At 43.9% G+C, this 143,844-nt stretch overlaps 3 protein-coding genes and 1 long non-coding RNA gene across 7 annotated transcripts in view; 1 reads left to right on the forward strand and 3 right to left on the reverse strand.

Moving 5' to 3' along the window:
- Positions 1 to 8,973, reverse strand: part of DRGX (dorsal root ganglia homeobox) — a 17,335-nt gene extending 8,362 nt beyond the window's left edge. Inside the window, exons 1-5 of the mRNA XM_075107942.1 lie at positions 8,940 to 8,973; positions 6,335 to 6,432; positions 5,961 to 6,062; positions 3,196 to 3,368; positions 2,759 to 2,871 (exon numbers count right to left, since the gene is read on the reverse strand). Of these exons, the coding sequence (XP_074964043.1) occupies positions 2,759 to 2,871; positions 3,196 to 3,368; positions 5,961 to 6,062; positions 6,335 to 6,432; positions 8,940 to 8,973 (520 nt within the window). The remainder of the gene's footprint in view (positions 1 to 2,758; positions 2,872 to 3,195; positions 3,369 to 5,960; positions 6,063 to 6,334; positions 6,433 to 8,939) is intronic.
- A 16,097-nt stretch (positions 8,974 to 25,070) lies between these two features.
- On the reverse strand, positions 25,071 to 31,510 carry LOC142063728 (bone morphogenetic protein 2-like). Its single transcript, XM_075107816.1, has 5 exons — positions 31,030 to 31,510; positions 30,693 to 30,832; positions 29,836 to 29,952; positions 28,449 to 28,650; positions 25,071 to 26,810 (listed from the first exon to the last, which is right to left on the reverse strand). The coding sequence occupies exons 1-5, from the start codon at positions 31,322 to 31,324 to the stop codon at positions 26,362 to 26,364; spliced, it is 1,203 nt and encodes a 400-aa protein (XP_074963917.1). The 5' UTR covers positions 31,325 to 31,510; the 3' UTR covers positions 25,071 to 26,361.
- A 7,117-nt stretch (positions 31,511 to 38,627) lies between these two features.
- ERCC6 (ERCC excision repair 6, chromatin remodeling factor) lies at positions 38,628 to 87,184 on the reverse strand. 3 transcript variants are annotated; one of them, XM_075108269.1, is made up of 21 exons: positions 87,106 to 87,184; positions 85,710 to 86,137; positions 83,097 to 83,217; positions 80,602 to 80,710; positions 77,973 to 78,693; positions 68,814 to 68,939; positions 64,877 to 65,035; positions 60,106 to 60,241; positions 53,425 to 53,595; positions 52,791 to 52,967; positions 51,326 to 51,442; positions 49,565 to 49,660; positions 47,530 to 47,748; positions 46,671 to 46,781; positions 46,137 to 46,256; positions 44,986 to 45,080; positions 42,962 to 43,107; positions 42,149 to 42,877; positions 41,327 to 41,528; positions 40,939 to 41,017; positions 38,628 to 40,505 (listed from the first exon to the last, which is right to left on the reverse strand). In XM_075108269.1, the coding sequence occupies exons 2-21, from the start codon at positions 86,132 to 86,134 to the stop codon at positions 40,077 to 40,079; spliced, it is 4,488 nt and encodes a 1,495-aa protein (XP_074964370.1). In that variant the 5' UTR covers positions 86,135 to 86,137; positions 87,106 to 87,184; the 3' UTR covers positions 38,628 to 40,076. The 3 variants fall into 3 exon arrangements, with proteins under 3 accessions (XP_074964370.1, XP_074964371.1, XP_074964369.1); XM_075108270.1 differs by lacking the exon at positions 87,106 to 87,184 and adding an exon at positions 86,678 to 86,962; XM_075108268.1 differs by lacking the exon at positions 87,106 to 87,184 and having other exon boundaries at positions 85,710 to 86,188.
- Positions 87,185 to 87,212: 28 nt separating this feature from the next.
- LOC142063896 (uncharacterized) lies at positions 87,213 to 111,059 on the forward strand. 2 transcript variants are annotated; one of them, XR_012662925.1, is made up of 3 exons: positions 87,213 to 87,408; positions 97,719 to 97,878; positions 110,449 to 111,059. It is a non-coding gene; the product is annotated as an uncharacterized LOC142063896 (long non-coding RNA). The 2 variants fall into 2 exon arrangements; XR_012662924.1 differs by lacking the exon at positions 110,449 to 111,059 and adding an exon at positions 106,824 to 107,272.
- Positions 111,060 to 143,844: the final 32,785 nt, after the last annotated feature.

A 143,844-nucleotide genomic window follows, 5' to 3' on the forward strand; every position in this document is an offset into this window, starting at 1 on the left:
CTTAGGTCACTTCATTAAGACACATAAGGACAGAGACTAATGCCCACCTAAACATAGGGCTGGCTGTCCTTTGACAGGCCTGAAGTGTACAGAATCAGCTCCCAGCTTAAAGAGGGAAATGAGAAGAGAGAGTCAAACAAACTGAACTGAACAAGACAAAGAAGGTCATATAAAGGTTCTGTGAACACTGTGTCTCTCCCTGGCCTTTCCTTCCTTCCCATAACCATTATCTCTTCTTCCAGACTGACATTTGATCTTGGCTGTGCTCTCAAACACATTGGTGTAGGCGAACCATCATTCACCTGGTGTTTCCATACCAAAGAAAAACAAAATGCGAATCGGGCCTGTGACGCTTTTGGTCCACTCAGTACCTCTAGAGATCGTCCTGTTCGTCATTGCCAATTAACGGGGCTGAAGCTCGAGGGCTGCTGTGCAGAGCCCCTACCCCAGCCCAAGTGAATTGCTCTTGGAGAAACAGGGAAAGAGGAACTTGTGGAGATGAGCCAAGGAAAGAGGAGACAATACTCCATATATAAATCCCACAAGAAAGATGCTACAATTATTCTCTGCTTGTATACATAAAATTTGCCACCTTATAGAACAAGAAGTTCTTCCCCCTTAATCTCAAGCTGGAATTTGACATTACTGAGACCTAGCTGCAGAAGCAAAAGATCTCCCCTCAACGGAGCAGCTCGGTCTACCAGCTCCTTGCAAGGATAACGATATGCTGACAGGTACAGGCAGCTCCACAAAGCGCCAGGTAGGTGGATAAGCAGATATACAGATCTGTAACTGGATTTCTTAAAATCAAAATATACCACAGGATCCCAGTCCCCTTGCATATATCTGGAGATTTCTAGTGCCAGGCAGGAAATACAAACCAGGCATCTCAGCAATGAACTGCACGTGTAGCTGACAACATTCGTCAAGAGAATATGCGTGCACCTGATAACTGACTGTCCCTATACAAATTATAAAAAATGTATGTTTACATTGGGACAAATATTTCACAAACACTGCCTCTTAGCCTGGGCAACTGACTGACTAATAGGTATCTCTTCAAGAGATTCAGGAATAGGATTTTACCTGCCCCTAGGGTGTAAAACTGCTGTCAAGCAAAAAGGAGCAAATTATTAATTTCTCAATTTAGTGGCTGAGCTGTAAAATAACAGAAAAGAATATCTAGAAGTCTTCCAAATAAATAAAACTAAAAAAAAAAAAAAAACCCTCATGACAATTTTTTTTAATTCATTTTATTTCATTTTTCTTGGTATTTGTTTATTGGGGCTATTTTTCTTAAAGTTTAGCTAGATTTCAACATGAAAAAAGTGAGAACAACGTGTTGATGCATTTAGTTTTGGAAATGCGTAAATGTATATTGTAAGAAAAAATCCCCACCCCTTACTTCCATCCAAAATTATTGACTGAACACAACCACATCTCACACCTTCCAACCTGCCCAGGGCTACACCTATCAATGAACAATCTTTTTGCCTGAAGAATGTCACCTGTAGCTCCTCCAAGGAGGCTGTTCCTGCCCAGTGGAAGAAGCCAACAGCCTCTGCCCCAAGCCCTCGCAGCCAGAGGGCAGAGAGGACTCGTGCCGTCCAACAGCCGCTGCCCGCTCACAGGGTTTAGGCTGACACTCATCCTTCAAGTTTTAGGGCTGAGGTGACACCTGTATGGCTCTTCTCAATTCAAAATCACAGGTCCCACACCTATCCAAATAGCTGTATGGTGTGTCTGGCTTCAGCTTTTTTGGAAAGACAGGAGGGAAGGGGGAACGGGGGCAGGACACGCCAATGCAGAACGCAGCGGTTCCAAGCATTTGCTTCAGGAATATACCTCGGCAATGTTGGTTTAACTGGAAAATACAAAGAGCACGAGGTTCGCCAGAGAACATAGTGAGAGGTATTAGAGGACATTTGTCTTCGTAGTGGAGGGTCTTAAACTGGGAAACTTTCCTCACAAATTATCGCACCACATCGGGGCACAGAGTAAATGCATGTGCCACTTTGTGCTTGGCAGTGCTCTGAGGCTTTGCATCCTACAAATCTATACATTGAATTCATCCTGCTTACACCCTTAGTCTTATAAATTGTTAGACTAGGAACAGCTAATGGATCAGCTGGTGATTTATTTTTAAAAGATGCCTACTGCTGCTTTTTGGGAACTGAAAAGGGTATGGAGACTGGAGGTACCCTTCCTGAAGCCTGGGTCCCAGGTATTTACTGGCTTAAAGGAATTGCTTTGTATCCTCCCCTGTCCCCATGCACGGATTTTATTCAAGTCCTCAGAGGGGACCTACTGTTCAAGAAGAGAAAGGGCTGGCATTGTGCAGAGATGTACTGCAAAGGAAGCCGCACGCAAAGAGCGGATGAGGCATCAGTAACGGTGCCAGGTAATGTATAATGCAAAAGGATGCGTATAACTAATTTATTAGTACAAATTTGACTCTTAAAAAAAAAAAAAAGCATAGCAAAGAAAACTCTAAAGCAGCAAACCCCACCTGCCTTGCTCCTTTAGACAAACCCTGACCTCGCTAGAACTAACTGTCTGAGTAAAACAAAGGAGCTTCACCACAAACGATGCTACAATTTACAACAGGAGACTCACTCCCGTACCGCTGCCAATCATAACAGAAAGAAGGATCCATCATCTCCCCAAGGCTTCTCTGCTGGCCCAGGCGGGAGCATGCTGCTTAGCTCGAAAGAGCTGCTCTTTGAGCTCGGCCCTGAACTGAAACAAAGTCACTTACCTTTTAGAGAGGCGACATGGGATAAAGCTTGTGCGTAAGTGGCTGTGTTGAGAAGAGTCCCTGGCAGGCAGGAAGGGAAGAAAGGTCCTGTAGGCCCCACGGCTCGACTCAGGCTGACGGAGAAGAGAAAACAACTTACAAAACCAGAACTAGCTGATACCAAAGACGACGTACGTGCATGCACACAAACACGTTGGTGTCTCAGGCGGGACCAAGCCGGGACAGCGCTAGCCTCCCAGAGCCAACAGCTTCTCAACATCTCCATGGGGAGCAGTGAGTTGCAAGAGACACAGCTCATCTTCTGATGACTGGGGCCGTGCCTGCAGATGGTGCTGTGTAGGTCAAGGTTTAGCAGCAGGCAAGTCTGTATGTATGTACATACGTATGATGCACGCTTGCCCCAAGGAAAGGCAGCTGATAACACGTGTTACACTTACCTCTGCTGGATCTCCAGACTCTCTTTTTTATTCCTGGTTTGATCTGCTGGAGAAGGGGAATTTAAATTCCTCGCAGGAGGTGCCACCTCAGCCATCGTCTCCTTAGAGCCCTCTTGGTCAGAAGTACCCCGCTCTGTTTTCCTCCACTTAGCTCTTCGGTTTTGGAACCACACCTGGAGCAGGCGAGCAATCCAGCCTCAATACCGTGTTTAGCCAAATGTGAAGCAAGGAACCTGTAATTTGTTACTCTAGTGAAATCCCGCATTTAGAAGTGTGCCTAAAACCTCCTCTTATTTTGTGTCCCCATTGTTATTCTAGTTGAGCCTTAGGATTACATTTGCATGTGGAATATTTCTGTGTCTGGAAAACAAGGCAGGAATGTCTAAAGACATTCAAAAGGTGTGTTAAAAATAAAATTTAAAAAATAAAAAATGAGTTTTGACATCACTGTGCCAGTTAGCAAAACATTTAAATGTGTACTTGCCTTTATGAACACTTTTAATTCTCCCCGATTTCTGTGTTTTAACACATCTAAAGGCCATTTGTATAGGGATGGACCTAAATGGGTATCTGAGCATTCTGGTGAAACCATGTGTAAGTCTTTAAATGAGCTGCTGTTAGACTCAGAGAGGTCAGAAATGAGAAGGCGTGTATTAGGCCATCTTATCCAGCCCATCTCCTAGAGAGGACTGATGCTTTCTGTTATTCCTCTGACATATTTGTCCAGTCTGCATCGAGAGGACTCGAAAGGTGGTAGACACTAATTCCGAAAGCTCACGCTGCAGTTTAACGCACACCAGTTTCAAAAACTTATTTCTTTCCTGTAGCGCAACACAAATATTCACGTTCTTGATTTTATCTCCCAATTTTTAGTCCACTTTATTTTCCATTTACCGTGGAGCTGGTGCTCTGAAAGCACCTCAAATAAGGATTTGAGGTGGAAAATGCCAAGCCTTTCTTGAGGTCAGGTAATCCACATTTTAATACATGATTTCAAGTACAGGCAAGATTGTTATTATTATTATTCTACTCCTGCAACTCCATTTTAGTTAGCTGCCTTTTAATTGCATGTATCAGCAAGCATTGAATAATGATTTTATCTGTATTCTAAATTTAGAGCAGTTAAATGCAAAGCAAAATGCAGACACTTTCTTGCGTCTTAATTGAATGAAGGTCACAGCTATAACAACATTTAATTGAGCTATTTTTCATTATCATATTTTAATGACTTTGCACTGACAGTTCGCCTGCTTCTGAGGAAAGAGCATGATGAAGTCGTTTATTTCCCTATTTAGTTATTGTTTGACAACATCATCTTCGATTAAGACTCTGCTTTATAGCACATTAATCATATTTGAATGAGCAAGGGGTATAAATGTAAACATATCTCCCATCCTCTGTGTTTCCCCATGTCCCTGCATGAAAGCAGGCTAAACAAATGCTTGCATCTATTGTCTGTTTGCATAATAGCCAACAACAAGGCTAAACACCAGTCCTCAGCAATCTAATTGTCACCACCCCTATCTCACCCTTGCACCTTTCAGGAAGAAGTTATGATCTTCCACTTCTGAATGCTCAATAATTGTGCCATTTATCTCAATTTGCAGTTCAGTCTTTAGGCACCAATAGCCAAAATGGCTTTTTTTTTTTTTAAGCCAGTACCTACAATGCAGTGGCAAAAGGAGATTTTCATTTCCAAATAATAATCAGTTTAATTTGCCCGCATATGACCAATGATTCATGTTCAGATTTAATAATCAGGATCGCATAATCTGATTATAGGAGAAATAATTTGTTTACAATCCCCAATTTACTGCGGTGAATTCCATTATCTCTCTTCAGCCATTGGGTTTTAAGAGATACTAACATGACCCTAGGGAACAAAAGGCAAGCTATTATATTTCCTACAATTAGATCTTTGCATAGTCTTAACCCCGAGCACCTAAATTAAAAAAAAAATACAAAAACAGCGTGCAGAAAAGCCCCATAAATAAAATGAATACATAATCGCATTCAAAAAATGGCTTGCAACTCTGTGGCGGATGCCTGCAGAGTTATAGGGATCCATCTCTGACAACTGCAGGACGGCTGTTCTTAGCAGAGCTTGTGCACACGCAAAGTTCGTCGCTGGATGTGGAAAAACAAACACCTGGGTGGAAAAAAAAGGGGGGAGAAAAAGCGGGGAGAAGGGAAGGATGAAAGGAAGTGGTGGAAAAGAGTGGGGGTGGAAAGAGAGCGATGGTGGCCAATGCTGTTTATTGGATCATATTAAAGGTGTGGGAATCGCTCTGCAGGCTCTTCCGCTGTCTGAATTAAGTGTTGAGAAAGAAGGGGAAAGGGAGGAAAGTTGAAGAGGTGCGGAAGGTTTCTTCCTGGCAGCTGGGCTCCCTGCAGCTGACTAACCCCGTTGCTCGACAGTGGTCATAGTTGCTTTGGAGAATCACGTCTCAGCTCTTTTCTCCACACACACCCCCTCCAAAAGCAAGGAAATGGATGTGCATTGATGTAATTTAGTACCTTGGAGACGCGGACAAATTAGTGTAGAACATTATCACTAGTTAATTATGAATGACCGATTAATCAACCTAATCTAATATTCCACATTATGTTGATGTTATTAAAGTGCATCATGAAAATGACAGATCGTCTTCATTTGCGTTCTTTGGCCAAATGTGCACTCTGCAGTCGTGATGTCAAAAAAAAAAAAAAAAAAAAGTTTGCCAGTTTGAATGCCCGAGAGTTCTGTAATTCCCCAGAATATTTACCTGCACCCTGGCTTCCGTGAGGTTGATTTTCATAGCCAGCTCTTCCCTAGTGAACACATCGGGGTAGTGGGTTTGAGCAAAAACGGCTTCCAGTGCCTCGAGCTGGTGGAAGGGAGGAGAGGGAACATCTGTCAGGGGCCGGGCAGCGCTTGGAGCGGGAACGGGCCGGGAGCTGCCGTTGAGGGGGGACCGTCTGTCCGGCTGCCGTCTGTCTGGGCGGCTTCTGCGAGGGATGGGGAGAGCGGGGCCGCCCGGGGGTGCGGGCTGCGGAGCTGGGAGCCGGGCGGCGCAGGGCGTGCAGCGGGCAGGGAGCGGGGGGAGCGCGCAAAGGGCAGGCGGGGGGGCAGGCCGGGGGCAGGGGAGCGGGCTCGTACCTGCTGCAGGGTGAAGGTGGTGCGGTTGCGGCGCTGCTTCCTTCGCAGGAACCCGTCGTCGAAGTCGCCGGCCGAGTGACCTCCGAAGGGGGCCGCGCCTGCGGGAGCGGGGGTGGGGGGGGGCGCGTTAGTGGCCGCGGGGCGCGGAGCCGCAGCTCCCGCCGCGCCCCGGGGAGGGGGGAACGGTCGGGGGAGCCGGGGCATCCCCGGCAGCGCCGGGGGCTCGGAGCCCTGCGGGAGCGGGATGAGCCGGGGGTTGCGGGGGAAGTGCAGCCCCATCACCTCCGCGGGGCGCGGAGCCCCGAGCAGCTCGGGCGGCCTCGGAGGCACAGCGGGGCCGCCCGGGCTTGGGGGGTCCTGCCGGCATCTGGGGGGTCCTGCAGGCCCGAGCTCACCCCGCCGCGGGTGAGGGGCACCCCGCCCTGGGAAACGGTCGTTCTTGGGCCATTTCATCCCCGGAGGCGAGCGGCGAGCAAGGGCCCGGGGCTTCGCACAGCCCCCGGGAGCGCTGGTGGGGGCTCGGCCGGGGCTGAACCGCCGGGACCCGGCGGTGGGGCTGGAGGAGGGAGCCCCTGCCCGTCCCCGACGGCGGGTTTCGAGGGGCCCGAGAGGGAGATGGGGGCACCGGAGTTTGGCCCTGGCCGGAGGCCGGGAGAGGGCAGGCAATGCGCCGGGATGCAAAGCACCGTCCCTGGGGCAGAGCCCGGCCTTCGCGGCTCCCCCAGTAACACATCACTGTGCCCCTGCTCAACTGCTTCACTCCCTTTCTGTTCGCTGACAAAACAGAGTTTAAAAAACGAAAAGAAACACCTAAACCAAAGCAAACAAAACTCCCAAACCTAAGCCAAAACCAAACTAACAAAACCCCACGTAACCGAGAAGTACCCAGACCCCCAGCGGCGTTGCTGCGTGTCTCCAGGACCCTGCTCGGTGGGGCACCCTCGGGGCAGAGGGGCTGGAGGTCGCTGCTCCTCCCGCAGCATCCTTTGGGAGACAAGCGCGGCCCCCAGCCCCTCTCCTCGCACCGACGCACGGCTCGCTGCCGCCCTGGGAGATGCTCATCAGATGAATAAAAGTGTCCCGGTGACCCCGCCAGAGCCTGGTCCCTTCCCTCCAGCACCTCCCCGGGTTCCCAAACCAACCGAAAAGGGCTTTTCTGTTGCAGCTTCTTCGGGTTTTGGGTGGGTTTTTTGGGGGGTTGGGGGTGGTTTTGGCAGCGGGGGGGGGGGGGGGGGGTGTTGTTTTTTCCTTGGGATGCTCCACGCTGGGTGGTTTCACCCTCTAGCAGGGCACACCGGCCACCCCCGCCCCGGGCCCGCAGGGGCCGCAGCCTGCGGGGACCCTTCCCCGGCTCAGGCCGCCGAAACCGGGCACCAGCCCCAAACTGCCACCGGGAAAACCAACCAACCAACCAAATAAAACCAAACAAAAGCACGTTTCAAAGCTGCCTGCTATAAACTAACGAACAAAGCGGCCTCAGCACTCGGTGGCACAGGCGGGGGCGGCCGGGCAGGCTCGGGGGGCGCGGAGGGACCCCGGGACAGGGACAGCTTTGGGGAGACGGTTTTCCAGCCGGGGATGCTCAGACCGGCTTGTGCCCGACGCGCATGAAGGGGGGGGGGGATGACGACCCTTTCCCGGCGGAGGCTGAACCCGCTGGACCCCCGCTTCCCGGCAGCGCTGCGGGGGCAGAGCCCGGCGCCCACCGGGTGATGCCCACCAAGGGCCGGGCGGGGCCGGGCCGCTTCCCCCGCCCCGCCGCCGCGGTGAGGGCCGCCTCTGCCCGGGCACGGCGCGGCGCGGCAGCCCGCCCGGAGCCCACGTTGCGGGGCCGAACCTCCGGCGTTGCTCCCCGCACTGCGGGGGCCGGCTGGGGGGAGCGGGGGCGACACGGGGAAACCCCGAAGGCTACCATTTTGGTTTTTCTTTTTAAAGGAAACAAGCAAAATAAATTTTAAAAAACCCAACCCTGATCAGCAACAACAAAAAATCCTCCCAAATATATATTTTCCACTTTTTTTTTTTTTCTTCAGGCGTGCCCCGTCTGTCCCCATCCTCCCGCAGAATGTTTGTAAAATAGCATTAAAGATTTATGCGGTCCCCCTGGCTGGAGGGAGGAGGCGTGACCGCGTCCTGAAAGTGTCCCGATTACAGCCATGACACCAACATCTGTGCTGGGAGGGGAGAAAAGCATCTCTTTCGTAGCCTGAGGCTCCACTGCGGGATCGCTATCCACAGAGGGGAGGCAGGTGGCAAAATGACAGGGGTGGGGGTGTAAGAACAAGGCCTTTCCAACAGGAATCAAATTAAAAAAAAGAAAAAAAAATGCAATCTTTTTTTCCTATCCTGTGACAGGAGGGGAAAGCTGGAAGCGGGGAGGGGAGAGGAGGAGGTTGTGTTTTCTCAAGGAAAAAGATGATGCGCTTTTATATTTAGCTGTCTTTATAGAGCTGCGCCTTATCTCAGCAGATATCATCTGCACCCCGACAGCCAAAAGTGGCGGCTCTTGGAGTTTCCCCTCCATCCCCCAGCGCGCCCCCCCTCCCCTCCCCGCACCTCCGAGCTCCGCTCCTGCACTTGCACGCCTCGGTGCGACAACACTCACCCTCGAGCTGCGGGGGGCAGTGGAAGTAGAACATGGCCCTGCGGCCGGGCGGGCCCCCGCTGCCCACCGGCACCGCCGGGACGGCCGGGACCGCCGGGACCGCGACCGCCGGGGCCAGCCCGCGGGGCGCGGGGCTGCCGCGCACCCCCCGCACCGACACACCGGCCCCAGCTCCCCGACCGGGCACCGCCGGGCTGGCTCCTGCCGACCTGAAGACGAGAGAGAGAGAAAGGGACAGCACAGAATAGGTGAATAACCGGATGAAAGCACCCAGAGAAACTCACTGATAATCCTAGATCCCGTTCCAGAGGAAGCAGAGAAAGGAGCGCCTGACGCTCTGTGCAACCAACTGAACAAGCCAAAGGCAGAAAACTCCATGGTAGGTGCACAGTCATTAGAATCAGCAAAACTTTGTTGCTTCTCTTTTTCTTTTTCCTTTTTTCCCCCCGAATAGCAGATTATCTACCTCTTGTTCTTCTGTCTGTCTCTATCTATCCATCCATCCATCCATCCATCCATCCATCCATCCATCCATCTATCCATCCATCCATCTATCTATCTATCTATCTATCTATCTATCTATCTATCTATCTATCTATCTATCTATCTATCTATCTATCTATCTACCTACCTACCTACCTATCTATCTATCCATCCATCCATCCATCCATCCATCTATGCATTCAGTCATCCATCCATCCATCCATCCATCTACCTATCCATCCACCTACCTATCTATCCAATTATCTCAGATATTCCCTTCCAGAGCAAGCAATTACATAAAGAAAAAGAAAATGCTTATAGCTAATAATGAAACGAAAAAAACCCAAAAACCTAAATTATTCCGCCTAACAGAAATGGCAATGAAACCTAAAAGCTGTCTTCTTTTTAAAGCATCCAGCACACTGGGAGTTGTGTTCGGGTTGGAAACCCAATGTCCTCGGCAAGAAAAAAACCCAAAAACCTATTCAAATTTATATGCAGGCATATTTAAAAAAAAATCCAGAAGGCAAATAAAAATAGTAATCCATACCTAAACCGAACAGAAGTAAAAATCACCAGTAAGGTTTGGGGGTATTTTGCACTGGAATAAGGCGTTGTGAGTTGTTGGCTGCAGAGACAGAAGGGCTCTGTGGAGTTCTGGAAGTGGCCAGATGTCTTTATATCTGTCTACAGCATGCTCTGCCTCTCAGCACTTGCCTTTATAATCTCACGCATAATTGGCCTTAATCTGATTATTTCCAGCGCTGTCTACAGTGAGTAACTTGGATAGGTCTATTGGGCCCTACAAATGGCCCACGTGGTGCGCGGGGGGGGGGGGAGATGAAAAGAAAAAAACCCGTCATTTCTCAGCAAACACCAGGAATGTGAACAGCAGCAACAACAACAAAAAAAAAAACCCCAAACATTATTTTCTGAGCGTTGGCGCTTCGGGGCTCGACGGTCCCCGGCGTGTCCTTGTGTCCCCCCCCCACCCCGGGGTGCCCCGGGCTGCGGGGCCGGGGGCGCCCCGCCGAGTCCCGCAGCGTCCCGCAGCGTCCCGCCGCCCGGACCCCGGCGCTGACAAAGCGCGGACTAATTGGAACGGGCTGGGTTTTGGGGGGCCGCTCTGCACCACGCCTTGCCTTTCCAAGCGGTCGTAGCAACGGCAAAGTTTGATTTTGTTCACAGCGAGGGGTCTCTGGATTTATGCTCGCTTCCCGTCTGCAAATGATATGCGGCGGGACCCTTTGCAATTACTTTTAAAATGCATCCGAGGCATAGGCTCAGCGGAGAGAGATGGCCCTTGCCTCAGCCCGGGTGAAAATTAGACTTTAAAGTACCCAGATGAAATTTTCAAGTCAGGGACGCGGGATTGGATCAAATCACATAAACTGCAAAAAAAGCAAGTATAATGGCGCATAATTGGTTCTGTAATAGCATTACACAAGGATAATAGCCTGTTATGGCCCCCTGCACATTAAGTGCTTCCCTGGCGTAAAGCCTTTATGATATTAAAGGGGGAATATAATGATATTTTGGTTATTAAATGCGTGTAATTAATTTATGCACCACTGAAAATAAAGTTGGTATTATGACCCACTCAAGATGCATCAGAAGATGTAAGTCAGACAACTGTTGATAAGTTCTGGTGTCTATGTTTCGTCTAGACTGCTGATTTTATTTTGGAACAATTGCTTCTCCGGCAGACTACACAAATTTAATATTTTATAAACATTGTAATGTTCTGTGCAGGAAGGGCGAGCAAATCTACAAAGGCTCTCTTAGATCTGATGGGAGTTTAAAGATGTAGCACGTTCCTACCAGAGCAAAGGAGACGGATGCAGCCGATACAGGTGCAGAAATAGAGATTTGGAAGAGACGATGTCTTTGGAAAGTTATTCTGCGTATATGATCTCATTAAATAAACACTAATAAGCCCTAGAAATATCACCTGCTCTATCCGCCTTTCGCACTAAGCATAGATGTGGAAATTCCCCTGATGTACACTCAAGCTGAAGTTATGTTTCAGTCCTGTAAAGCATTATTTCAGCAAGGCAAGGCAAGGCAAAAATTAACTGCACCTGAGATCCAAATTGATTTGAGCTGATCTTAGCCGCTCACCTATAACTTTAGCACGCCAGTGATGGATTTTGAAAGCTGCATTCAGGCATGTTTTTACATATACACACGTGTATACGCGCGCACACACACGTATATTTACATGTATAGACATACAGGAACGCTTTCAGGGATGTCTCTGTTTGACAACAGGCATGGACTTACCATCCAGGCAAGTCTCTGAACAGCAAAGTGTACTACGAATCTAGACGGCTTTTCACAGCCCCGTGCAAGACGCGAGACCAACGTTCCGAATCCGACTCCGCTCCTTAAAATAGCAGCACCGGCTTTAGGTCAATTAACGTTAAAAAGAAGAGCAGAGCCCCGAAGTGCCGCCTGGATCTCCCCTGCCGGCCTCTCCATTCCGAGCTTTACAATCCACGCAGGGCCAGTACCGCAGGATCCCTTTGCACGGAGGCAGATATGCCTTTTCCTTTTTTTTTTTCTGACGTCGGGAAGGGAGTGAGAGAGCGAGCGAGCGTTTTATCATAAGAACCCTAATAAAATAATAATAACTTCATTACGGCGCTCTCAGGCCTTGCTCTAGTCAGGGGGCTGCAGTGCTGGTTTGGCTCCCAGACTCACTTTCCCCTGCAGTTTGAAGCCTGCAAGTTCGGCGTATCGCAGGGGGCAGAGGGGGAAATGGAGCGCGGGGAAGGGCTCCAGGGCGCCGCTTTTTGCAGAGAAGCCAAAAAAAAAGGACCCTGAGCCGGGCGAGGCTGAACTTTCTCCCGAGGAGCGGCAGCTCAGGCACAGCTAAGCAATATGCCACCCCCGCCCCGCGCCGGTTCGGTGCCCGTTTAATCTTAATGCACGGAGCGCGGGGGTGACATAAGTAAAAGTTGGCGGTTCGGGGTCCCGGTGCCGCCGTTCTCCGGCGGCCGCAACCCCCGGGCGGCGGCAGCGCCGCGGCGCGATTCAGCACCACGGAGAGCGCCCGCCGCACCGCACCGCACCGCCCCACATCGCACCGCACCGCCCCGCACTGCCCCACACCGCCCCACATCGCACCGCACCGCACCGCCCCACATCGCACCGCCCCGCACCGCCCCACATCGCACCGCACCGCACCTCTCCGCACCGCACCGCACCTCTCCGCACCGCACCGTGCTGCCCCGCACCGCACCGTGCTGCCCCACACCGCACCGCACCGCACCGCTCCGCACCGCTCCTCAGCGCCCCGCACCGCATCACTCCGCACTGCCCCGCTCCGCACCGCCCGGCACCACACCTCTCTGCTCCGCACCGCGCCGCGCCTCAGGGCCCCGCACCGCCCGGCACCGCACCGCTCCGCTCCTCACCGCACCGCTCCGCTCCGCACCGCCCGGCACCGCCCCGCACCGCACTGCTTCGCACCCCACCGCACCGCTCCGCTCCACACGGCACCGCACCGCACGGCATGGCATGGCTCGGTCCGGCACGGCATGGCCCCGCACCGGTCAGCTCGGTCCGGCCCCGCACCGCACGGCACGGCTCAGCCCGGCACCGCACAGCTCGGCCCGCACAGCACGGCACGGTCCCGCGCGGCTCGGTCCGGCCCGGCCCGGCCCCGCACGGCCCGGCCCGCGGGGCTGCGGCGCGGGGGCAGCCCCCAGCCCGGGGAAGGCCGCTGTCAGGGCTGGCTCCGGGTCTCCCCGTGTCCCCCCTCTGCGGGCGCCGCCCTGCAAAGCTGGGGCCGCAGGAGAGGAAAACAGTAAATCGCTTTGGATCGCAGCTGGTGTTTCTCCGGTAGCTCCTCTCGTCTGGCTACCAAAGGCAAGCACGAAAACCAAGCTGTAGCTCGAAATAACACACAGAGGTGAGCTACGATATGTCAGCAGAAAGATGTCTTTTTATGCAAAGTCCTGAAACTCTCTCTCTCATACACTTTTTAATGTTATTATTCTTATTACTACTAGTGTTACGATCATTACGTCAATATTAGTTACTAGGTCTGCAAGGAAAAGTCCAAGTAAATATAATTCTGATAGGTGTTTTCCTGATCGCGCCTGCCTTAAAGCAGACTCTTCCTGTGCCGCACACACAAACACACCTCTCCTCATTTTTCTCCCATGACAATAAAACCTAGGACTGAACCGACGAGCGAAATTACCGAACAGCTGTGTTCCTTGAGAGCGCTCAGCTTTGAGGGGATCGTCTGTAAAACTCAAGAAAGTCTGAATGGTTCAAGTTTAATGAAATGTCCCTCTTGCCTTGCCACGTCCAAACACTTCTTTTCCCATGATTCCCAACACCTGACCACAATAAAAAAAAAAAAAAAAAAAAAGACTAGCAACTAAAAGGTTATTTTACCCTAATTCATGTGCAGTAAAATGTATTTTCCAATTAACCAAATTTGCCGATTCGTCCCGCTTGGACACTCTTATAATTTATAATGTAAAAGTGTTCTTTCTTTATCTAAAGACCAAGGTGACTGCTTTTAATTTTCTGTAACCTCTTTACACTTGATGTTCACCAGACTCATAATGTTAATTGGCTTCATATACGGATCATCAGTTTAATGAAGGAATAAATCCTATGTTGCTTTATGTCCCTCTGTTTTAACAATGATTGCTTTAATGAAGAATGTGATGCGTTTGAAATCAAAGCTGCAGGAGACATTAGAGGGGTATTTTTTATGATGACTGAAATGCTTATTTAAAGATAAAACCATGAGGTTTCCATATTTCAAAAGCTTTTCTTTAAATCATTTTCCATGGAAAATACTGACACGTTCTTCAGCAAAGAACTTTTTCTTTGTAACTGTGAGCAGAGACCGAGAGTAACACAGTTTCGTGATATAAACATCCCAATTAGGTTACGAAAATCTCTCTGAGCTGATTTTATACCGCTGCAGTTTTCATTCAGAGTTTAATTAAAACTCCTAGTGAGTTCAAAAGGAGTTACGCCTGCCTCAAGAAGGAGTATTTTGGGGTAACTAATACATCTCTCTGTCAACCTACCGCGTTTTCATTGTTCACGTGTAGACAAAGAAAAGTATAGGGGAGAAAGGATTGTCAGCTCACACGCAAAAGCTCTGGATCGCTGTAATCTATTTCTCCCCACGGGGATTTTAGGATTTCGGGAGCAAGGGTAAAATGTAATGAAACATGGGCTCGTAGAGGTAGGTGACTGCAAATCAGAGCATCAATTAGGCCAAGCTGGAAAGCAGCAATTAGACCCAACTGCATGTGCTGGTTTTACTAGCTATGGCAGGTTTAAAATGTACAAAACAAATGCATTCTGGTAATTGAACTTTTACATTCCTGGTCCCACTTGTGATGAAAGTAAGCTGCCTTTTTCTTTCTTTCTTTTTTTTTTTTTTTTTCTTTTTTTTTCCTCTAATGGGGACTGCACACACTGGATATCTTTTTTTTCATTTGAGAGCTGCTGTCTGGAATAAAATTACATGATCCTTAGGTATGGGAACATGCAACGCAGAAGAGGAAAGTCTCTAATCAAAGCCTGAGCGACCAAAGGATTTAGGTAGAAATTTCAGGAACGGCAGAGGAAGCGCTTGGGAGGGGAAGGGTGTTAGCTGAAATTACGTGCCACTGGGAAGTCATGCAGCGTGCCTGATCCTGTGACCCCTGAGGTCTATGTCCCCACAAGCATTACGTTCATTGAACCCAGGTCACGCCATACAGCGCTGTGCCCAAGAGAACTACGTGTTTCCTTTCAGAGCCGGCCAGGACTGTAGGCCTACGGCCAGAACGGTACGAACACGCAGAAGAGAGCCCATAAACTGTACCTTGCTTCCCTCTCCATGGAGCACAAGATGCCCTGTGGCATCTCCAGTGGCACAGAGGATCAGCCTGCCCAGAGGCTTATTCAGTAGCAACAGCTCTCTCCCTGTGGCTGTGCCTCTTCCCAACCTACGCCCGGTCCCCTTACCGCTTGAGGTGACCCAGAGTGCGGCTGGGATTATGCCAGGGTTTGCTGAAGCGAAACAATACTGGTTTGCAGGGGGATTGGCTGGTTTTTTTAATGCAGGTGTCACATGAAGATGCTTCTTCCCAGATGTGCTCTTTCACACTGAGTCTTCTAACCAAGATTTGTGAGAAAAGGCTTCCAAGGGAACAGCTGTAAGAGCGAGAAAAAGTAGTAGCATTACTTGAAGGCAGGAAAATGAGATGCAGAAAGACTAATTGATTTACTCAAGTTGTCCATAATGGACAACTACTGCAGACGAGAGCAGGAAACTCAGAGCGCATAAGTTAACATCTTAACCATTTGACCTTGCCTTTGGAGAAAAGGTTTTTCCAGAAGCAGCTGCTCTGGCTTACCAGAATCCAATGATTTTGAAAATTGAACAGATCTCACATAAACGTGGATTATGTAATTATTGATAATTTTTACCCTGGTCAAAGGCAGAAAAGTGATTTCCTGTTACCTAAAAGGTATCCAGAGCTACCAGAAGATTGAGAGCTGTGAAGGTCAAAGTTAAAATTTGAAAGACACGTGACATCTCAGATTTAGGTTTGTGCTTTCTTTGGATCATCCCTATTCTCCCATGGACTTACCAGTTTATGTGGAACCTTTCAGATGCTTGGAAGTCTGCAGGAACTGGCCCTCAAAACAGACATCACTTGTACAATTGCTTATTCCTCCTGTGTTCTGATGGAGCAGGTTTGGGAATGATATGATTTTCTCACATATAGCTGCCCAGTTTTAGGTTCCTGATCCAGGCAGAGCCCCTAAAACAATCACCTGCTTTTCAAAGGTGTTGACCATTGCCTGGGACTTCAGAAATTCTGAAGACAGCTCACCTTTTCCAGAGACACGGTCTCTCGACTCCTTCGCAACAGGGTAATCAGCTTTCTGGCAGAATAAACTCATCCCAGATCTCTGGCTGAGCATAGAGATGGTCCAACACCATGTTTATGCGAGCTGGGTAGGTAGTTTGATGCTGTTGTGGTCTTGTTCTTCACCAAATAGGATAAAGCCAAATCTTTATCTTAGTACCAAGAAGGTAAACTCTTGTGCTTGTTCGGTGAAATAGCACAAAGAAAGGATTAAAACCTTCCTTTCCCCCTTTTTTCTTCTTCTCGTGATGGGTGGATGATATAGTTTATGTGTAACACCTCCTCAGTCCTTCAGCTCACCCTTCTAACCGTGCTTAAGTTCAAGCTCATTCCTGCTCCACCTCTTAATATTCGATTCAATGGGAAACCAGGACTAGGCCTTTCTCCATCCAAATCCCTCTGGAGTTATTTCCAAGGGTCTGGATGCTCTGTGCTACAGTACTTCTAATGAAGGGCGTTACTGAAACACTGATCATGGCATTCACTGGTGTTCAGAGATTTGTTGATTCGGACAATGAGATGGAACAATTTAAACAAACTGAATATTATTGAGAACGAAGGAAAGGAGAAAATTGCAGTTCATTCTTTGGGCTTAAGAGCAAGGCAATCCAGGGTCATGCAAAATTTAGGGCAGGGTCCTAAAGCATTCTAAAATAAAATTCAACTTGAGAGACCATCCATATTGCCTTTCAGCCTTTCACCTCCAGCTTCATGAATCTTATTTTTCCCAACATATGTTCTTAAACCAGGACCAGAAAGCCCTTCCTCCACCCTATCCTGTGCCCTCTGTCCCGTTTTCTTACCTTAAAATGCAAGTCCTACCTGTCTCAGGCACCTCCACGGAGCATTTGGTGAAGTAAGCCGCGAGGCCTTGAGACAGGACTGTGAGCAGGAACAGGTTATCACACATCAGGGCACTTGCAAGGTCACTTACCCATCAATGAGAGAGGCATAAATACCTTGGGGGCTGCTGTGCAGAGATAGACCACAGGAGTTACCACAAAGTGCTGGTCTCATGACAGCCTGTGGTGAAGAGGGAAAGGTTGGGTGGCCGTGAGGAGCACAGAGCGCTGGGCAGCTGATGGACTTCTGGTACCTGAGGTTGGCCTTGGTCAAGAAGCAAGTGATATATTCATGAGCTGTCACCCAAGAGACACCAGGGGAAGTGGAATGGCCGTGGCCGTGCTGTCAATCGGTTTGTTTACGCTGCCTGGGTGGGAGCAGAGAACCCTGTCGGCATTCTCTGGAGTTTATTTAGGGTTAGCAATGTTCAAAGCTTCATTTTATTTTTTTTTTTAATTAGGTTTATTTTCTTAGCCTGTCCTTAGGCAAGTTACATCGACACTTTCAAAGTTTACATTCACATTTTATATGTGCATTTGAGTTGCCATCACAAGTCTCAGAACTTCTTCTGTAAGTCTGATCTCAAGATTCCTCATTTTTTCTTTCTCTCTCTTGATCTCAAAAGCAAGATCTCTTGCTGCCCAGAATGAGAATTAAGCTCTTCAGAATATTTTAACTATTTTCTTTTTAAAAATTACATGTTGAGCTTTGAATACTAAAGCTGTTCACAGAAAAAAAAAAACCCTGCCCTTTTGATATTTTGTTTTCAAAATGTTCAAAAGGCACTTGTAATGGAGAAAATCCTAAAATAATTTCAAACTGCAAACGTAAAATAATGTTGCTGAAACCAGAGTAGAAGATTATGGAACTCTGGAATTTTATTTTATTTTTAAAGTAAAATTTTCCTTTTAGCTTTTTGGCATGCAAAAATTTGAAAGCAGATTTGAATGCTTGACTCTGAAGATTCTCATGCAATGAGGAAAAATATTTCTGCCCGTCCTGTGCAGCGCCTGCTGCAGGACAGCAGCGAGGCTGGAAGGTGTTGAGCCACAGAGGCAGTGGTGTCCTGGGGTGTGACCATGGGCTGTCCGGCCCATTTACCAAAGACTGCTGCCTTTGAAACAGTTTCTGAGCTGTCACATTTATAAACCAATATGAGGAGCCAGACGGTGACTTTAGTGGCTTTCGAGGACCCACCTCAAGCGCCGCACACCAGCGGTGGCAGCGGCCTCCAGGGGAGGGGGCTGGTGGGCAGCTGGAGATGGCAAGTGTGCTCACACTGACTCACACTCACCTGTTCAGCAGTTTTTGGCTCCCGAAGGTCTCAGGCCAGTTTGAAAATGTCACTTGGCGGCTGCCTGCCATCACTGTTCCGTCAGCGGGAAGTCAGTCTTGTGGTCCAGCTCTGAGACTACCAGGCTCTTGTAGGACAAGCCACTCGGGTGGGATTCATTTGATCACATGTTGGTGTCACAGAACCACAGACTGGTGGGGGTTGGCAGGGCCCTCTGGAGCTCACCCCGTCCCACCCCCTGCTGGAGCAGGCACCCCCAGAGCAGGGGCACAGGGCTGCGTCCAGGCAGGGGGTGAATGTCCCCAGGGAAGGGACTCCGCACCCTCCCTGGGCAGCCTGTGCCACGGCTCTGTGTCCATGTGGTCAGTATCCGAAGTTGGGTGAGGTGAATCCCTGTCCCATTTTCTCTAGGTCTCAGTCACAGGCCAACCCATGCATGCGAGAAGCAGCCCAATGTCCACGTCAAAACCTCATCCTGGTAGAAGTTGCTAGCTACAGTGAGAAATAGGACTTGAGCCTGTAAAACAAGGGCTGAAAATGCAGCGCCTGTGACAACGTACCCTTGTGAACCGGAAAGACCGTCACTGCAATACTAATTCTAAATTCTATCTGGGAAAAGGAGTTTATTATCATCTAGGAGAAACAATCCTAGGAAGCCTCAAGACACCTCAGAAATTATATGTTAGTTACCTCCTGACCCATTTTCCACCAGAAAACTAGAAAGCTAAGTTTTGCAATAACATATGAAATCAGCTACTTTCATTTTGTAATCTATGCAATTATTGATCCAACCTGCGTGAACTTTCTGGGGTAATATGTAAGTGTTAACAGGTTCACTTAGGAACTGCGCATTTCCAGAGAAACACTGGAGAATTTAGAAAACCCTTTGTATTGTCATAATCTTAAAATAAATGTGAGGTTTTGAAATATTTTTTTTAGCAAGACAAAACCTTTGTGACAAAAGAAGCAGAAAAACGCTGTGAAACCCAGTGCTAAAACTAAATACCACATTTAGGAAATGGAATTTAGGAAATGGAAAGTTATTCAGGACAGGAGCCAACCAGAACCACATGGAGTCTGCCTCCTGGGAGGGAACAACCCCATATACTGGCACAGGTCAGGGGCTGGCTCCTTCGGCTATCCGGGGACGCACAGGGATAACTACTTGCTCATACGCCCTCGGTGCACCTATGCAGTGCTGAATGCTAACCCCTAACCCCCTCTTGGGTTGCATTAGCAACAGCATAGTCATGAGGTCAAGGGAAATACTCACGCTGAGAGTGGGTGTGCGCTGGGACAGGGGCCAAGAGATGTTGTCAGAGCTCTGTCTTTTAAGATACACACAACTGACCTGAACAGGGCCCTGAGCACCCTGCTCTGACTTTGAAGTCAGCCCTGCTTTGACCAGAAAGTTGGACAAAGACGATATCCAGAGGCCCTTCCCAGGCTATTTTTTATGTGATTCTATTCCTGAGTAGTTTTGATACCTCAGGCACGGGAGTAATGCCATACGAACGGCAAACTAAATCACTTCTTCCGTTCCCCCAGCATGGTGCATGGTCCTCTTCTTTTTGTGGTGCAGAAAGCAAAAATCTTACTAAATAAACTGAAACAATTCTCAAGAAGGTATTGGTTGATCTAGTTAAGTTACATATCGAATGGAGTATCTAACATGCTTACGTTTGTTTTTTTCTTTAAACAGAGATGTCTTAGCTCTAAAATCAAACATCTGTCTCTCCAGTCAAGAAACTAGAGTCTTAAGCCCTATTGCTCAATTCTTTTTCTTGCAACATCATCTGTTCTGATTTTGAACCACTAAAATCTTGACACCTTCCACTTACAGCCCGGACTTTGGCAGTAAAATGCGAATCCCAGGAGTAGCAGTGGAGACCCAGAATTCACTGCTTATTCCAAAAATCGTGATTGTTTATTTCCAGTAGCACTTTGGCCCATAGGGCTCTTCCTGTCAGGAAAGCTGTCCCGGTGCTTAGCTTGATTTAACCCCAGGGAGTTTTAGACATGTTTGGGGGAAATTAATATACCTGATTTTTTTTTGTCTATGGCTTTTAGGACACAGTTCCCCGGCCGCCAACACTGGCTCAGCACGTTCAGCAGAACATCTGACACGGACAAACAGCTGATTTCTGCGTGGATCGCAGTACAGCTGTTTGTCCATACTGATTTTTAAGCGCACACACCACTTTTATGCTGCCTGACAACTCCGTTTAACCTGAGAGTTAACCAAGCAAGATTTTTGTGAGCAGATCTGAACCAGCGTACTGGGACTTATGCCATAAGGCTGCTTTGTGTCAGGAGACCTGGATTTACAGCATCACCAAATCACGGTTACAGTTGAAGGCCAATCACTTCTCAGTAACAGGCCATTTTCCCACTTACAGGCAAAACGTACAGCTTTTGTTTTCCAGAACCGAGACGGGCTGTCATCTGCTTCTGAATTAGGGCAGTTAGTATCTGCATGAATCTATAGCCGCACACATCCTTGTAACGACAGAAAGTTAGCAGTCCCTCTTATTCTGTGAATAGCTTCTAGCAATAAACCCAGTAGGAGGAAAGAAAACGTTTAATTAGCTGCTTTAAGGCACGATTGTCGCATTCACCAAAGCTCAATTCGCACCTGCTAACTACTCTCCTTAGAGGTGAGCTACACTGGAGGCCAGAAGGGAGAAATGGCCTGGGTGTGACCTACTTTCGCACAAAGCCGTGGAAATGCACCCTCTGGACGTGGCAATGTTCCCCAGTTAGCCCCGAGCGCTCCGCCTCCGTTACGGGCAGGTAGCACCATCCTTTGGGAAGCAGTTTGGGATGAACCGGGAGGGAGGCTGCCCTGAACACGAATGCATCTGCCCGTGGGTGTACATAAGAAAGAACCGCATGTATAAAACGCATTTGCCTGCGTATATTGGCACGGGTGATCTTAAAGGGAGTGGGGACAATCTGCAGGATTTGCTATTTGCGGGCAAGCCCTGGACCTTATGAGAGGCGCCCAACTTCACTCGCTTTTCAGGAGACAAGCTCCAGTGCTAGGAATCAAACGCTACCCTCCATGGGTCTTTCAAGTAAAGCACATAAATGCCCCGTTTCCTACATGGAGGAGAGGAACCGCAGTAACTACGCCAGGCAGTCTGGAAACAGCCCAGAGCATTCCTACCTGGGTGCTTCATGCTGCACATCATTTTCAAGCCTGCAGAGCAGACAGAATAGAACAGAGGCTTTTCAGCCGCTTACAGCACTGCTGTGCTCCAGCTTCCTCAGGGAAGGCACGTTTATCTCCCCCCTCACACAGGAAACCACCCCGGACCAGTTTCCCCAAGCCCATCCTTTCTGCCTTCCCTGCGCCAGGACATCCCCAGCACATCCCCCACCCCTGCTCCAGTGCCACGAAGCACCTTCCCGTCACCTATACCTCGTGACTGGAAAACAAACGTTTCTACAAGCCGTGGAGGTCCGACCTCCTGTGGATTTGTGCTTTTTACCGTTAGCTCTCCCCCAGACCACACCCAGGTCCCACTGCCATCCCGCTGCAGTGCTGTCGGGGCCAGGCCTAGTGCTCTTCCCACCTTACGCAAGAACAAGCGTGACTTCAGGTGTGTGGCCTCACACACCTGGACCTCTTTGGTTCCAAACCCAGGCTGAACTCTTTATTACGGGCTTGAGCATAACCCTATAGCTGTACATATCCAACCCATGGGGCTGGATGCTCCTCCTAGGCAGTTCCTTGAAGGAACTCCTTCAAGTTCTGAATCTTTCTGCCTCTGAAATCCTGTTTCCCACATGCTTGTGGGTATAAAATGCAACGTCTGTTATTTATCAGAGGAGAGTCAACACTGATCCCACGCTATGAAGACACAGAGACCCATGAGCTGTCAGACATCCAGGTCAGCGGACCCTGAGCTGCAGAGCTGAGCGCGGTACAGATGCACCCCGTGAATGGCTCATAGGGCGCTCTGCTCCCAGCCGCCAGCTGAGCCGGCTCAGGCAGCCCCATGCCTGCCATAGCTCGCCCTCCGTGAGGCTTGGAGCTGGAGGCAGAGGAGAGGTGCTGCAAGGCCTTTAACGTGGGGCTCCTCCTCTGTATACCTCCGAATCTCGGCCTCAGGGGCGTCGATGCCTTTGGTGGCATCCAGCAAATAAAATATGCCGTCGTTCCTTGTTTCTGCCCTCACAAGGAATTTGCTCTCCAGGGCCAGGGGTGCTCCTCGTTGCTCTTGGTAGTGTTTATCACAACAGGGTTTGCTACCAGCCTTGCTTTCCCTGGCTGCTGTTGTGATGCAACATGGTAGGTATAATCACACCCAGACTGTCCCTGCTGAAGGCTACCCCTGTTCGCCCCAAAACCCGAGCTGTTGCTTTGCCGTGTGCCACCTAAACATAGGGTGTTCTGATTAAACCAAGACTCCAAAGTGTGGCATTTCTTATTCTGGAATACTTACTTATTTCAGTTAATGAATAACAGGAAAATGTGTCTTAACTCTAAACAACAACAACAAAAAAAGGCAAAAGCATATTTGTGCTTAATTGTCATTCTAATTACAAGTTCTGGCGTAGTGTAAATTTTTTCCCTTGGCATTATTATGAACCTCATTTCCTTACAAAGTCCAGGATAAACAATTCCAATATATTTTGTTTTAATTATCAGGGTTTAATGGGGCATAATGAGACTATGTTGAGTGGCGCAGAAAAAAATAATTTAACGTGTGCAAAACTACAGAGAGCTCCTAGCTTGACTGTGCATATTTCACCTATTGTAGGGCAGCACTATGCCAGCTAATATTCAGTGTGCCCATCATTTATTTACTAACCACACTTGCTTTCCAATAAAGAAATCTTCCCTTTTTTTTTTTTTTTTTTTTTTGTTTTTTTCCTGGCATCTGAAACAAGACGAAACCTTTTCAGATATCCCGGAAAAACTGGATGATTCTCTGAGTTGAGCAGTGAAGGATGCAGCTGATACACAGCTGATGGTGCTAGAAGCATTTGTCACGTCATGGACAGGAGACTGGAGCGTGTTGGATGCAGCACCTGCCTCAGCCCATCCTTTCCAAATGCCGTCCTTCTCCCAGCGTTGTTTGGCAGTGAAAACTTCTGGCTTCAGTTCTTAGGGCCCCTACAAAAAGAAGCACAGACAACATCAGCTGAAGTCACCCTTTGGAAGCGACCTTGCCTGGACTCTCACTGTAAGCACGCTTTCCCAGTCCCAAGGTGTGGTTCCTACAGACTTACACCACCACAGGTATTCTCTGCAGCGAAAAGGGAAACGTGCAAAACCGCAGCCTGGGAAATAAACCATTAAAGTGAGATTACGACCCTATATGCTTTCCAAGTTCCCTTTGCCAAGGGTGCTGAATCCAAGGGCTGGGCGTGGCTGGTGCAGCAGTCAGCACCACCCTGCTACCGCATCTATATTCCGCCTTACCAGGGCGACCATATACCACGATCAAAACACCCTTTTCCCCCCACCCCCCGCCAAAGTTTCACATGGGCAGAGGAAGATTTTGGCCACCTGTCCGGGAATTGTGGCAGCGTGGTCAGCGTGGCGATGACGGCCTGCGCTGCAGAGCGGACGAACGCCTTTGCTCCCTCGTGCCGGGCACGTAGAGCAGGGTTGGAAGATTCAGTCGTGCTGGGGTCCCCGTGCCCGCGCCGTGCAGCTCACGCACCCCCACTTCAACGCGCGGGCTGCTGGATGGAAATACAGGAGCCCTGTCACAGCCTGTTTCCCTGGCCTGGGGGAATCAAGCCTTTCGTCCTTAACAGAAATGAGCTTCCTGGACTGAGCACCATGTCCTTTGCCTTAACTGCTACTCCCAGCAGCAAGACCTGCTCTTGGAGCTGTTCTGACATCAGGGTGCCACAGCTTCGCTGACACAACAGCCTCTGCAGCCATCCAGAGAAACAACTAGGCAGAAGAAAACCCTTCTCTCCACACTGACCCATGCATGCCATCCTTACTAAACCCTTGTCTTGCCCAGACTCCTCCAATTCCACCCATTCCAGGCTGCAGCTCCAATAAGCACATGCCTGGCCTACACATATGGGGCACAGCCTTCCCATCCATATTTAAAATGTGTGAATAACAGTTCTTGCTTAGATAATGGGGAACAGCTTTCTAACTTAGTGACATTTTCATGAAGACATCCCAAGCTGTTACAACATACATGAAAATAAGGCCTTACACACCAAGAAAATTGAAACCGTCTCGGGCACATTAAGTTCAGGACTTCCATGAGGCAGGATCTGTTACGAGCACCACGTGTGCCCAACCTGCAGGCCTTTAATCTCTACACTTAAGTGAGAGTGAAAAGAAACTTCAATCTGAGTTTCACTTCAGGAATAATTACTGGATCCTCCCTGAAGGAAAACACATCTATTCTGCTTATCCATTACGCTCCTTGACACAGAGTCAGAGGACTTGATACAGTGCCCACTGTAGCCATGGGGAATGTCCTCTCTTCTGGAAAAGAAGAGATTTGAATTTTGATTTGAAACTCTAGGGAGGAGGCTCAAACAGAATATGAAAAAACAGACCAATGTTACATTTATTTGAAAATTAACATTTTATATACAGATTAAGTTAATATACACCAAGTGTTTGGGTTTTAAATAAAATAAATTTATTACAGACATCAGTATTTACAGAAAGAAAAACATTTACATAAATAATTTTTTTTTAAAATCTCATTGGAATAAAATTCTCCATCAAGTTTCTACCCAGGGGAGATGTCATGTTCTTTGAGAAGTCCGCCGCCTTTAAGGGTTAATGGAGACAAGAAACCTAACTAGGCTGAAGCTACAATTCAGTGGTTAAGTGAGGAGCTGCAATGGGCTGGTTACCTGCATTGAACCGTGGCAAGACTGAAAGACCTCAAGGGGCTCCTTTTAAGCCTATGTCCTATGCTTCAAGAAGAACGGAAGGGATCGGAGAGTACCTTCCATCCAACTTCCCTCAGATACAGGACCAGGCCAGCATTCAGCATCTTCTCACAGACCTCCGATGCTTAGTGGTCTTCTTTCTTCCTGCTAAACTATGGGGATTCTGACCCAAGGTTAGGATGCCATTGTATGGCCACTGTATAAATACGCAACGGCAGCCCCTGCTGCCACGCAGCCTAACAGCCACAGCAGACCGCGGTCAAAGAGAATGATTCTACAGACAGGGGGACTTGCTGACCCGTCACCATACGGAGGCGCGGCCCTGAGGCAGAATTCAAGTTTGCTGATTCCCAGACAAATGCTGACCTATGTGCTCCCTCTGACTAGCTAGCAAGTCCCAGGGGGACTTAGAAGGAGGCCTCTGCATTTGGTAGGGCTGTGTAAGGAACAGGGAAGAAGTGCATTTCCGGGTAACGCGTGAGCTGCGGATGGCAGAGGCCTCCCAGATTAGCGCTGGGCAAACAGTTATGCTGAAAGCTCTGCATAGGAGTGTACATCCCCAACGGATCCTGCAGCCAAAACTGAATAAGGTTGTGCTACTAAGAGACCTCCACCCCGTCCTGGACTGAGGCAGGATGCCATGCCTGTTACAGCATAGGAAATTCTGAGCATCAATACACAGAACAAGACCTTAATTTGAATGCTTAACTTAACGTGTTTCAACTCCTTCACATAGCAAGTTCCTGGTTTTAATGGTTTCCTCTGGTATACAGGCACTCAGAGCGCTCTCCGTGCAGGTCAGCACGCCCTCCTGAAGCCCACGGCTCTTCGAAAGTCAGCCTTAAGCACCTTTCCACGCAGCCACAGTGAGGGGAGAAATACGTGAAGCACAGCCGAGTTCCTGGCTCTCCTGCCTGTAAACTGAAAGGCCATCTTCCTTGGTATCTTCAAGTGGCAAATGGGGAACCAAATCCAGGCACACGCCAAATGCTGACAAAAGAAGGTCCTGCTAATGACAACCACAGCTTGTTGCCACCATATCTTTGTAATTTTTAAGGACCACATTCTCTTTTTCATCAAAGTAAAGAAGATTGAGGGACTTCAATTCATCTGGCACACAGCAGGGCGTGCTGACATCTTGAGCCAGTTTAAGCGTATGGACTATGGACTGAACTGTGGCATGGTTTGTTGCGTTTAGACTTTCCCCCAAGGGGAAGAGACAGGATCCTCTGCAATAAAATGCATTGTATCCACTTGGGTAAATAATCCATCCTGACCAGCCAATAGCACGGAAGTCAACGTAGAGCTCCCTTCGATGGCATGCTGTTACCCGGCTTTTGGCAGAAGGGTCTGCAGCAGCTCGAGGTCTCCTGCTCATGCTTACATCGCTGCTTTTGATGATCTGAGTTTCATGAGGCACATGTGAAGCATCATTACTGGCAGGGTTCACCTCTGGTTCTGAAAGGAAGTTGTGTGTTAACCCTTCTCAAGAAAGATTTATTTCCTAAGAATAGCTTTCAGCATGAAAGTCTATTCTATAAATCTACATCAAAATCTTCAGTGTAGATTTAAAAACTACATTTAACTGTGAAATTACCACAAGAGTTGTGTACTCACTTGCCATTTCAGCCATGTTTCAAAAACTGCTGCTATGTATGGGGCCCGAAAGGCGCCAGCTCACCAGAAATACAAAGGAAAAGCTCAGTGATATACTAAATGCATCCTGTGAACTCCACAGGCCCTTTTCAGGGCTGAAATCTGGTCAGAATGGTATTAACAGCCTTTATATGGCCACTCCTACAGCACCCATCATGCTGAGCAGTGCTAGCAGAGGGCAGAAATCACAGCCTTTTTCTCTCTCCAGTATTCTCCCCCCAGGAACTCTACTCATACACTTGCAAAACAGAGTGTGTTCCTGTAGAGTAACATTTTTAAAAAATATTTTTCAATTTCTGGATCTGAAAAAATTATCACCAAGTCTATGGAACTCTGCTAGAGAATGAAGCTTACTGACAATAGCTTGGCTTTCTTAAAGTATCTTTGAAGAAGACTCGATAAATGTCCATGGAGACCTCGGGATCCATGTGCGGAGGCTGAAAATAACTCACAGGCTGGTGGAAGAACGATCTGCGCAGATTCACTGACCACAAACAACAGGCAGGTCTAGGGAGTTTCTTCACTGAAAAATGGGTATCAATTTCTAAATCCTGGCACAGATCCCATACAGAGCCTGATGCTCATTAAATTGGGATCTAGGATTTCACTTCAGAAATTTTCTTTGGAAAACAAAAATAAACAGGCCAGCCTTGTTTTTGTTTTTAATCAATTTCATCACTTAGCTCTTAATATTTGTCAAACCCTACCTAGTTTCTTTCTACTGTGCAAGTGCAATCATCTACCAGAAAACCCTGCACACAAGCATTTCTACCCCTCCTCCCAGCTTTTGCTCTTTGCATTTATCAGGCTCTAAAATCCAGCCTTAGCTGGTGTTACTGGAAGACCAGTGGGAGAGGTAAGACACGGTGTTTTGTAATTTAAGGGATGAGGGCGTTGTCTGCGATGAAAGCAGCCTTTAGTCACAATGCTAATTAGTCACCGAAGTGAAAGAGGTGCTTAAAAGCCAAGCCAAGGACAGAAAGGTTTAAATTGCTTATTTAACAACCTCTTCCGCTCTTGAAAACTGCACTTAACTCTACTTACAGTTGCTTTACCAGCATTTTCAAAAAGTTTTCCAGGTCACTGTGTTTTTTTAGCTTAAACCTAATTCGCAATTTTGACGCAAACTTCACCACCACAAAAATCATATAAATAGTTTTTTAAGAAAATCGAACTCCCACCCCTTTACAGACAAAAGAAACCAGATTCCCCCTAGGCTTTATGAAGATTTCCTGCAAACAGAGTTCTGAGTGGAGAGGCAACTTAAAAAGCTCGGTGACCTGCTAGCAAGAACTATCAAACCAAGCTCTGATCCGTGACAAACCTGTTCAACACTGCGAGTAAATACTGAGATTAGGTACAGACGGAGCAGCGGAAGGTAAGACAGGATGAACAGGGAGTTCATGCTCTAAACCAGCTGCTGCTATTGTGTGAACTTACTTGTGGAAAAGGGTACAAAGCTGGAAGACCTGCGTTTGTTGCTGTTGGTGAAGAGGACAAGGAGAGCGTTTCTACTCTCCTGCAAAGTGCCCTGGCTCTTAGCAAACTTAACCAGGTTGTGCTCAATTCTGTTGTTGAATACATGGGTTGTAGTTATCAAAAAGCCATGGTTGGAGCTGCTGTTTGCAATCCACTTGGAAACCTGGTAATGAAAAGGAAATACAAAAATATTGTTTCAATATTCTTATTACAGCATTACGATTAAGCAATGTTTATATTAGGAAAAGGGAAGGGGCAACAAGCTATGGGAGCGTAAGAACACACATTTTCACAGTAGTGAGGTAACCGTATAGCTGAGATTCAATGGAGTTTAATATTTAAATCAGTAATTCAACATTCAAAAATACGAAATACCATATGCATTCCCCAAAGCTACATTTACAGGAAGATAATTAATTTCGTGAATAGATGAGGCTAGGAGTTAAAATTAACATCAAAACAAACCCACTCTGACTTTAGCCAGGCATCTATTTTTCACGGCAATCTTAACAGCAGAGTAATACGAACTCTCCAGACTTTCCACACCATTAAAACTCATTTAAATCTAACAAACATGGCATTTGAAGAAATTAGCTCACAATCAAGCAAATTTACTTTATCTAATCGTTATAATTACAGACTAATAGATAAGGCCAGGCTGTTTTCAGGCAGGCCTATCATGACTTCAGATGCAACTCAACCAATCATCCAATCACGCTGTTCATTCTGATCATAAAGCTTAGGCAACGAAAACCACTATTTTCTCAGATATAAATCTGAGAGTACAGATTTAAACCCAAGAAACTATACGTTTTAAATCAAGTTTGTTTGTTTGTCACATACTGTTATAGTTTATGGATATCTACCAAGCGAATCTTGATATTAACAAATAAAGAAGTCTACAGAGGAAGTTAAATGAAAAACAATCCAACCATGATACATTCCAGAAACACAACGTTAAAGCACACTGTACATCCGCTCTGTAGTAACGTCACCAGAATAAAAAGGAGAAATGAAAAACCTACTCTTCGCTCACAATCACTGCCATCTCCTTCGGCAGCCTAAGGACTAACACAATAAGTGCTTGGCCTAACGTGCCTCCTGTGGACTAGGTTTGGGTTGCTCAATTCTCATCATGCCTGTGCTGCTAGCAGCATATAAACACCTCTCCTTTAACTCGGGTAGCACCACGTGTACTTTTGAGTGTAGAGAGAAAGCTTCTCCCCCTGCTGCTACCCTTCAGTTTGAGCTGACCACAAAACCCAGCGTAAGGGCAAGGGTAGAGTTATGAGTTAACTGTCATCTTTGGAGATTTTGAATTAAAATCAAGTCAGAACTCTCTGCTTACTGTCTGCGTGACGTTGAATACTTCCCAGCCTTCTGTGTACAGGGACAATAATCTTGATGCAATGAGATGGGTTTTTTGGGGCTTACTTCCACTCTCCAAGAGCTCGTACACTTCCACCTTGATAAGAGCAATACAACAAACGACAAGAAATGAAACCATTTGTTCTTAAAGCCAAACAAGATCACCCACAATTCTGCCGCATCATAGCTGTAAAGCTGTACTATCATTCTAAACCAGGCATAAAATAGGATTTGGACAGTTTAACAGAAAAACAAGTATTGCTACATATGCCTACTTCTAGATGCGTTCAGAGGCAGGATACTGGACTGTTTGGTACTATAAAAAAATACCCCGACCATCCCTTTTCTTTCTATTGTGAACATCTGACACCACGAAAGCCTTCTGTTCCTCCACATTTTTGTCTTCAGGTTTGCCAAAAGCCCAATCCTACCTTTTGCCAAAGGAACAGATACACACACGCTCGGAGTCCTCACCTGCCGTATTTTCCTATGAGTCCCTCATTGCTATTATTACTGTTTAGAGCGGCTCAAGCAGATAAATTCGATTTGAATTTCAAAACATCTCAAACCCCAGAAAAGCACGGTTTGGTTTGAGATAGGTCTGACACGGGTATCTTTAGGGAGAGCTCACTGCCACAGCGCGCAAAGCACAGCACACCGCCCAAGCCAAAACCTTGCGTCTACTTCTTTGCACGCAGGAGGCAAAGACAAAGCGAGGACGACAACCAAAATAACCCAAAAATAAAGCAGGTTTACGTGGTTGCACTCCTCGTTTCAGCATTATTAACAGCGAAAGTACAAGCAAGCGTTTAACTGAGGGGTTATTTCCCCACTTACCTTACAGAAGTGTGTCACGTCCGACCTGCTGGACACATGCGTCCTCTTCAGCTTGAACACCCTGAACTCGGCTTTCAGCATCTGCTCGCCCTTCTCCATCGCGCTGATGTCGAAGTAGAAGCGGTGCTGCTCCACGTGAACTGGAAAAAGAGCCTTCTTTAGGAACAACGCAAAACCCCGCAAAATAAGCTGCACCCGCGGCGTTTTCCGTGGCGGCTGCCGGGTTTGATCAAATCTGGAGAGGGCGGGTGGGAGGTGAAGGGGCTCCGTGCCCGGGAAATGCGGCCGCTGCTGCGGGGAATCCGCCCGCCGGCCCCGGCCCGGACCCCCGGCCCACCTCGGTCCTCGAAGCTGCGCACCACGTCGCCCTCCAGCAGCCCCGGGGCGCGGGTGATGCCGTTGGCGTCCGCCACCTTGTTGAAGAGATCCACCATGAACTGGGGCGGCTTCTTGCGGGGCAGGACGTCGGGCGGCAGCTCCTCGATGTCGAAGACCTCCCGCAGCCGCTGCAAGGCCGCCGCCAGCACCTCCTCCCGCGGGCCGGGGACCAGCGGCAGGCCGCTGGCCGCCGGCACGCCCAGAAGCCAGGCTAGGCCTAGCAGCCAGGCCGGGCCCAGCGGGCGGGCCGCCATGGGGAGGGAAGGCGGCCTCGGGCGGGCCGCGCGGCTCGGCGGCTCTGAGCGCCCCGCGGTGAGGGGGCTGCGGCCCTTCGGCCGGCCCGGCCCGCCCAGGCTGAGGGTGGCGAGGCGAGCCCCCGGCGCCGCGGGGAGGGCGCCCAGCCCTGATGGCCGCGTCCCGGGGGCGGGCGGCCGCGCCCCGCGCCCTGCCCGGGCCCTCAAGGCCCCGCCGAGGCCCAGCGGGGCACCGGCGCGCCCGCCTCGAACGCCCTGCGGGCTCTGCAAAGAAACCCGCACTCCCCGAAGCCTCAGTCTTTAAATTTACATATTTTTTTAAAAAAAGGCTTTAAAATTTGGGCATTGCTGATCCCAGGTGCTGTTTTCTGTCTTGCCCAGCAATAAAACCTAGCCCTGAAAACACGCGTGAGCCTCTCCCAGCCTCGCCGCCTGCAGAGCTCCCCTGGTGCGGGCCCAGGTGACAGGCCGGGCTCAAGCCGTGCCTTGCGGCTCCGAGTTGAGCACAAGAGCTGCCCAGGGTGAGGGTTTAGGGACCGAGTCCGGCTTTCTGCCATTGCAGCGGAGCAAGAGCGGCCAAGCTTCAAAGTAATTAGGGATGGGGGTAGGCATACGCATTTCTGAAAACGGACTTTAAGGCTTATATAATTCCCAAACCGAACCAGCTTTCAATAATTTGCCTTTTCCCCTGCTTTGGTTGAGGAAGGGAGTTTCACGCTACCATCACCCTCCCAAAACAAAAACCACAAACCCTAACTAGGACCCTACTGCATACTAGTCCTTTTTAGGGCAGTCTGGCAACTTACTGAGGAGCATTTATACATCCCTAATGGTTCACGCAGCACTGCCTGTTCTGCTCATGCCACACAGCCCCGTGTTCCCTTTCCAGGCAGGGAAGCAAAGGGAGGCAGGTTATGGGGCAGCTAGAAATGTCCTCTGGCTCCTCTGCTTAGGCACGCTGTGTTAGACAGGAGTACTTGCACTGAGCAAGCACGTGGGCCCACGGGGGAATGAGGTGGTGACAAAGAGGTTATAGCTCCGCTTGCTCCCAAATTAGCCATCTGAACTAAAAAAAGAAAAGGTTTAATCTGCATCGTTCAGAGGCTCTGATACAGGAAGCAGTCACGTTTTGCTGCTCTACAGCCAAAGTTTCTAGGGGACTTGGCCATGCAGCCCTTCAGCTCCAGACTTCTTCCTACTGTCACTCATTCCAGCCTTCAGCTATTGTAGCCACATGTTTGGAAAAAAGATGTGGAGTTACTATTGCTATGTTTTTTTTCACCAGGAGACAAACTTGGTGATCCAGTTTGCCACATGAGGTGCAGAGGACTAATGGAGGAAAATGAGAAGCAGTGATGGGTTAATAAGACTGGTGTAAAGGCGCTGTTGCTGCACATAAAGCTACAGCCAATTTTGATCCTCAGAACTCTCCAGCTTTCTTCTAAGGGCTGTAGGTATCTCATCTCATGGCTAACAGCCATAAATCCATTCAACTACCTGCCTGAGAACATGGAAAGACTAATAAGATACGAGAAATCAACACTAGACTGTTTTTCAGTCATCGTAAAAGCTTCGCTGCCACTCCACTGCTTCTTCACATGCTTATCCTCACAAACCCTACCCTGCCCTTGGGCTTCTTCATTTACTCCTAGTATCCTCCCTAGGCATATACCTTCATTTTTACTCTCATGGTCCTGCTTCCAGACATTAATGTCTGGAAACACATAGCTAGGGTTCTCAAACAACCTTAACTCTGCCCTAGAGGCAAAGATTTATGAAAAAATCCTCTCTGTTTAATATAAGCTGGGACCACAAACAACGAAATGCCTCAATCACAGTAGTGCAACTGCAGAAATTCCAGCCTACAGTTAGCCAAACGTAACCCACTGAGTGCTGTGTTCTTTTATTTTCAGATTTCTGATTAGGCAAACAACATAATGAAAGCCTCGCTCCCTATTCTTTCGTAAGACTGTATGACTCACCGCTTATGTAAGCCTTATGCAGGAGCTGGTCATAGCTCCACTGATGATACTATGTACTGGTTTCCAATTAGTGCAAGGCTTCAACCTCCCTGTTCTGTACAATAAAAACAGGTTCTCTCAACTTATATGTTGTGAGCAGCGTGGCTGTGGGAGCCCAGGAGAAGCAGGGAATCCGTAGGGAGCTATGATAGATAGTTAACAACTTAAAATTTTTAGGTGGATTCTCTAAAGAGTTCAGCATTGGCATTGCTTTTCCTTCTTCCTCTCTCAAATGACTGGATAAATGGCTTGGAGGGTCTGAAGAGTTCAAAATCATCTGGCTTTCAGGCATAGCTTATGGGTAAGAATGGTGGGGTTTATTATGTGGCCTGCCGCATCATCTTTGATGCCATTATAATTAATCTGGGACAGCAATATCGAAAAAAGCATGGTTATCGCATGGCATCATTAGTGGGCAGAGCAAAACTGACTTGGGAGCCTTCATTGTGCATTTCAGAACCTTAGCAAGCTTGGACATACAGGCAAGTCCAACCCTGCCATTCAGAAAGGAAGAGCTCGGCTCAGAACATACTCTCCAGTCTCCCATTAATTTCATGTTAGCACAAACAATAAGAAATTAGTGGATAGAGCGGGCTGGAAGTTGCTTCTTTCTTAACACAGCTGCCTGACACTTCTCCGTTCACTCTCTGTGCAGGTTCTGTAGTCCCTAGTTTAGTGACTTACAACAGATCTCTTCTTTCTGGGGGGGTGGGGGGAGCAGTTTGTGTTCCCTGAACAGAGCAGCGATGCGCTGCGCTCTTCACTGTGTTTTTTGCAGGCAGGGAACAGGAACACAAGGTATTTCACTCACTTCACAGCAGCTGTCTTAGACCCGTTTAAAGAAAAGAGGAACGACCCTTGCGTGAAAGATGTTAGACTTTACTTTTAATGACAGTAGAGGCAGCAAAACCAGGGTCACCAACAAGTTTTGAATTACTGAGGAAAGCTGCATGCCCCGAGTCTCGGCGGAAGGAACAGGACCGTACCACATCAGCGATATCTTGTGAAGTAGGAGTGCTGACGTCACCCAGAGCCTAGAATAGCAGTCCCGTGAGGGCTGGGTAGATGGAGAGAGCCACTGACTTAGTAAGCATATATTCAGCATTTAGCTTGAATGTTGGAACAGGGAAATTATAAATGGCCGTAAAGTAGCAGAGAGTGTTTTTACCATGTATCTAATATATAAATACTTCTCCCGGAGGAGATAAACTCCCAAGTGCGGACTTGCCAGCACATCCTGACTCCAAGACATGTGCCCTACTCAAGCCCTTAAAAAACTGGACTCTCAGCAATTTTGTATGATAGTTTTGTGTAAACTAGAGTTGCTGAATTAATAAGCTAGACAATAAGATGGCATATTACCTCTGTTTTTCCAGCCAGGACTTCTTTGCACTGTACTATCATTTCCTGAAGCATTTCCAAAGGACTTCAAAGATTCTTGCCTTCCCTGAAAGACTGCCTCTGTCAGATGGGGGAACCAAGGCAGTAGGCAGTATAGTACCGCATCCAAAGTCACCCAGAGAGCTACAGCAGGAGAATCCAGATCTCCCTGCTCCTACAAGATCCACATTTTAAACCATCTCGGTGACTATACTACCTAACTTAATTCCTTCCTGATTTTTCCTCATGGTTTAAGTAATTTCTTGGCCCATATACTGGGAGTAAGCCAAGATAAAGCTGCTACAGGGTCTCTCTTCACATCTAACCTTTTCATCAGCTTTATGTATCAATTGAGAAAGCACAGCCACCACCAGCACAAGAGACACTGCATCGTCCTTCCCTGCTGAACCAGAGAGGTGGCTGTTCCCCAACCCCTCCTTCCTCCACGAGAGAAAACTGCTTAAACTGTCATTGCTAGATTTGACATAGGAATCACAGCAGTATGTAAAAAGAACGTGTCAGGTATTATCCCACCAATTATATTATACATCTACCCAGTTCCTTCTTTTAAAAATAAAATTATCTTACGATGGAGAAAAGCATCACCCTTTCAAAAGAACATTAGTCAAGTTACTGTTTTCTAAGACTGTTTTGTCAAATTAATTGCTTAAGTTACTGCTTCCTGTGACAGCTTTCCCTGAAGGATACATCCTGGAACGGTAGCTTTCACACTGCTTTTTCTAGTTACGTGATGTCTGCCTGGATATCTTTGTCACTGAGAAAGTATGGAACATCATTATATGTAGATTTTGAAATTTTTGATAGATCTCAATGTGTAACATTTTAAAATCTATTGGAAAATTCTCTCCCTCCCGACCAATGCTGTTATAAGGATTCCCCTCTCATTTTCACAGTTACACAGCAGTATCATTGTTCACTGAACAGATTTTGTGTATCTGCTCAGTCTTAGCAAATGAAAAACCCTCTCTGTGGAGAGCTTTTTCCTTACGTACCAGTGATGGGGCAGTTACGTGGCCTGGCAGTATTCCTTCACTACTAAACTGAGTTAAGCAGTAGATGAGGACAAAAGCCACGAGTCAATTGCAGAGTAACATCAGGATAACCAAGTGCACTTCCTACGTAACTGGGGAATCAAGACACAAAGGCCCCTTCAGATGGCTACTAAAATCATTGCCGTCACTTATCTCCCTGATTTTTGAAAAGCACATCTTAAACTGTACCTGGAGCTCAGCCAGAAATGGCGGCCACAAGATCATTCTTTGTGAAAATCAATCAGAAACCGGTGCAACGGGCCACCCCTTTTCAGGAACGCAACTCGCCTCCAATTGTCCTTTCCATAGAGCAGTATCAGTAAGCACACAGAAACTGGAGGAAGGATAATGCTCTGCGGCTCTTTCAGTCACGTACCTGCAGCATCGCAGAAAACACACATTATGGCTCTGGCGGAGGCAAGGTCCTCAAGGAACAGCATCAGCCCATCCATGTCAGTGGAGCTGCGTTTACAACAGCTGAGGAACTGGAAACTTCTTAGTCCTAATGACTCCGTAGTTCGAAGATGGGAAGTGCTACAGGATTCTATGAACAAGAACAAAAAGATCCCATCAAGTCCTTTTGAAAGTCTTGTCCCTTCTGTTGTAGCTTCTTGAAAGGCAGAGAACTGCACTACCAGAGGACAGTCAAAATTAGCCCAGTTTAGCAATCTGGGAATCAAAAGCAAAGTTAACCGTGTGATGCGAGTACAACAGTCTATAGGTGTCAATCTGAAGCCAAGACTTACAGATATAGAAGCCCAATTCTCTGTAGCTTTACTTGGGAGGATGACATTAGCTGTAGTAGACTCAGTTCTCCACATGGTGTAGCCCTTTGAGAAGCCACAGTATAAAGTTATGGATTTAAAAATACTCCTCTCCATTTTTAATCGCCATTTCTATCAATCTATCCATTCAGCGTCTCGCTAACATTTCTCTTGTGGTGGGTCATTATTGTTCGGAAGAGTCAAACACCTACAACCTTCAGCAGAATCCCTTTTCTCTAGGTCAGAATTTAGTTCTTATACCAGAGATGAGTGGGTTGGCTATGCAAGGGTTAAGTGCTCAGCGAAAGGATGAACACAGGGGAATAAACACCTGGAAGAATGTAAGGGGAGCATGGAATGGGGGAAGGGGAGAAGCATCTTAAAGAGGTTTTGTTTTGTTTTTTTCACTTCCCCCTTTATAAATATGGTTTGAAACCAGAAGGAACAATTATGGTAAGGGTTTTAACTTCTGCTGTTGGAACCAGCGCAGCACATTTTACCCGAGCAGGCACGCAGTCCCCATAACCGCTTACAGATCGATCCAAGTTTTTGCTATTTCGCTTTCTAGACTTCTGTTCAATTGCTCATGCCTGCTGAGCTGTGTGGGTAGTGGCTCACGTCGTCTACATTGGCACGGCATTTTCAGAGCAGGATGGTGCTCAGCTTTTAGCATCTTCACAGGAAAGAAATTTTCAGTTGTTCCTTGTATACATTTTTTTTTTTTTTAATGTAAAGATTATACTCACTGTTTCAACTGAAATGTCTTTTCTTGATAAGATTCAATGATTTTTTTTTTTTCAACTCGGTACCTAAATTAACATCTGTATTTTTATCATTATTTATTCCCTTTTTACTGAGGTAAGAAAACAAATTATAACAACACAAGCATTCCCCGAGTGATTTTTGGAATCTTGCACAATTGAAGTAGCAACTACCAACCGCAGCACTGAGTACCTGGAGTGTGAGAAGGCTAAAATACAAGCTTTTAGAAGTATTTTGTATCTGTAAGCTATTTTATGGTAAATACGCTTGACTATGCAGTATTAGTCAGGAATTGTTTCAGATATTCTTTGAAGATGTGTAAGGAATTTACACAGGTAAAGCTAAACAAAAAAATAAGATAATTTCAGATTATTCTAAAATAACTCTTCTACTTTAAAATATACAGCAGCTATATTATATTCCAGAACAACTTTTACCTATAAGTCAGCCTGTAGACCTTTAATCATAAACAGTTGAGATGAAATACTTAATGAATATTTGTAAAATACTAAAAAAAAAAATATTTTTCAGCCTTTTAAACATTTTAAACAAAAGCTAGTACTGGAAAAAATCTAGTTGCTAGGATGTGTAATTGGAAGTTCTATGAAAAATGGAAATGTACTTAAAGATAATATGAATCATTTAGAGCCAGGCTACCCAGGAAGAGACCCATTCTTCCTTCCGCCCCCACAGACGACTTCTAGAACAGACTTTTGGTTTTCTTTTTTAATAAGTCCGTAAAAGCCAAGAATGTATAAAAAGCACATGCAAGTCCATTTACATTAACAGATCAGCAAGAAGCTGCAAACTTTCCTTAGTACAGGAACTATGTCTTTAAGATTGGTAGTAGTAAAAAACCAGGCCACCAGAGCTGACAGCGAAGGCGACAACAGCAGCTTTGCTGACAGCTGAATTCCTGTTTTCTTCCTGGGGCACAGGGATGCGTGGGGGTATGATATCCAAACCCAAATAAAATTCCCTATAGCTTTGGAGAGAACAGCAAAACGGGTTCGTTTTTATTCTTTTACTGATCCTTTTGCAGTCACATCAACAGATCTACAACTTTCGAAGTCTTTTGTAATTGCAACCTAGATTATTGGTTTCATCTTTCTCCTGAAAAAGGGAATATAAACAGGATCAGAAAAAGAGATGCCAGGAAAAGGTGCAACAGTCCCACCGTCAAATGCCATGAGGAAAAGAAACAGATCCTTGGACTGTCTGTTAACTGAAAAGCTAACCGACTGGTTATTGAAACAGCGAGGCATCACTTTTTGCAAATCTCTACAGATCATTTAGCAAAAACAAGAGGAAAAGCCGTTGGAAGTATCTTAAAGACTTTCTTTAGTAGAACAAAGTAACAGCGCTTGCTTCACCATTCATCTTCCAGTATTTGTAATTTCACTTCAAGTAAAAAGATACTTTCGCACGGAACAAAAAATATAAGTAGCTCAGCTTCCCCTCTTCTCAGTAGTTAGGGATAGGAAGGACGTTAGGCATATTTAACTGTTTCTAGTTTAAGCCATACAGTAATTTGATGTTGCGGCAAGAATGTGGTTTTCTTCTCAAAAATCTATCCACTTTTCCCCCCCCCTTAAGATCTCTCACACTAGTACCTTGAAGACAGACCCAATGTAGTACTTGGGTTTGCTCCCAATAATCCAATCCTTCCTTCCTTGGAAGAAAACAGGTATTAGAACTCGTCTGACTGTGAGGAAGACTGAGATTTCCCTTATCTACAGCATCAGTATGGCCTGTAACTCCTGTATATACTCTGATTACGTCTCTGGCCAAAAGCGATTATGTTTAGTACAATCAGTGAAACCATTCCCCCCCCTTCTGACCAACTAACACCTCAGGGTTTGTCAAGGTGTAAGGTTTTAAGTGCTAACAGGGAACTGGAATGTTTTTGACAAATTACAGTGAGACCCATGAACATTTCATGGGATTTCAATTATCGGCCCACAACCTGTGACAAACGTAACAGTTACCGTCGCCTCGGGGACCAAGCAATCGCCAGTGGTGTACGGGACTGTAACTGAATTAGTGACTGTGGTGTAAATGGGTTTTCCGTAATATAGTAAGTTCTCTGTGATTATAAACTGTCAGTCGCCTCAATATCCTGCCAGGCCTTCCATTTTTTGTGTTTAAACCTCCATGGCAGAAGAATTCTTTCCCATGTTAATTAGCGATGTAAGTTACACTGCATATGCTAGATGCGGGCAACAATGAAAACACCAACGTTAAAACAGAATTCTCACTACTGGTGGAAGTGTCATACAACGATTTTGATGCACCTGTCAGTACAAGTGAGTCGCTCATGCTGACCGCTGTCAGCCCTTTCTCTTTTTCTTTCGTCCAACGGTACGCTGTGCCCCATGACCATTCAAGTAACATACAGAAAACCGAGGAAGAAGTTATTAGAATTTCACAGAAATCAAATAAAAGACAACCCACGGGAACATCCATGGTTCTTATCGCAGTAAGAAGTCCGCACGTATTCTTTTTCTCATTTATATTACGATTTCTTTTAAAGAAAAGGTGCTGGTATTTTGTATTGTTTCATCTATGAGGTAGATGGCACTTTGATATAAATAGTGTAAATCAGAAATTAAGTTAGCTCTGAGCCTGCAACAAGCACTGCACCACTGACTGCTCAAGTCAATTATTACATCATGAATATAAAAGAATTTCACATTTTAAAAAGATAAGCAGTAAGTCTTTGAAAGGAGAGCAGCGGCCAAGCGCACGGACAGGTGCCTTCCGTTGACAAAGTTCAGTGGAATTCTGGCTTTAGCCTCCAGACACCTTCACCGTTTGGGTTTCTATGGAAGGTGCAGAGATTGCGGAGAAGTTCTCTGAAGACGCAGGACTGTGCCACAGGCAGTTTGGACTCAAATTCGTGCAGTAGCTCCTGGGTGCTTGCCTCGCCATTAACGCGGGCCTGGAACGCGATGAAGTTACGCACGTCCACGAGCAGTTCATCGTATTCTGTTGAACCCAGGGTTGGGGCAGGTGCTTGCAGGTGATTCTCATCTCCCTCATTCCCTGTCTGTTGTGGTAAAATAAGGTGGTTTCTTGCCCTCATCTTAGATAATAAAGATGAAGAGTCTAGTGCACTGGACGACGATTCTCCAGATTTTCCATCAAAATGCCCATTGGAACTACACTTCTTTATGTTTTCTTTCTTTATTGTATCCACAGCCTGCAAATAAACATACAAAGTTGGATTTTGAGATCCACAGAATCTGTTAAACAAAATCCGCTTGCTCTTTAGACTTAAACAAGAAACACGAACACTCAGAAGCTAGTCACCTGAAACACACAGTTAAGAGGTAATATGCTCTGGTCTCAACTTCAGAGCTTAGGAAGCAAAAGAAAAGCATCACTGGTCTTGAGACAGATAACCAGACCATGTTGCAATCTGTGACTGCTGTATCTAATTAGACTTAATCAAGATGCTACATCAAAACATGAAAAATCAAATTAATGGGTGACTAAAAATTATAGAATTCTACGTAATCATACGTCAAATGGGCACCAGACACACCTACAGTATAAATCAGTCTTGTTGCATAAATCAGAACATTTTGCGTGTATCAGCTATTAAAAGAAAAGTGTTAGCTTGTGTGTCTTACCTTGCACTTCTTTGCAGGTGATGCACAAGTGGAATGTGAAGAAAGCAGCATGGGGTTTTTTTTCTGACCAAACCGAATCCTAAAAAAAAACACAAAAGGTTTTAAAACATCCTTCTCAAGATAAGCATAGTTTTGCCAAAAAACACTGACTGGGTTTGCGTTTTTGGGTTCTCAAGAGCCCGCTGCCAAAACTCTCTCTCCTCTACTGTGCAGCAATAACGCTTTCTTTGTACTTCAGAGTGGACTTCCTAAGCTTGTAATATGCCTTCATGTCTTTATTAAATATAAAACATGAAACGCCGCTTTGATATGTTACCGCAAAGATAAATCCAGAGCATCCTAAGGAACTCTTCTATTTCTGGAAGAGCAGTGAGAGAAGTGAACTTACTTCACTCCTGACGGTGCACCTGAAAGACCGCTCGTGCCTGTCCATGTTGGCACACCAGAAGCAGCTCCTAAACATCGCTGTCGAGAGACTTTTAAGGCTCTTAAGGCATCCTGGGCCACTCTGTTTGCTTCTGCTTCCACCACCACATAATCTGCACTGGAAGCTTCCATAATGACATCATGCTTCATAACACTGTGTACCCCTAAAAACCAGAAGATACAAGAAGAGGTGAAGGAGGACATCTGCTAATTTACGTGGTTATCTGTAAAATTAAATATTCACCATTTAAGTGAACTTCACAGTCACATTTTTCCTTTTTCAGGTTGATGATATTCAGCACTTCAGCATAGTCATTTCTAATAAGAGAGCCCCCTTCTATGAGTTAAGCCATCAATCTGACAGCAAACCACTTCTGGTGTGCTGATGACGTCATCAGTCACAACAGACTCCGCAGTCACGTGGGTAAATCGTTCATTCCTATTGTTATGGACAGGACAGAGAAGTGAAACCCTTGTGTAAGTGACGGTTGCTTACATCCTTATTTCCAGAAGAAACACTGCATTACTTCTGTATCCAGAAGTGTTTCTGGAAGGCTGCAGATCTCTGAAATGTTTGTGCTGAGGTAATTAGCACATTCGTAACTGGAGCATTTCAACAATGAATATTTCAGTGTTTCACTACAGTAACAGGATAGATAAAACACATTTTGTATTGTAGCTCTAACCAGAGTAACCCAACTGCTCTCTCCCTCACTTGCAGAAGTTTTATGTACCTCTGTTTAAATGGTCCGACACTGTTGAGCAGCCACATGACAACGGTTACCTGATTTTTTGAAAAGTTTCTCCAAGACGTAATCATCATTTTTCTTTGAGTCTTCCTCCTTCTCTTCGCTGTTCTCCCTTTTGTATCGCTTCTGTTTCACTAGATGAGGAATACGCTCCCCTTCGAATCTGGCATCTTTGTGATGTTTCTTCTTAGACTTATCTTTGTGGCTCTCACGTGACAGCGTATCCACTCTGTGCTTTGTTTTTGAGGTACATTTATAATGGTTATTATCTAATTGCCCATTTTCAGTTTTAGCAACCTGCTTTTCCCAAGATGCAGCTGCACCACCCGTGAGACTAGAATCTCCCTTGACATTTGCATTAGCTGCTCCACGTCCTTCATCAGCCACCACAGCGTTCAGAGATTTGGCGTTCTGTGAAGGCCCTGCATCACCTGGCAATGACTGGGACATAGATCTGTCAGCTCTTTCCAAGCTTTCCTCCTTGCTTTCATTCAGTGAATTTATATTAGTAGCAGCTTGCGCATTATCTTTTGCATAGCTATTTTGGTCATAAGCTCCCAAATTTCCATTGGTTTCTTCACTTGCCTCTGTTGCTTTAGAAGAAGTTGTCATGTGGGTGGTTGAGCAGGAATTGGATGACTCGCTGGGCTTTGGTGAGCTGCTTTCTGTGAGATGGAGATCACCTTTAGAAGTGTCATTATCAGGTGGCTTTTCAAGTTTCCGTTTCAATTGGTGTTTCGGGACTTTAACATCTGAACCAGTACCTGAGGGACGAATGAAATTATTATCCATTTATAAAACACTTCAAATATTTTTTTCTTTTAAACAAATAGGACAAAAATGTGTACCTGCAAAGATTGCACTTGTTTCTGTCCCCTGAGACACATCTGGGCTGCTCAGAGTAAAAAGTTCATAAAGGTCATTGGATTTGAAAAAGCGCCTCTGCTTAGGGTCTTTCAGCACTCTGTTTGTTAAAAACTGCTTGAAGATTTGTCTAAAAAAAGAAAAAAATGTACTTTGTGCGTGAAACAATGTCTAGCTATGTTTAAGTACTGAATACGGTACTTAAACAGAAAACTGTATAAGCACAAATGTTACCCTGCAGAACAATTAAGCAGTGGGAAGATGATGTTAGTTTCCAAAAGACAGTCTTGAGTTAGTAACTTTCAGACAACCAAGTAAATTGTTAAACACAGGGATTTATTGTTTTGCAACAACCCCATAACACAACAGGTAACCACCATCCTGAAACGTCCTGTGAGGCATCCCTTAACTAAGCAATAAATAACTTCACGGCTAGAATTTTTTTCTATGCATTCAAATAGAAAAGCTTGCATAGATTGCAATAAAACTATCAGAAAGCGCCTGAAAGAAAAACAAGGGCTTGTTAAAATGACAGCTTTTTAGTGGTTCGATTGGTTGGAGGGATCAAAACCTGCAGGCTGGCTCAGTCTGGTGGTGCTGAGTGGATGACAAGCACTGAAAAGGCAAATCAGACTTGTGGTTGAGAGGAAGGGAAAACAGAGCCCAGCTGCAGAGGGCTGACAGGAACAAAACTGAGGGAGAAATAAGCTGCAAAAAATCTTCTAGTACTGGTAAATCTACTTCTATGTTGTGTTAGTACTACATAGCTTTTGACTGCATCTTCTAGGCACTATTTTCCTGTAAATAAAGCTGGAAATCACTTCTCAAGAAGTGTTTTGATCCTGGTCTTGGCTCTGCTGGCATTAAGCAGGAAAACTATTTTTTTAAATCCAATTGGCAAAAATTAATTTAGACATAGCTGCCAGCTACTGTAGTGCATTCATCAGAAGACTAAAGTTTTTAAGGTTTAACTTAGCTTCTTAGCTTCCTGCAAGGATGATCACATATTTGCAGGGAAGAAAAACACAGCCAAAGAGAAAAGACAACTTGCTTAAAGTTCGAAGTCCATTGCACTGTTCTGGAAATAAATGACTTTCTCATGGCTGTCCTGACCCTTAGAGCCCACTTCCTCAGTGTGGTCAGTGCTGTTCAAACACAAGTATGCCAGAGGGACGCAAGTCAACCAACAGCGGATGCTTTGTGTCCATGTGGTAAAACAGATTAAAAAAGGCACTCAATAAGTGCAGGTATTTCATTATTTAGAGCTTTTCATTCATCTGCAGTTTCAAAGAGGATATGCTAGTTCTACAGAGTAATGCCTAGGCAGAGGATTCCCACATACATTCATTTGGAATTCATGTAAGTGAATCCAACTACTAAGAAAGCTGAACGGGAAAGCAAAACAGAAAGATTTCACTGATTTCAAAATACAAGCACTTTAAGGCTTTGGCTACCTTTTTGAATAAAAAAAAGTGAATCTGACTTGTGATTCTTGGGATTTTATTCTCTCACTTTGGAATGATTTGGGAATAAAATCAAATTGGGTTTGCAGAGTCGAAATGGATGTATGGACCACATACATCTTCATATATCGTCAGGACAATATGAAGAACTTGTTGATTTCAATTTGCATTTCAGACTTGTTGAGTCTCATCTTCTAAGGGGCTCATTTTTTTTCCTGTCTATGCCTCATACTCTCTCATTTACTGTGAATTTTGGATGTGCTGGACACAAATGCTGGAAGAGATCGATGATATATTTAGCATGTGGGCCTTGGCGCTAGAAAGGCAGCAGCACAGCCCTGCAGCAGGGAGTCTAATATTAGAAGGAGGCCCATTTCCCAGCAGAAATTTTAAAACGTTTTCCGTGACGTGCCCATCATGATCAAGGATGGGGGTTACAAGTCGTGTGTGCGCATGCACGGGTACGTCACTGTTACACCACCTCAGATTCGCTACAAACGTGTTCTTGAGCATACGGCTGTATCCAAGGAATCATTCTGACTGACCTGTGGTATATCTTCTCTTCAATAGTACCTGCAGTGAGAAGCCTATACACAGTCACCTGTTTCTTTTGGCCTATTCTCCAAGCACGTTCCCGAGCCTGGAAGACAAAAGGTTTGGTTACCAGACACTGGCCTCTTAGACATGTGTTTAACAGACAGCTATCAATTGCACTGTGTCAAACCTAGTTTGGACATTTAACAAATAGTTCAAGAAGCCGTGGTATTTCTACAGCATTAGGACAACTAACTCAGCAGGAAAGGAAAACAATTCAGAAAGTTTACATATGTAAAAAGACAAGTCTCCAATTGTACCAAGAAACCGATACAGAAAAGCTCAAAAAACAATGTTAAAATTAGAACTTGTATCTAGAATATGTACTTTCTATAGACTTATTCCAAAAGGGACCTATTTCACAATAGAGCTTTAATATACACATTTGCTTTGAACTTTTCTTCTTTTTCTTAACTGAAATCTTTCCTACAAACATCTCAAACCAACAGCTACACACCACTCTAGGTCAGACTACACACTTGCAGACCTCAGAGCTATGTAGGATTTCCATCAGAAATAGCTTCTCCCTCTCAAACATGTAAGCCCCATATACTGTTATGGGATCTGATAAACCAGAGTCTCATCACACTGTCAGATAAAGAACAACAACTTCAAGGTACTGGCCTAAGAGCAGCTTCTAAGGGCACAGCTACATATCATTATTTAGTGACAAAGCCAATTTAAGCAACACTTGTTCTCCTTTTCTTACCCTGCATTACCCCCATGAACAGTCATGGCTGTTCAAGAGCTTGCACAGCTGTACCCTCCCTTCAGAAACATCTAGTTTGTTTGCTTATTTAAAAAAGCCAGGCCATTTCAACTGTTTGTTTGGCTACACTTTAAACAGACTATATGAATCAACAATATTCAGGAGTGATAAGGTATAACAGCATAAAGGGGATGGTGGGAACCACTTAAATTGGCTTTGCCGCAAGAGTAATAATCATAATGTGGAACTGCACCCTAAGCCACCATTGCTGGGAACAGCAACTTAGGGAAGAGCAGCATAGTGCTTTAACACTATTTGAGGAGATAAATGTCGTTCTGTCTTCAGTTTTATTTCAACTTAGCTGGTAAATGGAATGTAATGAACCCAACTCACCTGCGTGTCTGTACTGGGATTCCAGTCAGGATCATAAATAATAACCCGGTCGGCACCAGTCAAGTTAACTCCAAGGCCACCAACACGAGTTGTTAGAAGAAAAATAAATATGGATTTGTCCTGTAACACAAAACAGAATTTAGTAAAGCAAGAATTACCAAAGTACAAGATAAATTTTTATGATTTCCTGGATTCTTTTATTATCAGCATTATTTGCAAAGATGCAAAGGGAGCCAAGAGAAGGAATACATTTCTTTGTTTGCCTAATGTCTCATTTGACAAATAAAAGCAGTTTCGTCTAAATTTCTTTTCCCCCTCCTCAACTGCGTTTTTTTCCTTAGCCGAAAACCCAACTTAAGTATGAAAAAAGTGATGACTTTTTCCCCTCTCACAAAGAAAGTGATTTCATTTGACTGAATCCCCAGTTCTGTGTCTCAAACCTGAAGCAGCATATTTAAAAACAGACTAAAAAGGAATGCAAGGACTCAGCTACACCCACTAACAGGCATTAGCGTGGGGGATGTAACATCTCACCTCATTGTATCTTGTTATAAGGGGCTGTCTGGAAGCTATTGTTGTGGTGCCATCCATCCTGAGGTAGGAGAAGTTTCTGTCTCTCACAAAGACTTCAAGTACCTGCAGCATCTGTTGCAATGAAAAAAAATAATGAAATCCAGGTGTGAAGACTCAGCAACTGTCTGATCAAATCATAAGAATTTCTGATACTACCTGCACAGCCAATCAAACAAACAAGGTGATGACCAAAAACTTGTGAATCTTAAATGAGCAGAAATTTCATTATCTTATGTAATTGGAGGAAAAAAGAAAAGTAGTTGTTTCACTGCTGAATGCACAAGTGGAACATTTGTGCTTGGTTTGGGAAGTCCAGAGCCATGGTCTCAAGACAATTAATCAGTTAAATTCCAAAGGAGTCCACGGAAGCAACACAAAATTGTGAATATACAGGGAGAACAAATGGATGTCACCACCTGCACTACTGGCCCAAAGCACACAATTCTGAGGACAGATGTGCCCATGCACTGAACAGAGCAAACTGACTACCAATGCTGTCCTGAAACTACACAGTAGGGACAATAAATACACCACCATGGCTTCAGCCTGGTGTTATATGGGTACAACTGATACGAGCTTTGACCCAGCATATTGAATCTGGGCAACACTGCCACAACGCTGTGCCATTCCAGTAAAACTTACTGAGCCTGGGAGCTGGTCTCCAATTATTCCTAAGACATTAGTACATATTTTTTTTTTTTAATAAGATATCATTTTTCTGATAAGGACACCACAAAAGCTGGTTCTAATCACAAGTCTTGTTGGGACACACAGACACAAGTTGTTAGTTTTAGTTAATACTAGAACTGAAAACAATTACCTGTCTTGACTGAGTGAAAACCAACACTCTGTGACCTTGCTTGTGCCATATTTTCAGCAAGGATTCTACCACTATCATTTTTCCAGAACGTTTCCAATATCCAAACTGATCTGCTTCCTCCGCTTCAGCATCTTGTACACCCTTCAAAATCCTGGGACCACCAGTGAAGAGGTCAGGGTGGTTGCAAATCTTTCTCAAAGCTACCAGTCCTGAGAAAATCTAAAGAATACAGGAGAAAAGTATTTTTATTTTCTTGACAAATACTTGTATCTGTATGGGTTGCGGTTGAGAAAAATAAACAGCAATGGATTAATCCAGTCATTATCAAGAAGTTTGTTTTCAATAGTGATCTGCTCTTCAGAGAAGCCATTGGATGCTAATACTTATTTTCATGGGAAGTTTTAGGCAAAATCAGTAAAAGAGAGGGTCAATGAAATGTTGTGTTCTTGTGAGCCTATTCTGGTGACAAAGTTAAGAGAATTCTGCAGCAATTTCCACATTAGCAAAAGCAGTCCATAGCTGGAACTCACAGTCAAATTTTTCCTACTCAAAAGGAAAAATTCCACCAGGTTTGTTACTTGAAATTATTGCGTCCTTCTTTCCAAGCCCCGCCACGTTAGCAGGTAGCTGAAGACAGACCTTGAGGATAGCAAGTATACCCACCGGAATGCATGGTAACGAAGTACAGATGAGTAAATGTATTTGAACAAACGCATGAAGCTGAAAATTACCTCTTTTGATGCCCTGTTAGAAGTTATTCATTGAATAATATTACAAGTCGTATTTATTCTTCTGATATAATGGGCACTCATAAAAATGAACTAGCCTGAAACAGCAAATCCGTCAATCTTCTATCACAAGTTGGATGAGCCTGCTCATAGTTTATGGTTTGTTTGTGCAACGGGGTTTTTGTTCTTCAGCTGGGATTCACTGCTGTCATCACAAAACATCTAATAAAAGCATTGACATTTACTGTTCAAAATTTTCAGAACTCTAGCAAATACGATAGCCCATTCTGTAACATCTTAGAGAAATGTATGCAGATAGTCTTGTACAAGCCATGTCTTGAAGCTCAATCTCCTTAAAACAATTTTTATTGGGATAACTAAAATGGCTAGGCACTTGAAAAAATTTGGCCACTATGCCTTTGCGAGATCTGGAAAAATAAAAAAGTCAAAACAGTGATAAGGTCAACATCTGCTTTGTGTGGCACTGCAATATTCACGGCTATACAGACCATACAGCGAACTGGAGCCACTGGGGGTGAGGGGAGAAGGGATTTCACAGGTCACAAGACAAGGAAACATGGTAAATTACACATTACAACCAAGACACATGACTTCTCTTACAAACAAGAGATCTGTATCCTACAGCTAAAATGGGAGTGAAAAAACATCTACTGCATGATACGGAAGTCAAACAGAGCAGATGTGCGCAATGCAGGAGTCACGGGGAACAGCAGACCTTTTACACAGGCAACAGCAGGCATTTGAAACTGTATTTCAATTACTGCTGTCATCCTGGCCACAGCAATTTCAACACTTGTGAGGTTGGAGGCAAAAGATGTTGAAGTGACTAGTAAGACAAGGATGCTTGCTATTTGCTCTGCTGTGTATTAAAACTCCTGTTAAAAATCATCAACTGTTGCATTACGAAGTCATCACACCTGAACTGTACTCTCAGGACAAATGACTTCTTTCCTTTGCTTCGCTTTTGCAGTTGGTTAAAAGCACACATACAGTTACGTACAGCAGGTCATCCAACAAGCCATAATTTGTTCCCAAGATCACAATCATATTGCGAAGCCCATTCCCGTCCTACTTTTATCCGGTCATGCTACTACATATGGGTCACTAGCTCTACATATTCCATGGAACATTTCTGAATAAAAAAAGAGCAGACATCCACAAAAGCAGAACTGAGATCAGCGTGTTTGCTTCCCTTTCTGCTCAGAATCCAGCTAGAAGGATGCAAAGGTCTGCCAACGACTTTATCCATCAAACTCTACCTGTCATTAACCTTAATTGATGCCAACCTGCATGTCTCCATTGAGGATCTGGTAAACTTCTTTAGAGTTGATGAAATTTTGATAGACTTGACACTGCTCGACTGTCAAACGGCAAAAGAGGACCTATCAAAAGAAAGAAATGAAACGCTCAAGCCCTACCTGTAAACTCCAAATAGAGTGAATTTTAAAGTTCTATAATGTGCTACAACGAAGCTTCATGGATGACTGACGTACTGAAACACTAAGTTAAAAGACACTGCATAGACATCATTAGGAATAAAAAAAAAACTTTGAATTTTTGGAGGATGAACATAATCATTAAGATGGATTGAATGATTTTTTCTGTGCCTTTTCCCAATTGGTTTTTTTTTGCCTCTCAAATTGCTTTAGTTTTGGAAGTGCTGCCATTTTCCAGTTTTAATGAGGTAACTGTGCAATGTTAGCGTTCTATCAAAGCTATGTTTATAGGAAATACTTTCACTGTGTGTCTGTTACATCCCTTACAACTTGCAAATTCTTAGTACCTCATAGGAAGGTTAGCACACACAATCTCTTCTGTCATTAGCCTTTGAATGTGAGCATATAATGATTTTTCAGATGGTCTGATGGGCTAAAATGGAACAAAATCACTTCCTCGCATCCTGCTAGGCACCCAGCATTATGCCATAAATTAAACTGATGCAGTGTGCTGTGATTGACAAGAACAAAAATAAAATTTAATCTGTTTTATGATTGCATTCTTCAGAGTAAGTAGCCCAGACACTAAAGTACATAGAAATTCAAAATCGGATGAAAAAAATATTAGACTACACAGCAGAAGCTGAGTATGGCCTACTCATTTATTATGCACCTTTCAGCACTGTTTTACAAAGAGTAGCTTGTCTACTTCTCTTTTAGAGGGAGAAGACAGGAAGGAGAAGAGTGAGAAGACAATAAAGCTTGAAGCACTGAAACCTGAGTGGCCGAAGAATCTAATAATTACTCTAAGTATTTGTAGCAATTTCAGTTGTTTAAATAATCCTTTCTACCTCCTCTACTTTGAATCAAAATGTTTCCTAAAAAGTATCCCGCCTCTTTGTAGAGCAAAAAAGTTTTCAAAAGGCTAATATTTGAGATTTATTAGAACGTACAGGCCCAGCTAGCTTGCAATATGAACAACTACCATGAAGTATTTGCTGCCCGAATTAACCTTTTCACAGCACAGAATCATAGAATCATTAAGACTGGAAAAGACCTCTAGGATCATCAAGTCCAACCGTCAACCCAACACTTCCATGTCTTCTAAACCGTGTCCTGAAGTGCCACGTCCACACGGTTTTTCATTACACCCAGGGATGGTGACTCCCCCACCTCTCTGGGCAGCCTATGCCAACACTCGACTACTCTTTCAGGAAAGAAATTTTTCCTAATATCCAATCTAAACAGGAAATCCAATATCCAATCTAAGCAGGAAACAATGTTGAAGTGTCAAAGAGATGCACCATAGGAAACACCCCACAGGCAACTCATTTGTATGCACCCGTGACCTGGGAGGACCGTATTAAGCAGACCTGACTACACTTCATATATCCTTTGTTTTTGAGATGAGAATGTACTTGCATAGACCCTGCAAGTCTACAACCATTTCATACTCAGAACACAGGTGAAAAGTATATGCAGCATGAAAGCTTTACATCTTATCTTTAGTTAAAACAGCATTTAATCTGCCATTAGCACCAATTATTTTCAAATGTCCATGAAAGACTGGAGTCTGGGGAGGGAGAGGGCTAATAGTAAAGATAAGCAAACCTGTTCATTTTTATCTGGAAGTGAAATGCTCATTTTTACATCAGCCTTCATTCTTCGCAGCAAGTAAGGGTTTATAGTGTCCCGTAACACACAGGCACACTTGTATGCAGTTTTTACCTGAAAAAGGAAGAAAAAACAGAAGTTGTATTTTGGTTCTTGATATTAATTTTAGCAACAAGCAGCATTCCATACTGAGTAATAGGAAAATCCTAATAAAATGAGATGGTTTATTATTTTTTATGGCTCTACAGTTACATATTCAACACAACATGAATTGCAATAAAATTAATGTTAGCAACAATAACATTAAGTAAGTCTTCCTCAGATACCTCTAATTTATCTTTCCTAATTTAGTGGACTTTAAGAAGAGACCAGAAATGAGATATTTATTTTAGAAACCAACCCAAGAAATGAGTATAAACTTGCACAGAACCAAAATCCTCATGAAAAACTGCTAATACATATACTGAAGATCAAAAAGGAAGCCTGCAGCAATGGCGGTTACTAGACAATAAGTGAAGATTAGTGCTCGCTTGAGACTATTAAAAAAATCGGTACAAGAAAATCCCCATGATCACAGAAACTAAAGGTCACTCTGGCCTTAAATGGAACATATGGTTCTATAATGGGTAATGGATGTGCGAGATGGGTATTAACTGTACATAATCTCTAAAAATACCTTAATTTCTCTTAAAGCAAAACAAAGAATATAATAAATTATTGATACGTAGAAAACAAAGTAGCTGTCCAATTTAGTAAATTACTAAGCTTTAGACAAGGGAAGTATTAAACTGAAAGAGAAAAGAAAACTTTAGAAATGTATGTGTGCAAAACATTACAAAGAATATTCAAAAGGATACAAGTTTGTACGAAGCAGTGCAGATTATTATGCGGACAATTTATCTATCAGCTAATGTGAAAAAACGTTGAAGTAGTCAAACACTGAGAACCACAACTAAAGATTAATAGACATACTTATTCAAAATAATATTCCAAACAATTTTTGATTGTAAAATTGAATAGCTTATCTACTTTCAGACTTCCAATACCTACTTCAGCTTTTTAAAATTAAACAGATTTCAATTTGGATTTAAGGATTCCTCTATTGCATAATTTGCCGAAGCTTGATATCAAGCGGGAAAGTTCTATTTAAATACATCAAAGTAGGAGATCAGTCACCCCCCACCCCAATTTGCTCATTGTTATATCAAAGAATACTTCTAATGATTTAAACTTTAGGGCTTTTCACATGACAACCTTGCACATAAGCTATACCCCTGTGTAAAGGAAACGGTCTAATTTAGTTGAACAGTTCTTTTCACACATGCAGCAGTAACACACCCACCCACCCACCCCACTCTTGGGTTAGTGTCTAGAACACACAGCATGACGTATATTTAAAAGGCAGTTTAGGCACAACATAACAGTTTCCTTCAAGCCAAATTAATATTTTTGATGCATTTACCTGGACAGGAGAGGCATTGGAATATCCTCCCATGGTTATTGGAACAGAAAATTGCTCCATGAACACAGGCAGCGTTCCCAGTTTCCCTGGGAATACAAAGTCAAAGAGGGACCAGAGCTCCTTTAGGTTATTTTGCATAGGGGAGCCAGACAGGATGATTCGATGGGGTGTGCGGAACTATTAAACACACAAAACCAAAAGAAAGTTATTTTCATGGTTCATGGTGTAACCTGCCTCCTTCCTCAGAGGATATTAGATTTAATCATCAATGAATTCTCGTTTTAAAATACGTGGCCTCATAGTCCTGAAATAAACAGCTTCCTGTAATATTTTGTCCATAAATTGTTAGCAGAAAATGAACATCAGCAATCTGATATTTATCCCTAATGGTAAATTACTACACAATTTAAAATTTCTGGGGTTTTTTTCCCTCTATGATACTTCTGTAAATTTACTGATATAAACTCATTATAAATGTTAAGTAAATTAAATAGTCAAATACAGACCACTGTAATTTATGCTTTTATTATTTATTAATGGTCAAACATGTTATTTTTATGATAAAGTAACACAGGCTATTAGATTTTGGAATCTCACCCCCAGGCACTTAAAATCTTTATTTTTCATGAAGTACCTGCTTGCATGCAAGCGTGACTGCGGCATTTGGATTTCGGATTTTGTGACCCTCATCCAGAATCACATAATGCCAGTCATAGCTGTGGATGTCATCCTGCATCAGTCGAATATATGAGTAAGACGTAATTAAAATTCCATGGCATGAAGCAATTTCCTGGATTAGTTTCACCTAAAAGCAAAAGGTGCACGTTGTCAGTAACAGCGGGACAGAAAACGCACACCTCCTGAACTCCAGTTTTGCTGTCCAGTGTACATACAAAATGTTTCAAAAAGCAGATATACAATTTACTTTGCAAAGAAAATAAGTATAGGCAAGATTTTGATTATATGATTCGTGGCTCATCTGTAAAAGAACGAAGCACCTGAATACTGTGTTATAGCAGATCAGAATTTGACTTGAAGCCTGGTCAAAGGAAACAGTTTTGTTTTGTTTTTTAAGGCTATAATAAAATTTAATGCTTGGGTTTTTCAGATAAAGTAACTGGTTTCTTCAAGTTCTCATTCACCTCACAAACCCAGCTTTGTGCACTGCGCACACGTTCTAGAACAGTAGAAGAAAATTAAAGTGAAAAACAACCACAAAAATCTATTTGGTTAATCCTAAATTCTGTCCAACCTTTCCATTAATAGGATTAATATACTTATTACTAATCTTCAAATTTTGTTCTTTCTCTTGTAAGCCATGTCCTTCCCCCAAGTTTTCACTAGCCTTTATAGCTGTAAATTACGTAGGGCTGGCACAGCCTGTATCACCTTCCACAACATTCACAGTATCCAAGACTTTCTTGCATTTATCTTCCGCATATAAATCTAGAAGACTTAAAGCAGAAGATAATGGGCTGGGAGGCAATTCTGGATAAAATAAACATACTCAATATAGAAGAAAAAAAAAAGTAGGACCACCCCAGAATTTGCTAAAGGAAAGACAAAACCCTTGTGACTAGAAGTGCCTTTAAGAAAAAAACCAAAATAAACCCAACAAAACCAAAAGAGAAAATCCATTTCAAAGACTCAGATGGTGTTAAAAGTCCATGATTTCTTATTGTAAAATTTCTTGCTCAGACATACCCCAAGACTCAAAAAGCTCTTCTAGGTTTAACTGTTCAAGAATTTCTACTTTCTGATTATCATCTCCTGATAAAACCATGACACATTATTTAATGTTGACATCACGATTCTCAAGAGAATTTGTAATCTTTGGAACAATTTGTATTACAGAGTAGGATTTCTAGGCAGGTGTGGACATCCAACGCTTAATCCTACCTGGTACATTGCCCATAGTCTGCAACCGTGTCCTGGAGTCTCAGCAATGGCCTATCATAGAATAGCGGAGACATCCCTACCCAAACACTTAAGACAAATCATCTCGGGCGATTTCAAATTAAAAGCTTGTAAAATATGTAACCTCTCCTAGTTTTTGCAATTAATAGGGTACGTCTGCAATTAGCCTGACTTACAGAATGCTGCATCGTTGTCATTAAAAGATGTTTTGTGAAAGTGCTGCTGTTATTATGGAGGCTCAAGAGACCAATCCCTCCTAGAGGGCAAACAGTGGACTAGTAGAAAACAACAGCCATAAATCACATTGTCAGGTAGCAGAGAGAACAGGAGTGAAACACAGGCACATGAAGGCCATTCATTGTAAACACACCACAGCAGAATCCTAGTCAGGATTTACTGAACCTGTAATTAATTAAAGTTTCCTTCAAGCTAAATTTTTAATAAACAAGGATTTGTGCTGACAATGAAGAAATACAACACCACGATTTTATCAACTAATGCTACAACACTTATTAACTCTCATTTTACTGCATTGGGCACTTTCTCAGAGGTTGCCTTCGCTTTAGCTGCACCTCTTGGGATTATTTTAAATATTTTTAAAAATGACAACATATTTAATATTGGATACACACTGCTTCGAGGCTGTGGCATTTCAGAACCTATGCTATTTTATCACATATTCTTTAATTCACAATTCATGCTTGGTTAGATTGAGGCATGTTTAAATTCCCCCCCCGCCCCCCGGAAATACACTTCAATGAAATATTCCAGGGCACGCATTGTTAAACAAACAAAATCAGCTTAAGAGAAACAAATCCTAATGCCAAAAGATTACACAGCAGTTATCTAGCTTTGAAATTCTGAACTCCAGCCTTCAAAAGATGCTAATGAATAGAGGAACATGAGAGTAGATCGAGTAATTCTGATCTTGTACTTCTGTCGAGCACAGTATTTGGCCTTTACAATTCAAGCGCAGTATTTTCTCCTAACTTAGGGTGATAAGTTGGTTGCATTGTCCTGTCTTCACTGGGACTCGTGCAGTGTACAAAGACTAGAATATTTCTGGCAAGCGCTATTTCTTACGGCTAAAACATTTATGAGTTATTCTAAGGACATGTCTCTACGCAAATGTTTTCTTCCTTTTGATACTTCACTGTAGCTACAGGTTTGTTTCTGAGGCTGCAAAAACAGGACCATTTTTTTGACTGATGCTTACTGAAATAAGGTTTATCTTTTTTAGCATAAAGTAGCCTTTTAAAAAAATATTTAAGGGGACCTGAACACTTCTATAATATTATGTATTAAACCCAATAATTTTCTTAAAGAGACATATGTATGTTAAGACTGAACTTAAAGAACTAGACTAGCGATAGTACAAAATTCTCTAAACATTCAGATACCTTTAAAGCACATGTGAACTTACAGAGGTAATATCTAGTCACTCACACAACTATATATCACTTGTGGATCAAAAATGCATTCTGCAGTAGACTTATCACTATCTCATAACCAACCATTAAGCCCAGAGATCCATAAATTCAACCTATAAAACCTCTTTATTATTTCCCTGCCCCCAACAAAACAACCTAAATGGCACCATGAAGAGGCTTCAAAAGAACACATTACAATGTTTAATAATGTAAAAGTTGCACTAGAAAGAGCTAAAGCACTTACTACATATTTAACAAGAATGCTACTTCTTGTGGCACGATACTCGGTTTATCAGAGTTTGGTCCTTCACTCAGAAATAGAGCCTTTGGCTAAAATAAAGGTCCCATATGCAGTCATGCCAATAACCTTAACCTCTGCAGCTATACATAGATCACGTACTCTACTACGAGAGCAGAAGGTCTAAAATCTCACTGTGCAAAGTCATCTTTAAACAGATGGTTCCGCAGGTGCAAGCGTCATGCGCTGAGAATTGCTTTCGAGGGCTGCGTTGTGTGTCCAGCACTTGACCAAAATAAGGGAGTGTAAAGTTCCAGCTTTACAAAAGGTATGCCATTACCACCAGAAAGAATTGGTAAGCTCAGTGATACCTGTTCTAAAGATCAGGAAGTTAAAAGTTCGGCCTTGATCTTAAAAAAACAGCCTCCTTACATATGTGACATGTTAAACTAAGATAACCAAAGTTCATGTTGCCTTAAGAGGCAACATGATTTACAAATGCTCCCGTGCCATCAGATGTTTTTGAAACAGGACAAGCTCTTTGTACAGAAGGCTGTTTTTCCTACACTTACAGAGCTTTCTTCCCTTTATCTTCTGTTCCATACTGTAAATAAAATGGTATTTATGATACACTACATTAGATTTACTTTATTTTCTCTCATCCTTAGAGGTCTTGGAGCACTTGATATTTACAAGTCACCTTAAGCTACATCAGAACTGAGTGTAAACCACAGCAGGAGGTTAATTGCATGAGACAGTGCCACAGGACATATTTAGCCCCAAATGCTGCATCTTATTCAAACTGAAAGCTGACTTCACAAGGCAAGACTACTACTTAAACCTGGTTCTTCCTACTGCTCCCACCTGAAGCACATTCATCATCATAGAAAAATGAAATGATCTTCTGTGATCACAAATAATAAAAAAAGCAAGTTTTATATTTCATCCAAATGCCTTAAACTAGCTCTGAAGTCTTGGAAACCTACCAAACTCGCTCTTGTGTCTTTCTTCCGTCATCTGAAATACCAATCTGACTTCCCCTGTGGATAGCCAAAGGCCTTTGAACTGTCATATTTCAAGGGTGAAACTGGAACTTTACAGTTCCCTCCCTTACTGCCAAAAAAATTGTCTACCATTGTTATTTAGCAAAGGAATGAAGTAGTGTCTCTTTTGAAGCACCACACATGCTAAAACCTACACAAATACTGTATCAGCAGAGATACCTGGGCAGGGTGTCTCAATGACTCATCTGAAACAGGCTGACCCGATTTGCAGCCAATCTGGTGCTCACAATTCAGGCTGTTATTTCATAGTAATATGTGGAAAATCCTAAAGTTGCTTGCAAAGCAAACCAAAATGGACTGGGAAGAGAGGCTATGCTAAGGTAATCACTGGTGAGCCTCTCAGCTACCACACTGCTCAGAAGTCCTTTTGTAACGCTAAAGAAGCGTCACAAACCAAAAAGATGTGCAAGGTGTTGCCTAGTATCAATTAATGATAAAACAGTTGGAACAGATGTCTTCCCCACTCTTCACTGTCAAGCAAATACCTCTGTGGGCAAGTCTAAAGAATTGGGAGACAGGATCTTGCATTGGTGCCTGAGTACCTCAAGAAGGTGCAACAGAAAATAACTCTTCAGAAAAGCATATAATTTCACCAGTGCTGACAGATTTAGTATTTGCTAATATTTCAGGATTCCTGACACTGTTATGGTAATAATTACATAGATTCATCTCACCAAAAAGATCAACTTAAGTTTTATCAAATAAAACTTCAGCTGTTGTCTCTTTCTGCTATGAAATACCGTCTTGCCTTATGGGACACCTCTCATAGCTTTAACTCGTTTAACTCAAAATTCTCTTTCATTAGTTTTCAGATTAATCTTTCTCTGTTCCTCACAAATCATTTGTCCCTCTTCCACAGGCCTGTACAGAACAAGCTGCAATCCCGTGTTTTACCACAACCTGCTGGCCAACTGCTATAGGATAACGCATTCCTCAGAATCCATTAAGACCTTCACTGTCTGATGCCCGGTTTATGTGGGGGACAGTTATATTCTCCCACCCGTCCAGACCATTCTAACCTCTGTTAGCCCAGGGGCTGAAGCGACCTTTCTCACTTCAAAGCAGATAACAATGTCCAGTTCCCCAATCCTGTCTCCTGGCAAGTTAGCTGTCCAGCACAAACCCCTTCTCATTTACTTTGGGACAAACCATGATATACTAATATATTAACAGAACAACAGGTGAGTCTGGAATTGCCAGTTTTATCAGGAGTAAATCACCTGGCCTGTATTTTATGCGATATCTTTTCAGTGTACAAGTGTCATTTATGCTAATACATTAGTAATAAACTTCTCCTGCAGGTATAAGGACAACTACAATGCAAAAGTTTTGTTGTTTTGGAGGTTTTTTTATTTTTATACCTCAGTCATAAGCTTGCTCCTCCCTGATTAAGAGGCATCTAGGAAACATATGTGCATGAGGTGAAGACCACGTCAGCAGCGACACTTGTTCAAAGCATACTGTTGCTGCTCTCAGAAGATGAGGCATTAGGACAGAAATAAAGAACGGAACCTGTCTAAAGTGATCATAAGGTATCCAAATTCCTTAATTTTAAGTTGCTGAGCAGGCATTTGTGGGAGTACAAGGGGAAGGTGAAGTCCTGAAAACCTGACTATTCCTGCAGATGGAAAAATTTGAGCCAGTTTGTCAAGTGCATTAATTAACAAATGCCCCAAAATAAGCACACACGATTTAATTTAGGAAGATGTGCAAGCATGTTATTGAGGTCAACGGACTTTTAGGGCTTGAAAACATACCAAGTTAATTGAACAACAGGAAGCTATTAGCACATTAGAGTGTGCTATTCCTTTTTTGCCATGTACTGGAACTGCATCAATTACCTCAGAATACATTTAATCAAGTGCAATTAAGCACCATATCATTTTAATGTTATTACAAGAAATTCAGTAAATATTTAAAGAGAAATTTAAAAATGCTGTGCTGAATCCTGAAAATCCATTTAAGCATTTGAAATATGAGGCCAAGGGAAAAACAAACAAACAAAATCTAAGTTTTCCTTGTTTTGTTCCTGCAAGGTACCAAGGATTGAAACTTCAGACAAGTCAGGCTTGTCAACTTAAGAAATGGAATAAGATCACACATATTAAAAGAGACTGGCCAAGAAAATGAAAAGGCAGAAAAGGCACTGCTTGAAAAAGAGAAACCCAACAAAGTAACATTGTCATTGAAAAAAATGAGACTAGGTGATATCAACTGACATACTGACTGACCAAGAGAAATTGCCTGTTCAAGCAAAATGTATTAAATATTAGATCAACGACATACCGATGCACAAAAGCGAGAGGAAAGAATTCACCAGTACTAGAAGCACATCTCTTGTACAAGCAGTCTAGTCATGAACTTGCTAGCATGGACTACAGTACCAACAAAGCTCAAGCAAGAAGCCTGTTACTTTAATTTGTTCAGGCAACCCTAGACTATATAATAATATAAATATACTCCATAACATCCCTTTTTTTTCAGTTTCGTAAAAAATCTCTACAAGACAGTGAACTTTTTGTTCTTTTAAAACAACCAGAGAAGGAGCACAAGCTTGCACAGAAACACGAACAGGGGATTATTATTATTTTTTTTTACCTAGCACAAGAGAAAAAATAAAGAAAGAGAGAAGGTTCTGGAATTACAAAATGGATGTCAACTGTTACCTTTTTGTTGGTATAAGAACCAGTTTCATGGAGGATGGCAACTCTAAACGGAGGCCACCAAGTGTGGAATTCTTTTACCCACTGATGCATCACAGTAGCTGGACAAACAATCAGTGTTGGACCCAATCCCTGGTACCTAAAATAAAGCATTCAAAGGAAAAACCTTTAACATGAAAGAAATGCTCTATATTAAGTGGCTTATTAAAATACACCAATATTAAAAAAACACACTTTATAGTTCAAGTGGAATATGAGAGCTATGGAAATTAATTGGCGCTTTGTTTTTCCGGAAGTCTGTTTTTTAAAGGAAGATGGGAAGGGGTACCGCTATAAGAACCTATCTGTTGAACAGTTAATGGATGCATTTATCAAGATAAACACAGAAATAGAAAATCTCCAAACAATAAGGCATAAGGGAACTTCCTCCTGTTGTAATATAAATCAGGTTTGGGTGACTGCTGTTTCCATAAGAAAAAAAATCATTAAAAAACAACTATTTTATTACTTCTATTAAAAAGAATGTGTAGCTAGAGTCTCACAAATGGACTTACACACAGGTATTCTGCTTCATGCTGGTAATATGCTGTAATATACTGTACTATTATCACCATAATTTACACATAAGACAAGCAGCAGAATATATCATCCATGCACACTGAGGTCTGAGCTGGGCTTAACCTGTCTCATAAGTTCCTTATTCATAATTATACCACTGTTTCTCAGAATTACTAAGGATGTTTGAAACAAAGTCTTTCTATATATTAAGTTCAAAGCTACTCTTAAGGTTAAGAATAGAAAAATCTCTCACACAGCAGCCAAACAAGAAATATTACCATCACAAACAAATACCAGCAATCACATAGGAAATATACTAAGCAGCGGTTACTAGTAGTTATTTTTCAGATATATTTGTTATTTAAAAAACCAGAACAAAATGACTTTGCATACAAAGGCAATAGCACCAGTTATCACATACTGCTCTGTCTGGCCAACTGTGTACTACTCAAGTGCTAATAAATAAACAATTCAAAAGATCACAGTATACATTCAACATCACATGCCTATAGCAATAAAGGAGGATTTCCCAGACACCAGTAATACTCTCCTTTAAAAAAAAATCTGTCAGTGCCTTTAGAAACTGCTGACATTAAGAAATAATATTCTTTATTAAAAGCTTATACATATACAGAATAACCTGGATGTTGCTGATCTCTTTCATTATGAGAAGATATAACAACCTCACACAGTCTAATTAAAAAATTCCCAGCAATCCAAGGGAAGTCAGAAGTTGGAGATGCGAAAAATTGCTTCAACTATGCAATGAATCGAAATAACCACTACTACTGCTCTTAAAAATATCTATATCAAAAAAGGCCACTTTCTCAGAACATGGTAGTTTCTCATTCTTCATGGGTAGTAACAAATTACCTCTGCTTATTCCCCTGGTCTGTATCAAACAAGCTCACGTGCTGGGTTTACCTGTGGATCCCCCCCTCCCCTTAGGTTACACAAAGAGTTCACACTTCCTTTGATGAGTTTTCAGAAAATTCACGCCCCCTCCACGCTGTTGTGTGAAACCTCTTCTGTGTCTAGTCTGGCTCTCACCACTTGCCGCTAGCCAACACTTTATTCTTCTCTTGAGAGCTTTTATTTATTTATGTAAAAGAGTCATCTAACTTCTTCCAGTCTGTGCCGTTCCACAAAACCGAACAAACCACGCACTTCTGCTTGCTACACTTTGGAGGCACCCCTCATTCTCCTAATCCCTGCAGCGGATTTGCTCTGCTGCTCATCCAATTTATATTTGTTTTCCTTGAACAAAGGTGGCACTAATAACATTCCAAACCAAAGTCTTACTGGTGCTTTGTACTGAGATGCTAATACTGCCTGGTTCCTACCCCAAATATATTGTCATAATGTGTTCTGTCCCTTTTTCACAGTTGCATTGTACTAATAGCTTACGGTCGATATAATATATGATCAGTACACCCAAATCTCTCCCCTCTTCTGTTGCTTCTGGTTTATAAAACCCAAATTCACAGCAAGTATCCTTTAGTAGTTCTTCCTTAATTGGATTAGAATTGCAAATAAGATCTATTCCTGATACTTACTACCAAGCAAAAAGGAAGCTGCAGTCATACTATATTTATAATATTTAAGTACTCAAAAAATTTGCCGAGGAAAACATGTTGCATTATCACCAACTCTACTGCCAAGCACTAGCAAATCATGCCTTCAAAATGAAACTGAAATGACAACTAAATCCTTGTGAAAATAAAAGACCAGGGCAGCAAGAGCAATACAATATGTAAGCGTCATGGAAATCAATATATCTGCCACTCGTAGTAGAGACTGAGCCTTAATGTGTAATGCATATGATTATATCGCAGTATTTTGAAGAGCACAGAGGAGTAAATAATCCGTGCATAAACTTTATGGCAGAGTTTCTCACCTTATCTCTCCAATAAATGAAGCAAAGTCTGTAGTGACAAGTACCATCTTTGTTGAACAAAATAACGAATTTGGAAACAAGCAAACTGGTGGATGGACCCCCCAAGCCCTTTAACAGGTTTCAACAACAGATTTCAACCTAGATACAGACTAGAGGTGGGTTACTTGAAGTTTGCTGCTGCTTTGTTTTTTCTTGTGAAGGCACCGTTGGTCTGAAAGCTGTTAAGTTTTTACTTTTTCCAACTATCTCAGCTTGTCTAAAAGACCTTTCCCCCTCTATAAATCTTGCATCACTTATATCCTTACACCACCATAGCTGCAACACTTCTACCGCTACCTCACAGGACACCTGGCTTTCCCCAGCTGATGGCTCATTAACTGTCAACATTTTAATTTTTGTTATAGTTATACTCCACGTAACAAGTTGTTCTTGACTTCACCTATTCTTCTCGCTCTTTCCAAATCTGGAATCAGAAGCAGTTTACAAAAGGAAATTTCTACTCACCTTATTTCAAAGAACGCTTTTGCAGAAAATTTCACTGATAGAAAATAAAACTGAATGTTTTGAATATCAACAAAAGTGACCCTATGGTCTTGATACTCAAGTGCCTCCAAATAAAACAATCTTTGCAATTCTTCACAGGAATGACAGTATTATCTCCATTTTACAGAAGGCCAGCCGAGGCAGGGAAAGCCCGCAGCGCCACATTCATGCAGAAGTACGCCAGCTCCATCTACGCATCAAGGTAATGAGTTAAGAGCTGGGCTGGAAGACATTTAAACATGCTGACAACACAACTATGTCCACTCTTAGTGCCTGCTTCTCAGCCAGACTGACCAGAAGGTCTTCTGCTTACTAGACTACACGGCTTTCAGATAGAAACTAGCTAGCCAGTGTGGCTGCCTTCCTAGTTCAGGGTGCAGATGGGAAAATACTTGACCATGCAAAGACAAAGCTGTTTAGCCCCTCTGCCTTACAGCACACAAGCAAAATCAGAGTAAGTTTCACCAAAAAATTAAACCGTGTTTCCTCCCATATAATTACTATCATGATGGACTTAATGATATGCACCAGCCAAAGTGAAACCTCACACATTATCTTCCATGCTGAAAGCACACTGCGACTTAGGTGCGTAGATTTTGGCCTTTTCAAAGTTTTATTGTAATTTCACTGCAGTATCTGAGGTTTTAAGTTGTAACTGTATAACAATGTCAAGAGATGTTCCTGAAGGATTTCCATCAATTTAGCGGTCCTCCAACTGGGAATATACCTGCACAAAATAATCTGTAGAGCAGCATCCTTAAATCAGGCAGCCATACCAAAGTAAACCAGCTGGCCTGAGTGATGGAGGACCTGGAGTTTTTTATATAAAAGGCTGCAGTAGGAAGCAGCTAGAGAAGAGGCAGTAATATTTTCTCTTTAAAGCATTATTTTACAATTCATGTGCATGCTGAACATAATTTAAATATGCCTCTATAGAAAGTTAATTATTTTGGTTTAGCATAGTAGTTTGCTATTTGCTTAATTGCATGTAGTAATTTACATCAGGTAAACAGGCCAACAGAACTAGAAAAATCAAGTATTATTCATGCCTGCGTTTGTAAATCAAAGGACACCAACAAGTATCTTTTCTGGTAATTTCACCTACGAAGAAGGAATTTTAAAGCATTGTTCAGTAACAAAAAAAAGCATAAAAAGATCTTGTAAGAAAGGCCAGTCACTCCATCAGTCTTGAAAAGCAACAACAAAACCAACAAAAAGCAGATGGAAACTCCCCTATACAAGTTACTCTTTTTATTGTTACCACTATTTTTTTGGCATGGATAATTCCCTGCCGATCAGAAACTCTAACTTTCATTGCAGATCAGCTTGCTACTTCCTGTAAAGCATTTACCTGGTGGCTTGCCAGAACAAATATTTTAATGTAAAATTTAATAAATGGAACTAAAGGTATTACATCTAATTTAAAATTCCATATTGTGTAAACTATTGATATTAATGTAATTGAGTTTGTAAACAATCCATTTGTGGAAGCTAACCTTAGACACTGTATTGACCCAAAATATCTAGTGCGGCTCATCTGCAAAATGAAGCATCAATGCCTGGAATTCATTAAAAGTGTTACATGTTTAATTTTTCCTGCCCTACAGCTCCATTGTCTCGTAAAATTTTTCCTTTGATGTCCCCCACTAAAAGAATTAAAGGAATATTGTAATTGAAATGTCATTAATAATTCACAGGTCCCTCCTCCACCAGCAATACATCTGATGAAATATTAATTGAGCTCCACAGACTGACAGTCTGCAGAGGAGCACTTGCCTGTAATTTGAACCGCGAGTCCTGATCTTGCTGTAGCTCAGACCTGCCAAGAAGGCAATTATCTGGATGGTCTTGCCCAATCCCATCTCATCTCCCAGAATTCCTCCTGCCTGCTGGCAGTGCAATTCCCAGAGCCACCTAACACCTGTCTGCTGGTACCTACAACAAGGAAAAAGAAGATGGCAAATGTTTGATAATACAGATCATAACAGAAAGTACTCATGAATTAATCATTTGCCAAGGTTCTTATACTAGTTACAGTAACATGCTGGGTGTGTGTTTTACATGAGTGCTGTATTTACTAGGTCATACATTTTTGATGCGCTCAGACATTACATGTGACTTTCATTCTTTATGCAACACTAAAACATTTCTAATTAAACTGATAGTCATGGTAATTAGAGGGTATTTTATTTCATGTATATTTTAAGTGTTAAAAGCAACTTGGAAAGCTGCTCTAACAAAGCATTATCTTTTGAAAAACGACAACATGTAAGAGTCTAGTAAATGATATTATTTGGAACACAGACATTGAACTGAAGGAAAGGCTTAACTTGTAAGGGGTAGAGGCTTTATACTCCACTGTGAGAACTGATCACATCTGCCAAAGCATGCTTTCTTTTTACATACATTCAGTTAATCACATTTAGTCTCTTTCAATGAAGAAAAAAAGCCAACAAGGCAAAATGTTTTGGAAGGCAAGACAATAGAAACTATTCCAGTGAATGAGATGCAGCAGAGCATTGTTATGTGAGAGTATCAGCACAGTTTCCGCGCCCAGTCACTCACTAGAAAGTGTATAAGCAGCAACGTAAAATACATTCCAATTAAAAGAAGTAGACTAGAAAGCAATATTTACAATGGCAAGCTAAAAATGTGGAGATAAGATGCTGGATTGAGAATCACTTTAGGACATGCTTTTTTATAACGATATGAAACAGTGAGACCAGTAGGAAAAACACACCATATGCAGGGGTTAAACTGAAAACTGGACGGGAAGAAATGAAGAAGCAGTATATTTAAATTACAATTTTAAAAACCCAAACATGTTTCAGCACTTTGGTGTCTTGTAACTTAGAGGGAAAAATAAGGTTACTGATATTTTCTTGACAGCGTGCGTCCCTGGAGTGCAGAGCCTTGCAAAGTGCAAAACACATTTTTTTAAAAATAAAATAGGATTGTTCATTCTAGAGCATTGTCTGGTATGCATTTCAAAACCCTGTTTCATTCTTTGAATGAATAATATTTAGGACTACAGACAGCTAATAACACTAGTGTCTACAAAGTACTATTAAAAAATCAGTTTATGATGAGTTCTGTATAGATTTAGAGAACGCTAAACGGAGACAAATGGCTTAAGTAGTTGAAAAAGATGATCAAAGAACACATCTAATGGTTCAGATATCATACTACCTGCTGGTGTCTCAAATGCATTCTATCAAGAAGCCCTTAGAAACCCCTTTATTAGAAATTAATTCACCTTAAAAATGCAGCAATCTGAAAGCAGCTATGAAATGGCTTGCAGGATTAGCTATAACTGGGTTAAGATGCTACCATTACTACATTTTATGAAAACAAAACATTTTCTGATGGAAATATTAAAGAATTGGAGCGAGCCCTAATTCCAGTCAGAAGCTGTTCCCCCAGACTAATGTCCAGCATTTCTCCTCAGAAGACAACCATTCAAGAACTTCCTGATATTATTTTGGTTTTCTTAGGGTTACATCCGGAGCTTAAAAGCTAGCTGCACTCATAAGCATCTTTCTCTCTCCCCCCCTTCTCCTGAGAAAGACTCTCAGTAGAGAATTAAGTTTGTGAAAAATTCTGCTCCAATGTTATCTAAAACTGGAAAAGATGAGGTGCTTTCTTTGTATAAGCATATAAACATGCAATAATTGCAACTGTGCAAAAGTTAAAATAAAAAAAAATTCCCCTGCAAATTTTTTTTTGTGGTTAAATGGAGAGATAATAAATTCTCTTTCATCTTATGCTTTCATCGCACCAATTTTTTTTTTTTTTTTACTCCAAAAATCCTGTAGAAGTAAAATAAAAATGTTGCCTGGCCTTCTAAAATAGTTCTGTTTGAACTGTATTTCACATGAGCCATCATGCTGCGAGGCATCCCTCAAAATTCACCCCAGAGTTAACAGAGTTCAGCTGCATTGTTGCCGAGACAAAATTACATTTCAGATATATCTGGGAATCACACACCGAAAGCACCTAGCAAAGAAACCTGGTTTCCTGTGCATACAGACAGCGTTCTCCCAGGCTAACTGCAGGGAGTATAAAGCAATGTTTGTAAGTCTGTCTTGCCGTTTGGCTTCGTTCCACAGCAGCACCAAGGGTATTCTTGCTCAGTGTTCCTCAAAGCAGACAAGTACATAGGGAAGAAACAGACTGTCCACTTTAAGATGCTTACCAAAGAATGAACTTAAGGGTCTGCTATCTCTGGCGTGAGCTCACTTCTTTGGAATTCAATTCACCTATGCAGGAAGATCGCTTGCAGCATACTGCTATACACCTCCTTGGGTCAATATAGTTCCATGTTCTTGTACTAAACTTGCTCAGAACTCCAAGTTTAATGCCTATTGACTATGGGCCCCTCCTGTGTTGGAGATCTCAGCATTTAAGTTACAAGTCAGATGAATCATTCAACTCAATTGATCCTTCTAACCACTTAAGAAGTTTTGCCAGCTGACTCATGCTTGCAGGGATACCCTTTATTAGCAAGGCTGGTATCGCTAAGATTAATTTTTAGTTGTCTGCTTTATTTCAATTCCCTTCGCGTAACTCAGACCACGCATCCGTTCTCAGGATGATCACTTCTGCAGTACCTCTGCATAAACAACCAAGAGACCACATATTGGCTGTGTATGGTCCTGGCAACCAAGTCATTAATTCAATTTCATTTCAGAGCTAGCGCTCTCCTTCTGAGGAACTTCAGGGCAACAGTAATAATTTCTTTGAGGTTAAGACTAAGTGGTCCTGTTGGAAGGGATACCATGCACGCCCATTATAAACAGGGGCTTTCTACCACACTAATTATAAGATTTTATAGAGTTAGCTTTTGAAAGAGATGATGTTCTTCCTGCTGTGCGAAACGTTGCCAACAAAAATGAGTTCAAGCCTATTATGCATGAAAGTTACAGGAGAGCTTATGGATGAAGTTAACTTGTCAGCTGCTAGCTTGTCTGGGCTGCCTTTTCCAAATAGATTTTTTGAGATTAATTTGAAAGTGTCACTGGGCACCACGGTCTCAGAAAACTGAGACAGAAAACAGTCATGTCCGCATTAGTAATTCAGCATTAAATAACTAAAGAATGAGTTGCAGACTGCTCTCCATCTACTACAGGAATTAAGAATGCATTCTCCATATTTTAATTTTTTTCTGGGCAAAATGTTCAAGGCTATTTTATAATATGAATTACAAGTAGTTACTCTGAGTAGGCTTTGAGTAGTTATTTAAAGAAAAAGTTGCCTATATTTTTTACTGACAGAAAATTTCACTTACTCCACCTAATCACAGAAACACCTACATTTCTTGTTCTCACTTATCGCAACTTGCCAATACATTCTTCAAAGTAAAGTTATTCTACCACTCCACACCTGAATTAAAAGCAAGCACTTATCAATAAAAGCAAGCATTTATAAAAACAGACAGGGAGAGCTTCTGAATTTGTGGCTTAGCTAATACGCATTCGCAATATTCCCATCAGCCAGTTATCATCTGTATTTTCATGTAACTGCATTTTGTGCTTGTGATAAATTAGTTTCTTAGACATTTGATCCTGGAGCCTTTTTAAAAGAAACAACTGAAGTGAACGTTGAGGCATTATTCACTGAAGTAGAAGCTACAGCAAAGTGCATCCAGAAATCACCATGACTATTACTACTAATATTATTAACAGCATACAGCAGAATACTACACAATACATACTTAAAAAGCTTTTTGAAGAGAAATCCTGGTACTTTGAAACCCTCTTCAAATTCAGTGTCACTTTCTTCAGAAAGTTCCTCAGCTGTTTGATGCTCTTCGTCCTTCAAACGTTCTTTTTGCCACCTCCTAGAGTGACACAAAGAGTCAACATTCAATTATTGCATACAAAAGATACTACAGGAAAACTAGACTGAATTTTCCATCACGTAAAGACCCAACAAAAACGCATTCTCTTATGTAATCATTTAAACAGTAATCTTTTGGAGAAGAGAATTATGCAAGTAAATGCTCAAAATACCTGACATATTAAGAGGGGCATGTGCTCCAGACTAGTTATAAGCCTTCAGAGTTTTACAGTTAGTTCCAATTTTCTATAGGCAGCAATACTAATACAATGGAATCAACAGTTAACACCATGAAAAAAATCTGGCTACCGTAAATTCCTAAGCCTCCATAAGAAACTCCACAAAAATATCAATAAAGCTTAAGTATGCCAGAGCTATTTTATTACTTTAACCAAATACTTCAACAACTTCCTTCACCCAGAGAAATGTGCAGCTGTGTATAATCTTATACAGAAGAATCAGTTGGAAACATCACCATCTGTAGGGCGACATGCTCTAAATCTGTTAAGCAGTCATTAAGGGAATGATTTTCTTGAGGTTTTGAAATTAGAGAATGATTTGTGGTCTGCAGCCAAACCTGATTTGGACTCTAGGCAGGTTAGAGAATTCCCTGCCTGGCCCATCCCTCCCCCTGCTTTTGAAAAAGTACCAAAGGATCCTCAACATCCAAAGAAATTATAGACTTGTGTTTTAGTGACCCAAAACCATCTACCTGTAATAGTAAAGTGTATGCTACTGCTAGGTGGGTATGTGCTACCGACTCAACAGCACCTCACTGACAGTTTGGGTTTCGCCGGAATTCTCCCACGGAAGTGCCCTTCGCTGCAGGCACACTGAACGTGGCGCGTAAACCGACAAAATCCCTGCAGAAACTGGCCAGCTGTACAACAGATGAGAAACGTCCTTATGTTACTGTTCCAATATGGCGCGAAAGCAGCCATATTTCATCTCGTAAAAAGCCCAAAGGAGAAGGAGACCTGATAGAGCAGAAGTATATGAAATATAAAATCTGAAGACTAAAATTTTTCAGGTCCCAAAAAGCCTATAAATAGTAGCGATGAGATGAGGCGAAGCAAACGGAAAATTCAGGCCAAAGAAAGCAAGTTAAGCTGCCTGGCACTGAAATCCACTGCATTAAGTGACAAACAGCCTCCTGAGTGAGATGCTGGAAAACTCATCTGTCCGTTCTTCTAGCTCCGCACTGAAGCAACCCTGGAGAATGCACTCTAGAACCACCCTGCAGTAACTGGATGGAGGAGGACTCAACAGGATGCAACAGCTTTCCCAGTACGCCTCCAGTTTCTGAATGACAAACATTACAGGTGACTGAATAGTCTCCTTCCCTCCTGGTAACATTTTACCATTTACCCATTACGTGAGCGGCTTCTTGTTAGCTTAGGTTGCCTCTGCGGCAGCAAAAAGTGGCAGGATAATGGATTAACAGAATTCTAAAAAAAGCCTCAACCCCCTCCCCAAATCATACTCCATATTCAGGGAAAAAGGATTTCTGAACTATTTAAAAACATGAGGAAATTAACATTTTCCTCTCTTTTTCCTAAATATTTGAAGTTATTTATCCTCATTTTTTCTGTAAAGCTCTGCATTGCTTTCAAAGAAACTGCATCTAGAGGTTGACAGGCAGACTGTATTTTATTTCCAGCCTTGCTATGCACAGTCCAGTGTGCTTTAAGCTTATGGGCTAAGTGCCTTACGTTTTCAAAGCTACTAGCCGACTTTATCCAGGTCAGGAAAAAGAAGCGTAATAATAAAAATATTAGTTAATTTTAGGCCAAAGTTGAAAATATCCTCAGCGATGAAAATATAACTTAAACAGGTTCATTATCTTGATTTATATCCTGACCTAACTAGCCAAAAGGAGTGAGACAGAAGTCACTATTAAAATTTTTCTCAAACAACTGCCTATAGGACAGCTACCATCGCTGACATTTTGCGCTTCCGACCTGGCAAACAAATCAGAAGACACTATAAAAACCACCTCAAGCGTTGCTCCAAATCCGTAAGACTTTAGCCTTGCTATCTAGCTCAGTCATGTTAAGAGCAGCCACGACTGGTGCGGTGTCACACGCAGTACCCTAACTCCTTCCAGCCCGACATGAGAAGTGCCTCTCCACTAGAGAAAAATGTGGTCAGCTAAAACCATTTAAAATTAAATTTCATTCAAGTTTTCTATCTTGAACACATTATTGAATAAAATTAAAAAAAAAAAGCCAGGCAGTGAAGGTCTAGTGTTCCCCTTGTATCTTTTAACACCATACAGTTCTCGGGACAATGATGCCTGTCTTCCTAGGGCCACCACTCTGCACCCTCTGGTACGAAATAAGGTGAAAACACTAAAAGAGAGCCTTCTTGCTGTTAGGTCATTCAGAATGATCTTCCATGGGATCTGTAAACTTGTAATGAGACTTAAACCCAAGCTGTCTTTTCTCCAGCGGCAGCATTAGTAGAGTTTCTCTTTTCTTCCTGACCACTTACTTCAGTGAAACTTGTTGGAACTTCCATTTAAAGGTTTCTGTGACTCCAGCAAATTTATTTTAAAAAACTTGGGTTAGGAACAAGAGAACAGGGATGAAATGCAATGCTTCCTATACAAACAACACAATGATATACCCTTTCTCGTGGAAGAGAGCAAATTACGGCAGGTTTCTAGGTCAGCTTTTCACCAGTACCTTCTGAGAAAATACTTACAGTCTGCCTTTACGGAACCAGTCACAAACTTGGAACTGTGGGCTTGTTTTATTAAGTGAAAACAAACACCACCATCTCCAAATATACGCAAGTTACGGTAACTGCCAATAAAGATCTCACTATAAAAACATCTATGACAACACAATGCTGGAGAGGTTTAGAGAGCAAGCTTCACTGGAATATATTTTGATCTCACGTCAGGAAGTCTTCAGAAGCAAAAATCATAACGGAGAGAAAAAGCAGTATATGCAGGGGGAAAAAACCAAGCCAAAGATAGTATTCAGTTTTCTGATTAAAAGCTGATGAGTTTCTAATGTTTATTATCACATTGGTTTTATTTCATTATAGGAAATCATGTATTCAGTTAAGTAGTAAAAAAAGAACATAGATGAAGATGAACGATTCAAACTGACAAATGCTGTCAGACTCTGTCATTGTTGGAACTGACACATGTCAGAACTTGATTATTTTCTCTGTGTTATGACAAGACTCAAACCAAAGAAGAAAACTCCTACAACACTAAAATCAAAATAATTGTACATTACAAAGCTTCCGAAGTGACAACTAGGTAAAGAATCCATATTAGACTCAAGCAGGGCAATAATTTGTACAAGAATTTGCTTCTAGTTCTATATTCCAAGACGAATCGCCACCAGCCACCAGTGGGACTTCAGTCTCCCCTGGGAAGAAGCAGATTGCCCTCTAGTGTACATCAGAAAAAGTGACCCAGAAACAACCAGGAAGAAACCTGTCTGAGACTAGCTGGTAGCTCTGCAGGAATGTAGGCACTTTACCTTAATATAACTACTCTATTTTCGGCAAGAAGCATCGTCAGTGTTGTGCTTTCTCTTAAAATTATTAGATACCTAGAAAATACACACATCTAGAATATGAACTAATAAATCCCGTACCTGATTTTTCTACAGAAAAGTTTATTTTGTACACCCTGTATCTGCTACTTTACTGCATTTTTATTACACAAGCTGTAGTACTGAAGGCTCTGGTACTGCTTCTCTTCCAAAGCTCTGGAGGTTTTTTTGCCCTCAATTACCAGTTAAAGAAAAACCAGCAATTTGTTGTTATCACTAACAACTTTCATAGTCTGAAGAAGCTCTTCAGTTTTCAAAAGGCTGGGAACTCGATATAAGACATTGCATTAAGATATTCTACACTAAAACATCATTATTTTCTTTAAGAACGTGTAACAATCTAAATGGCTGAAGCAATGGGAGGACAAACTATTTGCTAGACCAGATCACTCAGTTGGTCCGTCTGGTCTTGTACCCTCTTCCCCATACGTCAAACTTCGGAGGGAGAAACGGCAGCAGCTCGTATTTGTCTTAAGTACAAAGTAACACATTGACCATTTGGTCAATATATGCCTTCAGCATCGCAGTTAAACATCATTAGTATGCCTAAACAATCTGAAAATACAGATTTTACTATATCACCAAGGTGTCTTGAAAATAAAAGCGTGACCTTTGAAAAGTCTATTTTATGCTGTCTGTGGTCACTGACATAAATACAATTTTATCCTAAAAGTGCAGTATGAAAAACATATATCATACAATTAAATCTTTCTTAATATAAGAATGTATTCAGATACTAAGCCCATTTCCCACTTATTGCAATACCCTAGAAAGAAATTCTGCATCCAAAACAGTAATGAGCACAATTTGAATTTTTTTTTCTTTAAAAAATACAGGCAGGAACCAAGCTGAGTGTTTAATATAGTTTGCATTTGTGAAGCACAATATGTTTTCTATTTTATACAGCTAAGAATTCCTCACAGATTATTCTAATTTGCTAAATTGAAGCATTGAGCACTACTTTTCTGATCTAACTTTTTACAGTCTATATGGGTGAATTTAATTGGTACGTCCTAACAGATGAAATAGATGCGGTTAGTACCACAAGTCTCCATAAGTAAATTAAGACTGATGTAGACAATTACACACTTGAGCTTAGAATGAAAGGTGTACTCAGCGAGTGAGCCAAAATATATCTTCATTTGTGTCTTGGCTTTGTCATTTCAAAGACCAGTTAGGATGCTCTAAGAAAATATCTTTCAGGAAAGGTAATATTTAATCCTTTTTTAATTTATAACTCGAAACCATCAAGAGATTCAGTGACTCGGATACTTCAAAGAGAGCTAGCACATGAAAACTGATCTGATTTGAGAAAACAACTTATTTTTAAGCAAATTTTATTTTTTTGGTTTGATTCTTTGTATCAACTGCTTTGTGCACTGCTAGCCACAACGTCCAGCTACTCAGCTGCTTGGATGTCACTTGGGAGACATGGAAAGAAGCAACTTTCCTAGCCTTGCCTCTGAGCACTCTACGACAACTGAAGAATTCAAACAATTGTACCCCACAAACTGCACAGAATACACAAGAAAACATAGATATGGCACTTATCTCCCATAACACGACATGTAATGCCTTCCTTGAAGCAGCAGGGAGGTGCGTACTGACAACTGCTGTGGGAAGAGTGGCCATAAGACTACTAATTTTTTCTTTTGACTCCAAGCTACCACCTTATGCAGATACTGTATTAGTGATGTCAATAATGTAACACATTAACTACATATATTAGAAGCAGCAAAAATTACTTGATTATACTTTGCATTTTAATACGTGCAAAGGAAAATTTTGATTAATATGCAAAAACCAAAATCTTAATAAGTTGCAGTTTCCACATCTACAAAGTCTTGAGACTACTACATGAAAACCATACAGCAGTTTTCTGTTGAGAACAAAGAAAAGGGTTATTTCCTATGCATTTAATCTGCATACAAGGTTACTTTCGTGTTGTGATTCTCGGTAAAAAGCTGAAGCCAGGCGCATTTTCACTTATTCCACAGTCTTCAAAGAAACTGGCTCTACCATGACCCGACCATGCCATCAGGCAGGAGGCAACAGGTTAAGATTCTACCAGGGCCGATTCTGAACACTTCTAGACCAAGATGGTCACTGCTGAGTATGACAAAATATATAATCGATAACATACCTGTTGATGGGGATCAAGTTTCCGAGACTTTCAGCGCCATCCTAGAGACTGATGACCCAATCCTCTGGGTTCAGCTGGTTAACAGCCAGTATGAAGGACAGCTGGGAATGACGATACACTACTTTTCACTGAATATTAAACTTACCTTTTAGCTTCTTGACAGTATCCTACTTATCTGCCTTACTCTCCATAACCCTGACATTCCTTGCTACTGCTCATTATTCTTGCAAGGTACAATTCACCTTAGACATTGACCTTTTCAGAACAGATTTTCCTCCTGTGCATCTGCACAGCAACATGGCTCCAGTAAAAGTAACTAGAGGAAGGCAAGGCCCATGCAAGGGAAAAGAACTGAAACTACTGAGAGGGAATACAGTGAAGTTAACTTATTTTTTCACGTTCCACTGATCACATCTTGCTTTGAGTGACCAGGCCTACCACTGCAAGTAGCCTTTAGAAGGAAAGGGAAGAGCTGGGCACCCTCCTGCCTGGCCCGTTTATGCACGTAACACCAGCCCCTGTTCTGAAAGCAGCCTCTTGTTCTAGAGATGCTTCACAGTCCCGCAGTTAGCTAATTATCATGCTTTAACATCGTTGTAGTTTCCCCTTGACACAGTCCCATCTCTGAAAAGTTTTAATGTTAAGGAAACTAATTTTCAATCTTTAAGAGTGTAGGACTGTATTCGGCACCAAGCACAAGACTGGATGTTCAGAAGACTAAAGCAATCCTAAAGGATTTTCCTCTGCCTCTCTCAGGGGTAAAATGTACCATAATCTCACCCATTCATTTGCATTCAAAAGTAAAACTGACATGAAACAAGACATAAATGTAAGCAAATGACAGCATTTCTCTAGCATTCTTAATATGTTTCTTAATTCACTACATTTTATTTTCTCTTGGCATTTCCCATAATGAAGATTACCTGGGGGTGTCAGCATAAAAACGTCAATGTGGACAGCTGCAGCTTAACAGCCACAATAACTGTAGCTATGAAATTTTTAAGAGATGTAGTGTTTTGGTAGCAATTACAGTTATTGATATTTCTAAAATTCATTTAGGCTTTTATTGTAATTTTAGGAACCAAAAGAAATGTAGTCTATGATATGACTTCGCTAAGGATAAATTGTCACAATCGTAACGTTATTAAAAAATGTGTTTGAATGAATTTAAACTGTGAGTCATATTAAAACTTTCAATCAAAATAAATTAATCTTGATGAAAACACTGAATTAAAAATGATTTAATATTGGTCTAATTTAAATGTGAAGAGTAGAGTTTTATTCAATAAAATAGTAAATATTTCACCAATTAAGTACAATTAATTTTTTTTAATGCATCCAATAAAAAACATATTTCTTTTTGACCCTTTGGACATTGTTCAGATTAGCCACTTGCTGAAATCTTCTATACAACAGCAATAAACTTTAACTTTGAAAAGCACCATCCTGGGACCGCAAACCTCCTATCAGCTCCTGATCTGCCTTTGTAACCTGGGACCTGAAAGTGAAGTTGGGCTCTTCCCACCTGAGGTTTTGTTACCAGTAATTCCAGAACTGTAACTCCCTCTGCTATCAGAAGATACCCCTTCCTCCAGGGTAGCTCAGGCTCTCACCACAGGAACAGGTGATGTTTATACTTGCACTTCTTGACCCCTTCTCTGATACAGTTTAATTTAAATCTGTACGATTTTATATTTCCATAGAGTGTAAAATTTGTCTCCCAAGCATTAACCAAGTTCCTATGCTAGGCCTCATCACTACATCAATCACCTTTCACTGACAGCCCTAATATATATTCTTCCTTTCACTCTACAGCCACTGTTTTCAAGTTGGAATCCATGATTTTCTAGAGGACTCTCAAACTACTTGAAGGACATCCACTAAAGGTAACTAATTTAAAGTAAGCATGCCATCAACAAGCTGAAGTTCATTATATGAAGCTCAACCCTTATACTAGAAAAGAGACAACATGCCAGTGGGTAGAGAACAGTGAAAAAAAACCCAACCCTTTCAGTGATCTTGATCTTTTGACTCCCAGTATGTGCAGAAACGTCTCAATTTCACCGGCATGTCTAGTTAGCATTTTAACAGCTTAACAAATTACATATCACCTTGCTGCCCCTTCAAAATGTTTTCCACGCAGTTTTGAAAATGGAAACATTGCCCAGTCTTATTGTTAGGATTTCAACAGCTATGCTATCCATAGACAAAACATCTCAACAGCACACCGTAGCTACAGGGAGGTCGTCAACACACAGGTTATAAAAATTTCATAAATGGCAGATTAGCACAAGGTGTTTCAGTTGCCATTTTCAAAAATAAGTTGTGTTCTTAGTGGCGTTTCCCAGCCTAACATACTAGGTTCTCCTTAGAAACCTTATGCAGTTTACAGCCTTAGGTCATCATAGCAACAGACAACACCGTTACTAGCACCACTGCCACTATCTCTTTAGATAAGGATGTTTTTACATTCGTTCTCAAGAACAAAGGGAGGAAAATCACTGTCAAATACAGCAGCTCTTTTTAGACTTGGCTAACAGCAGTCTGTTAAAAATGTCCAGTCTTCATTAGTTATGTCTTTTAATATAAGTTATGCAAGAGATATCATGTGCTAATAATCAAATAATATAGCTGTTGTCCAGTATAAACTTTTTACAAGTTTAAATTCAAAAGATCCTTCTAATACTGATTTTCAAATAAACCTGTTAGCTACAGAAACTATATAACTATAAACTACATGTAATTGCCTCAGATTTCACTAAACTAACAGATTCTACAAAAACAGTAGGTCACTAATTTATTCAAATGTCTCCTTGACTAGCAGTTGATTATTTGAAGCCAAAACCCAAGCATCTCACCCCATCCCAAACCAAAGATTTCTCTCAGTGGAAAAGTGCCATCCCTCTGAAGAGGGAGGGCATCATCTGTCTGCACTGTAATTTTGCCTATCAAACAGAAGACAAACTATTTTTTTTGAAGTAGGTATATGATCTACCGACAAAGGCAATACTTCAGTATAAAGCTGCCAAGTAATACTTTGTTTTATATATACTGAATTTTGGGCACATTCACAGTTCTGCAAAAAACACGCACACACTGACACACAAATAGCTTATCACTGAAGGACCTATAACAATCAGAAAAATCTAATAGCAAAGCCCTTGTAATTAAGAGGTATTTCTGATTCCTTTTGGAAGGCTTTGATCATTCTGTCTTGTCTTCCTTACTTCAGTTCCCAGCACTGTATTACAGACATTGCCCTTTGCATGTTCAATGTCATTTGTTAATGTTACTAATAAAAATGTCTAGGACTAACCTTAGTCTCTGTTTATAATAGCCTTGATCTCCATCATCTCTCCATCTCTTTACTTTGCGCTTTCGCAGCGCATGCTCTTCTTCCTCAGAGCTTGGAAAGAAGTCATCATCTTCAGCTCCTTTAAAATCTCTCTTCACCGTATATTTTATTTTTCTTGACGAATTCTTGAGCTCATAATCAGAACTATTCTCAGCGTGAGAAGATGCCTGCTTCTCCTCCTCTGCTGCTTCTGGACCAAAGAGCTCCTCATCAGGCACATACTCAGACTCTCCACTATCATCCTCCTGTTCATGCCTGAACTTCTTGGCCTCAAGATATTTCTTTTCTTTTGGAATCTGCGCCTTTGACTGAATCTGAAGGGCGTGCTTCTGAAGTTTTCTCATATGTTTTTTTAAGCGCTTATCTGTTTTTGACAGGGCTTTACCCTTTTTTTCCTTTGTAGTAGATGTGGGAGCTACGCATTGAACATTTTTGGCTTGTGCTTTCTTCTTTGCTCCTTTGTGAAGGGATAGCTTTTTTCTTTCAGATGACAGCTTAGCTTGGTCTGCCAAGTACTTCTCAAAATCAGATGTTTCGTTTAGCATTAATCGTCGTGCCTTCCTCTCTGGCTTCTGAGGTATTTTAGTTCCAAATGGAGTCATCTGGCCAGTACGAATCAGCTCTTCCCACTCTGTCTCCTGAACAGGCATAAGCATACTGCCAAGACATGATGGACCAGGTTCTACAACAAAAATGAGAACATCCAGCATGTCTTCAACACCTTCTGAATAACTCAAACACAGGAAGAAGGGTGTTTTGGTTCCGCCCCCCTGCCCCAAGCTTATTCAGTTCAGTTTTTATATACAAACTAAAAGTCCAAATTATCATCCCACATAATACTTGTAGTTCAAAAAAGGCAAAACCCAACAAAACAGAAGGCCAAAAAAGACAAACTTTTGCTTCAAACCACTTCTCAAACTTCTTTCAGGACACTTTACACATACTATCCAAGTGTCTGAAACAGCACACAGCGACAGTAATGACCATAAATTAGTCCCCCACAGGACACAAACTCTAATGAGCTCCCTATGCTGTCAATGCAACCCATGTCACCATGTTCAGTGCAAGAAACTACTGCGTCCCCATATGCAGCAACACTGTCCATTTCTATTTTACCATCGATTTGTCAGTCCTACTCAGAAGCTTGAAATTTGACATTTCCATTACCATACCAAGACAGACACAAATCTTACAAAACACATAAAAGACTGTCTTCCCACATGCTTAAAAAAAAACCCAAAACAAAAACAAAAATAAAACACCCCAAAAAAACAAAACCCATCTTCCTACTCTACAATACTAATATTAGGATTATGACTTTAAAAGTCAGATCAGCTGTGCAGCACGTTAACATGAAAGAACGCTTCAGTTAACATGTATAGTAGCTGTGTACACAGTTTAACACCAACTATAATCAATGTTTGAAACCAAAGAGGGGGAAGAGCTCTTGAATTCAGGAGGCTGAAGGGGAATTCCAGTCTGAAATCTATTATTAGGGTCCAAGATTTCAAAATAGCTATACCAGAATTGCCAGCACAAGTTGCTACTGTATACTGTTCCATTTAAAGCACTGTATTTATCAACAAAACATGTTTAACAAGTTAGGATGATGTATCAGGCATGAAACTCCTCCCTCCCCACCCCCTCAGTTTCTCAAACTACTGGAACTGTTCAACTCCATTTCTTCCATCTTGGGCTCCATTCACTTCCTCGTTACATTTCATCACACTGGGTGCCTGAGTTTTACTGCATGAACCCAGTCAAAGAAAAAGGATTAAAGATGCTTTTCTACTAAGAAAAGTTTATTGAGGTTTTGACTCCTGTAAGTTTTGTTGAATCAGGAGAAGCATGAGCTCTGTGAGATCTGGCATCCACTCCAGCCACATCTGCAACGGACAAATAGCACAAGTTTACACCTCTGCAAACAACAACATAACGCAAAGGTGATGCACAGATGTCAGTGGTGTCCAAGCTTGCCCTGCAGAACACTGCGGATTAGTGACTGTGGCCGAGACAAAGACACAGCCAAGCAGGAGTTACAAAATCCAAGCTTGGTTTGCAGACAGCACTAAGAAAAAAACACCTCGTGAAACAATGAGAGAACCAATATCCTGCTTTGGAAGAAGCCTTTTTTTTCTTTTTGTTAAATCACAGCGCAGCCTGAAGAAGAGAAGCACTTCCCCCTTCCATTTCTAGTCATACTTCCCAACAGTAAGAAAAAACAATTTTGTTAACGCTGATTGATAGCATCCAGCATATAAAATGTAATTCAATCGTGATGTTAGTCATCTTTATCAAATTAGCTATGAAAAAAATGTTAGGATTTCCCATTTAAGCCCAATACTCTAATGTGCCTCAGCCATCCCTACTGAGCTGAACAAGGATTAACATCCATTTTTTAACACTTCCCACATGGTTATGCCAAGATCTGCAATTCTGCAGGTGCAGAGAATAAGTGTTCTTAACTCTCTCTTTGAAAGCAAACCACTGAAATTCATTTCCTTATTGGCAAAGATATTGCAAAGTAGCTGCAAACAAAAAATAAGGCATTACATCAAAGGAGAACAGAACATTCCGCCTTCTCCCATACCTTCATCTTCCTCGAATTCAATCTCATTTACTTTATCAAGAATCTCTGTTCCACCAAGAATTGCTTGGAGACGCTTTTGTTTTGCTTTGATCTTCTTTAGCTGTTGCTCCTTGAATGACAACAGATACATAATTTAATTTTTAATCTGGTTCATAAACTTGCTATCCTTTTAAACAAGACTTAAATTAATACATTTGCAGTATTTTCCACCAGAATCTAATATTCAATTGCTCACAGTATTGCAGCACAGTAGTGCAAAAATAGCATCACCACAATCTGTAGGGCTCCAACCCACAGAACACACACAATTTTGTGTGTACAATCATCTTACGATATAGGTACAGTAAGATCAGATTGTTTATACACATGAATTTCACATGCACATTACACATTATGTACATCTTTTGAGGTCATTTTAAGAATGTGTTGATTCTAGTGAGGGAAGTCCATCAAGCGGATTAGTGAAATGCACAGAGAACATCAAAAGATTAGTTCATGATTTGCAAGACTGGGTTAATTGTTAATAAGCCACTAAAAACAGCTAAAAGATTTAATAAGATTTATCACAGCAGAAGTTTTGGAATGTTTTGTTAGAAAGAAACTGAAACCATAAATCAGTCCATCATCCTAATATATGTTTGTACACAGTTAATTCAAGAGTGGTCACAGCTAATTTAACAGCAAAACTACAAAGTGAAATGATTTTAAAAAAATAAATGACACATCAACATTACAGATGCTAGAAGTAGTATAGTTCATTACTGCTATGCAAATAATTCATAGCTAGCTCTTCTGTAACAACTATTATTTGATTGAGATACCCTCAACTGTATGTTTACTGGTGACATTGTGATTCCTTGGTGTTGCAAACTCATTTATGAAACAAAAAATTCCAACCAGTAAAACAAAGACAGGCAACGTAACTTTCCACATTTGTAATTCCATTCTTTGGAAATATTTCCTTACCTAGGGGGGCACATACTTCAGTAAAAATCAAGTTAATGGCAAAATGAGCATTTTTTTTTCTTTTTGGTGAAGAACAATTCACTAGCCTGCCCATGTCTTCATATAGCGCTTTTCAAACCACAACGGGTAAGCATATTCATGTATGGTACAATATATTATCTCCTGTGTATGCACTATTACCCTTGCTATCAGAGTACGTTACATCATAAAACACTCCCTGTATGACAGCTCTGAGGAAATAGCTGTCTTGTACCAGTCATTAATTTCCCATCTGTCTCAGTAACAGAGGAATTCAGTCTTCTTTAACCTTTTTTAAATACTACAAAAGGAAGAGTACTAAACAGCAATTCTCCGTGCAAAAAGTAGCTCAACACCAGCTTGAAATACACCACCTGCCTCCAAACAGCCTCCAAAACACTCCTGAGATTATTAACCACTTTTACAGATTATAGTTTTCATTTAGGAACTTATTCTTACACCTCAAGGACTGTTAGAGATGGCTAACGAACTCGCAAGGAGGTCTGAAGCTCTCCTGCAACTAACGCTTACATAAATTACTTCAATATGAAAACAAGCAAAATACAGTATCCAATTACACGATCACTCTTTAGCGTTAAGTCTGGTTTAATGCATTTCTTTCCACTACTTTAAGCTACTTGTTCCTAGGCCTGTGTCACTGCTCAGTACTGACCCCCTCACTCTAACTGGCCAAATTGTGAGCACAGCGTTATCTAAGTTGCTGAAATGATCAAGGTTAAAAACCAAACAACTTAATGAGTCAGTGGCAAATGGCCTGGGACTGGGAAGAACTGTCTGAGGGCAAAGGACAGTAAGTTTTTCAGTGAGGTTTATCATTAGAGAAAATATTAGGGTGAATTTCTATAGATGGTGAGTTAATCAAAGTGCTACACTCCCGACCAGGAGAAGCTTCCCTTTTCTCAGATCATCTTCTTCCTACTCACAGCTGTATGGGTCTATTGCTTACGATCCCCTGATGCCTGCTAGATTGCTCTACAAGCTCCTTTAACTTACTTCCCTGGCAGAAAAAGGCTGGAGCAGTTTCTGCCAAATCAATCAGTTAAAATGGCTCACAGAAAGGAATGTTGCGTACGGGTACACGAAAGACAGAGGCAACGATTTAAGAAAGGAAGGTAGGGAACGAAGACCACAAGAGCTGAGATTTAGGTCATTGAATCATGACCTAACAACACTTCACTAATTCTCCAAATACTACCGAGAGGGATTTAATTAAATTAATGCAAAACAGTCTTCCCAGCAGGTTCCGGAACTTCAGTTTTACAGCTTGCTCTGAAACTCAGAATAAAAAAAAAACTCAGCTCTTACTTTCACATCTTCAGTTATTTATATTTAAATGGTTTAATTTTCTAGCAAAAAAAAAAGGGAAGGAACAGCAGTTGTAGACTGACTCTGAACTATGTAATTAAGCAAGAATTATATTGCATAATCCAAACCTTAAGGCAAAGCGCAAGCTAAGTATTGTCTGCAGGAAATTAACGTAATCCAGTCACCTTGTTATATTTTTGCCGTTTTACAGAATCTAGTTTTCTGTTTATATCTTTGTTGTCGGCAGCTTGAGGTGAAAGTTGCTCAATAATTTTATTTATTTGTTTCAGAGATGTTGTACATGATCTGAAAAAACAAGAAGATTGCAATGTACTAATTAACTCTAGAAAGAAAAATATCACGTTCTTGATTCAGACAACTTAGAAATTGCAGGAGATTTAAGGCAAGATTTAAAAAGGTCTAAAGGTAAGTTTCTAAATGAGCATCTTTTATTTCAACAACACTGGAAATACTAAACACTTCAAAAAATTGTATGTCAAAATATTTTTAAACAAAATTTTGCTAATACTGAAATTCCAAAGGCAAGGAAACTGAACAAACCGCTGCAATATTTAGTACTCAAAAGTTAAAAGTCTGATGATGACAATAAGCAAGTGATAGTGTTGCTCTTATTAGTCAAGTTAAACAAAATGCAAACCAAAAATCTAAACGCGAAATCCCATGTTTTCATTTTCCAAAACTGTTTTAATAGTTTGATGCCATTATACAGGGAAGCCTATTTCTTTTACCTTTACAATGTCTCTTTTACAAAAGAACAGATTCCAAGACACAAACAGTTTCAAGATGACAGACTAGCTCAAAGAATTAACAGCACATCAACATTAAACTTTCCTTACTCATGCACTACCGTTTTTCATGTTTCCATAAGCAATACGAAATTCAGGTTGAACCACACACTATCGCCTGTCTCTGCTGCTGAATTTGTTCGCAAGGAAGGAGGCAGCGCCCCCATCTGAAGGAACAAGCCCAGGTTTGTTGATTCCAACAGCAGAGCATTTCATAGGGATACTCAAATTAGCATCTCAGAGCATTATGAAAAATGTCAAAGGAAACTCTACAACACCTGCAAAGTGGCCATTATTCCCCTCATATGTAAAGAAAAGCACTACATAAGCTTCCTCAACTGTCAGGGAGGAAATTGTTGGGCCACAGTTCTCTCCAGCTCTAATTTGAATTCTACCTCTGTTCTAGGAGACATATTCTACCACCTCCCCAGCCACCACTGCCATCTTCACTTCTCCATTCTCTTTCAACACTTTCGAACAATCCCATCCACCCCCTTTCCTAGTTTTCTGTTTTGTTGCTTTGAAGCACGCCATCCTCTTGCATGTCTCCTGTGTTTTGGCTCTTGCTTCCTCGACCCTAGGGTCTCTTGACACATACTGCTACCACCCTCTTCCACAAAGCTTTATTTAACAGAGTGTGGGATTTAAATGGGATTTAACTTCAACCATTTTTTTTATTCTTCTGCTTGAATTTGTGTGTGTATTATAGAACCTTGCAGCTTCTACCATGAACTCTGTGCTAACTACTGAAAATCCACTTCTTGCCTGATTTTACCTCTACTCGTGCATAACTAACTCTATCACGCTCTACTCATACATCCTTACTTTTGTTACTCCCTCTGCTCAACACGCTAGATGCTAATTTTCTCCAAAATCAACTTTCAGACTTACGCATTACATCTTATACAGACAAGCTTCTACAGGTCTGCATAAAACATTTGCATCCCCTGATGTAAATCTCACTGTACAACTTTAGAAGGTGAAAATAGAGGGGTAACAAAAATCATAGGATGCTTCTTAAAGAAAAACAGGGATATATCAACTAACTGACAGTGCCATGCACTACTTTTTCAATAACTGCGTGATCTAATTGCGATACTTACGCTGCTCCATTCTTCCTCTCAACGACCATCTATCTCGTTACGTCCTGCTGCTACATAACATCTGAAACTAGGTCCCAGTTTTGCAAGCTTACTTAATTTCACATCTCCACACCCAAACTGGAAAATTAATGAACTGCATAAAATTAAGCATATGTGTAACAAGAGAGCTATGCGAGAGTTCACATAGGTAATGGAGGCCTACAGCACCCTTGAGCACTAAAAATCAACATTAAGGCAGTACAGTGAAAGATGCACAGGTAGAATTATTTACCTGCAGTAGTTCACACTAACTTTACAATGAGACAAGCAACAGAAAGGAAGATCAAAACTCAAAAGATTAGTGGCTCCTATCCCTTAAACTCCTCTATATCAATATATCATGTTAATTGAGCATTTGATTCTTTTAAGATGTCATTAAGTACTTCATACAAGCACTTGTGATAGGGTTGTTTTGGTTGTAGCACACTCATATGGAGTCATCTGATTTACAGGAAGCACATAACCAGAAGCAGATAACCCAATGAAGCACAAAAAAAAATTCAGAGAAGTGGGACTTTTTCTGACTATAACTTTGAATAATAGAGCATAAGACAGTTCTCCACTGCCCAGAAAACAAACATGCATCTTGGTAAGGCAGGAGACAAAGCAGAGAAAGGAGACATGCTGTCCTCTACTGCTTTGATGCACGACTGAATTAGGCAAATAAAAGCAATGAAGCATTGCTCTGATGTGAAAAACATTTTCTCCTTTTTTAAAAGGTGGGTGACTCAGAAGAGTATATATGGTTTAGTGCTTTCAAACACCTTTTCCAGCTTTTAAAAACATGAGACGCCGTGCCTCATTCAATAGTCAGGAAGAGAAAGGAACAGTAAGAAAGGACACAATTTACCTTAAGTCATCGAGCACTGACTGGTATTCTTTCCCCGCATCAGCTATTTTTGTTGCTTTATTAGCTTCATTAATTGCATTATCTACTTGCTGAAGAACTCCTTGCTCCAGTACGTCCTGGTCATAGACATCAACTCCTAAACCTTTGAGCTCAGCAGCCTGTGCGCTATGTGAGATGGCCTGAATCTGCTGCCTGTTGATCTGTAAAAGGGGTTGTCCTCTTCTGGGCACCTCCAAAGCCATGGAAGCGGACAACTGGCTGACGGAGCTGGGAACTCTAATACTGTTACCCAGGTCACTGTCACAAATGCCATTTTCTTGTTCAATTCCCAATTCCTCAGCATTACGCAGGCAATTATCGCTTGAAGTAGGAACAGGGTCTTGTTCTTGGATACTGCCTGGCAGGTGGTTGTTGTCTGTTGGCATCCTCTGCTCAAAGGCAACAAAGAAGAACCACATCATCATAAGATCGCACACAGAAAGTACCTCATGAAGACTGTGCCCAAGTAAAAGTAAATGAAATTTTGAGCATGTGTCTTTATGAGAAGTTCTTGTTTCAAAACACCAGGTAGTCTACTCCTCCGTGAGGCCTCCCACAAAGGCTCCTCCACACTGATTTCCACAATCAAAAGGAAAAAGTGGCCAAAATTTCTTAAAGACAACTATGTGGAATAATCCTGGAAGATGAGGATATCAAGACAAACAAAACAACCTGTAAAAATTACTCTCCTTGCCAGAGAGTGAACTCAATCTTGTGCGTAAACGGTCATGCTCCAGAAGACTATGACATAACAAAAACACGCGTGACTTAACATACCCAAAACCAAACAAGTTTTTGGAACAGGGTAAGACTTGCCCGTGAAAGCACTGATGAGAACTGTTGACTGTAGGCTTTAGTTTGACAATTCAGCTTTGAAGCAGAACACAAAGCATCTCAGTGGATGAGAAATCAACGCTGGGCTGACTTACCGAGGCAAGCCTGGGGCTGGTATTGTTTGGAGCCTGCAGGGTGAGACTAGATGGGCTTTTATCAACTCCGGGCAGAAACTACCTTGCAGGGAGGCACTAAGGAGGCAGGTGGGCCCCACCAGCGCCCGCTCCTAGCGTGGCAGCCGGCGGATCTCACCCCCAGCCCAGGGTTTTCTTCCACCAGCTCCCGACACTCTAGCAGCGGGTCCGGCCCTGCACTGCGGCAGCAGGTACCGTGACAGCCCCGCCAGCGCCGCTCCGGGAGCCCTGGCCCGCCCACCCCGCTCCCCGGCGGGGGCTGCCCCTCGCGGCTGCCCGCGGGGCCCGGCCGGGACGGAGGGAGGGAGGGAGGGAGGGAGGGAGGGAGGCAGGCGCGGGAGCTGCGGGGGCCAGGGGGCCGAGGAGGGGGAGCGGCGCACGGGGCTCACCTCGCTGCCCGGCACCCGGGACGCCTCACGGCCACTGACGCACTGCGCACGCGCAGCGTACGGCGCCAATGCTCCACCCCTCACTAACCATGCGCGCGTGCGTCACTTCCTCAACGTCGGTGCCTGTCACGGACGCGCATGCGTGACGCGGCTGAGAGCGGGACCGGTGGCGGCCTGCCGGCGGGCCTGAGGGCAGGCAGCCGCGGGTGGCGCTGCTGGCAGCAGCGCCCGGGCCGCAAGGAGCTACCGACCGGGACCGCTTCAAAACTCGTTTCCCGCCTTGACCTGCCTTAATCACGTCAGGTGATTGTCCTTTGAAAGGCTTGGGAAGGGGAACGTGATCTAGCGGTTGTAAAGTAGGCCAAGTCCTGAAAAACAAACGTTGTTTGTTGTGCAAATAGAGTAATTTGATGGACTCTGGGTTCCTCCAAGGGAAGAAGAGGGTGCTGCGCAGCTTAGGGTTTAGCAGCAGTATTGCTCATAGGTTAGTAAGCAGCTGGCGAGAGGAGCAGTCCTTTAAGGGCTCCGGTTCTGCTTGCTGGGCTCTGCAGCGGTGGTTTCTTCTGTCTCCTGCATTCCTTTCTAGTTTCTCCCTAACCCTCTGGTCGTGGTTTAACACCAGGCAGCAACTAAGCTCCACGAAGCCGCTTGCTCACTCCCCCCACCCCCCCCCCGCCCACGGTGGGATGGGGAAGAGAAACATGAGTAAAAGGAAACTCCTGGGTTGAGATGAAGACAGTTCAACAGGTAAAACAAAGGCTGCACGTGTAAGCAAAGCAGAACAAGGAATTCATTCCCTCCTTCCCACGGGCAGGCAGGAGCTCAGCCATCCCCAGGAAGGCAGGGTGCCATCACGCGTAACGGTGACTTGGGAAGACAAACGCCGCCAGTCCGAATGTACCCCTCCTTCTTTCCCCAGCTTTATATACTGAGCATGAGCCCATATGGTGTGGGACGTCTGTTGGGCCAGTTGGGGTCAGCTGTCCCTGCTGTGTCCCCTCCCAGCTCCGTGTGCCCCCGGCAGAGCCTGGGGAGCTGAAAAAGTCCTTGAGCAGTGTAAGTGCTACTTAGCAACAACTAAGACATCTCCACGTTATCAACACTGGTTTTAACACAAATAGAACACACCATACACCATACACCATAATAGAACATAGCCCCATACTAGCTACTGTGAAGAAAATTAACTCTGTCCCAGCTGAAACCAGGACAGTGACAAAAGCACAAAACTAGATTTTCTCCAGGGCTCCTTTTGCTGTCTCTACCTTCTTTCTCCTTCCTTCTGTCTCCCTGTTTCAGTGGCATGACAATCCTGGATCCAGCTCCTCTTCCTTTGGGCAGCATAAGTGAATTTATTGACTACCAGCCTTGGACCAACTGTCAGCGTATAAATACATAGCATTTGGAAATGTTTTGCTAATGAAATGCTGAGGCAGATAGAGTTTAACTCTCGGTTTCAGGGAACAATATGTGATTCAGTTTGACCACAGAGTTGCTTTCTTCAACTGCTTTTTAGTTATCCTGCTCCATGTATTCTTAATGTCCTCTTTTTGCAATGAGTGTCTTAAAACAAGACACAGATTTAAAAAAACGTATTATTATTTTGTAAATTATTCAGGGGTGGAGGCAAGGCATGTATCAGTAGGTGACAGTCATGATACCTTATTCTTCTCACATGTAATTTCAACAAAATGCTGCAGACCAAGAGAGAAAGCAAGCTTGTCCAGTAAAGATAACACATATAAAATCCGAGGTTCTACTGATCAGTCATGCTGAATGTAGAAGATTGTGATTGTAACTATGCAGGCATGTCACGGTTGTTGAACAGAGGCATAGCAGAGGTGGTGCTTGTGTGTGACTAGATGTAATGTTTTAATCATGAAAGTTTAAGGGTGTAGGTTAGGGTGTATAGGGAGGGAAGATAACTTTTTTTAGATTTTCGGCTTTGTCTTCTTTATACCCTGCCTTTAGATATTTGTGCACATAGATGAGATCTTCCCTTCGTCTTTAGGCTACACAGTCCCAGCTCTCTTCAGCCTTTCCTCACAGGGCAGATGGTCCAGTCCCTACTCTTCTTAGTGGCCCTTTGCTGGACTCTCTCCAGTAGCCCCATCTCTCTTGTGCCAGGGAAGTCCTAGCCTCTCTAGACATTGATTGTCTGACATTTTCTCAGCTGTGTTCCTACAGTGCATTGATGGAGCCCACATTGCTGTAGTAAAACACTGTTGATAAATGAAGTACCCGGTGATTCAAGCACTTCAAATGTAATTGAAACTTTTTTTTTCCCCAAATTTGTGGCATACCTAACTCACCCACAGAGTCCCTACACATTTGCTCCAAGAGTAGGAGTTCTGTTACTTTTTCTCATAAATCACCACCACTGACAGTTTTAGTAAAATACTGTATCCTACCAAGTTCTCCATGTTGCCAGCTCCCTGTGAGACGTTATTCCATTTCCTTGAGTATTAACGAATAACTCTCAAAGTTGTTGGTGCCCTGGCTTTATTCTGAACTACAGTTACAGGTCCTTGACTGAAGATGTTCCTTCACCTTCCTTCCATGCCCTTTCCCCCTCCAGTCCCCAATGTCTGGAAGCCTCAAGAAAACACAGAACTGGTCCTCCAAGGCCTGTAAAGCTGAGACCCAAAAGGTCAGCAGGCAAATAAAACAGTTCTCAGTGATACACTTTTGTTTCCTTTGCTCTGAAATATGTTATAACTGCAAATATCCTTTGCTTAGTATTTAATGACTAAAATGAGGAGGCTTACCTTTAACCTTTGTTGCCATGTTCTAAATACAGGGAACAATGCTTTGTAACTGATGAAACAATTGAAAGTGTGAAGTGCAAAGTTTTTCAGCAGAGTGAGAAAGGCAGCAACCAGGGGGCATTTAAGGACAGAGCAACATCAAGCTGTTGTCAAAACTAAACCGAGGGGTAGGCTCAGTTTTCCAGAAACTGATTAATTAGGGGGAGAAGATAAGTTGTCCTGGAAAAAGCAAAAAACAGCTTTGTATTATTTGCTAGGAGACGAGTTTTCAAATGAAAGGCTGCTTCTTTCCCAAGCCTGAGAGGAAAATGAGTGAAGATTTTCTTATATGTTAACAGACTTCTATGGGTGCTGTGGTTCATCCTCAGTCGGCAACTAAACACCACACAGCCGCTCGCTCACTCCCCCCACCACTGTGGGACGGGGGAGAGAATAGGGAGAGCAAAGGCACAAAAAAAGAGAGCTTGTGGGTTGAGATAAGAACAGTTTAATAAATACAATTAAAAATATATTATGATAATAATAACGATAATGATAATATAATAAAATGGAAATGGAAAAAAAAAGAAAAAAAAACCAGAAACATGAACGATACAACTGCTGCCCATCCCCAAGCTGCAGTTGCTGCCTCCATCCCCCGGCCAGCTCCTCCCAGTTAACCTACTGGGCATGACGTTACATGATATGGAATATCCCTTTGGCCAGTTTGGATCCGCTCTCTTGGCTGTGCCCCCTCCCCTCCCGGCTGCTTGTACCCCCAGCAGAGCCTGGGAAGCTGGAAAGCCCTTGACCAGTACAAGCACTTCCCAGCAAAAACCAAAACATCGGTGTGTTATCAGCGTTGTTTTCATACTAAGTCCAAAGCATAGCACTGCACCAGCTGCAGTGAAGAAAATGAACCCTATCCTAGCTAAAACCATGACAATGGGTTAACAGATTACTAATGTGGGAGATGGTCAGTACTAAGTCCAGAAGAAAGAGGCTATAATCCAACATTAAATACTCTGGCTTCAAGGCAGGTACTCGCAGGACAAAGCAGTTACACTGGTATCCTCACTGTGACTGCAAACGTCTCAGGTGGATCTTGCTCCTAAAGATACCTGTTGTGCTCTGTGTATGAGGGGATGTATGGGACTGAAGATGAACTTTGTGGGAGTGTTCTGAAATGTGGGAAGCAGAGACTGATCAATGTCATCTGTCTGTGAAACACCATATACACTGGGAATGATGTATAATAATAAGCCTATTGTGCAACTAGTCTCTTGCAAACTGGGTCCACCTCCCAGGTGGTGTGAATGAAGGCTGTTTGACTGAAGTCTGCTGAAGCCAGGTCTCGCAGCAGTTGACAATCAATGTGGCTCCATTAAAGTCATGGCAGGGGTAGATTCTGTAGGCCTTTAAAGCTAGTTCTGTGGTGGTCCATCCTTGATGCATTTCCAATACTATGCCTTTCTTTACCTGTTCTACCTCAACACATAGTTTTGCTTTAGCAGGTGAGATCTATGGTTTTAATCTGTTCCCAACCTCAGCTGTTGGCTGGCACTGTCCATTACAAAGGCTGTAAAAGTACAAAATCCACATTAAAAACCAGAGTGACTTTGAGGTTATATTTTCAGTGCAGTCATTTTCATGGAGAAAATGAACCTCTGAAGAATCAAAGTTCAAGTCTGCTCTCAGCTACATACACACGTGTCTTCTGATCCTTTCACATAGCCAATGGTAGAGTTCCATGCATCCATGTTGCTCAGTATTTTACTGCAGTATTTAATTGCATTTACCTTAATTTTCTTTAATTCTTTTTACATGGAGATGATTGCTAGCGGCAGTGCAGCTACTCTACTAAATTACTGGCAGTGTGGTTTCCTGGGCAGGACTAGTTCTGCTTGTTTGGTTAGGGTTTTTTTAATGTTAATGTTAATATATCCACAATCTTCACCCCCCTCTCATGCAAGCATTAGTGATGACACTAAATCCTTGCTGGAGCTGGTTCTGGCAGCTTTTGACATGCAGTAATTATGCTCTTTTACTTGAATTAGCAAGACTGGGAAATTAAATTGTGTGACTGTCTTCCCTTTCTATCAGCCTTGTGGGATTACTGGGAAGGATCCTGACAAGAGTGTGGAAAGCAGCTCAGAGCTCAGCTGTCGGTTCTGGAGGGCTGTGAGGAAACACAAACAGGCTTCCAAGGAAGCTCAGATAGAGTAACAGCTTGGAAAGGAAGCAGTTTGTTTTTGTGACTCTGAATTGGATAATGAAAAATCAGGTTCTGTAAATTATTGTCAGTGATGAGGGGGAAAGTGGCAGTGCTTTAATTTTTAGTTCAGCATTTTTCTTCAGTTTCCTACTGTAAGTTATCCCGAGAGTCATGGCCTGGGAATTCTGTGAGAAACACATCCCAGTGATGTAGCCAGTGTACCCAGTAATAACCTGCCGTATCTAAGTCCCTGGTTCTTAGTAGGACACGACCCTCTCAAGCCCTTTAATGGCTGGGTTGTGCTGTTAAGGGTGTGCCCTGCTGACAGTTGGCCAAATCTTTAGTCTTGCTTTTTCAATTAGCCCTTTCCTCCACAGATTTTAGTATGTATTTTGCCAAACTGAAGGCTAAGGAAGGAATTTGTGACAGAATGTATTTATGGATTTTGTTCTGAGGAAATCCTGTACGTACGACTGATTGCAACGGAGCAATGGCACAGAAAGCCTCGGACTGACCGGCTAAGAAATAAGTAGTCTGAACCACTACATTTTCAGAGTTAAGTGGCCCCAGGATTTGAACATTGTCTTCGAGCTCTCATCACGCAAGTGTTTATATGCATTAAGCTGACTTGAGATGGCTGAGCCTCAGGCATGTGACTGCTACTCTTATTTATGGAGCAGTCCCTGTAGACACAGTGCTGTGCTAAATATTTAAAGACGCTCCTGGTCCCAAAGTGCTTAGGCCTAAGATTTTCATTTATTCATAGATTCATAGAGCTTAAGGCCAGGCGGGACCATTAGATCATGTTTTCTGACCTCCTGTGTGACACACAGCAAAAATTCTCGCTCAGTAACTCCTACATCAGGCCTGTGTCTTGGAGCTGAGGTAGCACAGATGGCTTAGCAAGATGTCACATTTTGATTTAAATACATTGAACAGTAGAAAACCCACTATATGACTTGGTAGATTGTTCTAGGGGCTAATTCCCCTTGCTATGAAAAAACATGTTTCAAGTGGCCTGAAACACACTAGCTTTAAAAAAAACCCCGGGTGCTGGAATAAGGGGCTGGCCTGTTAAACATAGTGGAGGGAAGACTCCAATGGAATTTTGGAAGAAGCCTCAAATGCAACTTTGTAAAATTTTGAGACTGAATTTTTGGAAAATAAACTTTCCCTTACCTGCTTAGAGGTCTGCAACGGGATGGACACCTCAGGTTCCATCTAAACCTTCCCTGTGCGGTTATGTGCTTCCCTGTGCTATGGCTGTTCCTAGAAATGCTGATTTTGTGGCTGAGCTGATCAGCTGGATACACTTGTCCTGCCTGAGGTCAGCTTAGAAGCTGAAAATCCCAACATCATGCTAGAGGGGTCAGATAATCAGGTACAGGGTGTTCTAGCACTCACAGGCAGCATTGTTCTGTTAAAAAGCAGATGTCAGTGGCAGATTTTAGTGCATATCAGTTTAGCTTCTCTAGTTTTCAACCCTTTCCTGGTGAAATATCAGCTGTGGGTCTGAGCCAACGCCCTAGGAGATTTCTGTGTTGGTGGTGAAAATGCTATACACTGAGGCACACTGACACTTGTAAAAGAATGCTAAGACTGTGAAGTTGTGATGAAAATAGATAATAAATGATTTAGGAGCCACATTACTTCTCAGGAGGGCACAGAATTGCTGGCAGCATTGGCAGAAATGGGAATTCCATCCACAGTAATAAAGCATCTATATCTCCTTTTACCAGCAAGTTGCATGGCAAGTGTCTCTCAGAGCCATGCCAGCATAATAAAGCTAATATATCAACTTAAGAGAGATGCTAAGCTCTTTGAAAATAATTGTGTAGTTGGCAAGCAATAGCTTTTACTCTTTATACTGCAGAGAAATAAAACTGTGGGTTTTTTTCTCCCTCCTTCTCCCTGCTGTGGTGCATTTAAGAAATTAAATGCGGAAATCTACTCCTAGTGCAGTATTAGGTTGGAAAAATCATGACTGCAAATGGGAACAAATTCCAGAAGTGAAAGTTTATCCTACTACTTTACTATGGCTAGATTGCTTACCTTTTGTATTTCCAACAAATATTGCTGGATGAAGGCTCACGTGTAAGGAAGTTCTTGTTAATACCGGATTTTTAGGAAAGCTCCACGTTTGTGCTTATTTGGGCTGCATGTTTCTCTACAAGAAGAAAAAAGTGACCTTCTAGCCAAATCTGCTGCAGCTTGTAGAGGACTGTTCCTCAGCTTGCAGCCAGATCATCGCTTCACATGTGTATTTGCTATCTATCTTTTATAGCTGTGTGTACACAGTAGGTTTTAAGGGCCTGTATAAAAAGCAAACAAATACATACTAGGTTTAAGTACTGAGTAAGCATGTAATAGGATGTTGCCAGGGCAATTGCATCAATCTTCTGCAGGCGAAGAGGGAAGTTGAACCTGGGAGTTTATTGAGTCTTGGCAAACCAGCATTTCACATTTTGTGTACTTCGTAGCTGTTCAGTGGGACGCTTATGATGAGCCTCTGTCCCTCGTATCCCAGAACCAGGGTCTTCTGCTGCCATCTTACCCAGGCAGCTGTAGGCTGCCGCTTTCCCCCCCGCTGATGGCCTGTGCTAGGCCTCCCTGCAGCGACTAGCATGTATGATGAGTCCTAAAGCTCGCCGGCAGGGTCACGCTAAGACTGGGTTTCAGCTGTCAGATGGTGCCATGAAGAGAAACATATGAATATTCGAGTACTCGAAAATTTTCCACCTCCTCAAAAACTAGGCTGGCAGAGACAGACCTGGAAGCAGCCACCTGCCTGCTTTAACACTAGAGGGAGGCATCACCTAAAAGAAATCACAAAGGTTTCTAAAATAGCGCAATTTAAAATGATTTACATGTCTTGGAAGGGAACAAAACACTGATTTCTTTTTAAGGCCTCTGTTTTCGTTGGAATACTTTATGGGAGGCCTAATTTGTTGCCCAGAATGCTTCTGGCCAGAGTGAAATTCAACCTTCCTGATGAGGCAGGCAGATTCAGCGCGCGTTGCTCTGCTTTGTCTTAGCTGGGCTCTCCTGGGACAACCTTATGCGAAGAGCCTGGAGGTAGTTCAGGCACTATAAATAGCTCATTGCTGAATTCTTGTGTAAGCAGATTTTGAAGGCTGTGCCAAAGGATAAAGAGCTGTGTTGTTTTAGTTCACTTTAGACTGACACACTCAAACAGATTTCCCTGTCTGGCCTCAGTTTGTACTCAAAACAGAGGCCAGGAAGATGAAATGTGAGTGCCTCGCTGTATTTGTTTCTCCACAATTGCAAGCCTATAAGCAAAATAATAGGGATTGACTTAATGATGGTGGCTATGTAGGGACGACTGTGGTCCCTGAGGAGACTTTCTCTCTCCCCCTTTACCCCATTAACTCCTCCCATTGCAGCATGGATTCTGTACCATATAAGGGCTAGGTAACGCACGCTCTCTTATTAATGGTAGGTCTGCTTCCATGTCTGTAAACTGCATTTTGATAGGTTGCACAAAAAGACCGCAGAAAAATGTGTAGAGTTATTTGAGGACTCCACAGCAGTTGACAGTAACCTAGAGCTGTGTAAAGCATATATTGTACTGAGCAGAGAGCTGGAATTTACATTTCTAAAGTAGGGACCAGGTGGCTGAAAATCCTGCAAGTTAATTCCAGTGAAGGGGGAGAGGGAGTATGATTACCTGTTCTTTCTCCCACTCCTCATTGTCAGGAGTAAAGGTGGTTTGTGGAGAAGGGAAGTGGGGTATGAGAAGGGGCCCAGGAGCTCTGGTTATCCTGCCCAAATCTTTCAATGAGCTCGGTTCAATGGAGATGTTTATTTCTTCCTCTCCTAGACTTATAGCTGCCTCGCCTCAGCTGGTGAGCACAGCTACACCCAGCAGGGAAAGGGGGGAAAAAGTGCTCTGAGACAGTCGTTTCCAGACAGGTATGGGGAGACGAAACACTGCTGAGGGAGCAAGTGTGGCAGAGCTGGGATGTGCAGATGGGGACAGAAAAAGATGCAAGAAGGAAACGTGTAGAGGCGGACCAGAGAGGAAAGAGCAGATGTGAAGTGTGAGGGAAGGGCTGTTATGAAATCTGGGGACTAGCATTAACTGCTGAGTAGGGCAGTGCAGAAGTATACGGGTGGCTGCTTTGAGTGGACTTAAATCTTTGAATTTATGTGAGGTATATATAGGAAACATGCTGATGGGCCCAGGTGATCTAATATCACTGTGATGAAGGTCTTGAGAGACAGAAGGTCTGTTGTCAGAAGGTGTAAGTTACAGACACTTCAAATGGATGGCAGGAATTTAAAAGAATAATAAAATGTGTAAGTTACAGCTATCCAGACCCTGTTCAGAGTCACTTAAGCTGTTCCATGAATTTATCCTTTAACAAGTTCCAGGCAGTGCCTTTTGTCCTTTTGGCAACAATTAAAATGTCCTGAGTCTGTGCTGAAGTGGGACTTGGTCCACTGTTCCTATTGCATCATGCTGCTCCAGCTCAGCCATATACTGCTTTAATAAAGGAACTTTCACGGTGCCTGTCCGCACGTTCATTCTGTTGAATCCCTTGGACACCTCATCATCTGTGATTCTCACCAAAGGCCTTGAGATATGTTTTGTTAAACAGCTAAAAGAAAATTGCATTGGGAAAGCTGCTGATGTGGTTCCTTTTGCCTTTCAGAACATAATCCTGCAGATCTGTAGTTATTATAGCAGATCTCTGTTTAGAGCAAGGAAGATTTCTCAAGGTGCTGTTTAAGACTTCCTGGTTTGTGCTGCAAATTGTTAATCAGTCCATGACAGCATAAATAAAATTAAAGGGTTTAATTAAAACTAATGAATGAGTGAATGGAGAATACACAGCATGTTCCACTTGCAGAGAGCTGGTGCTGTGAATAATTAAAATGTCACAAAGTAGGAGATGTCTTAGTAAAAATGTTGGAGCTGCAAAAATAGAGGCCCCTGAACTTTGGTAGTTTGGGAAGGTTTTGCTCTTCAGATTGGTTGAAATCAGTTTATGTAAGTTAGGGGAAAGATACAAAAACAAATACAACTCTGATTTTTATTAAGATGGAGTCAAAATTGGGAGCTTGGTGCCAAACAAACCCTACTGCATTTTGGATCAGTCTGTATGTGTCTGGAGATCTGTTTTCATACTGTATTAATCCTAAAACCGTATCACCCAGGAGAATATTTCCTTCTTTTGACTCATCTGTGACTGTATTCTTGCAAGTAAACTTGTTATTACAGGCTATTACATTATTGTTACTTGTTAATATTCTGTCTACTCAAAGCACAAGCATTCTTTTGATTTAAACCCAGACCTGAATCGCAGCCTGGACTGGATCTTCCTTTGGCTCAGGTTTGGTGTATGTGACATGGTCAAGTAACAGGCCAAGAAAATAATTTTAGTTGGGCTGTTTTAAATAGATCCAGGGGCCATGAGGTGGGAGTTAGAAAGATGAAGCCAAGAGGCTGATCAGACTGTTGTAAAGCACAGGGTTATAGATTAGACCCAGCATATCAGTTCTAGGAATAATAGGAAAGCATCTTCCATCTTGCTGCTTGACAGTGGCTTGCCATTATCTGTGGTATGATGTGTTTGATCGCATTCCTCTGTGACCTATTCTGAGGTTGGCGTTCTCCTTCTCCTCAGCTCTGGACTTTTCCCCAGATCTCCTGACCCTATGACATCTACTGAGTCAAGGAGCCTGTTGGAGGATGAAATCGGATCTGGATAAATGTCCTGGCTACTGACATCACTGATGAAATAATAATGCCCCCGCAGCCTGCTTTCTGTGTCATAATGATCCAAGGTGAGTGTCAGTAAGGGACCTTACTCAGCGTAGGGGTTTAACTACACGTGTTGGGAGGTTTCAAAGGTACCGTACCTCCATCAAGTGCCTCTAGAGGCCATGATCTAATGGTAGGCAGTATTGGATGCAAGTTAGAGTGGGGTGAAAAGGTGAAGATCATCTATGAGGTAAGTGGCTATGCTGTTGTATAATCCTAGCTCTGTATCTTGTTATTTCTTAAGATGGCTGAGTAAATAAATTTACCTTGAGAATTTCCACAAGCTTAGCCTGGTAAGTTAAGACTAGAGGAACAGCGCAACTTCCAAGTGGCACCATGGAGTCTTCCATGTCCAGGCCAGCTATACAAAGCCTCACTACTAACGATATGCATAATATATTCCCTCTCAATGCTTGGCTGTCTGTTTAGTGGAAGATCTGACTAGATTATGATAATGGTCCCTCTGAGCCTTAAACATTTATAAAGCAATGAGTAGACTTTCCCAGGAACTCAAGTGATTTCTTAATGATACATTACATAACATTTAAAAGTATGGCATAACCCTAATGTATTTGCCATTGGCTTAATGCATTGGCATTATGAATAGTGTGGAAAAGAGGTATCTCAAAAATGCATTTCTCTCAGGAGAAGAGACTTCTGAAGAATATGGCATTTTTATGCCTGAAGTTTTCTCTTTCCATATGTTTTTCGCTTATTTTGGTCCAAAATTCAAATATTTTGGAAGCAAACATTGAGAGTCTACCTAAGAAAAAATGTAATTCTCTCTGCACCTCACTTTGGATGTGTTTGACTTGGGGGAAGTTATACAGAAGAAAATGTGGGCCTTTCAATATGCTGCAAATCCCAAATATCTATACATTATCAAAGCAGACTAGACTTTCTGGCTCACCCTACACCATGAGGGGCCTTGATTACCCAGAAAAAATAATAATTTATAACCAACAATTGGAGGTAATCAGGTATGGTCAATTCCTCACATAGATATGCTGATTCATGTGAATTCTTAGAGTTTAATGGCGACGTTAATAATTAACTACAAATTAAAAATAATCACAAGTGCAATTGAGAAAATATCTTCCCACTGGTTACTTTATGGTTCAGTTTCAATTAAAGGTTTCGGTACTCATTTTCAATCAACCAGGGCTTCTATGCTGCTCCTTGTGACATCACTGTAAATCTGGGATGAGGTTCTTATGAAGTCAATGGCATCACTCCAGATTTACATAGATCTAGCCAAAAGCAAAATAGAGTCCATCGACTAAAGCATTCCCTTATCTTCAAAGGGAATTGGTTTCATTTGTAATAAAATATCTCAGGGCAGCCTAGGTTAAGCCTAGTTATTTGGCTTCACTGAGGCTCTTTGTGTGAATGAATCTTTTTAGATTTGAGCCTAAAATGTTGAAATCCATAAGCAACCTTCCACAGACTTCACTGGAGCAGATCCAGGCTCTACAGAGCCCCTGCTAAGACGCTTTTCATTACAGCAAGATGCAGTTAAGGTTGCAAAAATTTGTTGGGCTTTTCATAAGCATGCATATAAAACCGTATATTTCCTGAAGTCCAGAGGCTGCCAAATATTATTACGATGTAGCTAGCAAGAGGAATGGTTGAGGTGTTTGGAACTCTGTCCATGCTGGTCTGTTTTTGCAAGGGATAGTTTGGTTAGCTATATTCTCTTGCTCTATATATCATTACAATATTTTTTTCCAAACATGGATCAATCATTTACCTCATTAGTTTATTTTCTTAGTTACTTGTGAAGTGATCAAAAGCCAAAACTTGAGATCAAGATTCCTCAGTGAGTAGCCCCATGTTTTTAACTTAACCTTATTGAGTTTAATACTTGCCACACAGTAGCGTATACGGTGTGTACTTGTAGGATGTACGAGCTCTGGTTTGTGTTTTGCCATGTGGTTAGGTACAGCAAAGCAGAGCAATACCTTTGTTTAGGTGCATACAAAAGGTATTAATATACTTTCTTTCAGGGCACCTAGTAAGACTGTAAGCCAGTAAGTTCTGCTTTAAAATGTCACTCCAATCTTCAAAAAGGGCAAGAAGGAGGACCTGGGGAACTATAGGCGAGTCAGCCCCACCTCCGTCCCCAGAAAGGTGATGGAGCAGTTCATCCTGGAGGTCATCTCCAGGCATGTAGAGGACAAGGAGGTTATCAGAAACAGTCAACATGGATTTACCAAGGGAAGATCATGCTTGGCCAACCTGATAGCCTTCTGTGATGGCATGACTGGCTGGGTCGATGGAGGGAGAGCAGTGGATGTTGTCTATCTTGACTTCAGTAAGGCATTCGACACTGTCTCCCATCGCATCCTCACAGGCAAGCTAAGGAAGTGTGGGTTGGATGAGAGGACAGTGAGGCGGACAGAGACCTGGCTCAACAACAGAACTCAGAGGGTCGTGATCAATGGGGCAGAGTCTGGATGGAGGCCTGTCACTAGTGGTGTTCCCCAGGGGTCTGTGCTGGGTCCAGTCCTGTTCAACATATTCATCAATGACCTGGATGATGGGACAGAGTGTAACCTCAGCAAGTTCACTGATGATACCAAGCTGGGAGGAGCGGCTGATACACCAGCAGGCTGTGCTGCCATCCAGCGAGGGCTGGACAGGCTGGAGAGCTGGGCCCAGGGGAACCTGATGAAACTCAGCAAGAGCAAGTGCAAGGTCCTGCCCCTGGGGAGGAACAACCCCACGCACCGGCACAGGCTGGGGGCTGAACTACTGGAAAGGGGCTCTGTTGAGAAGACCCTGGGAGTGCTGGTGGACAACAAGGTGACCCTGAGCCAGCACTGTGCCCTTGGGGCCAAGAAGGCCAACGGTGTCCTGGGGTGCATTAAAAGGAGTGTGGTCAGCAGGTCGAGAGAGGTTATCCTCCCCCTCTACTCTGCCCTGGTGAGACCACATTTGGGGTGCTGTATCCAGTTTTGGGCCCCCCCAGTTTAAGAAGGACAGGGAACTGCTTGAGCAAGTCCAGCGGAGAGCTACCAAGATGCTCAGGGGACTGGAGCATCTCCCTTTTGAGGAAAGGCTGAGAGACTTGGGTTTGTTCAGCCTGGAGAAGAGAAGGCTGAGGGGGGATTTAATAAATACCTATAAATATCTAAAGGGTGGGTGTCAGGATGATGGAACTAGGCTGTTTTCAGCAGTGCCCAATGACAGGGACAATTGAGGGTCAGTGGGCACAAGCTGGAACACAGGAAGTTCCAGTTAAATATGAGAAAAAACCCCTTCCCTGTGCAGGTGCCAGAGCAGGGGCACAGGCTGCCCAGAGAGGCTGTGGGGTCCCTTCCCTGGAGACATTCACCCCCCGCCTGGACGCGGCCCTGTGCCCCTGCTCTGGGGGTGCCTGCTCACGCAGGGGGTGGGACGGGGTGATCTCCAGGGGCCCCTGCCAACCCACACCAGTCTGTGATTCTGTGAAAAAACATGTCTTTGCTCAGTCCTTTCCAGATGTTGGCACACCTCTTCCCCATTCCTATGTCTTGCTGCAACAATAATATAAAGTAGACCTAGGATTGGTTTACAGAGCCCAAGATTTTTATCTGATGGGTTATTTGCATCCTTTCTGTGTAAGGGAATGGTGGCATGGTGCAGCTTTTCACCCGCTGGCAGGCAGGCTGGTTGATACTCCCAGAAGCACGTGTCTTACTGCGTATCAATATCACTGCTGTTCGGCACGTGTAGGGAACACAGTGATCCCAGAACTGCTGGGCGAGAGCAGATGACCGCACTGTGCATGCACTGTAAGGAAGGGCTGGAGCAGAGATCTCTGGGGGTAGGCTGCTGACACCAATGTGACTTTGCCAGCATTCATTACGCTTCCAAGTTGCTCTGAGGAGTGATGCTAGTGAATTGTCCTGGAAGAGTCCACAAGATGAGCAGGCTGATCTAGCAGATCTAGCAGCTCGTAGCTCCTGCATCGAAAGGAAGCCTGCAAGAATTTTTTCAACATATCCATGAACAACCGTGTGGGGAAGAGGGGATTTTTCCTTTGAGTGGGATCCACCCTAGACCTCTCACTGCTAGGGAAACCTTTGTGTTCTCTGAACGTTTTGGATGAAGATACACTGTTTTACAGTCCTTCTCTCTGTAGAGTAGGTGGGGACAGCATTCATTTGTAACCAGAAGTATTATGACAACATTAAAAAACAAAATTTAGACTAAATATCAAAGAATTTCATGACAGCTAAATGTATTACAGTCAAGTCAGCATAAAGAAACATCAGAAGCCCTGTAGCATGGGTCACAAGCAGCTATGATATACCCAGACTTGGGAGAATACTGTGTAAGGAATAATCTTAGATTCTTTTATCTGGATGATGAAGGAAAAAAAACAGTAAGGAAAATGAAACACTGGAGCAGGAGTCCAGAGGGGCTCAGAAATCTCCATCCCTAGTATGGAATTGACGTTGCCCTTGTTGCATCTTGTGTATTGCTACTCATAGCATTCATCTGATTTTAGACTGTTTATGCCAGCAGGCCATGGAGTTATGGAGCTGTGAATCAACTCCAATAACTAGGGTAGGATCAATACCTAATTCTATAAAGAAATCCTCTTAAAAAGGACAGGAGACCAAAGCTAGGATTAATAGAGCCTTCCAACGTACACCTCCAATTGCACGTCAGAGAGTTGTCAGTATCCCTGATACAATTTACACTGCATCAAAAACACAAACCTCAGCAAGTACAGAAAGTGAAAGCAATTTTGGAATGATCTGTGCTAGAACAATTCCCTCCACAATAGGTCTAAGCTAACCCAAACTGATGCTTTTTACACAAATGATTATAAATAGAAGCCAAATTTTTGTCAGACCAATAGTGGAAACTTAACATATTGGCCCCTTGGTGTCATTTGAAGAAAATTAATGCAGAGGGCCAAAGAGACAGAGTCTGCAATATGTAATGCTCTGGAGACAGAGCTGAGATTTTGTTCCTAGTGTAGCAGAAATAAATGCTCTTGGCAAGTCATGGGGGAGAAATAAGACATGTGCATAAGTAAGATTAATCAGTAAAGCCAGTGTCTATCTCATGAGTCATATCTGACATCAAAAAGGCCAAGGTTGTTGCATGTTAAATTTGTGCTACTACAGGAAAAGAAAAATAACAAAGAATCTCCTGTGCAAATTGTGCTGTAGATTTGGAGAACGTGCAAGCACTAGTGAGAATGGGGGCAGGAGAAGAAGGAGGGGGGCTTTCTCTTCCCTCTCTCAGTAGAAAACTAAGTGTGGAATTGCAGCCCAAGCAAAATCAGTGCCAATGCTCCTGTGGCTCTTAGCAGGGCCAGGTCCTGCTGGTATGTACTGGGTTACAGCAGAAAAGTTGAGTTTCTCAGGTAAACGCTCAGAGAACTAAGTGGGAGTGAAAACTGGCCAAAGAGCCTGATTCTCAGTGCTGAAAAAGCTAGATCTGTTAAATCAGAGGCAAGGGAATTTTTCTTCAGTGAGGGTCAAATAGGCTTTTCCTACACGTTTGATGAGCCATTACAGTATGATTGAATAATGGGGGACCAGGGGGAAAGCAGTAGCTACCAGAGTGTGGAGCTGTGGCCCCCGGGCTGCAGGTCCCCTGCTCACCTCCCCTTCCGCGCAGCGTGTGCCGGAGTGACCTGACACACAGGTGCCTGGGCTCCTGTGTGATGAGCGGTGGTGGCTTGGTGGGTGCTGCTTTGCCTCCCTTTGCAGCAAACGACTCTGCTAGCTGCCTGCCTTTTCTGCAAAGACAGGGAGGTGTGGAAGGAGAGATACCGGGTTTCTGCAGCATCACTCTCTGTTTCAGTCCTAGATTTCCTCGTACATTTGAAATTTGTGATGGCCTGGGCATGGTTTTGTTCTGCATCAAAGACAGCTCTCGGCAGGGTCCAGGAGAAAGCACATCTGCAGAACCAAGAGGTGTTCTTTGGGGACATGGGGCAGGGATACCTGGTCTTGCTTTTTTAAAGAAGAGTGTGTTGAAGCAGGCAGACACAGGGACTTTTTATCTCTTTACTGCTCTTTTCCTGCCGTGCCTTCCCCAGGAGTTTTCTGGATCTTACTTTCAGAGCTCAGTGGACCTATCATGCACCAGCCACCCTCACTGTGAGCAAGAGAAGGGGGCAGCGCTTTCAGTGTAGCAGAGATGACTGTCAGTCGATGGAAGGGCTGCATCTCCTCTTGGAGAATCACATTTCAATCTTCTCCCCAGGACATGCAGCTCAGTGATGCTCCCATGTGGGCCCGAGCCTTCAAGGCACAATCTGGCTCTACTAGTTTTGTGGCGGTGGTTGTCTAGGCAGGTTCCCCCAGGACTGAAATGAGAGACCTTCTGTGCTGAAAACACTTGGGTCTGTCCAGACTGAGCTAAAGTGGGCTATGTAATTAAGGTCTGTAATGGGCTCATATCCTTGGGGAAATGACCACACGGCTTGGGACGGGTTGAGCAAAGACTGGGCAAACAGTGGCCTGTAGGAAACAGCCACACAAGTGTCAAGTGTGGGGAATCCTGGGCACCAGGGAGGAAGGTGGGTGGATAGAGGTTCCACTTTCATTTCCATGGCAGTCCCTGGTATGGAAAGCATTGTGGAATAATATTTGTTGCTGCAGGGTCAAAACTGAGCTGTTGTGCTGGAGTTTCGCCTTGCTCTCTGTATTAAAAATGCTGCCCTGCTCCCCGCTGGCAGAGGGAAGGCTAACAGCTGTCCTGCTCTTCAGGGCAACTTTCCCGCTTTTGCTCAACTCTGTTTTCCACTTGCCAGTCTCCCCAAAACAGGAAAACCAAGTGGTACCCTAATGCAGTTTAGGAGATCAACCGCCGCGCAGGCAAAATAGGACTCAGTGGAATAAAACCAGAAGGGGAGAACATGCGCCGCTTGCACCACAAACTCATCCATTGTGAAGCATTTCCAAAGGATTTTGGGTGCTGATGCCAGTAGGGAAGAAACCAGCACCCATGAGGTCCTGCTAGATGGGGAATGGGGTGGAGGTGCTGCGGGGCAGGCTGATGAGCCGGTGGTGGTGGCACTGCCAGCAGGCTGAGCAGCCCTGCCAGCTGGCCTGCTGCAGCCCAGGGGCATGCTCATGTTTCGGCTGCGGGCAGCGTGCCAGGCTCCCTGAGAGTGCATTTGCAAGGCACCAGCGCCCAGTTTATTGGGCTGCAAGGGGAAGCTTTGTGAGCTTTGTGCCCAAACCAGCATGCAGATATAGAGCTTTTTAAAAGCAGCAAGACTTAAGGATAGCTTGTAGCTGTGTGGGAGCTTTTAGTGCAGGAATGTGCTAGCTGTCCTGCTGCTGGCTCATTAGCATCAAGTACCTTAAATAGAAAGTACAGGCAAGAGGGACTGGTTGCCAAATGCATCGCTAGATAAAAGATGTGAGGATGGAGTTAAAGGTGAGGATGTGTATCAGTCATTTCAAGGTTAAAAATCACATTTTATTTAGCTGGGCAGTTCCAGGAACTTCTGGATACATATTATACTGGCAAGTTATCCTATCACGTTAAGAACATGCAATTAAAGCTTTCTTGCCTTCAAGTGATGAGGGTGAAAACCCAACAAATTGCAATAGACCTAGACTGAAAAATCACTGTCCTCCAGCCCTGCCCTGGGAGTTGTGAGAAGATGAAGTCCCACTTACATGCATGGATTTGTGCAGCGACTGGACCTGTTAGCTACCCTGCAGTTTACTTCTTTGTCTGTGTAGAGCCACTGTGTGCTTCTTTGATGCAGGGAGGGAAAGAACGGATGAGCCTAAGTGCTGATAAACTTATCTGCTTCTGGAGTCCCAGCATAGTGCAAGTGCCTTGGGACAAAGTACTTGCCCTGCATTATGAGAGCTTGGTGACTTGTGCCTCCCTGTTTTCTGGTCCAGCTTTGTGTTGTCTCATAGCAGAGACATCCTCTGCTCTGCAGCTGTCATAACACTTGCAAACCACCCACTCTTCACAGGAGCAATTACATGTAACCCAACCCCTTGCCGTATGTGCAAGCTGATCTCTCCCACTGCCCTAATTCAGGCTCCAGAATCCCTTTGTTTTGCAGTGCTGTCACCTCTCTAGCAATCACAGCAGACCAGCTTCATTATTTTCCAATTTGTGCTCTGGGCTGTGAGACCTCAGACCTGCTGGCCTTCTCCCAGGGGAATTCCACTTAAGCAGCTCAGACAGGGTGCTGTCTGCTGGAGATTCCCTTGCCTGCCTCTTTTGGAGTAACGAACAGGCTGATTTATCTTTCTCCTGATGGTATCAAGCTATTTGTCAGCCATAATTTTTGCTTCTGATTTAATTGTCTCCTCTCTGCTCCGCAACAGAAATTTGCTGTAGAGCTTAGCTTATTAGCACTGATTTATTTGAGCACTTGTTGCAGTTTACCACGACCTGCCTTTCCATTTCTGTGCTGCCACATCCCTTACTGTATCCTGGGCCAGTTTGAATGGAGATCATGGGGAAGAGCTCGGACAAAAGAGGACCCCTTCCCTCCCATGAAATCCAGTTAGTTTTGTATTGTTTCACCCTGTATTTTTAGATCAGGAAACTTGCTATGGTGGGCAGACCTTTCCAGAGATGTTGGAGCTGCAGTTGTTGCCACTGTTAAGTTTACTTTCTCAGCCAGTGTTTGATTTCAGCTGAGATGTTCTGATTGGCATCCAGATTTTGGTTGCTCTGAAGTTTGATGTTTGTATCCGCTCAGAATTTACCTATGAACTTCCTCCCTCCTCTTCCCCCCCCCCCCCCCCCAAAAAAAAAAACAAACCCAAACCCCTGTACTTTTTCTTTCTAGAAAAAATATGTATTAAATACTCAGGTTTGACCAGAACAGCTTTTCTGTTTCTTAGGAAACTGCCATTTTAGACCAAACTGAAACACAGTACTGGTTATTTAATTCACTGATACCACCAATAGTTCAGTTCACAGTTATCGCTGATAGCTTTTAATTTTTTTATTTATCCAACTTTACTCTGTACAGCTTCTGCAAAAAGTCTCTGGAAAAATACTGGAGCTGGAAATACTCCAGAGACCTGCATGTGATGGAGATAGCCCCTCTGTGACTCGCTGCTTGGGCAGTTCAGAGCCTTCCTCGTGGCCAGTCAGCATCTGAACCGGTGGTGTCGCATTGGGAAACCGAACTCGGGTTAGCTGCGGCAGTGCCTTTGCTGTGGGGCTCTGCTCCTCTGTCGTTTGTACTGCAGCCAGGTGCCCCTGACCTCGCTGGAGGTGGACACTGAGTGAGACCTTTCAACCTTCAACCTATTCGACTTCTAAGGAGCTTTTCCAGGAGAGCACCAGTGCCAGAGTGTGGTGGTTACCTGAGTTGTTGAACCTGGCCTGGGCCAGCCTCCCTGGGTGCAAGGACAGCATTAACTTCATTTTTATGCCTTCCTGCTGGTTTTTAATAAATGCAAATGGCAATTAGGCAAAAAGTAGTACAAGCTGCTTAAGATTTCTTTCCTGCTTCACTGGCCAAAAGCCTTAGTCAGCTTTAATAAAAGTTTTCCCAGGGACTTGTGTTTTGCAGGTACAAGTAGGATTCATAGGCCAATGCTTGAAATCTTAAACTTAGGCATCTAAATGGAGATAGTCTAAAGATAAGACCAGTGTGGATTAGGAATCCTCAGAAACAGAATTCTGTGGTCAAAAATACACTTACTGGACAAGCCAGCCCTCTATGGGAGTGTTGACCAAGTGTCACAAAAATACAGGGGCTGATGTAGGCTAGGCCTCTCCTGCTCCTTCTATATTGAGACACAGAGGAAAATGCTGCTGAGAGCACGGGGAGGACGAGGCCAAGGGGCTGATGAATTTGCTCAGCGCCATGCAGAGCCGATGGCCAGGTGCCAGTTTGACATTGGTTTCATGGGTCTGGGATGCTGCTGGTCTGTGGGATGGACCTTTGGGTCTGTGGTTGTCTAAAGCCAGAATCAGAAAACACCAGTAGCTTGGTTGTACCCTGAAGCCACTAAACCTATAGGTCATTGGCAGAGAGGAAAATTACACTGAAATAAAGCACTGGGACTGCCTGGACTGTCCTCCCCTCGGCAGCTGGCCATTGGGTTGCATATGTTCAAGCCAAAATTTCTGCCCTAAGTGTAAAAGAGCTGCCCCTGCGCGGGGTCTGTAGGTGTGCAAGGGGTTCAAGTGCCTTCCTGCTCCCTTCAGGGCTGTACCGCAGCTGGGCATACCCTCCTGTGCCTAGCTAGGGGAGCTGCCGGCGGGAGGTCCGCCCCTCAGCCGTGGTGGAGGTGTGTTTAGCTTTGAGTTAGAGAAATCGAAAAGATAGCAATATAGCAAATTTTTCTGGCCAACAGATGGTGCTCTCCAGCTGATTTTCTGTCTTGAGTGGGAGTCTGGTACCAGTTTGAAGCAAGCCCTTTTGTATTGTTAACTGCAGTAAATTTTTTCTGGCCTGGGTTGAGCTACCCAATTATAAAGCTCAGAACAGGCTTTGGAAACTCTCTCCAGAGCCGACCTGGCTTGATGGCCTAGGCAGATTTTTTTCCATTTGCAATTAAGATTTTATTTAAACTTAAACAATGGTTAAACAACAAAAAACACCGGCCCCTGTGTACAGTGTGCTGCTGGCAGCCTGACAACTTATGACTCTTAAATTACACAATCACGACCTAGTACCAAATAGGAACAAGCATGTTCTTAAATTCCATGAAGCCTTAAATAATCAGATTGTGACAAACTAATACAACCAGGTGGTAGGTAAATCGGAACAGAATAGTTCCTTCCTGGCACTTGGGACCCTTGTATTGGAGATACAAGCTCCCAGCTGATATAAGCTATGTGGCAGCTGTGCTGTGGGTGAGCAGGGTGCTGCTGTGCACACCTCTGCTGCCGACCGGGCATTTGCACCCTCCCTGCGTGAGCGGTGCTGGTGCTGTGGCCATTGGGTGAAGTGGGTCAGCTAAATGCAGACTTGATAGATCAGCAAGCTGGTCCAGTCTGCCCCACAGCCACAAAGCTGTCTGGCCTAAGGAATACAGGAGTATTTTGCTACTGTACTTTCCTGTCTTTTCCATCAGCAGCCTGGGCTTACGCTGCTGTTATGCAACTGCTCCTCAGTTTTACCTCATTTTATGAAGTCGTCTCTGACAGTACTTTGGTTAACGCACTTCTGTTGGGAGGTAGCGTGTGTGTCTCCTGCTCTTGCTCCTGGCTTCTGCACTTTCTTCTGCCAACTCTGCTGTTTGTTGAGTCCATTTGTGACCTGATTCAGTTCACTAATGTAGGTGAAAATGATCAGTGGAAAGGGTCAGCAAGGTCCTTTCACTCTTTCAGCAACAGTGAGCCCGGAGATCAGTCTAGTTTGCTGAGGGAACTGCAGCCAGAGCTTTCAGGAACCTGACCTTGCTTGCACTGAGGTTGACAGCAAAATTCCACCTGACGTGGATGCCGCAGGAGCAGTCTCGGGGCTCCAGTCTTGCACGTGGTTATATGGAAGAGCCTAGGCATAGGTTTTGTGCCTCTTTGGGTTAAGCATACCAGTATGTGCTTCAAATAGCTACCTGTTGTCTGTGTACGTCACCCTTAGGAAAGCAATGTTTTAAAGGACTCACAACTGCTTACAGGAAGGCAGTATATCACAAGGGGGAGTTGTGTTGCATCAACGACAATGCTCTGCAAATGCTACATCTGAGATTAACTTCCCAGCTGTCTCTTGATTTACTTACAATCAAGGGCATATGAGCTGAAACTTCCTTTACTCTTCCTTGTCAAAAGGACCTGCTTAATGCAAAGCTAGGAAGTATGACAGGACGTTTCTTTATGCTTTGTTAGTGGTTTATGTGGACAGCACTAGCTTGAGTCACTCTATTGGAGGTGTGGAGCATATCCTCCCGCGTTAGCTCAAGAGAAATCATCCAATGTGTTCAAGCTGGCAGGAGTTTCTTATTAACTCCCCTTCCCCCAAAAGTGTTATCACAACGATCTAATGTGTTTTTATGGGTATGAAATCTTCCCCTGATTACCGAGCTGAAGGGAACATGAGAGCAATTTGTTCCGGTTAATAACCAGGAGGCTTAACTTGAAATAAATTGGAATGAAAGCAAGTGTAAACCAGATGCAGAGAGAACAGAGTTGCAATCTATTGAAGAAGTGCTTGAGGTTTCTTGTGCACATTTTTCTTCAAAACAATTAATAACATGTTGAAAGTGCACATCAAATCCATGGTGCTTCATCCTTCCACTGTGAGAGCACAGTTATATGCTGCTGAGAACAGGGAAAAGCCTTGCTTTGAACAGCATGTGTGGGAGAAAATGAAGGTGGCCAGATTGCACTGTTGTAACTCTGGAATGGGCTTCTCTAGTGGCTGTTTTGAGGTTGCCAGATGAGAAGACTATTGCTTTTTTTTTGACTCGGTGGCCAATAATGAAAGTTCTTATCTTTACTATCTTGTGGCCAATAATGAAAGTTCTTATCACGACTATCTTGGGTTTTGCAAGACTTTGTTTTTGCTTCTTATAGCCTATGTCAGCTCATAAACTCAGAGGAGGCATGTAGATTTATTCCTTAGTTTCCATCTCTCTGCAAAAGTGATAGAGCACAATTAAATCAAATTGAATTGTTTCTCTTGATTTCTTCTCCAGGGTGTTGTCTACTTGTTTTCATGCCGAGAAGGTTTGCATCTACCTGATTTCCTGGTGATGTCCTAGAAGTAATTGGAATGATTCAAGGACCAAGAATACAAGTTTATTAAGATGAGGAGGGGAAATTGTCTACATTGTCAAGTCTTGTGTGTGTTATGATTTCCATGTTAGGGAGCATCAGTCACATGTCCTGAAAGAATATAAAGCACGGAGCCTTGCTGATGGCAAACCCTGCTCACAGCGCAACTGGCATGTTAGCGGCTCTGTTAACTCTAACTGCGGATTGATGAGAGACACAAGGTTGTCTAGATTTGACACAGTTTATGGAGGCTCAGATCAGCTCTTCAGAGGCAGATGTTAGCAACAGTGTGTAGGCCCAGAAGCTAGGTGGTGCTGACAGCTGACTTGGAGCCGCATTTAACAGCAGCATTTTTCTAAGTGTTGGATCGGTGCCAGAAAGGGAACCCCAGCCCTGGTTGCCTTAGCAGCATATACGACCAGTGCTTTGCTCTGTGTATTTTTGCTGTTACCTTACAAGTTCACTGGTGCTGCTGCTCTTTGTCAGAAAGTTTAATACATCCCAGAGCACCCCATCAGTGTCTGGGTACTGGAGGCTGTGTGTCCACTTTGCAGTGTTTATTTCTCTGAAGCTGAGTGGGTGGTAGCCAGAAGAAAGAGGCTTCACTAAAATCAGGGTGGTTTTATTTTCCTCTGACATACTTCTTTCTGGTGTCTTATTCAACAGTCTAAAAGGTTCTCTCATTGGAAGATGGTTGTGAGGTGTGAGGGCACATCCATCTTTCCATAAACCTCAGTCTTGACAGAGCTTCACGTGATGACTGACAGAGTCAGGCCAAAGAGGCTATGCAGAACCACAGAATGGTAGGAAGGACACAACTCTACCTTCCAGAAAGCTGTATATAAGCAATAGCAGCAGATGCTTTAAGGCCTGAATTTTATTTTCTGCCACCTCCTCTTCACTGGGGCTAATGTTGTAGCTACTTGTCTTGCCAGCCCAACCACAGTTTGCCCTGGTGGGATCTAGCCAGCATAGAGCGTCCCTGGTGTCCCTGGACTCTGCTAGCTCAGATCCTGTGTCAACGCACAAGGATTTATTGCCACCAACAGATTCAGCCATTTTGTTTAATCATCAAGATTTTTTACTATCCAGGTGGGAATGGCCAGAATTACTTGGCTGGTATAGATCATCTATCTGCCAATTATTTGGACGAATTATAGATATTAGCAGGCCTGCAAAAACAGTGGTTAAGCAGAGCTTACTTTCTTCCAGCTCATTAAGCCATTTAGCATTGCATTACTCTCCAGTTCACATCAGATATGTAATAATCTGACCATCTCTGTTTGTCAAGAGCTAAAGCTTTACTGAAACACAAGACAACCATTAGCTGCCATTAGAGGTGCAGGCTATTATATTTATTTAACAGAAGGAATGTAAATCTAGGCAGAGGAGCTTTAGGAGTTCTGTGGGAAAGCAACTTTTACAGTAAGGCCACTTTCTGCTGTAGACTTGGGTAAAGCAGTGGCGCAAGGAATAGGTATCAAGCAGAAGGAATTGTCTGTTCCTCAGAGCCTGAGAAGTCCCAGCTGCTCCAGGCCATGAGTAGAAGTGTGACCCTTTCGCTCACGTCGCGGCCCTTTCCACCGCTCCCTGTGCAGCACAGTGTGGATGCAGAGACAGGGAGGGTGGGACGTGAAGCAGGCACAGAATTTATCTGTGGGCATTCTGCATGGTGGAGGAGACTTTTTCTGCAGAGTGTGTGTAATGGCTAATGAATGATACATGCTGTGTAGCAGTTCATTGCAGAAAGCTTAATGGGTCACAGATTCTGCGGTGGTCCTGAAGATTTGTTTCCTGAAATCGTATTTTCCCCACTTCGTCCACCCACTCTTTGGGAAGAAAACCAAGAGGTTTGAGAAGCTGCCCACGGACGTATGAAATTAAATCTGTTGGTGGGGCTTGCCTATTCTGATAAGGATGGCCTCACTGGAAGAGGTGTGTTAATTCTGTGTGGCTCATTTGAAGAAGTTGAGATTCACTGTTGCTTTGCTCTGGCCCGGCTGGGGCACCCCGAGCAGCTAAACAACCGGGCTCATTCGCTCAGGAGCCTTTGCTGCGGTTGCGCTTCACAGTTGTTTGGAAATCATTTTGCGTGCAAGTTCATGTTTAAGGTAGAGTTGAGCGCAGAAGAAAAACACAAGTGACCTGCAGCTGAGAGTGGACTGGCACAAGAGCTGTGTCCAGGGAACAGTTTCTGATACTGACGTCTGTGGCACAGTGACTACGCAGTGTCCTGAACTGATGGGGGAGGCTGTTCTCTCCTTCAGTACATTGACTCTGACTAGTGCTGTACACATAAACTGTCAAGGAAGTATAAAGCAATAGTCAGTCCTACTTCCTAGCTTTGCATTGAAGAGGTAATTTCAGTAGGGAAGAATAAAGGAAGATGCAGCTCACACTGCCTCTGATTACAAGTAAAATGAGAGACAGCTGGGAGGTTAGTGCTGTCCATTGGAGAAAACGGGGATATGAGAAACTGAGTGGACGCAGGGGATTTTTTGAAGTTAAATGTTTCTTCTTGACTCCCTCCATGCTTCCCTCCACTCCCTAGGGTGAGTTCTACTGACATCTTTTTCCAACAGAAAATCTGAAGTTCAAGAAAGCTACATTTTCCAAAAGTAGAATACTGAATAGGTACTGCAGTGGCCTTGCTGACCCTGATACTTGACCCAAAAGCCAGGGTCAGAGCTGGACCACTATGAAATTTTTGGCTCAAGCTCATCTTTTCTCTTTCTATTCTAAAGGGGAAACAGGGCATTGTTCAGTTCAAGAGGCAATGGCTGTCACCAGCCCTGACTTTTTACATTCAGTCCAGCACCCATGGAAAGCACTGCCTGATCTAGCCCTGTGGTGACTGAGGGAAATAATATAGAGAGGCATTTTTAAATATAGAATGTGATGTCTCATATGTTTGAAATGGCTATTTTTCTGGTACAACAGAAATACTCTGTAGGGACAAGTAAGCCGTGTCATTTTTAAGTAAGATTAATCAACGCCCTTTGCTCCTACTCACTAAGCCATTCTTCACCTTCAGAAACACCATGCAGTTGCAATTTGCTCCTACGATCCTGGTCCATCCTACGGCTGGTTCACAACAAGTCCCCGAACCTGCAGTACATCATTAGCTCTGGTAGCACGTGGGTAAACATCCTCTGAGAAACTGAAGCGTGGGGCTGAAGTAAATGCCCTGGGGTTTTGTTGCTGGCGGAACCAGAATGCTGTTTAATCTTCCATTTGCTAAATGGAGAGGTGGCCAGCTGTGACCTAACGCTGTGGTCATCTGGAAGATTTGAGACTGTTTACTAAGTCTGGTGTCTGAACTGGAAGTGAAAGGGATGTGATGCAAACTGGATCTTCTTGGGCTTAAGCATGAATGCATTTATGACAACTGAACTGGATATCCTAGACCAGACGATGCCAGATGGGAATGTAGCCCTTTTCTGCAACTGCCTTCATGATTTCTACAGTTTGACCTCCAGGAGAGGACCTTGGCTAAGTTATACATGGTCTCTTTGAACTTAGAACAACATCAGAAAGGCCAGGCAGGCCTGGCCTAAATGTTGGCAGGGTGTTGGTATTGTGATTGCTTCTCTTTCAGACACTGGGACAGGTATCCTGCATTGTTTAACTTCACAAAGTGACATTGCCATGGCTGCGCTATATGTTTGAAAAAAAATCATATGGTTTTGAGCGAGAGGGCAAGACACAGTTTAGGCCTAGGTCTACTAAACCAGTAATTCTTTCTGTTGCCACTAGTTAAGCTTGCAGCTGCCTAGGCACTGGGCAACCACTCCGGACTTAATAGAGGTTGCAGAGGTCAGAAGCTGTTGGGAAAGCTCTCAGGGTGTCCTGCGTGGTGGTGCGAGACCCAGGCATGCACACGCTCACGCACACATGCTGGCCGGCGTGCTACAGTGTTTCCCAAAGGGCTGTGCAAAAAATAACTTGAAAAAGGAAATGGTGTTGTTGAGAATATTTTCAGAAGGCAAAATGAACTCTGGTCCAAGGAAAGGTGTTACTTGGGAAGGAAGCCAGAGAGCAAATACAGCCATGACCTGCAGTGACCACAGCTTCTCTCTTCTGATTGTAGCTGGCTTCTAGCCTCCTCGGGGAGTGGCGTATTGATTAAAGAGAAGGCCAGCAGCTTCTGTTCTTATTTATCTCTACAGTGAAAAGGTCAGACTGTCAGGGTACTGGGCTTGAACAGTGCCTTGGCTTGGTGAATAAAGAACCTGGCAAAAAAATCTTGCCCTGCGCTTCCAGGCATCCTTGTGAAGGGGAGGAGGAGGAATGCTGCAGGAAAATGTGCTCACTGAACAAGAGCAAAACATGCAAGATCCATCTCTTCTCCAAATACAAATTCACTACACTCATTCAAAGACATGGTTATTCTAGTACGGAAAAGCCATTTTTATTGGACTATGTCAAAGCAATTATCTTTAAGATTCAGAGAAAGGGGAAGCATTACAGGATTTATTCAGGAATTTTCCCAAGGAGCAAACCCAGCTGTAAACATTATATAAGCAGCTTCAATCTGCTCATGCTACTAGATACAAACCAACAACATGTCCTTGTAAACAGACCAATGCACCATTCTTTGTGGTCAGTGGGATTCCCCCTCTTGATTTAACAAGTCTTAGACAAAATCTTAGCTCCTTTTCATTAAGGATGGAGGAAAAAAAAAAGGCAAAATAAGAAACACCCCAATAAAAAAAAAAACAATCAACTTGGTGCAAAACTGCAACACTGTGGTATACTCGTCTCAGCCACTTGAACTGCTTGCAGAGACTCCATCTGAGGTCATAAGCAGTGTTTTCTGAGAGCAGCAGTCTTCCAAGTGCAATGCTGCATATTCTGTCTGTCTGAGCATCTCCTCTGCTGCTCTTCCAGGTGGCTTCCACTAGAGAACTGCCAACCTGCGTGAAGGTTAATACTGCCTGGCCTTCAGTGGTGCCCACTAGTGGGTGCCCCATCGTCCAAGGCTTTTTGTCTTCACTCTGCAATGCTCCATCACTGGAAGAGGTGGAGATGGCTTTTCAGAAAACCTGAGCTTAGGCTTGCGTAGCTCAGCTATGACTGGCCTCTGCAAGTCCAGACAGGTCGCAGCAGCAGGACAGGGTGGTACCTAGTGGATAGACAGGGACTGATGTAGTTAGAAAGGCTGGTGGAAATATTTCTGAGTATGAAATAGTCATTTTGACAAGACACCTTTAAAAAATAATCTCAACATGAGCAGTTTTGCCCCTGTGACAGCACAGGTGGGTCAGGCAGAGTGTTTTGTTATCTGTGTTCTGGGAGTGAATGACTTTTCAGAGCCTTGACAAATAGCGCACACCCAATTTTATTGGAACTAATTAGCCGCCAATGCAGGAGTGTGTTCAAAATGATGTATTCCTCTCCCTGAGCCCAAAGAACTGCCCTTGTTTCACATCTGTGTCTGATTATGCCTCTTGAACTTTACGGCTGCTGTCTTACAGGTTCATTTTCTGTAGGAACTCAGGAAATTACTCAGGAAAGCCACTGACACTACCTACCACTTACTGCCAGATCTCTTTCACTCCTCATGTGAAGAAGCCGATTACTGGGAACTGTTGGCATGCAGGATGGTCAATGGCAGCCTAGCAATTACCATGGCATTTATAAAGGATAATTGCAGTACTCCCTAAATGTTACCAATTGATGCATACTCTCACGGCTTATGGAGCAGTCCCCAAAGACTATGGCCCTTCCCTCCCACCGACAAATAATGAGAGATTCTACAAATTACATTGAGATCACAGTGGGATTGATTAAGTGTAAGGGAGATAGTATATGAAGGAGGATGAAAAGTGATACTTACTTGCAGGTCATTAGTATAGTGAGGGACTTGATTGTTGTAATATTGGCTTGAAATGTTGGCATTGTTTTTTGCTGCATGGAGCAGCCTTCGAAGTACTGCAGATATGACTCTGACTTTTTATTCCATTTTAATCTAGGAAAAGAAAAGGGACCTGGAACAACTGAAATCATTCCTCATCAGGTTATTTTCCTGATAAAAATGAAGCACAAAAGGTGATTTCTTAAGCGCCTTGCCAACAATTATATGGTAATTACTTCCAAAGGGCATGCAGCCCACCGATGTCAACCTGAATGAGAATTTAGGGCTTCTGATGATGTTGGGTGACTCCTCCCCTTAATTCTCAACATACCACTTCGGGCTATGATCTCATCAGATCTCAATGTTAAGCAAGAGTCAATCATACCAAAACTTGGATAGGAAGCAGACAAGAACAGGTGTTTTAGGGAAATGGTGTTGGTTTATTGAGACATTTTTTGTATTACATCAATGTCCCAGCAAAGTTCTACCGTCTCTGTGCTACTGAAGTTGCTTTGGTGGTGATGTAAACACCAAAGTCCTGTTTTTCTGGTAAAAGGAAACCATATTTATTTTAAGCATAGCCTTGTTTCCTTGGACATCCTTGCCAAACAAGCTTTGGTAACTTTTCTCCTGAGCTTTCTCCTTGATCTCTGCACTCTGTAGCTATGATAATGCTCTGTGATTCCGAAGAGAAACAGATCAGAGGCTGAAATATGTTTATATGAAACACTGACCGAATGGATCAGAAAGGTAAATTTGTGAGAATCAAGGGACAGTGAGAATCCGTGGAGTCACTGCTGAGTCAGTGCTGGCCACAAACTGGCCACGCGCAAGGGCTGGGTCCCTTATATAAATTGTAGTTGTGTGCAGTCATGCATGCGTGCTGGCGTGTAAGCAGGTCTTCTGAGTACTGCTCAGTTATCTACAAAGTAGGAGCGTGTGTTCCATGAGAGAGCAAGCCAACAGCATTAACATCTTCTGAATTGTGTTTTTGTTGTTCTTTCATCCTGTAAAAAGCCATAAAGAAAGTGACAAGAACATAAAGAAAAGTCTCATATGAAAAAATGTGACTCTAAAATTAAAATCCTCACAAGCAAGTTCCTGGAATCGCCATCAGTACAAAGAACAGAGACAAAGTGGGGAGTGGGGAAGAACCTGCTTGGCAGGAAGGGATAAGGAAAAGTATGAAAACTGTATTGAAATGAAGAATCATTTAAATACCACCATCTTTTGAGAAAGTCACACAGATACTGTTTGTTTCTATTCAGGACATAATAAATCATTTAGGGTTTTCGTGTCTTAGATTTCCTTCTTCAGATTCACTGCGCTGATGACCCTTCTCTCAAACTAATAGTACAAGTAGCCTTTGACATTGCTCTCAAAATAGATCAGGAATTTTCGATATTTGGTGGACAATGGTGCACTGATAAATCTTTCAAGAGCTAAAGGAGGAGGATCTGGGGGAGTGCAGCTAGATGAAACTTTTTGATCCAGCTCTGAGTGACGGGTGTTTGTCTGTAAAATACAGCTGGGAGGAGGATGAAAGTGAGTATGCAATTTGCTCCATGAAAATTTAAAGCTAATGCTGCAGTGCTGGGGTCTGGCCCTGTGCCTGCTAACCTTTTTGCTGGCTTCAGAGGGCACGGGATGAGTCTTTCAGAAACAGCACCTGTCTGGAAGGAAGCACCTAAGAAGAGAATTCAATAACTCAAAAGCTTTATATGATGTTGACTGTTGACATCACGACATCATGGATCTCATGATGTGTGGGCCAGCACACCCTGTGGCGCTTGAGGGAGCTCAGTGCTCTGGCAGGCACCAAGCACGTGCGGGCAGTCCAGCCTACAGGAGTTGAGGCTAGTGTAAGTCTCCAGCTGGGGAACGTGTCTGAAGAGCTTAATTTCATACTACAAGGTGTGATGTTTAGCTGCAGAGGTTCATATGCTTGTCAAGATAGGATACGTTCTCCTGGCTCTTTCTATCTCTTTGACTTTCATCTCGTGCCAGCAGACTTCAGTGTGTATCTCTATGCTAAAACTGGTGCAGGCTTGGGCTGGAGAAAGGCAAGTTAAGGCTGTAACCCTGAAGAGCAGCAGAGGAAACTGAGGTGTGCATGGCTGGCATTGCAAATTGCCCTTAACATGATTGGAACTGAAGAGGGGCTGGGAGGCGGGACCTCTGCAGAGGAGGGAGCTGAAGGATTCAGGCTAAAAAAGGCAGGCAAAAATTAAAAAGATAAGGCCTTTGAACTGTCAGATGATTTGCCTGATCAGAGGGTGTACAGAATGGAGGAAGGCAAGCCCAAGTGCCCAAAGAAGAGGTCCAGATGAAAACAGTGGTGTTAGTTGACCTGTGTGTAACTGGTGCTAAAAGCGATAATGGCTCCACTGTTTGGGTTGAAAGTGCATGTTTAAATCCTCCTCTTACTTCTTTAGTGGTGCTGGGGGCAGGACCAGGAATGGTCCTGCTTGTAGGAAGGACCTACCTGTATGGAGCCCTGCATACCTACATGTTCTCTACGTGTCTGGTTATGCTCAGTTTCTACAGAGGCAGAGGATGCCCATCTTCCAAGCTGACTGTGACTGGAAGTGGTGAGCCCTACTGGGGTGTAAGCAAAGGGAGAAACAACTGCAAAAGAAAAGAATTCATGGATCCAGTAACAGCTGCCTGGCTTTTAGAGCTTTCCAAGATTTCCTGGAAGCTAGAGAGCTGTAATCAACCAAGCCTGAGCAGTGGACAAACGCACTACAGTGTTTGGGTTGGTTTTTTTTTTTCCTTTCTTTTCTTTTAATTTAAAAATTATTTCTTGGAGGGACAGACTAAATTAAATCAAATTGCCAGAAGACCACAGGGGAGTTCTAAGAGGTCTTTTTTAAACTGAGTACATAAACTTTAGCTCCCATTGCTTGGGTGACTTTGGAGTCTTTAATCTTTGTTGCTGTTTATTTTTCATAGCTGTCACTCTCTGTAATTCTAATTATTGGTTTTGTTAGTGGAGTCATGAAGTGTCCTGTTGGCTCAGAGGCTGATGCTTGGGAACCTTAAGTTGACTGGCTCAGTCGTGACAAGTGCATATCACTCGAGTCTCCAAAAACTCCTCTGCAGGATTTGAAACAGCCTTGACAATTATTTGGCCAGCTGAAAAAGAGACAGTACCAAAATTAATAAAATGTGTTTCAGCAAAGCAATTTCCTTTGCCTTTCCCTGTCCTACTTCCCTACTTTATTTCACCTTTTGTCCCCACAGAAGTTAATTTTAAAATTAAAGAATGCATGCTACATGATACAGCTTTGGGTTTTTAAGTGAGCCTAGAGCTGAAATCAGAGAGGCAGTGGGAATTCAGTTTGACCTCAGCACTTGCCAAGCATGTAACAAGCACGTAGGTGCTGCAGAGTCACCAAGGTGAGCTGAAGAGGAAGTGTGACATCGCAGGTGGAGCGAGGGTGGCTGAGTGGACCCGGATCCCCCAGCTAACTAGTGTACGAGCTGCCCTTCCCCTGCAGGCCCTGCACCTTGCAGTGCACACCAGGGCTGTCCAGACGATGCTGCTTTTTCGTAGTTTTTTGAGCTCCATGAAAAAATGTATTTCAGGTTCCTTTCAGAGTTCCCCTCAATGATGCAATCTTATCTAAAAAAGTCTTTTACCTACCCTTGCAGACTTGCTGCTACTTATGGGGAAGTCGAAGAGGAAGCGGGGAAGCGGGGTGCAGGGGGAGCAGGAGTGAGGTGGAGTTGCAGGGGATGTTCTTGGGCTAACGTCCTGCATCCCTGACTGAATTCCAAACATCCAGTAGAGAGGACAAAGACTGGGGATGGTGCTGACTTCACCTGTGGGCATTCAGCAAAACTCCCTTGACTGCATTGGATGATGGTGACAAAGAGTAAAGGGGTTTGCAACTGAGACGCTGACCGGATCCTAGCCTGACAGTGACCTTGATGTTGATCCCAGTAATCGGTGTGGACATGCTGTTGGACTTAGGAGCCCAGCCTTTACTTTCAGCTGTGGTAGAGGTTGCTATGTAAGTGCCTGTGTGTTGACTTTTGCAAATGCTAACAAGTCCCACAGTCTTACACTGTTTGCTGTCTGTGTTGATGCTGTGCTGCTAAATTTAGGATGTCCCTACTAGCCGAGGAATTAGTGCTAGTGTACTAGTGTAACAGGCATTTAGGTATCACATGGAGTTGCTGCCACTGCAAGCAGGCAGAGCCAGAGAGGTAAATCTGAATGAGTATCTCATCCACAGGCAGTGCGTTATTGGCCTCAAATGGAGGTCAGATTCTACTCCTGGATACCTCTGCATGTATCAGCATGATACATCAAATGCTTTTAAATACTCAATATCCCGATGTGTCTGGACGCAAATGATTTCTGTACCGTCTGTACCTCAACTCTTGGCCACAGCATGATGTTTGCTGGGCTTGGTCTGTCATAGTGAAATTGCCTGGGTTGTTCGGGCTGTCTATCCAGATACAGCTGTTAGCCCCCACCTGAGGAAGTATGTCCTCACATTGGAGAGCCAGTGAACAGGATGGCCTGTGTAACCATAACCTGCTGTTTTTACACTCCACTGCAAGCTTTGCTGCTGGGCTCAGCAAATTATCACCTACTGCTGGTACAGGACAGCCTAGTAAAGAGGTCTTTACCGGGGGCATCTAGAGGTCCAACATCTAACGTCTGCACCCAGCTTACAGTGCTGAGCGTCTAGTGTTAGGTCAAGCTAGATCCCACGTTTGCTTGTGCTCCCCTGGCTCTATGAAGTAGGCTTGTTAGTTGTTATTTCTCAACACCAGCAAAGTATTAGGGATTCTCAAGGCATCAGAGGGTGGACCAATAGAATTCTGGATATCTACAAAGAACTTTTAGCTGAGATTAGTTATTTTGCTTACTTATGTGTTGAACGTGCATAGCCCTAGGCAAGCTGTGATGAAGGGCAGGCTGGACAAACAACTAATGCTGCTAATATTGACCCAGAGCTCCATTTAGCTTTGCAGCCCCCTTTAAAAGGAAGCAATCAAAAGAAAGTGCCATGAGATCCTGAAGGCCGCTTGTTTGTTTTTTCACATGCTGCTCAGCTTGGGAGGTGAAAATACCCGTCAATTTGATTTCCTCTTTCTCAGGCATTGGTCAATTGTTGATGGCTTTGCATTTTCAGTTCTGGAAGGGCAGTGCTGAAATGCACCTTCAAAAGATCATGAAAAATGATCTTCAAAAGATCATGATCTTCAAAAGATCATGAAAAACATTCTGGTTGAAAAAAGTTTTGGATGCTTTTTAAACTTTATTTTTTTATTTTGCCATGTGATTTTATTTTGCCATGTGATTGTCACTCATCACCTCTGGTGACACGGAAATTGTCTAGCAGGCAATTTTCCAGTCTGAAATCTACAGAGTTGATTCTGCAAAGCTTTTGCAGCATGGTGATGCTTTCTAGACAATTGTATATAAATGCCATTTCCAAGTGAGACTGCTGTTATTATTCCCAGATGTTCCAGTTCTTTAGTTGCCTAAATATAGTTGTTGGTGAGGGGTTTTAGGCTTTCAGGGCAGAAGGTCAGCTTGAAAGGGACTTAGAGTTGTAAAGTAAGCAATTTCTGGATTTTGAGCCTTATCAGCTCTCACTTTGAATGTGATGGGAAAGCCTTTAAGCTGCTTTTGTCAAGCTTGGGAGATAAAACTGGCATTTCTGGGGTCTGTCTCATAGAAAAAAATGCTGAGGTCTGAGTCAGTTTGGGTCACAAGTTCCACTGGTGTGAATTTGCCCCACTGCACTGACATCAGTAGAGCTAATGTGATTTGCTCTGTACAGGTCCTGGCAGCATCAGTAGAAGGATTTTAACTTTAAATGGGAAATATCAGAAATTCAGCCGCCTCCCGATCTTGTCATGTGGGGAAAGAGCAAGTGAAGAGATGATGCTTTCTGTGGAGCCATGACGTTCACATCCTTCATCTGAAGAAACAAACCTAGGCTGACATGGGGTCAGCAGCAGAACTTTGGGTTTCAGTGAGTCTAAGGTAAAGCTGCACCCGATCTGATGAGCTGCAGCTTGATCTCATGTCACACTTCAGTATTTATGTACTGAAGGCTCTTTGTTTAATGGAAAATATTGTCCTTTTCCCATCATGACTGTCATGTAGCCATCTGTGTTAGCTAGGCTTGCACCTTTTACGTATCATAAAAAATGTGCATATTGTAGTTTGATATGCTGGAGCATAATAACAAGGTATGTGTAATGAACAGCACCGTAGGAAAAATGGGTTGTGATCGTGTCATTAAAGAAGCCAGTGAATGTGTGGAAAAGGCCCTAGTCTTGGCCAAAGACTTTTTTCTGACTTCTACATTAAAAGAGCACTGACAGTCATTTTCACAGACCTCATTAAATCTGAACCGGTACTTTAATTTTACACTTTCTTTCTCATCCCCTTTTGAGGATCCTTCTTCCTTTCTCATTTGTAGTAGGGCATTCTCTAGTTTATTTTAAAATCTTTTCTTGTAGAACTGTAACTGGCCCCCTCCCTACCTGACCCTATTCTTCCTCTTACATCTCCCTGTGAAACAAGGCAACTTTTCACCTATAAACCAAAAAGAGTTAGCCAGGCGCATCTGGCAGAATCACTTTCTTTTCAGTCAAAAGGTTATGACAAACACTCTATTTTCTACAGAAAGCACACGTTTTTTCATAGACTGTAAAATTTTCACTTACTCAAGGATCTGACTTCTGCCCAGAAAAGAATTCTGATAAATTTTTCAACCAGCCCTAATTTTTCTTCATCAGGAGTCTTTAACCAGTCCTAATTTTTCTTCATCAGGATTTTATTTTCTCTTCCACCATTTCTCTTTCTATAGCCTCTTGAGCAAAATAACATTCTATCTGATGTTTGAGTACTAGATGAACTTTCCAAACTATGGTATTTAGCTGGATTAAAAATAAGGTGAAATAAGTTTTCTGGTGCCCTATTTTTGACAACTCAGGCCTAGACGCTTCCTTTATAGGTCAGTAAAAGCCTTGTTATATGTTTGTAGAGTCAGCAGAAAAAGCTGGCTTTCCTCATAGCCTGAACCTGTGCAATCCTGAAGCCCTCTGAAGTCACTGAGATAAAGACCAGGCCCTGAGAGAGAGCATGAAAAATACACTAAATGCGCAGCTCTGGCCCTTGGATACATCAAAATCTTTTGAAGCAAGTGGCAGAGGGAAAAAGTAGAATCCTGCACCTCAGTCCAGACCACACCAGACAGCTCAGCATTGCTCTCGGCTGTAAACACTGCCGGTGGGGGTGAATTCTGATGTGTCCCCATCACATCAGGACATGCAACACCCATGGCCGAGCCCAGCAGCAGGGCCATCTGAGGCTCCTGCCGGGCTGGGGAATGAGGAAGGGCTGCAGGGCTTTTTCTCCGCAGCAGAGGGCAAGGTTCCTCTGCCCCTGCTCTGCCTGTGGGATGTCAAAAGGTATCTATATATGCAAGTATCTGTAGGTCACTTACTTCCTCCTAGCTGGTATCTAAGGACCACAGGTTGGATCATGGTGTGGGATATGCCTGTAATACTTGCAGAGTATTGTGTAGTTTTCACTCTGTCTCTCTTTATCTTGCCCGAACAGCCTAGGTTTCACCACGTTTCTTTTTTCCAGCCTGGGCTTTTTCTTGCTCACAGGGTATTGTTGCTGAGGGGAGCTGGGAGACGGTCAAGTAGGAGACTATAACCCAAACCTGGAAAAGGCATGTAGTCTCTTTCAAACAGACTTGCTCCCTGGAAGAAGAGCAGCGCCTACTCAGTGAAAACAGTTTCTAGGGTACACAGGGTGAAAGGAATTTCTCTATGAGAAGATTTCTGGTAATTTAATTCCTACTAACTACCACCCAGCGCTGCTGGTGGAAATGGTTGCAGTTTTCAGCTAACTCGCTGTGAAGTCTGAACGGGGCATAAAGGTAAATTTAGTATATTCTGCCTTAGTGATTAGCGTTTGTGTTCAACTTTGCAGCCTTTAATGGGAGCTCTGTGGCTGCGTGCTCTCTGGTAGCACTGGTTTCCATGACAGCTTCTGTGTCAACTATTTTTCACACATGCTTTATGACTTATTGTGCGGCACGTGTTGTTTAGTTTCATAGCCTGTGCTACAGTTTTCAGGAAACCTGTGACTCTTTAAAAGCTACATTGCAAGGAGCAAACGCCTGCCATGAGGAATGAGACAACAATGAGCAATACACATAGGAAAGGTGGGGAAAGCACGCTGCTATGTTAAAAATTTGGATTTGTCACATCAGAATACAGCTGGCAGGAGCGACAGGCTGAGGAGCATCTGTGAGGCCTTGGATTCGAAGGAGCTGGTTGTTAGTGATGGTTTTCTGTCGCTTCATGGACTCACCAGTGTTAGATTGTCAATCTCCGTCACATCCTCCAAACCCCTTGTCAAGTGTTGCCTGAGGGCTCTCTCTCATGTGCGTGCCTGCTTTGTTCCCATGCCCCATCAGTCCTGTATGAAAAGCTCCTAACTCATGCCAGAAGGACATGTCTAAAAATACCACGGGAGAGCCGTGTCAGGCTGGCACTTCTATGCACACCTGTGGCTGGGTCAGTCTTGCTACCCTGGCTGAGTTGTCACCATGTCCGTGCTGGGGAAACCTCTTCTGGGAGCAGGAAGGTGCCCAGCCTCATTCCTCTTCCCCCCAGCACATGGCCAGCTTGGGAAGAACAGCAGCTGCAGCTTCTTTTGGGGGGTTCCCCCACTGAAAGCCTCCCACTGTGAACTCACGGCAGATGGGGCGGGTGGGAGCATGTGGCTGCATCTCTGACTGAGGCTTCCTTGGAGATTGTCTGCATCTGAGCAGGGTGTAGGCTGCTCCGCCTCGGCACGGCAGAGGACAGAGGTCAATGCGAATTTGCCTGAACGGAATCTGAGGAAAGTGAAAGGGCAAGCCTGCAATGATGCATTGAGCCCAGGGTGGGTGTACGTGCTCCGCCTGAAATAGAGCAGCCAGAAATGGAAGCGGTCCTTTGGCCAAGTCTCTCAGAAAGAAGCTTTCCAAAGCGGCATGGTGTGCTTGCCGTGAGGCGGTGGTGGCCCTTGCTGGGTCGGAAGAAAAAGGCTGCCACTGCCTGCTGCCTCCCTCTGAGTAACACCCGGCAATTAATACTGCAGCAGGAAATAGGTGGGAAATTAACAAAGGGATTGTTGCCGAGCGGATTGTGTGGCCCCGTCAAAAGGAGCTGTAATTCCCACCCAGTCTGCCGTGGACTAGCCAGATTACTTGCTTCCCCTTTCAAATAAGGTTAACATCTTGAAAAATTCGGAACTTGCTAGAGTCTTGGAGTCTGATGGAGACAGTGGTTTCCACCTCCCCTGGGGGTTTCTGTACAGTGTTAGGAGTTGGCAGGGTTCAAGGGTGGAAGGGAACCTGGTCTTTAGACTGAGAGGGGGACAGAAGGACAACTGACAGAGAGCAGCATTGCAGCCTGGCATGGGCTCATTTGTCATCTGTCAGGTACCTGTTAGATTTTGCAGTCCTTGGGAGAGAATTTGTTAAAAATGAAAAGCCTTCTGGTGTCTGAAAATCAGCAGACCCTGATGCAGGAAATTTTGTATACCTGACTAGCCTCAGATTATTTAAAGAAGTAGAGATTGCAACATAAACCACTTAAAACCCAAGAGCCAGTCAGGAGCTGTTTCCCACCCAAAACTGTGTCCCCTCCCCTGGCACTGATAAAGCCTTGATTCTGTATTCCCCAACTCCCATGCTGCCAGACTCGTCGCTGGCCCAGCTCCAGAGGAGAGAATGCAAAGTCTGTGACAACTGTTGTTAAACATGGTCATCGAGAGGTCCTGGGTCTTCCAGTGTGCCTGTACCCCGTCCTGGCCCTGACCCCACCAGGCACCCATGCCTTCCTGGTGAAACTTTTGTCCCAGGTTTGGAGGGACTATGGGCAAAAAGAGTCCCATGGGCACAGGACTTTATGTGACTTGCACTAAAGCCTCTTAAAATGTGGTGTGTACGTGCTGCCCAGTAGCTTGTAACGTGGAGGTTGCATCCTGGCATGCTGGGGGAAGGTCTAACGCCTTCTTTTCTTGGGGCACTTGGCATGGTGCTGCCCCACGTGGGTGCTGGGGCAGGATGGTGAGGGGGGATGCTGCTGGCACTGCTGCTGGAAAAACAGGATTACCTCAAAACCTACCTGCACAAGATGCCCAGGCCTGGGAAGAGAAGGACAGAAATCTCAGAAAGGAATGGTGTGCTGGGGGGTCTCTGGCTTTGGGGCAAAGCAGCATCAGAAGGTGGAATTTGGGGGAAAAGAGGGGTGAGACGGGGCAGACGGGCTGCTTGTGGGAACGTGTGTGTGCGGGAAGGAAGGAGGGAGGTGTAAGATGGAGGGCCGCAAGGAGGTGTGGGTGTTGGCAGGCGGGTGAGGGCTGTCTGGAAGCACTGTGCAAAGGGGGTGAGCTGGCGTGTGGGAACGGAGCAGGGGCTGCTTGTGCGTGCAGTGGGTTTCTGAGTGAGAGCAAACCAGGATGAAGCATTCACCAGAGCTGGGCTGAGGCCAGCTGGTAGCTGGGTGGGAGCACAGGCTGTGCTGGGGTAGGACAGCACAGCAGCTGTGGGATGGAGTTTGTGAGCCTGGGGGGCTTCAAGTCTGCAAGGAGCGGCTTGTGGCAGCAGCATGGGAACAGGCTCATGGCCTCAGAGCCCTTCTCCTTGAGCATCATTTCACTGTGTCTTATCCTCCTCAGGGCAGTTGGCATTGCAGTCACTAACTGTATGTGGCACACCTCCCTGGAAAGCTGCACTAGGGAAGCTCTATTCACCATCTCTGCACTCAGGTTGGAAGCCCAAAATCATGTGTGGCTGCAACTCCACCCAGAAAGAGCTATTTATTTTTGAAGCAGCTGGGAGATGCTGTAAGAGAGGTGGGTAAAGTTCAGCTGGGATTATTTTTAATACCCTGTGTCTAGAGGGAAATTCAGAGTTCCATTTGATTAGAGCTGCTTTTTCCATCCCAAATGTGTCTGCTTACATTGTGTGAAGTCCCTGCCATTTTCTGTACCTCCCCATCCATTTCCACTCTCCCCTTTTGGCTGCCCCTCAAAACACTCAGTTTGGGGCCGAGCCCCCATGGCAGGCAATGCACTGTGCCTAGTCAGCAGGAGGACCCGGCCTCGCTCCCCTCCGTACTCTTGTGAGCTATCTTTATGGCTTGTTCCCCATCTGCCGCTCAGGATGAAATCTACCTTCTAGCAGGCAATTCATCCTCGTACTTGGTGACAACACAAAGCTCTCCTGTTGAGGTATCCGAGTGTGTCCCCTGGCTGAGATACTACTTTACACAAAGCTTGGGGAATTGAGCTGTATTGCTCTATTTATACTGGGCTGTAGCTTTGCTCTGACCCTCTGCCAGGCCCCAGAGTGAGGCAGTAAGCGTAGAGTCAGCAGGCAGGCTAGGCTGAGCGGTGGAGGACCTGCACTCACCTCCTCGTTCTGCCTCTAGCCTGTGCGCGACTTGGGTTGACACACTTTGGCTACCCTTGGCCTTTGGTTCCTCAGCTGTAAAGTGAGGCTGACAATACTGCCCTGCCTCTTAGGGATGCTGAGGAGATAAAGGATTCAATGTCAGTATTGCTTGCTATTACTCGCTGTACTTGCGGTTAAGAAGAGCCAAGTAAATAGTAGTTGGGGGTTGATGGATAGCCAGATTTTCCCCTCACTCACACCTCCACCTTCTGAAGCCACTTGGATGTCACCACAGCCTGATATTTGTAAGTGCTTGACTGTGTGTATGTGTGTGTGTGTGACACTACAGCATCTCTCTTCCTGGATTCAAAACAGATGTTGAGATGACAATTTGATCCCCTCCTGCTCTGGCTGAGCTGAGTGGGTGGAATCTGGACTGTAGCTCACAGCAGAGTGTCCAGCCAAGAATCTCCAGGCCTTTCTCTGACATTAACAGGACCCCCTGGAAGTTTGGGAAATGTTACTATATCAACGTGCAGCTGGAGAAGCCAAAGCACATGAAGCAGAGTGGGCTTGCACAGCAGAGAAGGACAAGCTGGAGCATGTCTGTAAGCCTCTCTTCCCTGGCCAGACCACTAGATGGAGACGTCCCTACCAGATTTGTGAAAAATGCAGGTATTTATGAAAATATATTTCCCAGTGGTTTCTCAAGGACCTGCCAGTGAAAGCGCAGACATTCTTCCCACTGGTTTCACAGTGAGTCAGATCTGGACAGTGGTATGGGAAGGGGCTTTTGGTTTAGTAACAGGGAATGAGGAGGAGCAGCTTTTAGAAAGATTGCTTATTTCGAGTCACCTCTGTTTAGCAAGTACCCTCTCTCCCACTCTGGGAAGATGTGCAGCAGAGCGGATCAGAGCTCCCCGACACCCTGCCTGCTAGTGCACAACGGTGTTCTGCCACTCTGCAAATTACAGAGAGACCAGAGGTGACCATGCCTGCAACAGCAGTTCATGCAGCCCTAGCACCTCTGTGGCACAGTAGTGGTGATGTCCCTAAGGCCCGGAGCAGCTCGTTTTCACCCGCCTCCACCCTGCATCTGGCAGTTTGTTTCATTCTGCCTCAGCACAGAGGATCATAAACATGGATTACTCTCTGCCCCGAAACTTATTTTTGCTTAGACAAGAATTCTTCAGTTTGGAGGGGGGAAAAGAAGGCAAGTATTGCTCTGTGACCTCAGCTGTGCCTGGTGGCTATTACATCTCACTATTTTAATGTACATTTGACCTTACTTGCCTCTGCTCTCTGGGCTTGTTCTTCAAGTAGAAGGATATTAATGGCTTTGACTTCAATCCAGTTCCCCCTTTCCCCCCTTTTTCCCAAGCCCTGACAATGAGGTCAGACATAAACTCTGAATCAGTGTCCAGTCACGCATTGGTATGTCTGTCCCTCGTGTTCTGCAGACCTTCAGGCTGAGATGGTTGAGGTTGCTGTGAGTCACTGCAAGAGGACCTCCAGCTCTGATCCTTTGAGGAGCAAATGCTGAAGGTGCTCTGCTTCTTGAAGCCCAACAGTGAGCAGTGGCAAATGTGCAAATTCTGTCTGTTCTTATGGAAGGTGAATCTTACGCACGCTGAATGTTAGCAAAACACAGGGTGCAGGTTAGCTAACCCCCTCAGCTGCTGGCCTGTGGCGTGCTGGTGTCCAGTTCCGAGAACTGCTAATCCTACAGAGGAGGAACTGTAATGAGCGTATGGCTTCCAATACCTGATTCGCCTGCACACCCAGTAGCTACATCTTATTTCACAGAAACCAGGAAAAGAAAATGTATTGTTCCAGAAGCTCGGATCCCAGGGTCTTATATGCTAGGTGAATTGTTTGTTGCCCTTTGCAGTTCAGAAGGTCCATGACACACAGTTTTGCTGTCCAGCAGGCCTAATCTCCTCCAGTTTAGGGCGCAGGCACTTGGCTGTGACCGCATACACACCTGCCCACCACCAGGTCCAACGCAGCCCACTCACTGGTATGAAGTGACAAACTGTGGCTAAATAAAGGAAGCAGGTGAGGGATGGAAGAGTTTAGGAAGGTGCTGTTTTAAGGAATATAAGCATTCAGGAAAGTGTTTGGGTTTTAAGTTTAGTTTTGCTCTTAAGGCAGGGGAAGACTTCTCTAAATGTGATGTCTGAGAGTTGAGATTAGGGATCAGGGGCTGTGCAGCCCATTTCCCTAGCCAGAGGTGAATGGGTATTAGTGGAAGCACACGAAACATCCCGCAGGGTTGGGCCACTGCCAGCATGGAGCTTGCTTTCACTGACACATGTCAGCTGGAGATCCTTTAAAGTCATTGACAAATCTGGATGTGATGGAGACTCCAACATCAAATCTTTTTGCCTATCAGTTATCTCTTCACTGTATTCTCATGAAGGGGTGGGTTTGCCAAACGGGAAGGAATGCAGCTCCCCTCCACCCCAGCTCTCCTTGCTGATTAATGCAGTGCTCATACTGGAAGACCAGTCATACAGTGGCATGCGTCCCCCATGTCCAGCTGAAGACAGAACACATGCTCAAAATGTCTATACTTCTCCTTTCTTGGAAATGGCATGTAATTCACAGCCTTAAAATACTAGCTGGAAAGTTGTTAGGTTGGGTTTTTTTCCTTCCCTTTTTTTTTTCCTGTTGACAATGCCCATTGGCAAAAGTCCATCAAATAACAGATGAGGTGATGAATGCAGCTGGAGTTCAGCTCTAGGACTGAAGTTCCCCTGTGTTTGCCTTTGGGTCCTAGGGTTATGTGCATGTCTGTAGGAGGAGTAATATTCTATAGAAGGAGTAATATTCTATAGAAGGAGTAATATCTCCCCAGCTTCTGAAGTATCTCAAAGTGCTTTGAAGCCTGGAAATAAATGACATTTATGTTCAGGAATTTTGCCACTGTTGAAATGCAGCCCCATCTCTGGGACGCAGCAGGGCAGCTTATTTACTGTCAAGGGTGTGCAGCAAATAAGGGTATGAAGGGAACTGAATCACCAGCAGGAATGTGGAAGGGGCTAGACAGTACTTCCCTGATCATTACGTGGCCAGGATATCAGTGGTGGTGTCGTGCTACTCACATGTATCGAAAGATCACCGATAGCGCAAGTACTGAATATTGGCCAAAAGAAGGTACTTTAGTGGCACAAGTCTCCTAATGTTGGGCAAAATCCTGTAGGTCTGACAAGGAATGGGATTTTGGGCTTGATTTGTGCTGGAGTTGGGGCAGTTCAGCTTTGCAAGAACAATGATTCAGAAATTATTTGGGAGGACACACTCCCTATTATATCACCCTCCTCGGATCCCTGCACATCCATGTTGGGCATTGCCAGAAATGGGGTCACTTGGGAGGCATGAATAGACGTGAGCACACACGGGTCCTGCCGCAGCAGGGCTGTAGATCTTTTTTATTCTCTTAGTTTCTAAACAGGGCTTTCCAAAATGGTGTTGAATTTTGAGTTACCGGCAATCTCCTCAAATCTCTTTGTATTGAGCTCAAAATCCAGGGACAAGTTGTACTAAACCCTCAGAGTGTGACGGAACGTGTCCCTAAAGTCCTGTGTTAAGGAGGAATTAATCACTACAGAAAAAGATTTTGTGATTGAGGCTTTAGAAGTGAGGAAGGAATCGTGATCAGGGACTGGAGTCCTGAGTTCAGTGCTCAAATTTGCTACTGGCCTCTGAGGTGGCTTTGAGCAAGTCGCTGTCGTTCACTGTGCCTCATGTGTCTCCCCCATCCCAAAATATTACTGACTTCATCTCTAAAATGTTTTGTGCTTGAGGTATGACCTGAGTGTTGTTATTCACTCCCTGGTGGTACCGGTGTTTCAGAACAATCTCTTAATATAAACACTCACCTCATCAAGTTGGAAAGAAACTCTGTCACTGTTTTCCCGCTGGGTAATAAACTGTTACACTTGTTGGGTTTTAAGGTAAAAATTGTTTCCTTCCTGTTCTGAAGGAGGTTCTACTTCCGGAATCTGGGAAATTCTTTTCTTAAACATTCCATGTAAATATAATTCTTTTAAAAAATAATATGCATGGCTTAAGTCATCGTAAGCACAATGGTTATTGTATATAAAAGAATTGGGGCGGTATTTTATAACTAGGTAAGTGCTATATTTAAGAAACTGAATAAATTGCGTTCAAATTTGCTGATGTTAAAAATGTCAGGTGCCCCCGGGGAAGGTGAAGAGGGTGTGCTAAGGGCCACGGGTGACTGAGGAGAGGTCTCATAGAAGTATTGCAATACAATATGGAATTCATTTTATTAAAAAATAATAAAAAATTGAACATTGTTTCATAGTTTCCTGCACTTGCGATCCCAAAGACTTAACATTGTCCCGATCTGTACCGTGGTCCCAAAGGACTTTCAAAGATCCTTCATAGGAAGCAAACTTTTACTTATTGTTTGTGGTTTTATGGACGGCATTTGGGGTGTGGGAAGGACATTCCTGGTAGCAGATTTTCTGGAAGCTCCACCTGGCCATTCTGGCCACCTCTTTGGTGAAGAAAGCTCTTTTCTTTTGAAAGCCTGGGCACTTACATAAGATGTCAGCGTGCCAAAGCCCCACGGAGTGTCAAAGTTGTAGCATGATGTGTAATTCATGCTGAAAGAGAGGCCACACTGTGGGGCCTCGTTCCAGCTTCGGAGTGAGCCAGGGCTGCGTTTCTACCTCAGAGAGCAATCAGATCTAGCCCAAGAGAATGGAAATTAAGACCAAAAGTCAAATGTCTGTGTGAGGAGGGGAGTGTTTCTTGCTCTGACCCATTATGGACATGTGTGGTGCAGACACTCATTGTACAGACTAGCTCTGCGGCTCAAGCCAGCGTGAAACCTTGCGGTTTGGTTTCTGGGGAGCTGTGCAGTCAGTGGTATTGGCCACGATGGCTGAAGTTATTTCAAGCATTGTCTGTAAACAAAAGAATCCCAAGGGAACTGGATGCTAACTCCCAAAGGACCCAATACTTGGGTGACTTTGCGGTGGTGTGGCACAGGAGGACTACTGGGCTGCCTGCCAGAGCCCAACAGAGGAGCTCAGTGGGTCAGCAAACCCCAGATAAGTGTCTCCATGAGCAACTGAAATGCTGTGGCGTCTCTTCTGGTGGTGTGAATGACCCCTCTATGTGAGCCCAAAGCGTGCCACAGGCTTTGAACTGCCTACAGAAGCTACAGCCTTTGCTTCAAACTTCGCACCTGTAGCCCAAGGACAAACTGCTGTCTGAAAGATACACTGGAAACAAGGTTCACAACTTTCCATTCAGCCTGAATATCCCAGCCTAGTAATTTCCATGGTCTTGAACTATGTTAAATAGTATTTGGTGCCAGAACTGGTTCTATCCACAGCTGTTCTGCATGTATGTCTCATTGTGTCTCATGGAGGTGTGCATACATGCCATCCAGTGCAGCTTAAAGGACTTGTCCTTACAGAGATGCTTTGATTTTATTTAATTTCCAATCCATCAGCTGCAAAAACAGGTTTTGGGATTGTAATCACAAAGCGTCAGTGGATTTATGTTGTTAGAAACACTCCATTCTTTAAATAGAAAGCCCACACTGAACCGATGTGCAGTTGGCATCACTTCTTAAAAGGGTGAACTCTGCCCCCAAATTAGGAACAGGACTGGGGCATATGGAACTTTCAGTTTACAGTAAGTCCTAGTAAGTACAGTAAGTACAGTAAGCCTAGGCTGTAACCAAATCTGGAATACATTTTTGTGCAAGTAACTCTTACTCATCCAAGGAGCTCTCTTCAGTTCAGTGGCATTGCTAATATGATTGTGGGCTGCGAAATTCAGTGTCTCGTATATGATTTGTAATTTGTGGATGGAGCCCCCTGGAAAATTTCTTCTTATTTAACTTCAGTTAAGTCTGGCAAGACCCTTTTGCTTCAGGAAGAAGACAAGACCACAGAGGGAATTGGTGAAATAATTACGGGCAATCCCTACCCCACATCGTTGCATGTTAAGAACACATTACTACATGCATCGCTAGTCTTTGGGTGGCGGGCTGGCGAGGGGCCTGGAAAAAACAATCAGGGATTTCAATTAAGAGGCACTTAGCATGGGCTTCAGCTTATGTAATAATATACAGCAATTTTGTTTGGGTCAAGGCTGATAGATGTTTTATGACCTAGGATCTATAATTCTTTACCGTTTCCAGGCAACTAGCAGCTCTAGTGTAAATCACAGCAGAATTGCTCAGAGAATCCTAGCAGTTGGTCACAAAAGAGGATACCCTCCAGGCTGCAGCATGGATGGTGTACAGGATGTGCAGAGCAGCAACATCTCACCCCGCTGCCGCTGCCTCCCGCACAGCGTTACCATTAGCTGTTTGCTGGAACGTATAGGACAAGGAGGGTGCCCCCGGTACTTCTCTGAGCCACCAGTTGCCCTTTCTGGTGGCACGTTCAAGGCCTGGTCTGCTAGTGCTTGCTCTTCTTCCAACTCAAGCAGTGCTGAGCTTTCTGCTGGGAGACCCTGGCCTCAGAGCAAAGCTGAAGAGTTTGATGGTGTTGAGTAACAGGCGCCCATGGATGCAGCTGGAATGGGCGGTGAAATTGCTGTCCTCAGCTATTTGTCTCTTCCCTGTCTTGGAGGTTGTTTCCAGCACATCTGGAAAAGCCTTTAAGACATCAGTCAGTAAACTACTGCAGTTCAGGAATGGTTTCATGAGCATTTAAGCCACCCGTGCTGCAGTGGTAGCAATGACGGGGTGGAAAGGTTGGGAAGGGTAACCCAATCAGCCAACCCAACCCGTCTGCTGCTGCTTGTGAGCGAGGTCTCCCAGCTCTCACCACAGGCATCAGAGATGGTGGGGGATATAAAGACACCTCACTAAGGTTACTTTCTGCATGCTTAACCTCAGCTGGCAAAACATCTAGGGGCTGTGGGTACATCTAAGAGCATCCTTAAGGGTTGTTTAGTTGGGATGAAGGTGGTTAGGAATCCACAGCACATGTTTTGGATTGCGAACCATTAGGTCAAGGTGCTGGCTGTGTTTTTTGGAGGTAAAAGCAGATTTTTACTTAGTGTTGAGGACATCTACAATAGTTCTATATTGGCGTAAACTGCAGATGACTGGACCCTTCCCTCCTCCTCCCAATCCCCTGCCTGACTCTACAGTTCAGTGACTAACCCACAGGAATCTCACTAGACAAATCTTGGAGACCAAAGTCTGGGAAAGGCAAAGAACCTGGAGTGTAAGTCTTTAAAAACCGATTAAATCCACAAAAGTGTTTCTTTGTAGACAGTTTTGACATGCATCCGTTGTATGCCCAATCACCCTGAAATCTGCCTCCCTGAGGTGCCTCTCTGCAAGTGGGTGTGGAGATGAGTGAAGATGGAAGGTTCATGAGAAATTGCACAACGATGGGGACATATGTAATCACATGACAAGTCTTCTGTCTCCTGAAGGTACAACAGGAAAACTATGACTCTGAAGGGTCTCTTGCCCGTTAATACAAAAGTGCCATTCTTTCCTGTTGCAGTTCAGCTTTACAGGTGTCCGACCTGGGGCAATCTTGATTCAAATTGCCAGGATATAGATTTCACATGAGAATGTAGCTATAAAAAAGTATTGACTTAAAGGCACTGGTGAAAGTGAATTAAAATGGCATTCTTACACAAACACAACAGAACAGCCCGTGGTACTTTTCATTCTTGTCCTCTGTTTGTTTAGGATAATGGGAATATTCTGGAGAGCAGATTGTCTCCCCATCATTATGTTGTGTCTGCATTTCTGTTGTAAACCCCATTTTGACCTTCTCTCTCTGAGGCTGTAGTTTCATGAGAGCCGGATTAAGTTGCCGTGGCTTCATGCCACTCTCTTCTGCCCCCAACGTGTCTTCTTTCTCCCTTTCCTTTGTACCAGCACAGCTCTTTGGATGTCCCTGTGGAGAAGGGGGGTTGGGGAACTGATCAGGATTAAACATTATATAGTTTCTCCTGGGCTAAAAAACTCCTCTCTGCTTTCACCGAAGCTTTTATCTATCCGAGTTCAACATCTTGGATAGATGCTGCACTGAAATTGGATGTTTTCTCTCAAGGGAAATCCTCATATATCACTACTAGTTTTCATTCTGAGTTGGGAGAAAGCGACCAAATAACTCATTTGTTCCCCACAGAAAGTACCATTAGGAAAAAGGTGGAATCAAAATTCTCCAAGTGGATAAGGGGTGCAGTCTGCAAAGGATTCAGGTGTGCTGCACCCGGCTTCATGAGACAGCCGGGAGGCACCAGGGCCAAAGGCAAAGGAGCATTAAACTGACTTGAAGCAGAATGTTTCTGCACAGCTGGCCAAGACAAAATGTTTTCGTTTCAGCTTAAGGAGCCCAAAATGGAATGGTCAGCTTTCAGTTAACTGCGGGTGGATTATCTGTGTTGAAAAATAACCTTTTTTTTTAACGTTGTATCATAGGAACAGCAGGATCTGGAAATGAAGTTTGTGGCTTTTACTTGGCCACCGAGAAGCCTTGGTGCCATAAAATACATTGGTGTGCTTAATTGCAAAGTTGTTCAATCTGTCTTCTGATAACCTACAACTGTAGTGCTTTTTGCAGCGCTGCTAAGTATCTCGGTGTCTGTTTACTGTTTTTTAAAGCTCCACCTATGGGAACGGGGTGACTGAGAGGTCCCCTTAAAATACATAAATAAGCCGTGATAATACATAAGTAGAATACAAGGGGAACTCAAAACAGGAACTTAAACACTGGTGTCAGAAGGAAGATGAATATTGAATTGTTTTTAGAAGTCCTAGTTTCTGGAGGGTGGAGCAGTAGGGTTATCTCGGTCTGATTTTGATCAGCAGGGATATCAGTAATAATTCACGATCCGAGGAGGACAATGTGACTTATCAGCTGGCTGAATAAAGGTTCGGATACACACAGAAGTTAGTGTGTGAGCGTACGGCACTGCACGCCAGCTCAGCTGTAGGGACTCTATGCGTCTTTAGTCCTGAAGTGGAAAATGTGATATCATTTCAGTTAGCGTAGCCCCCAGAGAAAGAGGATATTGAGCTAAAATTAACAGATTCATAGTTCATGGCCAGAAGGGACCATTATGATAATCGATCTGACCTCATGCATAACGAAGGTCATAGAAACTCACCCAGAAATTCCTTCAACCACACTATAAATTGTACCTTTTTTTGTTTTTTAAAGATATGCGCTCTTTGGATAAAGACTTCATATGATGAAAAATTTACCATGTTTACTTTTTCCTACTTGGCTATCCCTCTGGTAAAGTCTGCAAACTCTTAACAGAAGAACTAATCTATTTATACGTTGCTTTTGATTTTACTTAAATTGCAATTTCAGGTAGAACTACTTAGCACTGTTTTTCTTTTTAATTTATGGGACATAAAATATTTTTGTCTAGCACTGGAAATATATATGATTGCATCATGCTTACATCTAGCAAACATTTTTGCTGCGGTTGATGGTGCAGATTTATAGTGGCCAAGTTTGATGTTAAAATAAAAGTATGCTTATGAAGTCCCTGGTGACCAATATGGCCACAGTGAGTGAATTTCTGAGCCAATTCATGGGAACCTTGTAATGAAATTGGCTGGAAGAGGAAAGTGAAACAGAGAAAGAGATCACCCTTTCTGGGGAAGTCAGGTTCACGTGCCAAAGGTAAACCCCTACTACCAAGGGCTCAAGTACGTTGTAAAATAAGCGAAGGGACTGTTGCGAAGGTGTAAGAAATCACAAATATTAACAAATCAGTGAAACAAAGTGTGGCAGCTTACAAATAGAAACATGTAGCACTGATTTTGTGTGTGTTTATCCGCCTATTTCATAACTAGCACATGAGGCCAAATGTACACCTGCTGCATCGGAGGTGAATCTTGACAACAGTCTCTGGGCTTTGAAGATTTTTTCACTAAACCCCCCCCACCCCCAAAAAAGCCATTCCCAAAACAAAACCCCAAAGCTAAGTGTGAAAACACATCATATGTTGAAATGTCAGGACAGCATCGCTGCGGCTGGATCGACATCTGGGTCCTGTGGGAAGCGGTCAGGCGGCTGCAGCATCATTCTGGCCAACCCGCTCGGGTTCTGGCTTTTCTGTGGACTTGGGGTGTGACCCTGGGCACAGCGCCCAGCCACTCCGTGTCCGAGTGCTGCTTTGGTGACAGTGCGCCTTCTGATTCATACGCTGAGCCCTGGTTTAGGTGCTTGAGCTAGCTTGAATCAGCATGGCTCAGGAAGGAGCAGCAGCCCTGCCATGGCAGCTCAGAGCTCAGCGTGCCCCGGGAGCGCAGCGATAACCCACAGGGAGAGGCATTTGGCTGTGGCTACATTGCTGGTCGTTCCTGAGCTGACCGAAGTGGGCTCAGGTCTGTCTTTGTTATGCTGCAGTCCCAGAGGAGACTGCAACATACCCACTGGGCTCTTCTGAGTGCTCAGACAGCCAAATTTCATGGGGCAGGGATACGCTTTACAAGATGCTTGTGCAGCGCCTAGCACAATGGAGCTCTCATCTCAGCTGGGGCGGTAGACAGAAGCCTCACCTTGGACTATGAATTCATTGGTGCCTGTGAATCGGTGCTGAGCAGAGACGGCTTCACCTTCGCCGTGGCTTGCCTCCTTTCCTGAGGCTGAGAGGGCAGCAAGGGCTCGTCCCGGTGAAGTCTCATTTCTGACCACAGGATGTCAGCTGCACTATCTCCCATCCCCTGCAAAATAACATAGGGGCTGGAAAATAACCCGATGTCAAACAGCATTACAGTGCTGGAAGCCTTTTCCTACTCCCAATTTTATGACCTTAATTAACACAAGCCAATCCATAAATCAGATCAACACCAAGAGATAACAATGAATCATGCAGAAGGCAGCTTTAATAGGAGCCTAATTCCCTGAAGAAGAGGACAGTACCGGCATTTTAAGTGCACGTGTGAGGTTGAAAGGGAACAGATGTCCAACTGGGGCTGCTGCCGGCAAGGGTAAGTCTGCAGGGCCGTTGGATTTCTAGAGAGAAACCTGTTTTGACATCTTAATGGCAAGAGTGTCTGGCAGCGGCTGATGGAGTAGTGATAAATACTGCCTCCCTCCCCTGGTGATTGCCGGGCAAGATGGGGATGCTTTCAGGTTCAGCAGTGTCTGGCAGAGTGCCGTCACCACCTCGCTAGGGTGCTGGGTGGGTCGGGGCAAGAGGAGAGGAAAGCTGTAGGAGTGACTGTCTGGAGAGCATGAGAAACTAAAGGGGAAATGTAGATGGAAAGGAAGAATTTCAGGCTTTCCCACCATAGCTTCAACTGGTAACTTGCCAGCAGCCCAGTGCAGAGTGTGTGCCGAGGAGCAGACGGAGACTGCCTTCTTTAGTACAGCCAGGGAATGACAGCAGGAATGGCAGGCCTGGGGACAGGCTGGCCCTTAGTGACAAGCTCCCTGTATGCGCGGCGGCTGGTCTTCCTGCAGGGCCTTCCATGGCTATTCCAGCTGGGAGAGGGAGCAGCCTATAACTAGGGTATCAGGGCTGCTTTCAGTTTCCTGCTCCCTACCTTGGGTATCTGCTGATTAAGTGTGGTTCTGCTCTGAGAAGTGAGGCAGAGAAAACATGCCATGGTTACTGCTGCACAGAAAGCCCGAGTCCCATGTACCCCCTTTACCGGGAAGGAAATATATTCCTTTCCAGCCACCTGCTCTGTGAATCCAACTGGAATCTGAAAGTCAGGCTGGCTGACATCTTGCACAAAGAGATTGCCAGCAAAAAGGAGCACAGGCAGATTATACTGATTATACTCAGCTGTCCCAGTTTTCTGAGGTGGGTTTTCCTTGTTGGCCCTGACCGAAACTGAAAAGACAAACCTCATGCCGGGGCATGAGCAGGGAAAGACTCCTGGTTGTCTGCTCCTGGGCGAGATAACTCACTAGCACAGTTATTTTATGTATTCGGTTCTGCAGGGCTAAGCGAAACAGTAAAGTGGAAATGTATTCTAGAGTGAACTGCTGCAACTCTGGTTTTCCCGAGAGCCAGATCAGCTTTTGTGGAGAGTCATCACCCCTCTAATGAAGGGTAATTGATGGGCCTGAAGAGGGACCTTGGAGTGCAAACTCCTCCAGTTCTGGGACTGTAAGACCCTTCTGTGTGATCCTTCACACAGATGCCTCTGTCCGGCTGCAGCAGAGGCCATAAGGAGACTTCTCCCTTGTAATCAGCGTCTTGGTGCTCTGTTCAGCAGATTTGGAGGGTGTCCAGCTCCTGCTTTTCCTGAGCCGTGGTCAATGATGGGCTATAACTGGAGCAATGGAAAGGAACCTTTATTACGACTGGGGGCTATTCCAGTATTCCATCAGGGTCTTCCCAGTATTCTGCATATCTCCGCCGCTCAGCGTATTTCCTGCCCATAGCTATGCCACTTGTGGGGGAAGGAGGGCTGGAAAAGAGAGGGCTGGGTGTGGTGTATCGTGAGAGCACTGCGCTATGACTTCCTTGGGTCTTCACGCGGGGCCCTCGTGACCTCACTCCATGAGGTGTTTGTGACTTCATTAGAGAACCGGTCTCACTGATAGCTGAAGGATGAAAATATCACTTAGGGCTGGAGCAGCAAGTGGGTCTTTTGATGCTGTTACTGAGCTAAGCAATTGTTGTAACTAGTAAATGAATGCAGTAGGAAAAAAAGGAAACCTTTCAATTTCCGTCAAAATTCAAATCTAACCACAGTGAAGCTGCTCTTGAGTTAGCGTGCTCGTGTTAAAATCTTTTCACACTTTTTCTTTAAATATAGGTAGTTTTAGGTGAAGATTTCCATTTTGAAAAGAAACTCTGACCTGAATAGAATTTTTAAAAAGGCATCATGAAATGTTTCAGCATTTTCAAAATGAGATCTTCCATTTTAAAAAAATGTTATTAGAATATTTAAAGAAATTCTTCTCTTTTTTTGGGGGGTTCAACCTGTTTGACCTAATTTTGCCAGTAGCTGCAAGGCTCCTTTGAGGACAGGATCTGGTCTAGAATCAGAGGAGGACATATGATGTGGAGCTTATCACTGGGGTCTGTGTAATCTCAATAATATGGAGCAGATGTAAATGTGTATAGAATTGATGTGGATGCATACTTTGGATTGCCCGTTTGTTGCTTTGTGAGGCTTCAGGGAGATACAAATGCAATAAGGAAGCTAAACAATCATCCTTTATGAAAACCTCCATGAAACTCTAAGCCACTGGTTCCCTCGTGAAGACCTCACTGTATTCTCTCTAGTGAATGTTTGGCATCGTAAAGCATGCATAGTCTGCCTGCCAAAATAGTTAATAGACAGATCATCAGGAGACAGAGCCATGCAGCTGTCCCTGCATGTGTCTCTTGTAGGATCGAAGGTGCCTGGCCCCAGCCACCCTGGGAATTGTGGAAGGCAGGAGCACAAGTCACCAACTGCCTCTGGTTGAAACGCCGCCCCGTAGGTCTGTATTTCAACCCCCAGCAGTATTTGCGCTGCCAAGGTTCTCACCCCGACCGAAGTCCATTTAGGCAACCTCCTACTATTGCCCTGGGGCGGTAGGTATCTCGCAGAGGGATATTGCTACAGGAGTGGGTGAGATCTCTTATTTTTCTTTTTACTCTCATTCCTGTGGTTTGTCTCCAATGATTGTATGTGTTTCCACCCTAAAGCAGCCTTCAAGTACGCAGTATTTAGGAAGAGGGTAAAGGACCTATTTTGGTTTACAGCACATAACTTCTGTTTCTCCCCGGAGTCTCATAAACAAATTTCTCATTGAGTGACTCCCAAAATAGATCCTGCTCTCTCAGCTACCCAAAAGCAATCTCTGCATTTCTTTCTTCTCCTCAGATTGTGGGTTTTCTTTCAGTTCAGCCCCATGGGCAGCAGGAAAGCTCATGGAGCGCTTGCAATGCCCTGCCAACCAAAACTGGATTTATTATAGATCAAATTAAGAGTTGCCTGAATGACTTGAAAGTTCAGGCCCAGGAACTGTATGAACTCTTGGCAAGGCACACAGGGGGTCTCCTCGTCTGCAGATCTGGTCAGGCAGGGAGTAATAGAGTTGTATAAATAACTCTGTGGAGTGGAAAGGCCTAAGTGAGGAATGTTTGTATCTGGGGTTGGTTTGAGGGGACACGTTCATGAGGCTTGAAAACTGGTATAGGGTATCTTTCTACAGCTGGTAGCTTTAGTTAGCGAGGCTCACACTGCAATATGTGTTTGGGCGTGGTGGTGTTTGTTTTTTTTTTTTTTGCCAACTTCAGCCCTATAAATGGCATCAAATCTAAGGCACTGAGGCTCTGTAATCGAGAGAGACCAGCATCTCCAGAAAGGCCCTGTCAGAGCTGCCCAGCTATCAATAATCTGAATAGAGTCTGCAGGTATCTGACTCTCTGGAGACCCTTGATACTTGCTCCAGATACGAAACTTTGCTTTCAGGTGGTTTATTTAAGAAGAATTCCTGCCCTACCTTAAAGCTCCGACAGTGCCTGATACAGCTAGATGGGAGATTCACCATTTGAAGAGCTAATTTATAATTCCCATGTGCTTTTTTTTTACATAGTTCATAGTTTTCTTAAGTTTATCCAGCTCAGGAAGAGTGAGGGTCAGGCAGCAGTCAAGCAGGAGGTCAGTCCTCAGGCTGGATCCATTCCCTTTGTGCCAGTTCAGCACCACACAGGGATGGAGCAGACAACGAGGACAGAGCCGAGCATTTTATGATGGCTAGAGATCTTCCCAGCAGACCTTACTGAAAGGACACATCAGGGACATGTCCTGGGTCTGTAGAGGGAGCAGAGTACGTGTGGCTAAAATTCAGAGCACTCCAGAAGTCTCCAGGCAGAGGATGGTGCCCTGGAGGCTCCGTCAATGAGGGGGAAGAGTGGGACAGGGATGGCACCTTCCCTTCGAACACCTTGGAAAAGGCCATGGCAGGGTCCCTGCCCTGTGATCAGAGGAGCTGAATGGGCTGGAAGCCAGAAGACGGTGCCGGGCTTGAGGGCCGTGAGATCTCCACGAACATAGTCCTCCTGTAAACCCCTGAGGGTCTGATATTTCAGCCCTGCAACTTTGCAGTGTAAAACATGGTCCAAGCAGAAATGTGCAGTCACCATCCTTGCATTAATTTGAATTTGTGTGTGGGACTGTAGATTAAAGCTCTCCGTAAAAACAATGGGTAGGGTTGAGTAGCAGATGTTGCGGCTCACACTGTTTATTTAGATAGTCTTGCTTATGAAGCATTACATAAATGCGGCGCTGGCCAGGTCTCCGTGATGCGCTGCAGGAGGGAAAGTGGTAGCCTGGCTCAGTGCCTGGGGCTGCAGCCACAGAGAGGGGAGACGCAGCACGTAGAGGCGTCAGGGGCTGTGGGCCGTGCATGTGGCTCCATCCCACTGTGCCAGCAGCGCCGGGGCAGAGCGGGTGGTGCACAGGGCAGGCACGGACCCTGCTTTCGGCCAGGGAAGCGATAGCAGGAAGCGTGTGAACCCATGGTAGGACATGGGGACAAAAACCTGCCTGTCTGCTACCTGCAGAGGGGGCAAGGGCATGGTAAGACAGAGGCAGCTGGTAAAAGCGGCACCTTTCACATTGGATTTTCCTGCAGAGTCCAGATTATTGGTGCGATTTGGATAGCAAAGGCCCTACTGCTGCAGGCGGAGCACTGAGCAGCTCTCTTCTCCAGTCTCTGCAGCCAAACTGCACCCGCCCAGGTGGCTGAGCTTGACTCTGGGGCTAGCAGAGGTGACTGTGATCTGTGTGCCAGAAATGCTGCCTACACGACTGCCTGGGGGGGAGAGCCGGACGCCCCAGCTGCTTGTGCCTAGACTTCTGTATGTGCAGTTCAAAGCCAAATGGGTTTTTATCAGAGCAAGGCCCATGAATTCATAACACGTAATAGGAGGTAACTGCACGGTTACCGTTTCACAACCAAAATATGGTACATGTTGGAAATGGTCTTCCAGCCTTGTTCATCCCTGCGGGCCAGAATGGGGCAGGCTTGCATGGGTGCCACGCTCTGCAAAATCCATTTGGCACTGCAGGAATGCTT

The sequence above is a fragment of the Phalacrocorax aristotelis genome, chromosome 12, assembly GCF_949628215.1.
Source record: "Phalacrocorax aristotelis chromosome 12, bGulAri2.1, whole genome shotgun sequence".
Lineage (NCBI taxonomy): Eukaryota > Metazoa > Chordata > Aves > Suliformes > Phalacrocoracidae > Phalacrocorax > Phalacrocorax aristotelis.

What these genes read in the sequence shown, in the direction of transcription:
- LOC142063728 (XM_075107816.1), bottom strand. Translation starts at nt 31,324, where the DNA reads ATGGCGGCCCGCCCGCTGGGCCCGGCCTGGCTGCTAGGCCTAGCCTGG. An exon ending in ACGTGACACACTTCTGTAAG is followed by an intron (nt 29,953 to 30,692) that starts GTAAGTGGGGAA and finishes GCTCTTATCAAG; the next exon opens with GTGGAAGTGTACGAGCTCTT. An exon ending in TATTCAACGTCACGCAGACA is followed by an intron (nt 28,651 to 29,835) that starts GTAAGCAGAGAG and finishes TTTCATTACCAG; the next exon opens with GTTTCCAAGTGGATTGCAAA.
- ERCC6 (XM_075108268.1), bottom strand. Translation starts at nt 86,173, where the DNA reads ATGATGATGTGGTTCTTCTTTGTTGCCTTTGAGCAGAGGATGCCAACA. An exon ending in ACTCGCGGTTCAAATTACAG is followed by an intron (nt 60,242 to 64,876) that starts GCAAGTGCTCCT and finishes GCTTTATTTTAG; the next exon opens with GTACCAGGGATTGGGTCCAA. An exon ending in GGTGCACCGTCAGGAGTGAA is followed by an intron (nt 41,018 to 41,326) that starts GTAAGTTCACTT and finishes GTTTTTTTTTAG; the next exon opens with GATTCGGTTTGGTCAGAAAA.